This window comes from Magallana gigas, chromosome 10 (genome assembly GCF_963853765.1).
Source record: "Magallana gigas chromosome 10, xbMagGiga1.1, whole genome shotgun sequence".
Lineage (NCBI taxonomy): Eukaryota > Metazoa > Mollusca > Bivalvia > Ostreida > Ostreidae > Magallana > Magallana gigas.
Window position 1 is genome coordinate 7,006,106 of NC_088862.1, and position 134,347 is coordinate 7,140,452.

The window sequence follows — 134,347 nt, forward strand, 5'->3', positions numbered from 1 at the left end:
TGTTCTCGGGGAATTACTAAAAATGGAAGTCGTTGCTCACTATCTCTAGGCTTGTCATTTTCAATGGAGATCGGAATCAACGTGTCTGGCCCGTTTTGCCACATTTCATCCCAGAAGATACGCAGCCATCAAGAAACCTTACACGTCGAGAAATTGAAAAGGATAAGGCTTGTTTCTTTTAAGGGGGCTTAGCCTGATATGTTAGGACATGGTAAATAACGTATTTGTTTTACGTACCATAATACTTTAAAAATGTACCATCCAGTCCAACCAAAAAAACACAACAGCAACCAACAAACAAACAAAAAACAAAATATAAACAAAAGGAAAACAAACAACAAAAACAAACACACCTTAAAACAATATATTAAAATCTATTAGATGAAATCAAAAATTGTTATGAGTTGCCATTTTTTATTTTAATATTTTTGATCAAATAAAACCAGCGCTATCTCGGCATTTTGAAAAGCACTTTAAATCTATCTCAATCAATGCACTGGAAAACATTTTGAAGACCTATGAATTTTAATTGCATAAAAAATAAGAACATTTTATTGTTTTACATATATATCAACAAAATACAGAGACATTTATTTGAAATTTGGGGGGTTTTGTTGGATTTTTCGAATAACCCTTACTAGCTTTGTGGTGTAAAACAAAGAATGAATGTATCGTGGACTACTCAACAGCTTTTCTATTCTTTATGTGTTGCATGTCCTTATACATATCAGAATAGTTGTCTTTTCTTTCCAGAATTATTTTACGTGATGGCGGATTAACTCTAGACAAATCCGACACATCTGATGGAGAAAACGAATGCATTAATTCATACACACTTGTCGGCAGTTAAAACTGTGCACGCACAGGGAGTGTTGTTTCGGCTTATAAAGGAATTATTTATCCACTGAATGTAACTCAAGACAATCAGTAAAACTCCCACGAACTGATTCATAATCCAAATGTTTTAAGCAACGGTTTTGTCTACATGTTCATTTTTCAGAAACCTCATCCACAGTTTGTCAGATGCAAAGTTTATGTAATCGAAAGGAATTTTACGGAAAACACCAGTAAAGAACAATTAATCTTTGACAATTGCGTGACAGTTTACTTGGAATTTCCCAAAATCCGAAAATAATATGCGACTCTTGTTTTGCTAAAAGTTGAATGCATTATTCAGAACTTGTTTATTATTATACTGTAATAGCATATGAAATAGGAAAATAAGTCGTTGAGTATATGTATACATGTAACAATATCTAACTGACAACTTTGTCAGAATTCATAGCTAAAACTGCAAACATAAACCAGTGATACCTGCTATTACTAACAATAAACTCTAAAGGCTAAATTTAAAAAAAACTAAACATTTACTCCCTCACATCCCTTTTTAAGGATACTTTGCTTTTGATTTGCTGTTTTTGTGAATTTTGATTAAAAAACGAAATTCTTGGAAACAAAACCCGTCTTTCACCATGTCGCTTTTTCTGTTTTGTCATTTTTATAAGATGATCTTACTATTTAGTTAAAGATAATGACCTTTGTAAAGTCAGGTGGTTATAATTTGACATTGTATATCATTTAAAATGAAAAAAATTGTCCTTGCATATGTTCATCTACCAATGCATTGCTTTATCTTTTCCTTTTTAAAAGAATTATTAACAACATATGTATGTGTATCTTTGAGAATGGCATAATTATGCGATACTTTCCTCAAAAAAGCAAAAACACCAACTTTCTACATTGATGCGTACGTCATCGACAGTGTCATGTTATAGTCATGTTGTATAATTTGTTTGATTTGTTAAAATAAAATAGCATATAAATCTTGAAGAACAGTTTCATTTTAAAACGTTATGGGGTCATTAAATGTAACTTTCCTTCCTTATACAATCTATTTTAACGAACACAATATACACCATGTACAATGTACTTATGTTGTAAATTAATAATGATTATAAATCATATGAGGAAGGACCTCCCATGTATAGATAGCCAATTCATTGTAGTCACAAAGATTTAGTTTGAAGGAGATAAAAATATTATTGATGTGAAAGTTCAATATAAAGACGTTGTTTGAGTATTTGAAGACTTATCTTATTTATCATGATAAATATTAATTTATATATGTAAATATACTTTACACTAAAAAAAAATTACAAGAATTATATCAGAAATTTTTTTTCCAATCGTTCCATGATTCGAACACTATCAAATAAGTTCTGTTTCTGTTAGAATTTATTCTAACTGCGTAACTACTCAACTAATTTACATATCATGTAAATCGTAGAAATTTATCACAACGCTCTTAGATTTCGAAGTATTTATAACCCCCCCCCCCCCCCCCAATGTTGGATTTTTAAAAAATATGCCTCTTTGAAACAAATATTTGGTGTCCAAGTAGGGCAGTGGACAATTGCTTCTCAACGATGCGACCCGAGTTCGATCCCCGTGAACGACATGCAGTGGTTGTATGTGAAAGAGTACGGAGGTCGCCCACTTGGAGGAATTTGTTCTCCGGGCCCTCTGGCTTCCTCCCATACCAATGACCTTCTTGCGCTATCATCCGTGAAAGATATTAAAATATGTTGTAGAACTTGTTTATCAATAGTTGAAAAAAATTTGAAATTCAGTTTTTAAACAAAAACTGGAAAAAGCAGTTTTCAAAAAAAATATACACCTGTTGATGTTAACATCAAATTAATTTTGTTTCAAGGAAGAAGTTTTTCAAAGCAATGGGGATTCCCCCTTTAAAAAAAAACACCATCTGCCATATTTATCTGTGTAACAATTTAATTTTTGAATTTATATCTTGATCTTATAAAAGTAAAAACAAGCCTTCCAGAAAAAGATTTACACCGATTTATGTAACTTTGATTTTTGGGAGTTGATTTTAATCAACTCTCCAATGCAGTTACTCTGGCAAACCGAAAGTGAAACAGTGTTTGGACCTAAGCAAAACCATCACCGCTGACAAGACTTAGTTCTTGAAAATAATAGAAAACTTCTAAGTAATGTATGCTGAAGCGCTAGCTTTGTTTTTCAAGGAAACTTGATATAAATAAACACTTTGAAAATAGTCAGATTTTATATGATACGAACAACTAAGATTTTTTTTATAGTTTCATGCATTCCTACGCCAGAGTTTAAAATAGCCTCGTTCAACCAAACGCTCGACTGTCTCCGTAAATCTCCGGCAAGCAGAAAGGCTCTCTTGCTTGTCGGAGATTAACGGAGACAGCCGAGCGTCTGGTTGAACGAGACTAGAGTTCGATATCAATAGTGCTTGGATCCATAAAATTTTTAGAATTGCTTCGATTACTTATACATAGTTTGAAACCTATCTTAAATATTACACAACATGATTCATATGGGGTTTCTCGAAATTCTTGTCGGAAAAGTCTAAAATTCATATAATAATTAAAAAAATGCGTAATTCAAACACAGACTAGAAATTGATTGCCATGCAAGATAAGTTGATTTTAAAATAAATGATAATCGATAAAATCAACTCCCGTCAGTACTTCAGTACTTTGATTTTATTTTATCTGCAACACCTTTAGGGAAAAATAGCATATAGGAACTGCAACGCTTCTTTTATGAATTCAGCGTGGGAATATTGCAGTGCTTCGAGGTTCAAGATGCAGCGGTTGACAAATAGAATCATGCATTATTTTTTAATTCAAATTTGAAAAACAGATATTTTGACAAAGTATTAAATGTTCAATATAGGCTACACGTATCATTTTCTACAGAAATTTAAAAAGATTCCCGAATTGATAAAATACCATCTTCAAAACCAGAATTTCTACCACAATACGTGTTCATGTACTTATTAATTAAAAATATTCAGACCTACATAAGTATGTGTTATTTTAAATGTAGTACATAAATCTTTCAAACTACGTCATATAATTTTTAAAATGACGCATTAACCTAGAAAACATTATCAGTTCTTGATCTATCAATTCAATAGCAATTAAGGGAGTGATCTTGGCTTACTGTTTTTCAACAGACATATACAATGTCTTTAAAATGCGCAGATTCTATTGGCCAATTTTTATGAATGTATTGATTTCCTGCTTATTTTTTTTGTCATTTTGAAAGCACGCCATTTGCGTCATTTAACGAGACTGTTTTTTAAATGACACGTTTACCTTGCGCATAATTTATTTAAAACGTCATCGACAATGTCATGTTATAGTCATATTGTATAATTTGTTTGATTTGTTAAAAAATAAAATAGCATATAAATCTTGAAGAACTGTTACATTTAAAACGTTATGGGGGTCATTAAATGTAACTGTCCTACCTTATACTATCTATTTTAACGAACACAATATACGCCATGTACAATGTACTTATGTTGTAAATTAATATGATTATAAATCATATTGGGAAGGACCTCCCATGTATATATTGCCAATTCATTGCAGTCACAAAGATTTAAAGCTTATTTAGTTTGAAGGAGATAAAAATATTATTGATGTGAAAGTTCAATATAAAGACGCTGTCTGAAGATTTAATAACTTATCTTATTTATCATGATACATGCATTAATTTATATATGTAAATACCCTTTACACTAAAAAAAATGCTATTTTTAAAAGATCAATTGCATACGTAAGAATACCAGGCCCTTTCTAATTTATTGTGAGGAAATTTTGCAGAAATACAGAAAACATATTAGATAAATAAAAAAAGATAAAGTATTTTTATTACATGTAATAAAAGATGAAGTCTTCAAAATCATCATGACACCCATCCCCCTCACATCTTCTCACAAATACAGTCAAACTTCGTTATCTCGAACTAGATGATACTGTTTGTAACTTCGAGATATCCGAGTATTCGAGATTTTGAGGGTACGATACTTCAAAAAATGAGTGGTTGTTAATTACAAATCACTTTGACATATCCATTGTATTCGAGATATCGGTGTTCAAGATATCGAAGTTTAACTGTACAAATAAACAAACTAAACATACAATCCCAATTACACCTGCGAAATAAAAGTTAATAAAACTAGTCACAAGATGATGTACACCTTGACAAGTAAACAGATCCTAGCATTCAAACTCCGTATTGATTAAAAAAAAACAATTTTATTTTCTTTTTTTAATGAATTCATTTTGAAGAAAAATATATATTTTTTAAAGACCAGGGTGTAGCAGGACTTGAGTTGATGAATTGAGTACACATAAACCTAGCAAGGACATCCTTTCTATGTTTTATTTTAATCTTCTGATATTCTATCATAGAAAAAGGGCAAGGCGTCACTGTTTCCTATTTCCACAGTCTTCTGACGACAGTTTTTTTTTATTTATTATTTAACATTGTATATCATTTAAAATGAATTGTTGTTTGGTGTCATTTTCAGACTATTTTTTCTAATACATTGTTATCCTTAGAGCCACTGTACACTGTCACGTTATAAAGCAACGGGCACTGGATACGCACCTAATAACTATGCTATATTTAAGGAATAAGGAATCATTCTTTGAGTATTATGAGGCGATAATTTCGGTCGGGGCGTGGTCAAATCCAATTAAGTCCAAAGGGTTACTGTAGAGTAGTTTTTACAGTATCTAGGTAAGCGCCAACATGTAGTCTAGATAAAAGGTTGAATAAAATTGTCCTTCCATATTTTCATCTACCAATGTATTGCTTTATCTTTTCCTTTTTAAAAGAATATTAACAACATATGTACATGTATCTTTAAGAATGGCATAATTATGCGATACTTTCCTTAAAAAAGGGAAAACACAAACTATCTACATTGATGCGTAAATTTCAAGTTTATTGTACTTCACTATCTACATTGATGCGTACATTTCAAGTTTATTGTACTTCGCACAGTAAAAAATAGTGGGAAAACTTAACCACACAGGCAAATTATCACATTGACAAGCAAGCGGTTAAACAACTTTATTCTGATAAATAAAAAAAAATATCTTTATGTATATACATTAGCTTTTCATGCAATTAAAAGAATTAAATCGGAATTTTTTTTCAATCGTTCCATGATTCGAAAACTATCAAATAAATTCTGTTACTGTCAGTATTTATTCTAACTGCGTAACTACTCATCTAATTTACATATCATGTAAATCGTAGAAATTTATCACAACGCTTTTAGATTTCGAAGTATCTATATTCCCCCAAATGTTGGATTTTTTAAAAATATGCCTCTTTGAAACAAAACTTGGGTGTCCAAGTAGGGCAGTGGACAATTGCTTCTCAACGATGCGACCCGAGTTCGATCCCCGTGAACGACATGCAGTGGTTATATTTGAAAGAGTACGGAGGTCGCCCACTTGGAGGAGTTTGTTCTCCGGGCCCTCTGGCTTCCTCCCACACCAATGACCCCCTCGCGCTAACATCCGTGATAGATATTAAAATATGTTGTAGAAGAGTTTATCAATAGTTGTAAAAAAAATTATATTCAGTTTTTAAACCAAAATTGGAAATGGCAGTTTTCAAATAAAAAAAAAATTCCACCTGTTGATGTTAACATCAAATTAATTTTGTTTCAAGGAAGAAGTTTTTCACAACAATGAAGATTCCCCCTTTAAAAAAGAACAATATCTGCCATATTTATCTGTGTAACAATTTAATTTTTTAATTTATTTCTTGATCTTATAAAAGTAAAAACAAGCCTTCCAGAAAAAGATTTACACCGATTTCTGTAACTTTGATTTTTGGGAGTTGATTTTAATCAACTCTCCTATGCTGTTACTCTGGCAAACCGAAAGTGAAATAGTTTTTGGACCTAAGCACAAATCATCACCGCTGACAAGACTTAGTTCTTGAAAATAATAGAAAAATTTAAAGTAATGTATGCTGAAGCATTGTTTTTCAAGGAAACCTAATATCAATAAACACTTTGAAAATAGTAAGATTTTATAGAATACGAACAACTAAGATATTTTTATAGTCCCATGCATTCCTACGCCAGAGTTTAATAATGCCTCGTTCAACCAAACGCTCGGCTGTCTCCGTAAGTCTCCAACAAGCAGAAAGGCTCTCGTGCTTGTCGGAGATTAACTGAGACAGCCGAGCGTCTGGTTGAACGAGACTAGAGTTCGATATCAAAAGTGCCTGGATCCATACAATTTTTAGCTTCGATTACTTATACATAGTTTGAAACCTATCTTAAATATTACACAACATGATTCATATGGGGTTTCTCGAAATTCTTGTCGGAAAAGTCTAAAATTCATATAATAATAAAAAAGTGCGTAATTCAAATACAGACTAGAAATTGATTGCCATGCAAGATAAGTTGATTTTAATATAAATGATAATCGATAAAATCAACTCCCATCAGTACTTCAGTACTTTGATTTTATTTTATCTGCAACACCTTTAGGGAAAAATAGCATATAGGAACTGCAACGCTTCTTTTACGAATTCAGCGTGGGAATATTGCAGTGCTTCGAGGTTCAAGATGCAGCGGTTGACAAATAGAATCATGCATTATTTTTTAATTTAAATTTAAAAAACCCCAGATATTTTGACAAAATATTAAATGTTCAATATAGGCTACACGTATCATTTTCTACAGAAATATTAAAAAAAGAATCCCAAATTAATGAAATACCATTTTCGAAACCAGAATTTCTACCACAATACGTGTACATGTACTTATTAATTAAAAATATTCAGACCTACATAAGTATGTGTTATTTTAAATGTAGTACATAAATCTTTCAAACTACGTCATATAATTTTTAAAATGACGCATTAACCTAGAAAACATTATCAGTTAGTATCAATTCATTAGCAATTAAGGGCGTAATCTAGGCTTACTGTTTTTCAACAGACATTTGCAATAACTTTAAACTGCGCAGATTCTGTTGGCCAATTTTCATAAATGTACTGATTTCCTGATTATTTTTTTTTTAATTTTGAAAACAAGCCATTTGCGTCATTTAACGAGATTGATTTTTAAATGTCACGTTTACCTTGTGCATAATTTATTTTAAACGTCATCGACAATGTCATGTTATAGTCATGTTGTATAATTTGTTTGATTTGTTAAAAAATAAAATAGCATATAAATCTTGAAGAACAGTTTCCTTTAAAACGTTATGGGGTCATTAAACGTAACTTTCCTTCCTTATACAATCTATTTTAACGAACACAATATACACCATGTACTATGTTAATTAATATGATTATAAATCATATGAGGAAGGACCTCCCATGTATAGATAGCCAAATCATCGTAGTCACAAATATTTAAAGCTTATTTAGTTTGAAGGAGAAAAAATATTATTGATGTGAAAGTTCAATATAAAGACGTTGTTTGAGTATCTAAAGATTTGAGAACTTATCTTATATATCATTATATAATATACATAAATACTCTTTACTCTTAAAATGCTTCTTTTAGATCAATTGCATAGTGTACGTAAGAATACCAGGTCCTGCTTTACCTGTTGTACACCTTGACACACAAAGAGCCTGGTATTCAAACTCTGCATTGATTTATTTAAAATAAAGAAAACAATTTTATTTATTTTAATAAATTTTAATCTAGAAGGAAAAAGATATGATATTTTTGACGACCACGGTGTAGCAGGACTTGAGTTGATGAACTGAGTACAATCAAACCTAGCAAGGACATCATGACATCCTTTCTTTGTTTTATTTTAATCTTCTGACATTATAACATATAAAAAGGGCAATGCGTCACTGTTTTCTATTTCCACGTCTTCTGACGTCAGACATTTTTAAAATTTTATATTACATGTATCTCATAATAAAAAATTACACTCTATTAATGTAAAGAGAATACACCTTTATTTTTATCATGAAAAATTTATATAACTTAGAGCTAGTGTTTGTGCCCACTTCAGTAAAAGCTAATAGGTTAATGCTTCGAAGACCACTTGCTTTCTCAGCATGACCTATATTAGATATGCCGTTTTTACGTAATCAGGGACACACCAAAGAGAGTTACGTTTCGTAATCATTAGAGTAAGTGACTGAAAATGAAGGGGGGATGTTGCATGGGGTGTTGATCCCTGTTACATATTTTGGCGACTGGGGGAAAGGTGCGTAGTGAATGCTGGACATGAAAGTTTGACACCATAAGGTCAATCTCAACTTTTCTGGCTTTTCCAGCAGTTTTCGGAAAAACACGGTCAATTCAAATGTCTTAATCCTCCCAATGTTAGAGTTTGTAGCAAAGATATCCGCTTTGGATTAATTTGATATTGACTAGACATCTTTGAATCCTCTACAGCGGTATACTGTACACAGGGAGCGTACTATATGTACGAACGATACTATTAAAATTGTTCCGAACTTGCTATATATCGACGAAATTACATCTAGGAAAATTTGGGCAACCTAATAATTAATAAATCAGGCCTATACCCACAATTTTCATTTACCTAAAGGTTTTCATAAACGCTTTAAAAATACATTTGAGGCTGTTTTTCCCGCTTTTTGAGGGGCGCAATCATAAGTAGCTGTAAGTGTCCATAATTTAAGCTCAATGTTTGATTCTTTGCTCCAATCAATCAGTGTTATCGGCATTCCCGACTATCAGAAAATTTCAAAACTTAAGAGGAAAAGCACAAAAAGTTGCGAATCTGCTAAAAAAAATATATCCGCTTAAGACATTTTACACCCTTGCAAATGTGTTCGGAATGTTTTCTAGTATGTATTAAATTCAGACGTGCTCGAATGAAAGTTCACGAGACTTCCCCGAGATTTGTTCAGTTCCGGTGAAATTTCGAGCAAATGTATAAGTGTTTCGGATATTATTCTCAAAATACATAAGTGCTGGTCGTTTTTCATATCACACCCTACTTTAATTTATGTTAAAACATAAAAATCTATTAAGATATATGCCTTATTTCATCATTTAATGGTTATTTAAACTAAACGATGATATTCAGAATAGAGTTACCATTCGTGTTTAACCATTCTACACGTGGTTGAATTTATAAACACTAGGTTGCTTGATAAAATCATATATAGCCATGTTTGAAGCTTTTGGTTTGCAATACAATGCTTTTTAAAAAATAAATGCGTGTCTGTTTTGTATTAAAACTTCGATTATCGAGCCATTTTCAAGGAACATTCTGCATAAAATAGTATAGTCTGTTTCACTATTGGTTAATATTACTAGGTCAGGCGCAGATCGAAAATTAATCCTTTTGGGGTATTGCTACTAAGCGTGTTAATTGTTGCAACAACAGGAAAAAAACTACATTTTCTATTGTCACATTTATTTCTAGAAATCATTTGATCCACCAATTAATGAAGATAAAGTTTAAAATCAATAAACCTCTAGATTTTATATTTGATTACAAGTACCTAGATTCTATAAAATGGATTATAAATCCGATGCACGATTTTTACTGCGAAACTGAAAGGGTCAAATAAAACCACGTGGTCTAAAATTTAAATGACAATAACATTCGCAGGGGTGTTTTAGATATAAATGTAAAGAGTTAATATAAATTCAATGTTGTTGTAGGCAATGGCGAGATAAAGAAATCTTGATCGCCAACGTAAATAATTCAATTTTTAGAACCCCTACTTACAATTGGAAGTGAAATAATAATTGATCAACCAATCAATCAATTAATCATACTTATTGCTTTTATGTCTTTTGGCAACATTTTTGGCCAGTTTCAGGCAGCAACAAGCCAGTTCAAGAAATGTTTACATTCTTATCCTCAAATGTACAAGATGGCCGCACACCCCCCTTAACTGCAACTTCGAAAGGGCTTTCAAGCAGAATTAGTTCCATTAGGATTTTTATCAACAGATAGTTTGACCAATTTATGAAAATAGTGGGAAAGAGACGGCGCTTTAACCATTGAGAGAGACAAAGACCTCTCCTTATCTTCATTTATTTGTAAAAACTATGAAAGAGACCGTATCTACATCATTAAATTAAAATCTGTACTTCCCTGTTGGAGTCATTAACCCGTTCATGGAATATTCGGCCTCCCATTATGCCCTATCGCTGATCATCTTCTCGTCTAAAGTTGGAGAGCAAAAGGCAACGGACACATAAAGAAAACAGTTGGTGGACATGTTTGAGAGTTTCGCGTACAGACTGTATTAGTATAACTGCAGGCGTAATGTGATTTGGCGGAAGGGAGTTAATTGATGGTTCATACAAGACGGATCGGGGTTTCAACATCCAAGCTATTTACACGTATACAGGGTGTTCGAAAATCCCATTCTGAGAATCTATATCGATTTTATTATATTATCAAAACAAAATTTTTATTTTTTTTTAAATTGTCTAAACCTAGTTGAATTACGGTTATGACATCAAAACTACAGAGTGTTCGAAAAGTTTATTTCGATATCGTATCGATTAACTTAAGGAGTGTATGCAGTATTTTCCATTTCTCTACCCAAAAGTAAAGTTTGATAGAGAGCTATAAAAATACGGTTGAAGATAGCTAAAATTATATTTAAATTAAGTACATGAAAAATTATTACATTTATTTAGAAATGACGTCATGAAGATTGTCTTATTTTGATAAAATCAATTATTATTTTGGAGCAAAATACTGGTGTTTTCCTATGGTTTTTCAACTACGAAACACCAAGAACATGCTCGCGTAAGTGATATTTTTAACTATGAAGTGTAAAATTGTATTAACAAAAAAATATCGTACTCAAGCAGATCTGCCTTTGAGTAAGTCATGGCAAAATATGAAGAAAAAATATGATATTTTCCTTTGTTTGCAAAATTTAGGGAAAAAGCCCATATTGGTGACGTCATTGATAAACGGATGATAAACAATGATGACTAATATCGATATTAAAGTTAGAGACATTCTCTGAATAATGTTAATATTAAGCATTTTTGATTTTGATAAGACACTATTTAAAAATTAGTTAAAATGAGGGGGGGGGGGGCATATTTCTGGTCAGATCATATATATATACTTCTTTTCAAAACAACGTATTTAAAATTGGTCAAATACTAACGTAAATTGCTCAAACACTTTAGCCAGCCAATTATAGTAAACAATCAAAGTACTGATAGTACTGAAACGTACTGAAAAGCGCTAACACAGCTTCTGTTTGTATATAAAAGATACTAGTATATGTATATAACATTTCAGATTCTGTATACGCAGTATATATTACCTCATCACTGCGTGGCGGCCCCTGCAATGATGTATGTAAGCCCCGTACATTAAATTCACAATAGCCCAATCTGCACAAACTCCTGAAACTGGTTCCCTAACCAGTTTAAATGATGCAAAACTCTGCTCATAGGGGCGGTTATTCGTTGCACCGGAAGTAGAAGTCTAACGACAATAAAGCGCTGAGCTATGCTTAGCGCTTTAAAAAAGCGTTCATCTATAACTTAGCATCATTTGAAAATTGGAAATTTGTTAACAGTGTCGTTGATAAAATTGAAGATAAAACAAGAGAGAGAGAGAGAGAGAGAGAGAGAGAGAGAGAGAGAGAGAGAGAGAGAGAGGAGAGAGAGAGAGAGAGAGAGAGACGGACAGACAGACAGACGGATACACAGACAGACAGACAGAGAATATTCCCATTATAATTACTAGAGAGTTTTATATTTAATTCGTATCCTTTGATGTTTCTTTTATAAATAATTACTTGTAATTGATCGATAGGTTACTTTATCAGGGAGTGAACTTTTGTTCCACCCTGTACTTATGGTATCATCTGTCTACTGGTTTCAGTTTCTTAATTAAAAGTCTGTATACACCCCTCTCAAATGACTATCTATTATCATCTATTATTCATTTTCGTGTGAAAATCAATTCCGTTTTGCTTTGAACAAACGAGGTACTGATCGACAAGCAAGGTTATTAACTGCAGGAAGTGGGGATTATAGTTCATTGTTATGAAATCATATATTCATGGTATACATAAGTAAATAAACGTTGACAAAGGAGCAGGGGAATGTATAAGCACGAACATTGTACCTATTTGTCTAAACACGCTGCAAAATTCAAAACCATTTCCCTTATACCAATCCAAACCAAATTCCTGCCCCCCCCCCCCCCCCCCCCAATTAAAAGAGGCTATCGAAGAATCGAAAATATCAATATTTGTTTGAAAAAAGAGAACGGTGTGAAAAGTAGGTTTCACTCACTATCAAAATTTTTAACATTTTATAGCATCATCGTATAAGAGCCCATAAGAAATGTTTGAGATCTCTTCAGAGATTTGCTGGAATTCTATCTTGTAAAAGTTCGATGCATTATTAAAATATATTCTAGAGCGTCTAAGACAATTTCGAACAAAAGTACAAAAGTACAAAATTCCTTAATATATTAAACTGATTTTCTGAATTCTATAGGTAGTGTTCAGGTTACCTTTTAACTGAGATAACTAAAATCTCGTTAATTGCAAACAATGTGAACTTAAAGTCATAATCTGTACATAATATTCTTAAAGAATTCAAAAACGGTTCATTCTTCAAGTGATAACTCCTATACAAATGGTAAAATATAACATTTTTTTTTTATAAAAGATCCAAGACAGGATATACGGTATGAACCTCTACAATTCCCAATAGAAAATAACGTAATTACAGGTAAATAAAACGTGTGTTTCCGTATCGTGGGAAATGTTCGATCCTTTATCATCAGATAATTATCAATACAAAAGTTATATTAAAAGCTAGCATGTAGACTACGGTAACAGAAACCGAACTTTAAATTCGCTTGCGAGAAATCTTCGCGAGTTCTGTATGCAACACCCGTCGGCCATGGTCATTTGTTGTCGCGAATCACATCATGCACGACATGACGACAACACGACATCATCACTGGATGCTACAGAAAACTAAGTAAAGGAATATTCGTTCTAAAAGAAATTGTCATTGCGAATTTTATTCATCAGTTTTGTGGGTCGCAAATGGTGTTTTTTTTGCAGGGCTCAATGCGTTAGCAATGACCAAGCTATACATGTAGTTAATATGGTGCACGGTATACATGTATATACGTACCGGATGTTGACTGGATTACCACTGAAATCGTTCTCCGCGCAAAAATGTAGAAATGACTTAATAGAGAACGTAAAATGTGAATACCCACGATAGCTCTTTTTCTCTGTAATAATCTAAATACTTCGAGTTTATAACTTTGCTGAGCGGCGGAATACACTGTTTATACACTTGTAAGCTAGATCATCCTGTTATAAAGCTGAGAGTACACCAGTCAAATTGTTGCGGGAGTTATTCTAAGAGAGTAACTATGCAACATTTAATCTTAAAGTTAGGGTGTTAAATATCTGACCCTCCTACGATTTATGACATCTACGATATCAATATACATTTAGAACCATTTTAACAAGACCTTGGACTTTCTGTAGGATGTAACTATCTATTTCTTGTGTCAAAACAAGTTAAAATGACGCTGGTTTCAAGCGAAATATACACAGATTGCGTAGTCTTCGGTCAAAAGCCAGACAAATCCTGTTAATTTCAAAGAGCCATGACTGAGTGGCCAGCAATGAAATAGACAGGCCTACGTCACATTGCCGAATGATATATAGCAACCCAAAGTCCAAGCTCTTGTTAAAATGGTTCTAAACATGCATAAAAACTCAGTTAATTCATTAAATATGACTCAATATGTCTATTTAGTCTGTAGTAAGGCCATGCCATGAAAACGTTTTTAATACACATCAAATGAGCCCGAATATCTGTACTTTGAGTACTTTAATTAGGAGTTGATTTAATTCAACTCTCCTCTAGAGTTTACTCTGACAAAACGGAAGTGATACAGTGTTTGGACCTTAGCACAAATCTTCACCACTGACAAGACTTAATACTTGGAAAAAAATCGACAATTTCGATAGAATGTTTTCTGAAGCATTTTTTTTAAAAAAGGAAACTTATTTAACATGTAAATACCTTTAGAATACACAGATTTTAAATTGTTCGAACAATTTAGATATTTTTGTAGCCATATATGTTCCTATGCAAGAGTTTAAAAACACTGATTCGCTATCACCTCCAATTTTGCAGCAGTAGCGTAGAAATCAAGGGCAGGCTATCGAATTTAAAGGTAGGACCAGTACTGGCGTAGACTAGATATATTATCACCTGTTGCTTGAATATGATTTTTCAGAAATATTTTGATTACTGATACATAATGCAACGTAGAATTTGGTGGCATTAGTTCTGTCTTTTTAAAAATATTACTACACAACATGATTCATATGAGTATACCTATACTTCCAAAAAAAAAATTTACTAACCCAAATTTTTTTTTCCAAAATCATGAAATTCCTAATCCGGGGGGGGGGGGGGGGGGCTAGTATGCTTCTGAATCCAACTTTTCATTCTTTTAAGGTAAATTTAGTGGGGGGGGGGGGGGGCTGAACCCTCTATCATGCTATGTTTCTAATGGTTAGGTATAACTTTGCAAAAAAAGGGGGGGGGGGGGGCTGAGCCCCCCTCTAGCCCCCCCCCCCCCCCCCCCGTTCCGACGCCTATGTGTACGTTTTGTTCGCTAATATTTCTGAATTTTGCTTTCTTTACAATCGATGCATAGCATGCGGGTTGAATAACGCCAATTATTTGGGGGACGAAACCAAACGGTTTCCTTTTCTAAACATTCCCATGATTCATTTTGGTTTGTTTTTTCGTTTGCACAAAAAGAAATAATTTTATTTACTTTGAATATTTCTAACTTTGAAAGGAGACTGATTCTGCTGGTGAAAATAGGAGAAAGTCCATAACTTTTTATGATAATGGTTTGTTTAGGAATAAAATTGATTCTGTAATAACAAAAAAATCTGACCAAGCAGCTTTAAATCCAGCTAATAAACTACCTGCCTTCGTTGATTTTAAGATAAATAACAGAAAACTCTTGTCAGTACTTCAGTGTTTTGATTTAAATATAAATATGAATGCAAAAAGCATCAATCAAGTACACAAATAAATACTTTGCTATGAGAAAAATATACCGGTATAACGTTAGGTGTCGGAGCACGTGAAATACAAAAAGGCGGAAAACTCAAAACAGCAAACGCAAAACAAAACACACGAAAACCCAAATGCATATACATGTTTGCATCGAATGCTAAATTTCTTCAACGTCGTTTTGGTTGATTAAGAAACAACAAATTCTGACAAACATTATTTGAAAAGACGAGTTTTAATTAGGAACTGTTATTAGCAAATGATCGTGCGTTCAGTTTAAAAGCAGAATGAATGCTGTGTCATAGCATGTTTATCTTTATTTTATGACCATTTATTTATGTGGAATGCTAGGGAAAAAAAGACAGAAATATACTGAAAAATTGGATCATTTTTAATTCTTTATGTAAACCCTCTTATTCTACATCTACATAAGGCTTTCATCAGTCATTATATCCAAGATTTGATTCGACGATACAAAAATATTTCATACAAACAAACATCAATATAAATATATTTACATTCAGTGTATATTTTCCCTAATGTTTGCATTGGAAATATGCGACGTTCAATCTTCTGTGAATATACATGTACTTAGCTCATTCATGCGCCAGGAACACAAATAACGCGTTTTGAGTATATTTTTTATTTATTACTAATATTAATTGAATTGTTTAATCTACATAACCAATTTAATATGTACTATGAAAAATAATCGTTAAATCATATCTAATCTTCAATGAAAAAGAATTTTTTGACAATGTCTCTGGCACTATATCTTTAAAGTCGCGGAAAGGATCAAAATAGCATGTTAATAAGGCTGTTCCATGTATGTTCCATATCCCTGACTAAAAGCGCATATAATGGCTTCATAGCGGCAATACACAATAATTCATAAAAATAGACATCAGTATAGATATATAAATATAAGCATTGAATGCTTATTTTTGGATGTCGTCGATCCTATAACACACTGAGCTGTGCAGACAATTTATCATACAGCGCTAACGCGCGATCTTTCAGGCCAATTGAGTTATAGGTTCTACGACACCCAAAAACAAGCATTCAACGCTATAAAAAACAAAACCTACACGACTGCAAATAACAACCAAAATACTCCTTATTTCTGAACTCAATATTATCACGTACATGAGTGTATTACGCGTATGATAATAAATAAAAACTTGGTGGACTAATAACTTAATAACAATAACAAATGACGTAATGGCAATAACATTATTGTTGAACCACTGTTGATTGTCTGGCACATTGATACAAACAAATAACACAAATAAAGAGACACGTGAATGATAATTATTTACATTAGTTATAGTTGCATTTTCCATATTCCAGAACGAGTGATCTTGTACCTTGTTTGTCTCTCTTTTCGTGTTTTATTTTCGAGAGTCAATAATTAGGCTATCTTAGCGTCTCTTGAAAAAAAAAACCTAAATGAAATAGGGATGAAGAATACCAGGTTTCAAGGACCTGTTTCCATTATGGTTATATTCAAATTAATTCACAACGAGGATCGGGGAGGGATATATGAACAAGATAAATTGTAAATTACGCTTCATAAACATTTGCGGTAAAGACGTTCAAATATTGGTGATGAAATTTAATATTTCATTGACTTTAATTTATACTTGCACAAATACATGTAGTAAACGGTCTAAATGTTTTGTTGCCAATCGGATTTGTCATGTGGGCACACTTCGGCAACTGGCTATAAAGGATATCGGCCGAAGTTTGCCGAAGGCCTCTACGTGTTCCACGCTTTTTGTTGGACATCATTGGCCCTATGACACATCAGGCCGTGCAGACAAATTAGAACCATTTTAACAAGACCTTGGACTTTTGGAAGGATGTTGTTATCATTTTCTTGCATCAAAAACGATTAAAAATGACGCTGGTTTTGAGTGAAATATGCTTTTATTGCGTAGTCTTAGCCCAGAAGCCAGACAAATCTAGAACCATGGCTGGGTGACCAGCAATGAAATAGACAGGCATACGTCACACTGCTGTTTGACACAACTACTCAAAGTCTATTAAAGCTCTTGTTAAAACGGTTCTACATGTACCATATCGCACTTTGGTATTCAATTTGTCTGCACGGCCTGGTGTCTTATAGAAACAACGACATCGGCATATTGTAGTCAGGAATGATACTAGTAATTTATTTGTTTTTTATATAATGGGTGTTGATGCTGTTGTCTTTGCCGGTCATACTAAGCAGCAACAAATTAGAGCTGTCCTTTGAAATCCACCTGTTGTGGGTTTTTTTTAACAAGAAACCCTGCTTTTTATTTTTATTTAGTCAGGAAATATCAACTAAACTCTAATTATAGCAAAATCTAGCTAAATACAGTGTGAAATGAGCCTATTTACGTTATGTTTTCAACAATCTATATCTAGACACGCCAATATTCCACAATGCACTTCCGGTCAGTTGACATGTTTCCTTATTGTTTTCTTCCTATACTTCCGTTTTTTTTACTTAATCTAACAAGAAATTCGCGAGACACTGCATTAAAAATTATTTTCATTAAATATGAATAACACAAAGCTCTGTAAAAATTTCCTAATTTGTTAAGCACACTCTCTTACTTTGAAGTAGAGTGGTATTTTAAAAAGTGATTGCACTTGACAGGTGGACAGTGTAAATATATCAGTGAGGCGTGTCTAATCCCGTCTAACCAATACTGTCGGTAATATTTGAAAGTGATTTTGGAAGTCAAGAGTGTTTATACGAGCTCTAATGGAGATCTAGCTAGTGAAAAAGTTGTGAGACTCAACTGACAGGCATAATCTTTTTATTGTATTTATTTAATTTTAGAAGTAATTTATTCAAGTATATAGATACATTGAAATGGATTGAACAGCAGGCATAATGCCTATTTATGTTCTCTCCTGTAGTCAAGGTATTATATGAGTAATTATATAATTTTATATATGATATATATACATATATATTGCAACTGAATTTTGTATAATAGATTAATATTATAAATAGCAATGGAAGGAGGTACAGTGCAAAAAAATAAACAAAAAAAATATCTTATGATAGGAAAATGAAAATAAAAAAAATTGAAAAATAATGGTTATTTGCTAAGGTTGAAAATAAAAAAAAGTATATGTAGTGTAGAGAAAATATGAGAAAAAAAGAAAAAACATGTAATAAAAAAAAACAACAAGAGACCCATGGGCCACATCGCTCACCTGAGGAACAATAGGTATGATAAAATCAGCTCAATGGAGTCATAATACAAACTATCTGGACAATATACAATAATTCATGTAAATCCTGTATAAATAAAATCCATTTTCCCCTGGATATTCTTATGTTTATAATCATTAGTCCCTTTTCTAACAGGATGATTTTATAGTCATATCATGTGTTGAGTATTGCAGTTCTCAAAAAGATCCCTAACAATAGTTTATATATGGGATATAAACGTACAGTAAACTCTCAACCTTCTCGTGAGGCCAAAGAATTGTCCTGGGGCCAAAGTCTTAACAATTATAAAGAATCATCTGGCTGATTAGTTTCTGAGAAGATTTTTAAAGATTTACCCTATATATTCCTTTGTTAATCTTTGACCCCCCCCCCCCCCATTGTGGCCCCACCCTACCCCTGGGGATCATTATTTTCACAACTTTGAATCTACACTACCTGAGGATGCTTTCACACAAGTTCCAGCTTTCCTGGCTGATTAGTTTCTGAGAAGAAGATTTTTAAAGATGACTCTGTTTATTCCTCTGTAAAACATCGACCTCCCATTGTGGCCCAAACCTACCCCCAGGGGTCATGCTTTTCACAAATTTGAATCTACACTAACTGAGGATGCTTCCACACAAGTTTTAGCTTTCCTGGCTAATTAGTTTCTGAGAAGAAGATTTTTAAAGATTTACTGTATATATTCCTATGTTAAACTTCGATCCCCAATTGTGGCCCAACCCTACCCCCGGGGGTCATGATTTTTACAACTTTGAATTTACACTACCCGAGGATGCATCCATACAAGTGTCAGTTTTCCTGGCTGATTAGTTTCTGAGAAGAAGATTTTTAAAGATTAACTGTGTATATTCCTATGTAAAACGTCGATCTCCCATTGTGGCCCAAACCTACCCCCAGGGGTCATGATTTTCACAACTTTGAATCTTCACTACCTGAGGATGCTTCCACACAAGTTCCAGCTTTGCCTTCAAATTAGTTACTGAGAAGAAGATTTTTAAAGATTTACTGTATGTATTCCTATGTTAAACTTCGATCCCCAATTATGGCCCAACCCTACCCCCGGGGGTCATGATTTTTACAACTTTGAATTTACACTACCCGAGGATGCATCCATACAAGTGTCAGTTTTCCTGGCTGATTAGTTTCTGAGAAGAAGATTTTTAAAGATTAACTGTGTATATTCCTATGTAAAACGTCGATCTCCCATTGTGGCCCAAACCTACCCCCGGGGGTCATGATTTTCACAAATTTGAATCTTCACTACATAAGGATGCATCCACACAAGTGTCAGCTTTCCTGGCCAATTAGTTTCTGAGAAGAAGATTTTTAAAGATTTACTTTTTATATTCATATGTTAAACTTCGACCCTCCATTGTGGCCCCACCCTATCCCCAGGGGTCATGATTTTCACATCTTTGAATCTACACTACCTGAGGATGCTTCCACACAAGTTTCAGCTTTCCTGGCCGATTAGTTTCTGAGAAGAGGATTTCTAAAGATTTACTCTATATATTCATTTGTTAAACTTCGACCCCCCATTGTGGCCCCATTCTCAGGTGAGCTAAAAAGGTTAAGTTTACAATTCAATAAGTTGGTTTCTGGAAGAACAGATTTTGAAAATTTTCGTAATAAATATTGACAAATTTTTTACTTTTTAAAGCGCTAAGCATGGCTCAGCCCTTTATTTTCGTTAGACTTCAACTTCCGGTGCATCGAATAACCGCCCCCTCTAAGCAAAAGTATACATCATTTAAACTGGTTAGGGAACCAGTTTCAGGGGTTTATGCACATAACTGCACGGGCTATTGTGAATCTAATTTACGGGTTATTGTGAAATTAATGTACGGGGCTTACATACATCATTGCAGGGACTGTCATGCAGTGATGAGGAAATATAGTGCGTATATACAGAAGCTGAAATGCTATATACATATATCTGTTATATACATACAGAAGCTGGGTTAGCGCTTTTCAGTACTATCAGTACTTTGATTTAATCTTTAGCTTTTAAGATCTGTGTACAAACATAGAATTGTTAGCAAATCTCTGTATCTTGCTTATAATTCGAAGCAACACTCAAAAATGGTTAGTAAATAGAAATTGTTAACAATTAAACACAAGAAACATGCACTACATGTATAACAAATAAAGAACACAATTTATTTTTTCGAAATGAATCATATATATACATGTATATACCTACATATTTCCGTAAGCGATATCAAACTCTATTTAAACTGAATAAACTAGAGAAAACGCCGAGCATCTCAACAAAAACCTATTGCATTAATCTACCATTACGCAAAAAATAATGCCGAATTACCGATAGAATGAATTGTATTTCAGTACTCCTACATCAGATTTTGCTTAATTTGCGCAGGTAAACAGTTAACGTAACTGTTTGATTTACCGAAGTCTCTGTTTGATTTGATACGTAAAAATCACGAAATACAGACGACAGTTTCCAGGTTACAAAGCATAAATAATGAAAACGAAACGAAAATCAGAACAAGCTAACATCAACGTCATGTGTGAAAACTGTCAACGCATTGAAATATTTAGCCTCGATTTACTTCACAAAATCGGCACCAATATATTTTTCATGTTTCAAAAATTTCCCTTCATACGCGAACTGTTGCACAACAAGCAAATTCATCATAGTCAGATCGACCCTTTTTCGTATAATGTCATGGCTGCTTTAAACAAAGAACCTCGTTTTAGAAGTATGGAATACGAGTCTTGGTAAAATGGGTATGCAAAACCGGGCCGTGGCAAAATAAAAGCCGGGGCAGATCGGCAATCGTCAATTCCAAATACGCATTATTTTGCAGCAATATTTACAGCAAATACAAATATACTGGTCAATCAAATATCCTGAAATTTTAATGAGATTGGCAGATTAATAACTGCTTATCTTTTGTTTTGCCCAGGCCAAGTCTTGTCTACCCATTTTACCGGATGCCGAATCCGAGGCTATTAAACTGATTGAAACACGCCTTTCCTTTATTATTATTTTCGTAATAACTCAGATTTGAAACAGAATTAGACCTTAATTTTTGCAATTTATATTTTCCTTCCCATAAGGATAATTTATGCTAAACTACGTTGAATTGGAATCAGTAGTTCTTGAGAAGACGATTTTTAAAAATGCACCCCCCTTTTTCTACAGTTTCAAGGTTTTCTCCGCTTTGAATACAGATCGGACTTTTATTTCTGCAATTTATATTCGCCCTCCCATAAGGATGCTTTGTGCCAAATTTGGTTGAAATTGGATAAGCGGTTTTAAAGAAGAAGTTCAAAATGTAAAAAGTTTACAGACGGACAGACAGACGGACAGACGGACGGACGGACAGACGGACAGACGGACGACGGACAAAAAGTGATCAGAATAGCTCACTTGAGCTTTCAGCTCAGGTGAGCTAATAAAAACAAAATCTATTGTATTAATCGGAGCAACATAAGATTTTACCGTCCAGTTAAATGAAGCAAAATTTATAGACTGGAAGTTGAATTGAAACAAATTATAGATAAAACATTTGTTCCAAAATAATAGTCTGTAAACTGAAGCGTCCGGATATCTGGAGCCCCACTGCATATGGATATGCATGCAAAAAGTAATATTAATTATATTACAATTAAAATTCAAAAATATGTCTCATTCATTAATTATATTTAATTGTGGTGTCAAAATTATGGAAAAAAAATATCTACTTAACTAAGTATTTACTCAATTATTCTTGTGTAGTCCACCAAAACTGACTGCATCAACAACAAGCGAGAATCTATGTGTAACCCCTGGTCAAAAGACATAGCCCAGCTCTGCAGAATGGATAACTTTTGAGAATCAGGCTAGGTCTGCGTTTTACAAAAGAACTTACGACCAAAGTAATGAATGATGATTAATAATGAACTAATCAATGTTTTATTCTAATGGCTGTGAAATATGATAATGGCGGTCAAAATAGTTGTAAATAAATGAGTTTATATATATTTTTTCCATTTAAGATCAATCCATGAGAGGGAAAATAATTACCACTTTGTCGTAAGTTCTTTTGTAAACTGCAGCCCAGAGCTTAACCGCTGGTCAAAAATTTAACCACTGGATAAGTGATTTGACCAATGGTTGAAGTTTACTTAACCAGTCTGAACAACCTGGTCAAGAAGGTTATGTACATGTATACACTTTGACAAAACTTTTGATTTTTAGTTGGATGTAATTATCTTTTTCTTGCATCAAACCGACTGAGAACTGACCTTGGCTTCCAGTGAAATATGCATAGATTGCTTAGTCTTAGCTCAAAAGCCAGACAAATCTCGTGGCCAACAGCCTACGTCATGTGCATTGCTGTATTACAAAACTACACAAAGTTCAAGCTCTTGTACATGTTATAAAGTTCTTATTCGAAGGTAACGTTAAACTTCGAACTATTTTTAGACAGCCTAACATTTGAATATACGGGTATCCTGGAAATGAATGAAAAATCAATGAATTAAAAAAAGGAAACTGGATCATGTTTATAGAAAGTTTTATTAGTGAAAGCATAATCAGTGACAAAGATCTGCTCTCCACACATCAATAACATACAATGCATAATTTATTAATATAATATTTCTTATAAAGATAGAGATAAAAGAGAAAAACATGTATGGTATAGCACGTACATGTAAATTGAGAGATGAAACGATATAATGAAAACAAATCTATATATCACTGCTGTTCTCATCATGAATGACATGCAAATAGTATACATATCTCAAACGTAGTCAAAATATAATGACAGCTCAAAAATGCATATTCATTAATTTGCAAAATAAAACACACTGACCAATTTGTATATATGAATATTCATAAGATGACCAGTATAAGAGTATGAGTTCTTGTGACATAATAAATCCAAATTTTTTAATCTTAAAAAAATAGCCAACATTACATGTACAAATACAAGGTATTTTGCATGGGAATTATGTTTTGTTACCAAACATTTTCTTTGAATTTAAAAAAGGGTCGATTATATATAGGAGAAAAAATAGCCAGTCAATGCGCTAAGTAAGCGTGAATGAGCAGGCAAGAAAAACGTGTTTTCTTATAATCTATGGAATGTAATATAAATGTGTACATGTATTATTTGCAAAAGATTCGTATACAGGTACTGAAAGAATAATAAACAAACACAATAAAAATAAACTTAAAATTGAAAACACCCTCTGTTTCAGATGATCTCTTGTAGTGTCAAAAAGTAGATCTAGTAATAAAAAGATGAAAAAGATGGACATAATAACTATATGTATTATCCTCCTGCAATACATTTGGGGGGGGGGGGGGGGGATTAACAAACAAATCAAAACAACAAATGTTCTCCCCCCTTCCGCAAAAATAAAGATAAACGACAAAGCCCAACCCCACCCCACTTTGACATAGATAACAAACAAAAGAATCAAACAACTAAAGCAAAAAATAACAATGAAAATAACAAAGATAAATATAAAACAAAAATGAGACTTTTTCACAGATATCGACAGGGTCTAAATACCATCCACTCGCTCACATCAACTTAATTCTAAGTCCGAATGATTCTGCGTAACACTTTGTTACAGTCGAGAATAAAAAAAAACAGGACTGTCCCCCGGGCATATACCTCAAGCCCTATAGGATCGTATTGCTCTAAACCAGCCTTTAATAAGTGAATGATTACTTTTAACAGAAAACAAAACTCGAAATTTGAGAGGAGGCAATCAGAAAAAAAAAGAGTTAGATGCTGCCATTGGTGTGTTTATTTTTCCAGTTCAGAGAGAGAGAGAGAGAGAGAGAGAGAGAGAGAGAGAGAGAGAGAGAGAGAGAGAGAGAGAGAGAAAAAAAAAACAAATATCATGAAAATATAATAACTGTATCAAATAAAATCAATAGAGTCACTGCAAAACATTTTGTAATTTGTTTCATTTCCATAATACTACAATCATGTTTTTGATTTATTTGTCCTCATTCTTTTAAACCTTTTGTACACTGCTATAAACAGCTTTCCGAATATCCTTCGGAAAAGGGTTCGGCTATTCTTTTTCGGCTTAAAATGACTGATTTGTTATGCCAAAAAATCGTTTTGAATGAAATTCATCTTGAGAAAATAAAACAAATATTTATGATGGCATTATATAATCCTTTTTTCTGACAATGAAAACATATTTTTAAAACACCTTTCCACGTGACAGGCACTATCTTGATTTTAAATCGTTCGCTTTATACTAGTTGTTTGTATCTGGCTAATTACTGAGTTGTGTTGTTGTAGAACCATTTTAAGAAGACCATTGACTTTCGCTAGAACGTAACTATCTACATCTGTATTTCTTGCACCAAAAAGAAGTTAAAAATGACGCTGGTTTCGAGTGAAATATGCATAGATGGGTAGTCTTAGCTCAGAAGCCAAAAAAGTTTTGTTGATTTTAAAAAGCCATGGCTGAATGGCCAGCTTTGAAATAGACAGGCCTAAGTCACATTGCTGTTTGACACAAGTACCCAAAGTCCAAGCTCTTGCTGAAATGGTTCTGAGTTAAAATTAGCTCCTTCATAGGTTCAATCTCCAACACTCGTACTGTTAATGTTTTTTCTATGTTTGTTTTTAATTTTGAAGTCTGGTCGTGTTTGTACAAAATTGTTTTGCAGTGAATTAATTTGATTATCTGATTTTGTTGAGAAAAAAAATGGAATAAAATGCACTGATCTAAACAAATTCTTAATATGATTGAATTAATATTTTGTATTTAGTCAAAACCAGGACTGTTTATTTGATCAAATGGTAATCGATATGACAGCGCAAACTTTGAATTCAGTATCTGTTTGATGAGAATAAAAGAGAGAGGCTTTTCAATTGTCCCTAAACAGCAAGAATTTTAATTGAGCAGACATTGGATTGATCCTTCTCTCTGTAAATCAATTGTTGAACTATTTTATTGCAGGCATTCGTGCATCTTCCGTTTTAATCGGGACTTTTTATTTTCAATAGGATTTTTAATATAAGCATTTTTAAAATTCATGATCAATTACTTCAAAATTAGACTGAGGAATCATTTTAAATTATTCAACCTGATTATTCTTTTAAAAATACCATGAAAATAGAGATTTTCTTTTTAATTAAAAAAAGCCCCCAAAGAAACAGACGTTAACTGATTAAAACAGGATGTGACGTAGTCTTTGCTTATCATCAGACGACAGACAAACATTATCAGAAACGAATAAAAAAGAAACCAAAAGTCCTACAGGATGACGTGTAAATCATTATATTTCTTACTTGTATGATTGAAAAACGCAGTACAAAAATAACATTGTTTCAATCGTCGCTCCCCGTGCTATCGTTTTTACCGATTTATCCCGGAAAAGCCCGAAAAGTTCCGACTGAATCTTGACTGTTTCGTAAGCAAGTTAGTATGATGTAAATAGGATTTAAACCGTGCGTCAATAACAAGTACCCACCAGGTGTGGAAAACAATGACATTTCAAAAATGGAAAAACTGACCATTTTAACAGTCTAGCGATTGATTGTGATATACATATAAATCAATATATTGTACAGTGGATTACTGAAAACACTTGCATGCTAAATAAAAATCGTTTTGAAAGCATTCAGATTAATTTACATTCACTCAAACAGGTCTGAAAGAAATTATTTAATTATTCTAATTCAAACTTATACCAAAAAAATGTATTTATATAGACACCTGTAATGAAACAGAACAAAAATAACTAATTCAAATAAATAGAAAAAGAAACCAAAAGGAGGAAAAACAAGAACTTGGTGACTTGCAGTTGACATTGAACCTATAAACAAAAAATAATTGTAAGAAAGTAACCAACACACATAAACAATGATTTTAAAACTAAAAAACATTCAAAGTACAACATTTTTGATTCTCAGAGAAAACAAATAATGAAAATAAAAGTTTTTTAACTTACAGACGTTTACAACTCATATTAGTTTGCTTAAATATCAATATGCCTGTGTATTGTCAGAGCGATTGCATCATGATTTGCAAATATATAATATATATACTTGTTATACAAGATTGATTGGAGATGTAAACTTTAGTCATGATATTGCTTTATTGATCACTTTTTAGCACTGTAAATGTTTTTTTTTTACCCAAAAGAAATATACCTTATTGTGTTAAGTTTGCACCGACTGACATACTGAATTCTATTTTAAATGCAATATTTGAATTTTCTTCGATCAATTTCTTCGTCTAGTGTATTTCCCAAACAGAATTTTCTGAAAGGCATTGCGAAATTCCGGATTGAAAATCGTATAGATAACCGGATTTAGTGAACTATTGAAGTATCCCAACCACAAAACAATGCTATTCACTATGTCGGGTATGTTTTGAAGAAATGGATTTGAAAGTGCAATGATAAAGAATGGAAGCCAACACACGATGTAAGCGCCAGTGATTATACCAAGTGTTCTCGCAGCTTTGCGCTCTCTCTTCATTTCTAGTTTCTCCTTCTGCTTTTTGGCCTTTGCTGCATTAACACAGGCATTCGGAAGCAAGGCCAATTTAACCTCCTCGCTCGAAGTGTTAGCAGTAAGTTTCGAATTGTCATTTTTATCACTACATCCGTTTAAACCGTTCACACAGGAAGTCTCGTCCAGCATGATTGAAGTCTCGGTGATGCCGTTAGGTGACGATTCCGTCAGTCCATTCGTGGGAGACGGCACAGTAATAACGTACTTCTGTTTTTTGCTCTGCTTTTTGATGAAGTTCTTTTTCCTGATTCGCGACCGAGCCACTTGATATATTTTTACATAGATGATCAACATGATTATGGTCGGCACATAGAAGGCCCCGCCCGTGGAGAAAAATGTATACACAATGTCTCGATTTATCATACACATGCCCGACTTACTGGGTACATTGTCTGGATTTCGCCAGCCCAACAGGCGCGGCATCGAAATACAGAGCCCAACAAACCAGGCGATAGCAATCATAATGAGAATAGTTTTGGCACTTCTATTCCGAACGTAGTCTATATTGGTGACCGCCCAATAACGGTCTACGGAAATGGCGACCAAATGCAAAATGGACGCCGTACAGCAAAGCATGTCAAACGTAATCCACATGTCACAAACCTCGTTCTGGAGAAACCAGGTCTTCGTGACCTCATTAAGAATGCTGATGGGCATCACCAAGGTTGCGACCATTAAATCCGCCACCGCTAGTGACAAAATGAGATAGTTGGCGACGTTTTGTAAGTTTTTCTCAAGCAGTATGGCCGCAATGACAAAAACGTTACCTATAATTGTCGCTAACACCATAAGCCCCAAAAAGATCGTGGTAGGAATGACGAAGTCTAAACTTTTGACCTGGGGTCCAAACACCACGGGCGTGGATATCTCCTCCACCTCAAAGGACACTGTGGTCCCGTTGTACCCCACGAGAACCGATAGCGAGGCTGTTAAGTTTGTTTCCATAATCATTTAAACGAAATTTCCAGTTTTGGACTCCCGTTCAGAATTCACGTCTCTAGCATATGCAAACACATTGCTCACAGTAGACACTTGAAGTTTCCAATTTCTCCCTTATAGGTAATAAAGACACGATTACGGCTGCTGGTTCTACCACACGCACACACAAACCGGTGAATTTGAATCCCACTTCGATCTACCGAACAACGGTGTTAAAATAACTCAGAAATCTTACCGCAGATCTCAAATTCCGTTGTAATAACCATGAATTAATTATTCGGTTAGGTGTTATGATACGAACTATATCTCCCACGAGTCCTGACAGTACAATTTTATTGAATTAAATTAGTCGATGAAAATAAGTTCCTTAACGAGCGTATATTGAACGAGTGGAACTTCCACCGGAAAAAGTAGGGTCTAGCTCCTTTGTTCAATGTTCCAGCGCGGTAATTCAATAGTTTGTCCTCAATATCCAGCAATTCATGACAAATGCCCGTAAATTGTCCGTTTTAGGTTTGACTTTTACTGTCGCCCTGTATTGCGAATACCAATTGCAAATCACTCCTATTTGGATACAGTCCTCGGAGATTCAAACACGTCAACCTTAAATTGTTTTTATAAGAGAGGCCCAGCAACACGCCGGATATTTTTTTCCTTTTCTTTCCAGAATCAATATGAAAGATTGACTAAATAGTTGATACAAGTTAAATGAATTTCTTATCATCAAAAACACTCAGCGAACCACTGCTCGGGATAATGAGCAAACAGTAGCGTTTAAAGTCCCTTGTCTCTTGAACCCAGAAGACGTACGAATAATCCAAACTTGAGAATTGGAATTGGAATTTCGGTGTTTGGTTAAACGTCACTTCCGTGAAGCAATATCGTTTTTTCTCGCCCCGACTAGATGGGTCTCTATGACAATGCGTCCATCATATTTTTTTTTCTTCATCGCAAAACGTCGCCGACATTGTGACGGCGTGAACTGTTGCCATTTGTCATCTAGAATTTCAAGCTTACGTGTCCTTCGTTTTTCTTCTCTGTTTTGGTATGGGCGGGCTAGTTATAGCAATGTAAACACTCCCTTTTTGTGTTCGTAAAGAGTTGTATGGGTTATCACTTTCTCTGTGTTAATTTTTCTCACTTTGAAAAAAAAAAAACTTGATCACGTGGTTGGATTATAGCGTCAGCGTTGGTATTTTCAGAACCGGACGCGCACTGATTTCAGGCACTCGCCCTCTCTACTATATTACGTCTTTGCCCCATTCTTTGTAGTTGAATAAAATAGCCACATGATAAGTGATCCACCCTTAGGTGCCGCCTGGCATTATCTAACGATTTAATGTATCCGTAGCTGTCTCAGAGCTTCCAGAGGCAATCGAGAGAGGTGTGACTTAACGCGCCTCATCGTGATCATGTTGTACATGCAAGAAAACGAATATACACCAAATTCCAGAGGGTATTCCGAATGGGAATCGAATTGGTGCGATTGTTCGCTTAAGCAAAGATGGCAGTTCAGAAGAAAGAGAATTGAAACATCGAGCAGAATTTGTTGAAATGTTATACGGCTGGATCAATAGGCGGCTCCTCCGTCCTAAGTCATCGATGGGAGTGGATAGCTGTGAGACCAGACACAGATGCTTCCTTTGTAGCTCTGTCTAACATCTGTAGTTTTGAAGTGACTGTAAATGAAAACAAAAATACTTGAGCTTAAAAACCAAAATGCTGTCACTGATCTTTAAACTGAACGTCAATCAGACCGTTAGCTCCGCCCACCTCACAATTGTTTTCCAATAATTCCGATTTTTTGTCTTGAATTATTGACCACTGTCATTGTTGATTACTAGTAACTCTTTCTATATTTCAGTTGAGAGAGGAAAATATGGGAGGAGGCATATATATGGTGTTTGTCCTTAATATATACTTTTTATAATTTTTTGGGCTGGCCAAAAGATTGGATAGCTTGATATTTATTGTCTATATTTATTGATGCCTGAAGTGGGTTGGGGGTCAGTATGAATTTGGGACGTGGGCTGTAATTGTAGAACGTCCTATCGGCGGAAACCTTACCATCGCAGACCAGATAAGAGGAGAGGGCAATGGCGTTTTGTAGTTGGAGGCGGTGGTGGCGAAATTGTGATAGAAAAATAGGGTTTTATAGGCATTGAAGACATACATAAATATATTTTTATACTGATTTTATTTCTATTTGGTGTACAAAGAACGAAACTTTTCTCTCGTTGTTTTAGAGTATAATAAAACGCGTTTCCGTGTTTCTTACAGTTTCTCTCGATTCAATTTGTTGGCACTCAAAGTCATGTTTTAAAAATTAAAGCTTGCAGATTTAAGTGGTTGTGAATTCGAAGATGAAATATACTAATAAATATCTAATGAAAAGATAAATCGTGTTAAACTTGGAAATTGCAAATTAACCACTTTGCCTTTTGGACCTCTCCGAAGGTACAATTAGCAATTTTCATAAATTCAAGCAAAGAGGTTCAAAGATGCGGAGTGATCTAAATGCTTATTCCTGTGAGGGTTCAACGGACCGCGGCTACCGATCAAGCTAAATGCCTAAAAAATTACCGCCCGTTAAACACGGGCTATTTCAATACCTACTGTTGACTTGTTGTTGTTAAATAAATGCGAGAAAGATGAGTCTGGCGGGCGATATAATTATTAATCATGTAAAAGATTAGAGAGAAAAGAGATCCCCGATAAATATAGCTCTACTCGGCGCGCAGATGTTTGTAAAATAAAGCGGAAAGAAAAAGAATGAAATCTTTTATACGTTTATTTTTTTCTCTCCCTCTCTCTCACTGAATTGCCAGCATCTTCATTTTGACAATATGTTACAAGGGATAATTTTATCGAGATCTAAAGACCGCCAAATAACGAAAGAAAAGAAGCGCTGATTTACAGTCAACAAGCAGCTTTACGGCAAATCAAGGCAGTTATAATAGGGTTATAACGGCGTTATGGAATCATAAAATAGATTTTATGCGAACAGAATATCCTCCCAGGTGCATTGTCATTGATTAATGGGATAAAATAGCCCTGCACATAGAGTGATTAAAATCACCCATGATGATCTGATGAAACACCAAATCCTACTAGGTCTGTGTGAATTGCTCTAATTTGACTCTAATTTTCACTCTTTATGAAATACATGTACTCTGCTTGTCGTGTGATATTTGTAAATGAAATATTTCAAATATTCCATATGAACATCTGTACATTTATACGTAACAAGATCTATCTTCATGCACAGGCAATACACGATTAAACCTCCATAGAACTAATGTGCGTAAAAAAAAAGAAAAGAAAATCAATTGTAAAACTTTTTGCCACTTCTAACTAATCATTTAATATACAACGTACTTAGTTGATAATATTGGTAAAGGCTTTGTGTCGATATATTGACTATTTTGTACTGGACGTGTAAATAAATAGGTATCAAATTCAAACTTCAGAAACTTACTAAGGCTCTGAATATTTGATATCATTTAACTGAGTATAACAGTCGGTCATATTTATCTCTGTCAACAAATACTTAAACAAACTTATATTCGCGTGCGCGAAAACCAGAATATATATCTCTCAGCAAAGAAGTAAAATGCCTTAAATTGTAACATTGATCTAATTGTGCACAAAATTGCAAACGTTTCATCACAGTTCAATAATCAATCAATTCCAATTGAAATAATGTCTTTTACTAGTATTGTTTAATTTTTTAAAAAATAATCTGTGCATTAATAAACATAGGAAACACTTGTCTCATCGAACCATTTATTAAATATCGTGGCATCGAAATAAAATCGTCGTGAATAAAGTTGGATTACAGAATATAGTATTTTAAATATAAGTGTAATCTCACTGATACATCGCACTGATAATGGCTGCATGAGTCTAAATCAAAAGAATAATATGAACATTTACATGCATACTTCTACTGCAAGCGCCTAAACGAATTTTTTATTTTTAGATTTCGTTGTCTGTACGAGTTCAGGACACACATATAAAGACGAGAAGATATCTTTGTGCATAAATTATAAGAAAAATAAAAAAGACATTTTTTATCACCCCCTCCACCAGAAATCGGATGGAAAAGTGTAAATCCTAAATCGGATTACATGTAATATAATTTATACTGGCTAGAGTCACGTGTGCAACATTGCCATTGCAGCCATATTGTATTCTAGCATTTACTGGGTTCGTGTGAATAAAAATACATCACTGTTCATATAATGCTTGTATTTCTTGCATTCATCCAATTGTCATGTTGTAAATTTTGAATTCATTGGGTGTCATGTTGTAAATTTTGTATTTACTGCTAACTGGTATATTCAAAATTTACAACATGTCGAATAATATATCTTAATTATTTATGGATTAAAAGGGCAATATGTTTGTTGTCACGTGTAAATCGTGTACGTGACCAACAGCCGCTCTGTGAAAACGGTACCCTTTATTATAATTAGCATACTACGTTGATAAATTAAGCATTATTTCTATGGTCAAATTGAAAACATTATGTCTTCTACAACACTTACAGCGTCAATGTAGAACAATTGAGATTTGATTCTTTACATATTGATTTTTTTATTATTGTTTAACTGTAGTTAAATGTAAGAAACTTCAGGAGTAACTTAAGAAGGTTTATAAAAGGAGTGACCGTTTTATAAGATATACATGTATTAACAAAGCACAATCCCAAGAGAGCGTTATATAAAGTTATTAAATACAAGCCCACAAAACAAACCGAAACAAAAAACCACAGACGAATACGAAACAAGCAAATGCCTTTGACGAAGAGAGAAATTGTTACATAAAACATATTTACAGAGGTATCTTATAAGATTGAATGGCCTAAAATTATGCTGCAAAACACCGACATATATAATAATTAACTCAATTATAATCAGTCATAATAGGTCATTTCGTACTCTCATCTTTTAAGAGATAAAAACCATCTGTAGTACGTCAAGCAACCTTGATATTTTCATGCGACAGTCGATTATTAGTCACAAATACTATCATAAAATCAGTATCTACGTTTTGAAAATACTATCATAACAGGTATGTCTACTGTTAAAATAAGAAAGTACCTCCTGTCTGATCACACGAGTAAGTAAAATATTGTCGAAACAAATATATTCGTTGGGATAAAATTTCGTTGTTTTTATTCCAATAAAAGTTTGTTCTGATTTAATTAATGTCTTCATATCATTATCTCTAGATTACAGTAATAAGAAACAGCTAGTTCATATTTCTTTTTTTTTCACTAAGGCCTATGCATCAAATACCTGGGAAATATAGAAAGTCAGTTTGAAAATAACTACAGGTTATATAAAGTTAGTCATTTTCGATCGCAAATGAGGCGCTTGGTAACTCTCCTGTTTTCACGATAAAGTGAGATGATCTTTGCAAGCGATGACGTTTATTGAGATGACATGTACACCAAGTTCTAAGACAAAAACGTTAAAATCCTAGAAAAGGGCCTATCAAACCAACCCTCAACACAACACTCTAGGTTACTAGACACTTGGCGCTAAAACAAGGTTTTGAAACATCTAAAATCCAATTCAGAAATTTAACACGGAAATACAGAGAAAATAGAACACCTGTAAACACCTATGTTGACACAATGACACAGCAATGTCCATCGGTATATTTATAAATACATGTACCAGAGATCCTTTTCACACTATATACCGCTTATTTTTTTTAGTTCTTGTTAAGGATGTTTAGTTGAAAGCTTTAACATGATAGGATTATAATGATTATTCGTTCCAATAAGCGAGAAAAACAATAATCCCAAGAAGATATATAACAGATTCTAAGCTTAATATTAAGAAGAAATGACAACGCTATCAAAAATCAGATTAACTTTCAAATGAGACCACACAAATTCTCAAATAACTGAAAAAGAAAAAACTCGATAAAATCTTAACGAATACATGCACATGCATGTAATCTACATTATAAAATATAATGATATTTTTTTCATAACTTGAATATGTCTTCATGGGGATGAAAACAGTTAGAAGAATGAAAGCCATAAACATTTAGCAAAAACAACATATAAGAATAAAAGAGGATCGTGCTCTCGATCGATTTAAAAAAAGAAAGAAAGAAAAAAATTATGCCCCACACTAAGTGAACACATCTACACCCCCAACAATACATGGTATTTGTATAGAATAATTATTCAGTTTGATAAGATATCGAGGAAACCTTGAATAGGTAAACATTTTGTACTTCCGGTTTTAATTAGCATAGATATTTGGGTACATTTACGTAACACCCTATAAACTGAAATCTCATATAGTTATGGAAGCACTTTCTCAATGTTTCGAAACATAACATCTTTCAGATTCTACGAAATGACGCACACACGTTATTATAATACAAAATTGTTGCATCAGAGTAATTCAAAAGCAAATTGTATCCAATGCAAAAGAAATTAATCACAGTAAATTGTTATTTCTGTATGCTTTCATTTTGCTGTATGATTACTTTTAAATCACATTACTGTTACGGCTGAAACTGATTACAAAAAAAAACACAACGGAAAAAGAGAACTGAATTGTTGAATTTTAGCCTTAAAACAAAGTATGTTTTGTAGTCAGATGATGCTAGGTTACATATACGTATATGTAAATTACATAGAACTATAGAAATAAGTACTAAGGTGGGAATATCTTATAAAGGTAAAGTTATACAGGTGAGAACACAAGGATGAACACTTGTTTTTGTTAGAGAGAGAGAGAGAGAGAGAGAGAGAGAGAGAGAGAGAGAGAGAGATTCTCTTAATCAAGATATTATTTTTCCATTCAATTCTTGATTTACTAGACATGAATGCAAAATATTTTAGAAATTAGCTACAGCACATGCTGACTCTGTATCACGTTTTGAAACAGCTTCTCAATAGCTCGTTGAACAGCGTTCTCGGTACTGTCATTTTATTACGCCCGCATGTTTGGAAATATATTCCTACACAGCTGTGAAGCTGGTAGAATAGAAATAATGGCAACAAGCAGCTCTCGAAAATTACATAGATGTATAAAATACATAAGGAAAAAAACTACCGTCTTACCCGTTTTGAATATAATGGAAAAAATATATCCCAAATAGCTAAGTATTTTAATTCCTTTGGTCACTATCACGCAGTTTTTTTTTATTTAAAAAATCCACAATCGAAAATGCTGGTATAAATGAAGAACTTCACCGTAGAACGCAACGGCCTCGTCTATTTATTCATCGAAAGCACGACTGCCCGGTTAGTGTTACAAACAACATATTATGATCTAAGCACATTGAAAAACAGTGACTACGGCATTACGCTGTTCACTCGCTCGCTATAAGGACGACCGTCCGTTTTCAATTGTTGTCTATATCAATACTTGTTGTATACATACTATCTGTCGGCCACCTCCAGCTCGCTATTATAACGAAACAAATAGTTACGGTTGCAACAGTTTTCACACAAACACAATCGGGTCGGGTTCGGATTTTAATCCGCAGCTTGATCTGTTATGAATTAGAATTCGGCTCGGTGTACATTTAAAAACAAACTCGATGCTGATCATTACGTCACATATTCTGTTCGCTGTAACCCCTCAAGCCCACTCCCTCCTCTCCACAGATAAAGCAAAACAGATGAAGCAACTTGAAAATAGACGATAAAATGCAGGTGGTCTTTGAATATTGACCTGCTGTTAGTTAACAAAACAGAACAGCAAAGGAGATGGTTTGGAAAAGTCGGTTATAAAACGGGAAAATTAATTTCTGTTGTACTGCACAATAAGTTTATAGGGGTAAAGGGTCTGCACGTAAAAACTGTATTAAATGCATCATAAAGTTACAAGGCTAAATCTTTTAGTATATTGAACTATATAGCTTCAAAAGAGAAAAAAAAACACTATTTGACAAATTAGTTGATGGCCATAGACATAGAATTGATATTTACTGTGGCTGGCAGTCTCATGAATTATAATAAACACTTCGAACTAATTACATTGGGTAGATGCTAGCTGATGGACAGGTTTGAGTAATTCCAGGAAAATGAAGGAAATTCAATTTTTAGGTGTTTAATTCTTCACCGGGCCAATCATGAAATCTCAGTTTTTTAACAATATATTAATACAGAGGTGTTGAGAGCGACAGCTCGTCATTTCACGAGACTTGAGCGAGATTTCCCATACGTATTGTTTATTGGCTTGATGTGAAAGAAAAACGGTCGTTTCAAATTCCGAGGAAGATTGGATTTTCACATCAAATTTGAAAAACCAAATTATCTATAATAATGACAAATGATGGTGGTTATGATAAATCTAAGAGCAGAATGATAATACACAAATAGTAAGATAATCATATTCGTTATAGAATAATTATAATAAATGCAATAATTATGTTAAATATTAAAGATTACAGTACACAAAAACTAGGCAATGAAGGCCGATGGGTGAATTTAAACTTAGATGTCCATAATCATCCAGACGTGCTTCTAATTACTCATTAAATACCACGCTGGCGATAACATGCGTTATCAAAAAATTCTTTTTTCATGCAGCGTTTTGCGGGGGTAGTCTCGATCAATATTCATAGAACATGGGACATCAAAGGGTTATATCTGAGCGCGTTTATTTCCCTACGAATTATAAAAAAATGGCTCAAGATGTGAAACAGTTAGTGTATACTGTTTTGATTTGATTTCAATCTTTTCCTTTCCAACATCTCGTAAATATTTAGCTGTTAAAAATCTATTTTGATAAAAAAAATTTACATGTACATACATGTACCTAAGAAAAATACCTCAAATACGCATTGTGGATTTTGTGTAACTGGCAAACCGCTTATGTGTATTTTTTAAAGGAATATCTTGTGTAGAAACAAATAATAAAACAATATATTGTCAATTTGATACACGGATGAAGCTGATTTTACAGTTCGTTACTCGATTTGCTGATCGTAATTTGAGGCATCACGCAATGTGCCTGGACAATATTGAAGTAAACAAGCAGATCTCTTTTCATAAACATGTAAATTTGATTACTTTATCATCGAATATCTGTGCTGAATGCAGACCATATGATACATCACATCTGTTTATGTCGACTTTGTTTAGAATTAAAAGCCATATTTGGAATATAAATCATACAAAAAATTAAACATTTATGCAATAGAGTAGTATAAAGTTTGATAATTGATGTATCTTATGAACAGAGAGAGAGAGAGAGAGAGAGAGAGAGAGAGAGAGAGAGAGAGAGAGAGAGAGAGAGAGAGAGAGAGAGAGAGAGAGAGAGTAATACGCAACACAAAAAATGTTAAATCGTCGTCTTAATTTTTTTAATATGGTAGATATACATGTACCTTTGAACAAGTTCATGTATGGCGATAAAATTTTTGCAAGTCAATCTTACTTATTGAACTAAATAATTAAGCCGAAAAAACCTAGTACATTTATATGTTTGTTTTTTTTTCAGCCGAAATCCCATTAGGAAAGATCCAGAGGTAATGAAAGCAGATATAATATACATTCTGAAATTGTGTATACATTCAAAAGAGTTCCTATTTACAAAATAGGGTGTGTTGCGCGTTCTTCCCAAACGCTTTCAAAGAAAAAAAATTAAAATATTGCAAGACTATAGAAAATCTAATCAACACATGCAACCCCCCCCCCCCCATCCCAAACCCGTTGCGAAAATCAAAGAATAATATATTATGCACTGAAAAAAAATGGCAGCCCTTCGTTAACTTGCCTTACAACAATAGGTGCATGTATAATTAACATATTTCCAGCTCCCCATGCTACTGCCGATGCATGTTGCATGGCAAGTCTTTCCCCCCTTCGTGCTGCCAAGTTAATTTTCTAAGCCGTTAGATCCAAACCTTCACGCCCGCCATTCTCTTGCCACGTTGTTATGAACCGATACATCAGTTTTCTGACAAAACAATATGATGAAAGAGACCCTTGTACGCTACTCGTCCAGATTGATTTTAAAGATGGCTGAGTCTTTGAATATAAGGGTTTCAGTGTTGATAAAGATATATTGGATCTAGACAGATATAGATAGTTTGTACTTATATGGCCTTTATTTACTTCCGCGTTTTTACAAGATAGATCGAACTTCTCTATTTGTATTTCTTTTTAATTTTTGGACCAATATTCATTTTTTACAAATAATTTTATTACTTCTGCCAAAAAAATATCAAGATCAGTACAATACATGATACATGTATGTACATGATTTTTTTTTTATTATTCTGACCTTGCCTCTTAGAACCATTTTAACAAGACCTTGGACTTTCAGTAGGACGTAGCTATCTATTTCTTGCATCAAAACAAGTTTAAAATGACGCGTTTTCAAGCGAAATATGCACCGACTGCGTAGTCTTAGCTCAAAAGCCAGACAAATCTTGTTGATTTCAAAAAGCCATGGCTGAGTGGCCAGCAATGAAATAGAAAGTCCTACGTCTCATTGCTGTATGACACAACGAACCAAAGTCCAAGCTCTTGTTAAAATGGTTCTAAATATTAAAATATTTTCAAAATTACAGTGTATAAAATTTAAAGAATATTTTACCGCTATGACTATTTTGAATTTTAATGAGGATGGCCATTCTTTATCTGAATTATCATCGACCTTTGACGTTGACCCGTTTTCGTCAAGCGAGATCTCTCAAGTGAAAATTTTCACAATTTTATCACTTTTTTTGGGGGGGGGGATTTGAAAAAAACTTTTTTAACGAAAATAGTATCTTATATTTTTATGGTTTTTAGTAAAATTCTGGACACGCTATATTAGACCCAAGGTCATGAGATCCTGATTCTGAAGAAAAAAACCCAGTCTTAATTGCGATTACTTTGAATATTTTCTCCATTTCTCGAGTAGCGTATTTCATTATAAGCGATATAAAGATCATATAAGGTTAAATTCGTATCATATGGAGATCCAGAAGAGAGGACTCAACCTACCCAATGAAACACTTAATAATTTCTTATAGACATTTAAGCCGTCGGTTTCAATTTGATTTCCTCAACAGGAAGTCTTGTCTCTGCAGAACAATTTAATACAGCTCACCTCAAAGTTGAAACCCCAATGAGAGCGATCAGACAACTTCATATAGAATAGTTAGCGATCGCTATGCTTCAAGTCGTGAAATTCATGGGTCATTTGCCGTTCAATTGTTTCAGGGGAACGGTAAAAGTGTAATCACTTTTACAACAAGCGTGCCCAATGAGGAGGTATTAGATGGGCTTTTACGAGCTGAAATTAATTTTCCTTCCAAACCAACTAAGATAGACGCCATTAAAACGGTTTTACGACGAATTTAACTGTCCCAGCGTTATCTAGGCTTCGACAAGAAGATGCGTTAATTATTTTAATTAAATCCCACTTACAGCTCTAACTGCAGCATATTACGACGTCTTTTATAGAATTCCATTCGCATACTAGTATCTGTCTTCTGCACCAAACAAATATTTTTTAAAAATGTATTTTTTAAACAGAAAGTAGGTATTTACTGACCCACAGTCGGAGTTCGGAGAACACATGCAAGTTTAACAAGCCAGTCAAACATCAATTAAATCAATTCATCGTTAGTTATTATAACATAAAAAAGGTCCATGTGCTAGTTTATTAGAGTATTGAACATTCAAAAGTTAAATGCTACAAGATTCAGCGAGCTTTGTAAACAAAAATCCTCCAATAAGCATGCACAACAAGAAAGATTGTTCTTTTTTAATTTTTTTTTGTTTTTTTTTTTTATCTCTCCCTGGATTCCTCTTTAATTATCTATGTAAAGTGAGTAAAAGGTTGTAAATTATCAAGCGGTACGTTGCACAAAAGGAATAGCTAAATCTACCATATACATGTACAAACAGAATAGTAAGACCGCCCCTTCTACATACACACACAAAGGTGGGGTAAAATGTAAGAGCCTAGAAGAAAAAAATACATGTAGTAAAAAATGTCTAAACATATCATACCATAACAACTAAAACATTCCCCTTTTCAATCAAAATTTTAAAAAGAAAAAAAGAAAAACCCTGTTTATTATAAAGAACAGTTGTAAAACATGTTTCTGCAATACCATTGTTAGAAATCTCGTCTGATGAGAAGCGATCAGGTCGCGGGGATCACCCGACGAGACTATGGTGGGTGTTGCATGCTATTCAGGATATTGGCTTTTTATGTAAATAGTGCTATCGTGCTGATCTAACTATTGGCGTTAATTACACGTCTTTTGAAACCCGTGATACCCCGTTTGGGAGCCGGAAGCCAGCGCTCATCGGGTGGATGATTGTCCCAGAATTCCATGTAATGGTTCACTTCCGTTTCCCAGTGAGAATGCGTTAACATTCATTCATGATTTTTGAGCGTTTCAATCAATGATTGTATGCCTTAAGTTTTTATCTCACTTACACGCGATGGCTGTTCTATTATTCATAGTTAAGGAAATGGAAAATATGATATCTTCCACTCTAATGCACAGTTTACAGCAGTGTGATTTTACAAAATGTCTAAGCGACCAGGATTACTATTATCTATTAATCTTTATTTTGTTTTTACATACCGGTATTTCACCCAAACGAAAAAAAAATATTTTTAAAAATTAAACACTGTGCCGGATAATTATGCCAGTGCCAAGGTGGCATTTTTGCACCCGCTTAAGCTGCATACATCGAAAAATTCAAATACGCCATATGATAGACCATTACTTAAAGAGTTAACAACCATCTTTGTTATCAGTGTATCTCACCTGTCAGGTAAGATATTTACCTTTCAAAAATAAATTCCTATAGGAAAATAATTTTTCCCATAGGAAAATCAATATTCCTATAGGTAATTTGAAATTTCCTATCGGAATACAAGAACTTCCCATAGGAATTTCAATTCCGATAGGATTTGATAAAATCCGATAGGAAAACTTAATATCCTATAGGAAAACTACATGTCTGAATAAAATTCCTACAGGAATTACCATTCTCCCATAGGAAATATAATTCCTACAGGACTTTTTAAAAATCCTATAGGATTGTCAATATTTCCTGTAGGAGAGTCAATTCTCCTATGGGAATTATCATTTTCCGATGGGATATTCATTTTTAAAGGTAAATATCTCACCTGTCAGGTGAAACACACTAAAAACAAAAGTGGTTATATACCCTCTAGACAATGGTCTTTCATTTGGTATACAAGGATTTTTCCAAAACTGCATCTTAAGCGGGTGCAAAAATGCCACCTTGGCACTGGCATAATTATCCGGCACAGTGTTATTACTTGAATTTGACAATTTTACCATGAATTAATGAGTGCGGGTGGGGGGGGGGGGGGGGTAAGGGGACATACATTTCACAATTTATATTCTAGTTCCCCTCTTGCATGACGCCAAGCACCAGTTTTGGTTAAGGACGGCCCAATAATTTATGAAAAGGAGCTTAAAAAGTTCCAAAGATACACCACACAAATCGTGTCTCACGGCATACAGCGACAAAAGGAAACAAATCCAAGAAGCTCTATAGATCGCCTTAGCGATTATATATAAAAGATGGCCAATAAAATGATGACAGAACCTTAAGTTTAAAAAAAAACTTGAACAAGGGGGAAAAGCCGAATCTGATGCATCAGGACTGGTATACATGTGTATGTCAAAACCTTTTGGACACACTGAAGCCAAGCTCTTTACAAATACCAAGCACCGACCAATTAGCGGCAATTACTGGTACAAGTATGTTGTATGCCAAAGCCGCCATTCTCCGAACAAAACTCTTGGTTAACCCTCCTTCCGTGCAGATACTTTTCATTACCCAATTTTCCGAAGACATGCGATAGGCAAAGGAAGTGCCAAAATCTTAATAAAATATTGCAGTGCGTACTTAAGAAACTTTGCTCTTTTATACATAAATATAAGCCGTTTCTTTTAGGAATGTTAAGTCTTAGCTTGCATGCTATAACAAAGCCGGCAGGATCACAACGAGTGGTCAATGGGTTTCAATGGTAGTCAGATTAAACCCACTCTCTGCCACTTGTCTTTTCAGATTAAAAATTTCATTGATGAAATAAAAATGATATTCACTTCAGCAGCGATCCAAGTGGCTGACTAAAACTGGTTAATAAAACATTCTCTCTCTCTCTCTCTCTCTCTCTCTCTCTCTCTCTCTCTCTCTCTCTCTCTCTCTCTCTCTCTCTCTCCAGTATTAAACGGAGAAATTTCTAACCACACCCATATCAAAAATGCTAACAGTATACAATGAGTATGTAGGGGCCCATACAATCAAAATATATAAGAAATTATCGAACACAAGATTTCTCTTTTATGAATGTATAAAAAGCGTTCATATCATCAACCCCCTTCCCCCTTTCCAAAACAAAAAATGATGCGGATAATGTTTTGAGCGATAAATAGATAGATTAAGAGTCTTGGATCTATTGATACAGGTGTCTGCAAGAATCATACTTAATACACTGTTGAGGTGTTTAATCTCGGTTGCTGATAGGTAGCGCTGTTGTCTGTAATTGATTTGAATTCTCGTTGAAATCTCGTCAGTGTGAAGTCGATGTCTTCAAAAGATTTGAACATCCCATATAGATATAAAACTATCTATTTTAAACTCGTATGCGCCGACGATATTTAGTTTGCAATAAATGCAAGAAAAAAAAACTTGCAATAGTTTTATAAATTATCAAGAAAAAATTAGAACGTCAATACTATAATATCGATATAGAATATATTTAAAACTGATAGTTTGAGAGATAATTGAAGATAGATTAATTTCATGCATGTTTTTTCCGTTCTTAGTTTTAGAATACTAGAATGAACAGTATTGGATGACGCATCAAACAGTGTCATGTAATTTATATCTACTGTTACAGTAATTCATTCGACCCATTCATAGTCCCACAGCGAGTTAATCATAATGGGAATGCTCTCTCTCTCTCTCTCTCTCTCTCTCTCTCTCTCTCTCTCTCTCTCTCTCTCTCTCTCTCTCTCTCTCTCTCTCATGTACCGCACTAGACTTGACCCAATGTTATACTCTCTATTGATGATCTAGCACTAAATAATTCCTCTTGAAATTAGAGTATCATTCAGACAGTAAACAAATCTAATATACTTATATAGGTCAATGCCAAAGGCATAAAAGATAACTAAATAATTCTATTAGGCTTTTCATTCACGAATCGGAAAAAATCCCCGACTCGTTTGGACAGAGAATCTAATTCACCCTTATGACGTCACACAACTGACAGTGACATCTCTGTCAAGAAAATCTAATAACCGACTTTTTACATGTATTGGGATAGGGCTGTTTAAACAATCGGCAATCGAAAAATTAGGTTAACAAAATTAAATGTGGACAATTTAAAAATTTAGTGGCTATAAATTAATTGATATATGCATTGTATTTCTAGCCTTTAACTAAATTTAAGGTAAAGTAACACAAAAACAAAAAACCAAAGTTTCTAACTCTTTAGCCATTTACTAAAACAAAGATGTCGATGGAGATTCGAGGATCTGATTTTAATCATCAGAGCATCATTACTTTCGCATAAGTCTTGGTTTCGCTTGTTTAAATTTGATTTCAATTATTCATTATATCTACGCAATGTCCATTTTGATATTTACATGTCCATCTTGCTCTAATTTTGTCCAAAGCGACCCTACTAAACGCGCCTCCAATATGAAGAGCGCACTAATGGCAATCGAAAGTACATGTATCTTCAAAAAGAGCTGGGCAATAATTTGATAAACCATTCTTGTCCAAATGGTATAAGTTTATAAGCGTAGACGGAGTATCAATATACACATCGTTCACATAATCGATTGTCAGCTAATCATTTTGAAAATGAAATTCTTATTTATAATTGTAGGAAAGTAAACTTCTAAGTTTACATGATGACTGTGCTGATTTAAATATGTTCAGAAATTAAAGTATATCTCTATTGAAGAAGACAGCATAAGAAACCAATTCTATCTCGTCACGTTTTCTTCAGTTTTTCACATCGCTGTAAACGATCCGCTCATTTAAAACCCATTTTGCTAGTCAGCAAAAAAAACTATGCTCTAATTTTCAGATCCAAACCAATATACGATATTTGAAAAATCCCGATTGCATATTAAAGATATCTGTTTACATATCAATGCCAAAATCTGGTCACTTGGGACGCGGAAAAAACATTCAAGCGTCTGGCTGATCGAGACTAATCTGCTGCAGCCATTCTGATGAGTCGCCATATGATCTTAATGTTCAGCTCTAACGACCGGTAATATGAATTCTATATCAAAAGAATCCACTTTACAGAGTGTTCAAGGGCTTACATAATTTTGCACATGGCAGAACTATAGCTGCAGTCGTTCTCTAGGTAATTTCCGTTAGCCTATATATTTGTTGAAAAGTACACCACCTTATGATAGGGAAAGATAAACATTAAGAGCCAAGGTCTCCAAGAGTAATTCTCCCCCGAGCGGGAATTCAGATAGAGTTATGGAGAGAAGTCTTAAAGGTGCCCTAATCCTAATACTTCTCTGGCGGTTGTATTTATAGTTTTTAGAGAGAGAGAGAGAGAGAGAGAGAGAGAGAGAGAGAGAGAGAGAGAGAGAGAGAGAGAGAGTTTTTTTTCCCATTATGACTAATCGCTGTGGGACTACGAATGGGTCGAATGATTTACCGTAAAAGCAGACGACACAAATCACGTGACACCCTTAGATTCGTCATCTCATGTTGTTTTTAGAGAAATATAGATAGCTTTCAACAGATTGGTTTTGAATCTAAAATGTATAACGACAAGAACCAAACTGGATATAACAATTGAGATTCAAAGAAAATAAGTGCAGAAAAATATCTATACAAATGTAAATACACATATTGTGCATTTTTTGGTTATATTTAATGCCTAAAATAGTTGGAAAAGATTTGGTTAATATTGAGTTTTGAATGGAAAAAGCAACGTGTATTTTAAACATCTATAGTATGTCCGGTAATTCTCGCCATGATTAATTTTCGCTTTTTCGCGATCAAATTAACATCATGAAATATCCGGTATTGTTTGATGTTAGAAAATTACATATTGCCAAAAAAAAACTGACGAAAAATTTGAAAAAGTTAAACATTTTTTTTTCAAATTTCGCTTATAATATTAATGTGACACGCGAAAAAACTCGGATATACGGTATATTGTTTTCACAAACTATCACCACAAATTGCACTGCAGCAATACGCATAATATAATGGCCATCTGTGCAGGAATCATAAATACTGTTGTACCAATCAAAAGTCTTCATATTTTTTCTTGGTTACTAGCGCTCTTGTGACCAAAGAATGCAAATCGCTTCAGGGGAGGACAGTGACCCAGGTTAAAGAATAAATACATGCAGCAAAGCGGATAGAAACCTAGCATTCTTATCGCAATTCCCAACAGAAAAACGCAACCAAGTTTATTTGCTTGGAATATTGAAATAAATATAGCGACTCTGTTTAAATATCTGACGGGGGATTAGTCAAACCAGCACTTAGCATCTATTATGGTTTTTGATATAAATGTCTCCTATCGGGGTTCGAGGGAGAAAAACATTGCTTTCAAACTCTTTATAACATTTCCCTCTCACTTCCTCATGGCAAACACGATATCCAGTTACTGAGTTTAATAGAGGAGGACGAGTGAAGGAGTACTATAAATTGTAATAAAGGGTTAGTGTGGGGACATATTTTCGTGAAAAATTGTTGATGAACAGAGAAACGAGGCATTTGTTTTCGGTTTCAGATTTCGTATCAAAAGCCACTTAAACTTGTTCTAACCCCAATAAATAAAAATGAAAGTCCTTGTAAAACTCCATTTAGGAGAATATACATGAGCATTGAGCTTCTAGTATTACGTATGGCGGTTGAAGAATGGCAGATGGTTTTGGCTATTTTCAAGATTGGACTATCTAAGGCTGTCTGGACGATACTTAATATACCATCGCAAGACTGTTATTTAAGAAGACAACTCAATTACATACGAGAGTGATAGGACATATTGAGACTGTGTGATCAAACGATCCTGTGTCGTCAAAGTAATGGAACGAGTTGTTGATGAACCAACGCGTCGCTACGGCCGAACTATTCCATATACAAGTAATATCGACTTTCATCATTAATATTGTGACCTTGCCCTTTATTCGAACGTAGAAAAAAAAAGAATTTTAGTATAAGACAAAAACTTTATAATCTGGTCACATTTATGTAAACGCTTTGAGACATGTGTTTGATCTACGTTTAGATCAATAATTCGACCTTGACCAGATACATTTACATGTACCAGGTTCAAGGTCAAAATGAATCTCGGCAACAGAAATAAAGGGTCAGAAGTGCGTTGCCATATTAACTGCGCTACAACAGTGGACGACCAAATGTTACTATATTACTTGTTACTGTAACAATTTGCCAAAAGTCTCTGTGTATTGTCGTACTGACATATTGAATAAAAGTCACAGTGTGTCGATCCCCTAAATCGTAATAGGGATAAGTTTTATTAACTTTTATCTGTGTGTATGCCAGATTGCAATTATGAAGGATTTATAAAAGGGTATTGAAAAAGGTACACTCATTAATGCATGCACACAAAGATGTAGATATAGACCAGAATGCCGAGCACAGACAATCGATGTAGACGAGTCTCTCTATAGATGTACAGCCAGTGTCTTACTTTTAAGCCAGACCAATTTGATCGTTTGTAGAGCAAAGCTCGATCTTCACAAAACAGAACAATGATTAAGACTGGCTATAGTCATCGAAAGTTGGAGATCGCTACAAAACCTATACACCTCGTGATCAACTTTAAATTTAGACAAGATTAAATGCAGAATTGGTACAGACCCGTTCATTATTACACCGAAAATGTCATTATTACCACAATCGATTTTTGTTGTCGCGGATGTGTTTATGAGAACTTCGGCTGTATATATCTACGCGGAATCTGCGAGTATACAACGAGGCGTTGCCATTAGTGGCGCGAGAGTGACGATGCGACCTTTTTTCTCTCCAAAGAAGAAGAGCTCGGTATCTTTATTACGTGGACTGATAAAAGGGGAGCCTTTTTGATCGTGAGCGTTAAATTGCCCATTGGCATGTTACGAAATCAAAAGCTGATAAGTGATGAGGAGACTCTTTTGAGCGGTTCTCGAATTTGTTGAGGAAAAAAAAAGCAATATAGTTTTGTAAGGCCTGGGCCATCAATCACTCCGTTGCAAACAGGAAATCAATTATTCACACATTTGATTTCATAAAAGATACTTAAGTCCCATATATAATTGTAAAGAAAGAAAATTGATTCTATTCAGCATTGCCGACATGAAGTAATTTGAGTGCTTCTACACCAAACCATGTTATCTTTACATAGACTAAATATTTGAAGGTTTTGGACAGAACATACTCTCATAGATTTTCAGTGAGAACAGCTACACTGGTTTTAAATCTCCTTTAAAGTGAGAGAGATTAAGCTCTTTGTATATATGAAATGTATTAATGCTTTCTTGCACCAAACCACTTCCGGTGGGTGTGTTTCATTTCATTAAACTGTTTTTGCCATATTCCATTGGTGTATCATTTTGATTTCATAATTTTATCTACGATATTCAAAAATGTCGCAATGAAATAAAATTGCATCTACCTTAAGCCGTAGGGTTCTTAAATTTATAACTGAAATTAGTAAATAAATAGGTCAAAATTAAATGAAAATTGAAATAATTCTTAAACTTTAAGGTTCAATGTCATTCAACATAATATCACGTCCTTTATATTTCTAGTTGACAGAGTAAAGGTCATAAAATTTAACTAAAATACTTTTATTTTTAAGTAATTAAAGAATAGCTTAAAGCACCTGGTAACGTATTAATCATAATAAAAAAGAAAAAAAATTATATTTTCAAAGTTAATATCCTAAAATTTTATGTTATTTTTCAGGGGGTTTTCATTCTCATTTTAACTTTGTGTATAATAACTGCAATTAAGGAAATGCAATTGTTAATCATTAATGAAACATTTTTGCAAACACTACAAAAATTTTGAGGGTTTTTGACGCCTAAAGCAGCTGTGCAAAATTAAAACAAAATAATACATCAATTAAAGCCTTCGTGCGTATTATGATAAATTAATGTATTTTTCGCAAGAACGAACATGTTACATAATTACATCTTTCTTGTCCTCATTCAATTTGGGACCAAAAACACACCCTTTTGCGACCTTGGTCATGCAGCCAAGCTGTCTACTTTCTGCTGACAATTATGCATTTTTGTGGGGTTATTCTAGTTGAAAACATATCGTTTGTCCCCTCTTCCTCTTTCCTTATGTTGTGACACAACGCGATAAACAAAATTTCCTGCGAAAAAAGCGAAAATATATGTATATTTTTAAATACATTCAATAGACCCCCACGCAAGGATTGTGCATGTGTCTCTACCATTTATAAAAGTTGTACATTAATGCATTTAAACCTAAAAAGGTGCAAATTGAACCCATTTTCAGAAACTAATTGTTGACATTTCTGACTGTTATTTACTGAAAGTACGTTTCAATGCTCATCCAACCCTGTCTATTTTTGGGGTTTTTAAATCACTTTTCATAAATAATTCTGCAGATTTATTGTACTAACAAATGGCGGAATTTTACTTATAGTACAGCCATGCAGTATTACTTGTAATAGAAAACTATAAACTTCAAATGAAGTAGAATAGATACACATTTTACTATTTTTTGTGTTCTGTTGACATATTAAACATTATTCTTAGAGATCTACATTTCGTTTCCATTTGTTGATAAGAATTATTATAAGTCAATGCATTTCATTTGTATCCTTTCAATAAGCGTATTATACCAAATAGTATTCCAGATTTAATTTTGTATTAATCCTTATTAATACATTCTTGTATCATAGCCATATAAAGTCATGTAAATGTTACAATGTACATCATATTGGACATTACGATGGTGAGAATATTGTTACACTTTTTGTTTAATACAATAAAGTTCTATTCCTTTGTACACAACTTTATAACTTAAGAGAAGTTATAAGTTATTTACTACTCAATGCAAGGCCAGGCTCGTTCGTATCTAAATATTCATCAAAATCCAGTTCCACCCCCCACCAGAATTATATAATGGAAGTTAATACTTTCAGTACTTTGATTTTAGTTCATCGAACTACGTGTATTGGAACAACCTGATTCAACTGCAAAACACTTTGTATATCCAGCTGAATAGAACAAACCCTGCTAGACAGACAAAGTGTGAGATGACACGATATCGATTAATTGTCCTGTCAACAGTCTTAACAAGTGCGAATAATTTCAATTTTAAAGCAGCACTTTTAAGAGCTTTGATCATGGAAAACTGCATGGCTTTTCTCATCAACACTATTTAGGAACCTGCATCTCTCAGCAACGTTCGAAAACTCATAGAACATGGCTACTCTATTTAGATTACTTGAAATATTATGAGTTAAGACTATAATTTTATGTAATAAAGATTATAAAGATGTAATCGATCCATAAGGATACCATTCATGTACGTCAGTTGAGTTTCCAAGATGTAGTGCCCAAAATTTAACAAAATGCATTCAATAACTATTTTTTATCGACAGCTATCATCCTTAGCTTATTATTCATATTATTCACTTGTATTTTTGTCATAAAATTGTTTATCAATAAAAACAGATGTTTCATTTTATCGACGAACAATAGCGGCTCTTTATGTAGTAACGGTTTGTCACCAATCTTACTCTTACAAATAATAATAAACCATTAAGGTTAAATTTGATTTTCAACGATATTTTACTTGTAAACAACTGGCATGGTTATCTCTAACAACGTGCTACATTGTACATGTACTTTGTTTTGCGGAAGCTCACAATAACCGCACAACAGCGCGTTATATCATCAACTGGGGGAAAGATCGATGACTTTTTAGGGACTTTCTCAAAGTCTAAATCATCGTATGAATTAAATTGATAATTTGTGAATTTATACTATACTCTGTCCCAAGTTTCTGCTTCCCCACCACGTTTTGCTCGATATTTCGATAATCATAAATACATCTTTGCCCAAACTACTTTCATCTACTAAAACGAAAAAGTCCAGATGATCTGTTTTGAAACGCCCCCTCTACCCCTTCAGGTTTCAATACACAACTCAAAATGAAAAAAAAAGTTACGGGAATTTTGCATTGCAAAAGCCATAAAAGTACCCGGATGATAACGTCGAAATATTGTAAGAGATATTCCAAGTGACTTCCGAATGGAGAAAAGATGTAAACATTTCCCATTATAAATCTGAATAAGAACTCTGTTTTCGTTCCTGTGAAATTTTTCGAGTAAAAATGATAATATGTCAGTAAACACATCTTTGATATTTTCCTTTTCATCAAGTTTAGTTGTACTTCTTTCACAGGTATTTGTATTTTTTATTTATTTATTAAAAAGCGTCCAAAGGTGACAGAAACAATAACTTTGGACAGACTATAGTCTTGATTTATCCAATTCTTAAGATTTTATTTTAAATTATCACACAATATAAATATCCTCCTTATACATGTAGCTACCTGTTGTCAATATACACTATAGAAATGCGCTTCATAGAGAGTGTATAAAACTTGATCGAACGCAGTTTTGAAAACATAGGTGTTGACAAGATTATTGTATGAGGATTGTTTAGTTAGGTAAATGGCGGTCAAGGTATTCGGATGTCCTCGTGCGTTCATAATCCAAAGCAAACACGAGACCTGAAGGGCTCCGAATATAACTCACAGTCAATGAAACTTGTTTAGGAGCTGTTAAACTAGCAAAGAGCTCCCTCAAGACGTCCACGAATTACCTTTTCACACGTATAAATATCATATTTGATCAATGCGCGCCATTTTATTGATACTTTGAGAAGAAGAATTCCCCCTGCTAATTCACACATTGTGTCCCTCATTTGGACGCGCTGTTCTACCGTTCATTGACCCTCCCTGTCCCCATGGTTGTTGCTAGCGGGTGTTTGATCCTAGCCAGTGTAATCCCAAGGGATTAATATATCCCAAAAACCTCCGATCATTGAACAGATGTTAGCGTACACGGATCTATGGTAATGAGATGCTTATCTGTACCATTCATTCTATACATTAAAACAAGCGTTTTGCCGACGAAGATTGTTAGATCTACACGGACAGAGCTACGTAGCTAAGAGTACTCTAAGGTCAAACGCAGTCTTGCCAATTATGGCATGAACGTTTACGAAATGAATTATTAAAACATTAAGCAGATACATTTTAAGAGAAAAAACAACTATATAAACAATTACTACATGTGGTAATTAAGTGATCTGTGATCATCTTCCAGAAATGTTCAACCAACTACACTGTTAGTGTTTAACAGTACAGTATATCAGCGATGCTTCACCAATAAAAGTTGTAAGTGAACCTATAAAATGTTTGACCTGATAATTCATCCATTTGGAAGCGATCACACCAACAGCATCCGATATTTCTTCCTTCCGGCTATATAACTGTATTGGCCATTAAATACGAGAGAGAGAGAGAGAGAGAGAGAGAGAGAGAGAGAGAGAGAGAGAGAGAGAGAGTATAATGTAAAACTATATGTATTATATTAATATCAAAATTCCTCTCTCTCTCTCTCTCTCTCTGTGTATTATATACAACTAGGACGAGTATGATCAACGATTTATTTAGAGAAAAATTAAAGATGTTCTTTCATTTTTAGACATGTGATATTGAATAAAATAAAAGGTCTGGTTCACATGTAACCAGTGTTATTGAAAAATCGGCACCCCCTGCGCAAACAATAAATAAAAAGCTGACGCTTATTGTAAAAAAATAATCGTAGCAAAGTTCAGTGCAATGATTTTATCCATGTAAAACATGAACAAAGATCTGGCCATTGTTGAAGTTCAGAAATACAAATATTTTCTCTCCACTGGTTTTTATTCTAAACGGTTAAAAAGCTTTATCATCCTAACAGGGCATCAATTCAATATTTTCTTGCTTTTCTTGCTTAGATCACGCAATTAAGCTTTTCACATTAATGGTAAAAAAGAGTTGTATTTTAGCATGAACTATAACTATGTTGATTAGCAAAGAGTTCTATATAAAAGCTGCAAAGCTGAATGAAACAAATTTCAGGAAGATAATTCAGATTTCATTAGAAAAGTTATTACAGGCAGTGAAAATCTTCATATCGTACAAAGCTGCATTTGTTTCTGATGAAAAACCACAAGTATATTTAGCATTATAATTGTGTGGTGCTAAATGAAACATATAATATCTGTTGTTAACGATTAAAAACTAGTTTGATGCTGTTGACTATTTTCCCTCGCGCACGGACAAAACGATTAATGGTGTAGTAATACGCCGGCGTAGGAGAAAGGAAAAAAACCCTCAGCGTGATGCGACCTTTGCTTAATTAAGCATACCAGCATACAAGCTATCTTGACGTTGCTTCTGTGGCACTAATCTTTTTCTGATAGATGACAAATCTCTGCTATTAAAGTTGTCAATGAATATCGCATTATGATCCATTAGTCAAATTTAGAGAATAAGTAATGGCTGTCAGGTATCTTTGTACAGAGAGAGAAACAAGAATGAACGGGACTTTTCCTAAAATAATTGAAATGCAATTTGCAACCAAAGCGTAATGTTTTGAAATTTTCTCATGTTGGAAGTTGTTTATTGGAATTGGTATGCATGAACACTGTGCATGAGAAAGAGAGGGAAAAACAGGAGAGAGAGAGAGAGAGAGAGAGAGAGAGAGAGAGAGAGAGAGAGAGAGAGAGATTTGAACCCGATCCTTTGAACTCAGGCCCTTGAAACTTTTGTCAAACGCTTTTAATTTTCATGCATATCGGCTTATTCAGCATAGTGCGTTTTCTATTGCCATGAGGATCGAACTTACATAGATAATCCACAGATCAATACAATTACTTTGCTAAAAGGACCAGCCACCTTCTCTTGATTGCATGCTTACTTCAAATAAATATCTCAATGTTGTTTGAAATTCCCGAGAAGTACGTATTTTCCTAGTTCTAAACTAAAGCAGGAGGAAAAATGGATTTAAGCTGAAGGAAAACGGATTTAAAAGGATATTCCCCCCATCCCATAGAAGGGGGTCGTCGCTGCTTGTTGTTATGTAAATAGAAATGAACAAGAGGATATATCACTTTTGTTTAATTTTCTAATAACAGAGAGCTGTGATTTGCGCAATAAAAATGTTTTAATGTTGACTGCCAGGATCAGAGTAATGAACCGATCGATGGCGGAATTCAATTTTATAATTGCGTTGAGAGAGAGAGAGAGAGAGAGAGAGAGAGAGAGAGAGAGAGAGAGAGAGAGAGAGAGAGAGAGAGAGAGAGAGAGAGAGAGAGAGAGAGAGAGAGAGAGCGAACGAATGGGAGAGCAAGAAAAACGTAAGGATAGTGAAGGATATAAGAAATTTGAGTTTTATTCATTCCATATACAGATAATAAAAGAAATCATTACACAAATAAATACAGTTATTTTTTTTTACAATTTAGAACCCTGCAATTGATTTTTAAATTTCAGTAAAATGACAACAATATACTGGAACCGCTTTAGGCAGTTTTTTGCCGGAAGAAGAAGAAAAAAAAAGGAACCGGGCTTAAACGGATCTGGTCCCCCGCAGATTTCCGGATTGCTTTATAAAGTGTTTCAATTTTTCAAACTTCGATAGTTGACGCGTTTTTGCCGATCAGCTCCACCATTACTGGCAAAACAACATTAGTTCATGTCAAAACTAATAGGAAAATTGTAAGACTCAATGTTGTTCCTTTGCTGGAAGAATCCAATATTTCATTATAGATAGCACTGATGAATAGGTTGTTTTAATTATGTGTCAGATACCAGAATTGCCGCATCCCAAAATAAAACTGATAGGTTTTTTCTAGAGCGGGGTGTTATTTATTATGGACATACATGTAAAAGATTGCGACACCAGTGTCTAAGTAATGTTTTTCTAATAACAGGACAGCACTCGTATAAATCAGATGGTTAAACTGATATATTTTATTTCAGGAATTCGGTCCAAAAGGCAAAAGCGGTGGGTGGGTAAATTGGGATGGTTGATGTCGTTTAGACTACGCAATACAAATAAGCCTCCGCCCATAAACACATAAAGTATTTCTTTCTTAAGATTCAGATACTCCAGAAAAGAAAAAAAAACTATATAACGAAGATTTGAAAATTTATGTAAGCCATACTGGTACTGTACCAGTTATGGGCTAAGACCAGTTATCGGCTAAACTGAGAGTTCGGGTTTATAGCACGCGACTATCCGAGATTTTCAATTCAGTCGTCTGTTTCGAATAAAGAAAAGTAAGTTTGCTTAAAAACTTTCTTAAATATGATTTAACCATGAGCTTGAACGATCATTGTTTACCGCTGATTTACATCTTTGCACTTTCAGCAGTGGGGGAAGTGGCATAATAAGTTAAAACTAGATTATGGCATCTTTGTGATACGTTACCATATACCTTCTTTGATTTGACATAATATCAATACATATTACATGTACAAACAAAAGGAATTTATTAAACTCTAAGAGATTCATAGCGCAGTTGAACGCCTGATTGCACAATATTGTGTATTGAAAAGTCAACGATTTTGTGTATTACAGTATGATAACAAACGAACAATTTTATGAGTTTTGTTAATGTATTATAACCCTTACTACCTTTAGTCTGACCCAAAAAGGGCCATAATTCAAAGTACATTATGCAGAGTATCAAATCAACATGTACAGGGATTTTACTACGTTATTATTGCAAAGCCGATAACTGATACAGAAAATTGTAAAACATGGTAAATTCGGGGCGTGCTAAAAACACAAAAACAATATGTTTTGAGTTCTTAACAATGATGTAATCTAAAAGATGGATAAACAAGGAAATCACCATTTAACGTATGTCAAGTTTTATCCAAAAATATCAAGAAACAAGGAAATACGAAAAGAAAACTTTAAATTTAGCCGATAACTGGTACAGTGCCAGTACTGTTAAAATTATGACATTATGTTGCGATTTACTGGCGATGAACTGGTTCGCGACGATTAATTTTCGCGAGTTTTCGTGTTCTTATTAAAACCGTACGAAAAAGTTTGTTTCGCGGCGATAATTTTTCTCGTCAATGAAGCTCTCGCGAAATTATCTCGCCCGCGAATAAAAGTTGGTCTACAGTATATTTTTTGCTTGTTTGATAGATCTGAACTTTTTTCCTCTCTCATTTTCCTTCACCCTTACCTCTAGCTTGGATCATTTGGTGTTTTTTTTTAAATGTCCTAAATTGATCATCTTGTAATATGGATTAAAAACATATAATCCTTATTTTATTTCCTGAATATTTCTCCTTCATATAAAATTTCGTGAATCTTCCTCACTAGAATATAGTATTAAGGGAGGCATCAATATCTCCAACTGTCATATAAAGTAAAAACATTAACAGTCGATCAATTACTTAATTACGTATCTTAGAAAAAAATTATTGTCTCATATTCGACCCATTTAAGTAGTTCTTACCATTTTCAAATCAGAAAAAGATAAAATTAATATCAAATTAGTGCATTGTACTTTACAACAAAGTATAAGAAAAAAAGATCTCATATTCTAACCAATTAATTGGTACTTAACATTCAAAAATTAGAGAGAAAAAAGATAAATATCTCAAATCGAAACCAAATTTTGCTGTATTGACAATCATAGACCGGCGTTCAATGCGGTGTAAATTACTCTTATAAAAAGGCTGCAAGCAAAACAATAGCACCATGACTCTGGAATTTTCATTTATTTTAAAATTTGTATTGTTGAATATCAGTGCAGCAACATATAACGGATAGAGAGAAATGTTATCTATGACAGCTAAATACTTCTGTATGAAATCAATACAGAGTTCAAAGACACTCCGAACATATCGCCGCATTTACTATTTGTACAAATGTAGCACCTGTCACCCTCTATCCATTAACAAATCAGCTATATACTGGTAAGTCAATAGAAGCATTGCCTGTTCCTGCTGATTCAATCCTATTGTTACCTAGTGTGTACTTCTGACAGAGGTATTCCAACCCTAATTTCCAAAATGCGTCTCTCTCTCTCTCTCTCTCTCTCTCTCTCTCTCTCTCTCTCTCTCTCTCTCTCTCTCTCTCTCTCTCTCTTTCATTCTCTCCCTCCCTGTCTCTCTTATTAAATGACCGATACCAATATATTTCTCAAAGCTTGTCAACACTTGACTACATTCTTTAAAACATAAGAACAATTTAGATCTAGCGCAACAAAATATTGTCCCCAACTCTCAAACCCCCTTAACACGTATCCCTCTCTCTCACACCCACCCCCCCCCCCCCCCCCAAAAAAAATAAAGGCAGTTCAATATTTCTCTCCAACGGCAATCAATTTCTTTGTTTAATATACCTCTTTTTTCAAGATACGTCGAAGTTGTTGGATTGACTTTCTTTAGGGGTAATAATGCAGCCATTTCAGGAGAGGGTCAAACGCCAATAAAATCAACTAGACCTCTAGAGCATGCATACTGATGTCTTTATCTATATTGAAAACACGATGGTCTGTTTTTCTCGGTTTGGTAGCACCAGCATGCTTGCTCGTATGTCACTAAACTTTTGGGAGAATCAGATTATCCATCTATGCAAATGAACCTCTCTTATATCTGATTCGCACACAAAATCTGACAAAATGAGCGAAGCTCGGAAAGCCATTTTTTCTGTGATATCTCTTTCTCGATATCTTACATGTAACTTAAGTTGTAAATAAAGCATCGATCCATTATTCTCCCTGCAATACTTGTATAGATTGGGCATTTAAAAAAAACCTATAACAAAACTGTTTACTCAACAAGATTTATTTATGAGGCCCATGGGCCTTTACGATCACCTGAATTACCTTAGTTTGATACATTCATACAGCCTATGGAGGACTCAAAGATGCATAGAAAAGAAACGAAACTTCTAAATAAAACACCAAACGTTAGTTTTCACAGAAATACACCATGTGGTGTGGATCAAGAAATTCACAATATATGCCCCCTCCACTTTCTCCATTTGATGCTACACATAAATTTTGTCAGAATTAGCATGAACGTTTACAAGAAGAAACAAAATAGGTCAACAAACAACCAGGACTGTGAATATACAGTTTTATGGTATACTATTAATGTTCTAATGCGAAGGAAAAGTTGTTTTATGCAAATGATTTTATCAAGTCGCTTAGTCAATGCATTTTTAGTCTACATTTACACTAACAAATATGAGTATTGAACCCGATCAAGTATGTTATCCGATCCCGATCGAGTTTTATGTATTTATATATAATTCATACCTGTATAAATCACAAACAGACGAGCACAATGGTCTTTGATCTGAGTTCATTTGAAAGGATATCAATAGTTCAATAAGTGAATGAAACTTGAGTTTAGTAAACCCGTTACAGTTTAGTAGAGTTAGCAGAGAGAACAACAGACAGATAACACTGAATGGGAAAACTATTCTTGAGATCAAGGTTCCACAGGACTTTTGACATTCGTAAAAACAAACTATCTATTATGCATGTACAAAACCGTTGCTTTTCGGAATCATGTTTTAGTGAAAATAATTTGAGTTGAGTCACGTTCATTAAATACAATTTGATCCGGTGCTTAAAAATTAATCATATTTCCAGTGTAAACATGTATAACCATTCTCAAGTTTCTGGATCAACTACGGATTTTTTAACATTGATTACAATGTTGTCAATGGTGTCTGTAACTGATTTTTTTTAACAACAGAGACAATGTTTTTATTGTGCCTGTAATGAAAGGCGTCTAGCTAGATATGGTCCACCCCCTCACCCCCCTCACCCAACAAAACAATGCTTTCAATCAACTCGAGAAAGTATTTTATGAGTAAAATTTCATAATGCAATTCCTATCTTACGGTTCATTAGTATCCAAAACGTTTGAATGACGATGTTTTTATTTTAAAACCAAGTTAGATTTAGATTGCAATTTTAACAAATCTCAGAGATTATATATTATTTCTTAAATTTATTACTATATTTTTCCAAAAGCAGAGTAAACGTAACTGAAATGCTAACAAATTTCAGACTATATCTAATTTTTAAAAAAAAAATTGTAAAGAAATAAGAATGAGGGTTCTCTTTCTTAATAGAAAGTAATTAAACTAAAAAATTGCAGAATGAGAGAATATTCAATGTGAAAACCAAATCTTTTTATTGCAGCGCAATTGCTGGAGAGAAGGCTCCATGCTTTCATCATCAGTGGACGTTATCTTGAATCATCATTTCATTAACTGTGGACTTTTAAGAAAGATTTGACACGAAAGGAAATTTAGACAATTTATCACTTTGCTGTAACTCATTTAGTACAAGCGTTGCCTTTCTTTATCGATCGCCTTGGTGGTGTCAAAGTGTTTTGCAGAAAATACACGACTTCTCTGCAGATCCTATTTTCTATCTTAATATGTAATGACGTTAAGGCAACTTCCAGACAAGATTCTGTCTGTCGGCAAAATCATCGTACATAAAATAGAAAATGCTGGAAATGTTACAAAATATATTTGTTTTTGAATCCGAAAAAGGGGGCGTTGTCTATTGAATCTACACGTGCATGTAACTCAATTCTTGAAACGACGCATACATGAATTTTTGAAATAGAAGGCCTCCTGAGAAACGCTTGCCAAAATCCAATCAAAATTTAGGTGTTTTGAATCTAAATGAAGGTGTTACAAACTGCATCTTCATGTAACTAAACTCTAATGAGTCTTCAAAATGTTTGTTCTTGCACGTAAACCACTTGCCTTTGTTATGCAAAATTCAAAAAGAGTCGGGAGTCAATCGGATAATTATGCATTCACAATTCTCTGTCTCTTGGAATCAATGCACAGAATGGAAAGAGAGACGGTGACCTCTGACTACAAGGTTATACAACAGAGCTTTCTTTTTTTTTCATTTGATAAAAGGATTGTTTTAATTCGATTAAGTGGACCCCCCAATTTTATTATAAACGATCGACAGTCAATGCCACAAGTGCCTAAATCCGATTTTGAAGGCTTTAATACAGTTGATAAGATATCGGTTTAGCCTGGTTTGTTTTCAATCTTCGGTAATAGTTGAACAATAAGTGCTTCTGTGCTTTTTTTTTTAGATTGAAGATTGTTGCAATAAATTATGCAATGGAGATTGATAAATACCAAACCGCCTGTTTTAAAATGAAATCGTGTATTTAAAAATTGTATCTTTTATAATCAAGTGTAAAAAAGAAATCTTCATTCTAAATTTTAAATTACCGTGAATAGAATTCAGGTCAAGGTCATTGTCAAAGGTCAAACGCTAAATTGTGGAATGCAGAGGCGAGTATCAAAACAGGCAGCAAAAAAATCGTGTACGCGGTAGACTATCATACACAACAGGTGTGCATCTTCCAGAAAATGAGAATTAAACACAATATACATGTAATTGATAAAAAATCAACTATACCAAATCAAACCCCATATAAATGCATAAAAGAATGTTTGTATGACAGATGAACATTTTGTAAGCGTCTATAGGGTCACGGTTATTTCATTGATACGCCCGTTCTACATACGAGTAATTGTCAACATAGCTGTTTCATACACTGACAGGCAAACCTATGATAAAAGAAATACAAAGAACGAACAAAAGATCCCTACCTTGTTTCCCGAAGTGTAGCAAATATATAAATATACATATATCTCTTTACAAAGGACTGTTGACTCCGAGAAGTAATTAATTCATGAGGGTAGAATCCGTGCGCCGGTGTTTAGCAATATATATGTAAATCAGACGCATTGAGCACACCGAAAATAGGACAGCAGCAGTCAGGAGACAGAATTACACTCCTCCAAAACAGAGAGAGAGAGAGAGAGAGAGAGAGAGAGAGAGAGAGAGAGAGAGAGAGAGAGAGAGAGAGAGAGAGAGACAGACAGACAGACAGACAGACAGACAGACAGAGACAGAGAGAGAGAGAGAGAGAGAGAGAGACAGAGAGAGAGAGAAGTCGTATACATATATATGAGATAGAACATTAAACTTCTTAATTAAACCAGGTCTAACCATAGGATATTTTGTAATTTGATTTAAAATTACGGTGAATAAACTTGCACTTGTTTGAATGTTTGGAGCTCGAATCTCTCCATGAAATACAAAATATAGAGAAGATCGTGAAAAGCAGAAGATTTTATTGTCATTTGAATTTCCATGCCCTTTTACGTCGTTAAAGTGGCTGAAAGATCCGAATGGGTATATAAAAGTCTGCATCGACAAAAAAAATAATAACCTTCGCTCTTGAACGACCCCAATATCCAGATAAAAGTCAAAAATGAAATGACAGTTTGAGAGCACTTGGTCACATCTCAATATGAATGGAAAGTTCTTGACAAGAGCATAAGCACCAAAACAACAACACCAAAGGCCGCCATTAATATGATCTTAAATAGAAGTCGGGATCGAAGAAATCGAAGTTTTTCTTAAGATCTAGGTGACCAGCCCTTAGCATGACATTCTAGAAGAAAGCCACTATAGGATTACTTTAATCGCAATTATCGGCCATCCAATTCCTGTGCCTTGCTCCTGATTGACAAGAAACGGCGGGAGAATATTGAATGAATGCAAAAGTTAATGATCACCATTGGTTATTGACAATTCAATTCATATGCTCACAGTGCTTCTTCCTCTTTTATTCTATCTCTTTCTTTCTCCCTTTCTCGCTACTGTATTATGTGAGACAAATGAACAATGAATAAGCATAATTCCTTCTGGTTTCGCCCTTTTGATGTCCTATATAAAATACGGATTTAGCGGCGCAGTCTTCGAATCTGTGTTTCATTGCAAGTTTGACCTTTTAGTCACCAATACAAATCAAGAGACAAATTCGGTCACCACCTTAATTATATGGAGGCTGGAGGCTGGGTGTCCAACAACTTACTCATCAGACCAACTTAGAATGCTAAGATAACAATTTTGAGCTATGCATGTATTATCTTCTTTATTTCAAAGAAAAATAATGTATATTTAAGATATAAAATTCATTATATTTTCTTATGTTTTAATACAGAACTCTTCTTCACAAGAAGATCAACTAGGTCTTAAAATGGTCATGACTTTCTAGCTGTCTTAAACGGAACTCCCGTCAGAAAAAAATAAGTACGGGGAAGAAAATGAAACGGGCACATTCTGTTGAAGATGCTCTCTACAAATGTATTGCTCGGGGTCAGGAATATGCGTTCTAGAAACGATATTTGATTTTTTGGAAAAAAATTAAAAATAGAAATGAATTTGAGCACCTTGCCGCTCTCAGACTGTTAATATGGTACGTCACGGCTAGAATCTTTTCTAAGGTCCATGCAAAGACTAGATTGATATTGATATAACTTGACTTAGTCTCTCTCCATTTCATGAGACTTGGTATTAAATCTCCCAATAACTGGAATCGCAGCCCTTCTATATTCAGATAACCTTCTCATTCAGCCAATGTCTAATATCTAATTTGTCTTTTAGATTTTTTTCATTCAGTATTAGTTGTGAAATAAAAATCTGAAGCCGACATCTTAATGGTTGTTATTTCATCCCTCAAAAGGAATTTGAACTGCCACCCCCCCCCCCCCCCTCCCTTCCACCCCCTCGACAAAACAAAAAACTTTCATGGTAAAAGTACGACTATTCATTTTGGTTTACGTCACATGGATTTAAACTACCTTTGTTACTGACTGTTTCATATATTTTCTTTAAGAAGGATGGATAATCGCGGCCATTTTCAGACTATTATTTTAATCTCCTTTAGAAAGAGGGCTTTTCATGAAGATATTAGAATTAAAGTTCATAGCCAAAGAATATTTGAATTTTGAAGGTAGATTTGATGGTTAATCTGTTGACCACCCAGCCTCTGATCCCTGAAATTAGCAGAAACCGAACAGTCCAAATCATGTCCTGTCATCGACTTAGTGCCCCTTCAGCTTCAGACTGTAAGGTAATCCGTTAAAGGCAACTTAAAATGAAAGTAAAAGGATATTTCGACAAGGCATGTTGTTGTTTAATTAAGCCTGAACAAAACTGTTATGTTTTTGGATGCTTATTAAAATATGAAATTAAAAGCTGTCACTTTAGACACGGATTTTTGATATTCCATCAGAAATGGGACCTAATTATTGATAGATAACATCCAGACAATTTTAGTCATGTTACTGTCATTTGCCAATGGGAATCAAATGTGACATTTCATTATAAATTGGAAATTGTTTTCACTGGCGATTTGAATAAAACAAAAGGATTGTTAAATATTTGGGTCTAGTAATGTTGATAGGTTCGAATTGCTTGTGTTTCCATTCTTAACGTCATATAGTCATTTTTTTTTTCTCAAAGGTAATATGCGCAAATAGTTTAAATCATGGAAATCGAAATAAGAAAAAATGTCCCTCTACCCCGAATTACATAAATTCGAAAAAGAGGGGACAAGGGACTCCTTTGCAATAATCTACTGAATAAAAATTGATCCATGTATATCAAATTCTCTCTATACAACAGCTGTAGGATTTTATGTATTATTTTTCGCTGAAAACATTGAGTTGTAATTACAATCCGATAATAAATAAAACACAGTTATTGTCAAGTATATCTTTTTATGTTTCATCTAAGCTACTGTTCAATAACCCTTTAACGCACACAGTATCAGTGTTACATTAAAAGTTTAAAATCGAAGATTTCTAAACTTATCTAGATTGTGATTGTTATAGATAAGTTTAGAAATCTTCGATTTTAAACTTTTAATGTAACATCAATAATCTTTCGGGGGGGGGGGGCATTTTCTTTAAATCGCATATATTATAAAATCGTCTTCTTTACACAACACATTACAAATATTACTGTTTAGGGGGCTTTTCATTTTAACTATTGTCTTTTATTAGTAAAAGACATTAGTTTTTAATGAATATTTTGAGAAGTCATTAACTTGATGACGAATTATTGTCGAGTTCTTAAACCTAAAACACTAAAAAGCTTATACACGTACCGAAGTCCATGAGATGACGGATTTTCAATAAACGTTATTTCATACATTCTTTCAGTTTATTGCAATATTTGCAAAACTCAAGGGAATGAAACGCACACTTTTGCTGTAAGCATGATTTCATTATTAATTCAAGGTATGCATTATGCCCTGGAATCAATGACTCCGAGAAACTGTTAAATCAGCAATGGCTTATAAGAAGAAAAAAATTCAGGAAAACACTGATTATAAATAAAAGAATGACATGCTGTTGCTGTAGTTGCTAAACCTATGGTGAGAGAGAGAGAGAGAGAGAGAGAGAGAGAGAGAGAGAGAGAGAGAGAGAGAGAGAGAGAGAGAGAGAGGGAGAGAGAGAGAGAGAGAGAGAGAGAGAGAGAGAGAGAGAGAGACAGAGAGAGAGAGACAGAGAGAGAGAATACATTCTACATTATGTAACTTCTTCTATTACAGAAAGGAAAAGAACACTCGAAACCTCATCTTTCAAGTGAATTTAAAGATACTGCGACCAGAATTTGAACCCTTGATCCGTCGCAGATGGATCATTTCTGTTTACGATCTGTCGTATGTTGCGCATCGAACAAAAATAGTATACAATAGTTTATAATTTTTGTTATCTTAATCTTATTCATACTGATATAAACCCAATCAATATACTGTATAAATAAAATGTTTTAGAAAAAAGATTGCTGAGAAAATATTCTTTTGATTTTGCGATAAAGAAAAAATCTATTTGCGCATAATTTACCATTCAAAAACATTTTCCCTTTCCCCCCCCCCCCCCCCCCCCTCCCGCCGAAAAATCATCCTTGATGAATTTATACGATTTCAATACATCCATAATTTTACTTACAAGTATAGGTCCTAGTCCTTGCGCACTCTTATAGTTCCTGATATATGTCCTCACCTCTCAAACGTTTTAATGATTCATCACAATAATGTATAAATATTCAAACGCCTCGTGGAATATACAGTAAAAAAGTGAAATCCAAACTGAGCACGTATTCAAATTTGTCAATGATCGCAAGCCATACTGATTGTTGCTCTCCAATGTTTTAAGATTAAAAAAGACAAACACGAATTTCTTATGCACCGACTGTAACTCGTGGTGAGAGATTCCGTTTTGATTTCTACGATTCAGACTTTGTGGTATCGTTTAGATAATGCCTTCATTTGCTAATACCGTGGAGTACACTATATATACCGGTGTGTGTGGGAAACTCATAAATAAACCTACTATTGATTTTATAATTGTTATTATAAGCAAACCTCCATTTAGCGTTTTTACAGCCTGATAAGTTTCATTAGATCTGCTTGTCAATATCTGATGCAAATCCAAGCATTAATATGATTTATGAAACCAGAGGAGTAGAGTTTATGTCAAGCATGGCATGAGTTATATACAGAAAATATGATAGGCACAAAGAATGCATAGAGATGAGGAAAAAATCCGAAACCATTGATATTATAATCGTCTCTTCTGAGAGGGATTTCCATGCTTTATTAAAATCTATGCCGGAAACGTGACTTTAAATTTACACACGTGTGGTATGTTTTATTCGGAAAAAAGAAATTCGGAATTTAAGAAAATCACGTGGTGGATGCATCTTTGATTATTTATTTGAATCGTTCCAAAAATTCATCCGGAAAGATGGAGGGTGGGGGTGGGAGTGGGGGGTGGGGGTATCATGAAATCGATGCACATAATTGCATAACTGGAAGTTATGAAGTAATGTTTAAAAAAACATGTACGCTTACCACTTTTTGGGAGTTTTTTTAAAACAAAACTGCATTCATATTAATTGAGTTGCCAAATATTGTTGGCAGCAATATTCAAAATTAATCAAAAGTACATAAATTTGAGAGTTCTTGTAAAAAAAAAACATGAGTAATGCTGAAAAACGAAAATTATGATCATTACGTAGGAATTTCTTCTTCATAATTGTAACTGAATCTCTCTCTCTCTCTCTCTCTCTCTCTCTCTCTCTCTCTCGCTCTGTGAGTGCACGCGTACTAGTAGTACCATAAAGTAAAGTCATTTAGCATAAACAATCACTTACATGTATCTTTGTGTAACATGTAACGGCCATGTAATTAAAAATCGATATCCATTCACCGTACTTTGGTAGATTAACTTGTAAGTGCTAGCTATTCATATATCGCATATACATCGATGATATAAGTTATACTTTTTGTTATCTTCCGGTAATAAAACGTAAGTACAATTTTACTTTTTGTATTATTTAGAATCTAATCCGCAAAAATGAGGTCACGGCGCACGGTAAAAATGTGTGTTATCTCAACAACAAACCAAATAATATAACATTTCTATTAATTGGCTTAAAACCAAATAATGTTGGAACCTCAAATTAAAAATTGTCTTGACATTCTATGTACCAAATAATGACGGGATATATAGTTTTATTGAACAGATCATATCAGTAACTAAAGACAGATAGTCCTGTTAAAGATGAATTATTATTAACATCGTCGAACGTCAAGGCGCACCGAGAAGTACAAACAGTATGGAATCAACTCGAGAAAAAGCCCGTTTCCAACTGTGAAAATGCTTGATTGTGTAAAATATAAGTAAAAAAAAATTGCACTTTTGTGTTTTACTGTAATACATATTGTTGGAGTGGTTGTAATTGTATTTGGAACATCGCACAGTCTGAAAGAGAGTAGAATATTTCTGAATATTTGGATAAAAGAATCATATAACGTCCATGATAACGTTCAGTTTTTTTCTTGCTTTAAACGAGACATGCGGTAAAAAAGCAAAAACTTCGAGAAACTAACGAATGATTCTCACACAAATGTGAACAAATTAGATTTAAAGTGATTTCAAGTGATAGCCTACAGTGCCGCTTAAAATTGTATGGTGAAAAGCATCATGACGATTGGTGATATATAAAGATTGGGTATTTCTTTAAACTGTACGCGCATCATCTTGACGTCAACGTTACCGTGCGCCGTGGTGACAAAATATGCTGTTTTTAAAATCGGGTAACAAAAATACCTTTTCATAGAATTAAACTTCGTAAATAAATAAAATAAGTGTTGGTACGTAAATTAATTTGTTAGTTATTACTATTATGAAAAACATCTGACAGACAGCCACATTGTCTTTGTATGTTTTTATCGACCCTCGTTTATTGACGATATGAGCCAGTTTTTTAGCTTTGTCGTATTATGACAACAAGCTCCCAAATCATGCACTAAAGGGTCGAACCATAAATCTGCTTAAACTATTATAATGGTTATATTTCAGCATTCCTCTAGTCAAATGCAACAAAATTTGATCATTTTGTTAGCTTCACGGTAATAAAACATAAGTACTTTACCATATATACATGTATATGTATATATGAGCCAGTTTTACACGTTTTGACGTATCAAGCTTCCAAATGGTTTTAGGGTCGAACCATAAATCATGCATACATTATAATATAATATATTATATAATAGTGTTTAAACTTCAGCATTACATGTACAGCAAACTATGATCATATTACAGACATTGCAAAGATCTCCAAAAATTATATCTTGACAACGTCACTTCCGAAGCTAGTCATATTAAAAAAGCGCCATTAATGTCACTTGCCTTTTAGAATGAAATACAATAATATTTCATGCAAATAAATGCAATTAATAAATCAACATATTCCAAGTACTAAACATACAAAAGGGTTACAAATCAATGTAATGCTAAACATACATTGTTTTAAATGACTGTTTTAAAATTCATCAGATTTGTCGATATTCTAATTAATTTTTCAGTATCTTATCCGTCCTTTATATATAGGCATTTTACACGCCTTATCCACCCATCTTCTTTGGTCCCCGCACTTTGAATGATTCAAGAGATGTATACCCCGTTATCATTAGTCAAATTCCAAATGATTGCCAAAGGTTTCCGGAGAGTTGCAGGTTTATGTCCCTATAGTTTCGGCCTTCTACATACACTTCATGCCATAAACCTAAGCGGTTACTAGTAACCATGAGATAAATTTCTTCGCGAACAAGAATTGGCTTTTGTCCTTGATAATGACAATACATTTCTGAAGCAGTACGTCTCTCGAACATTAATATTAAGCTTTTTTAAAAGCGAACTCTTTAAGCAGTTAAGTTGGCGGGTTTTCTAGAACGATTAAAATAAAACAGGTACTATATTATATAGTAATGGACTTAAAACGATGTGCTTGCTGCCTAATCCCATTCAATATACTACATATATATATATTGAATAAAACATTGTTTAAATTAAATGATAATGTACTTCATTAGGTTAAAAAAGAACCACCATGTGTTTCGTTTTTATAAAAAATCGCATGTCTAAGTTCGGGCAAGGAAGAAAAAAATCGATCAAGAAAATTGTTGGAATGATAAAATATCAAAGTATGAATTAATAATAGAAGCTTAAAAGATCCCACACTTTAATGCATTAAAAGGCATCACTTCAGATGTGCGTGTAAATGCATAGTTTGAAATACATGGTTTGGCAAACACTGCCGTTCAGTGAATACAATTATATCCATTCTATCTTAAGGTAAAACAGTATTTCGGTCTTGTTATTCAAATGCATCCGCGAGGATCTTTCACTAATTGGCATCCTGTAGATATGCAAGACACAGGACAATACGTTCAATATGTACAAAAGTAGTTATTAAAATTTTTTTTGAAGTAATTAACAAACGTTTAATCTTTCTCTCTCTCTCTCTCAGCAGCAGTATTTTTAACTATAAGACAAACGATTAAATATGACAAATTATACAACAAAAGTTGGTTAAATTTCAAAATGGAAATTATAGCATTTTGGATTATTTCTTTTTCTTGATAATTTTTGAGGGGTCAAGATGTAACATCAAAAAATTATCTTTTTGGGAAAAACAATGTATAGTTCGAACTAATTCTACTTCCAACGAGATCAGTAATTAAATGCAGAACTCTTCAAGAGTTGGAGGTAGTTTATTTCAGTAACGGCCATTTGTAACAGTTAATGGCGATCTAAGGACTGCCTATAACGCTTTCTCTGATGCGAACACAAGAAGCGTGATTAAGGGGGCTCAACGGGCACCAGAAACCATTGACCGTGGAACTCTCCTGTCAAATGCTTCTATTCACTTTGCTTGTAGAGAGTAATTTTATCTCCTAGATCGGCGAAGATATGGCTTCAGAAAATTGCTTTTTCATATCAGAAGGAGAGAGAAATATGACGTACGTTTCCAGTGGAGAACTAATTGGAAGCCTGTTGGGACTAGCTCCCAACGACAAATGAAAACAAAATGTTTAAAAGCTTTTTTTCCGGATATTGCATCATGGGAACATGGACCTAGGCGTCACGTTGAGCAAAAAATCCCAAGTGGACGAATGTCCTTTTTTGTTTGTCTTGTTTTACAATGTAAGACATATAAACAAACCCTCGGAGAATTGTTCATTCTGTTAGTAGTGAAAGTCGCTGGTTGTAAAATAGCCCATTTTCCCTTGTTATTTTTTCCCTCTTTTTTCCCCTTTGAAATAATTTTGATTATGTACGTAAAATGTGTGTGTAGCGTTCAAGGTTACAAAAGCACAGTATAGAATTAATAGAGTTTCCGCATAAATGTTCGTATTTTCCTATTATTATACTTTTTAAAAATACTCTAAACTAAAACTTTTAAAATTATACTAAGTTTAATGACTCATTCATGAAATAAATGACATGAACTGTTGGAAAGAAGAAATAATAATCACCAAAAAAACCCATTAATAATCTTTAATGAAGAAACAGCAAATAAATTGAGCCTTTCTCATTCAAATTTACAGAAACTCACTGTTGCAGTAAGCACATTTAAAGCGAAGTCAGTTTCATTTCCCCCTTTAGTCTAACATCTTAATAAAAACGAAAGGTTTAATTGTAACGAACCAAATTTGAATATACCGGATTAGTGTAAATATAAACTTTAAAATTTACTATATGACTAAAGTTTAAGCCTTTCATGGATGACGTCACTTGTCCCTGTCTTGGTCGATTTTTGTAAAGCAAGTACGTGACGTATAATCTATGTTCCGATAGACGCCGGAACAACGGGGATTAGCCTCGTTTTCAATCATCAAAGTCAAGATAAAATAATTGTATACTTTAATTGAAACAAATGGGGTCTAGATCTGAGAAGGGGGAGACTATATAATAGGGCGTTCAACTTCAAGTATTCCATAACAATTCTAATCAATCGATTCGTCTATCTAACAATCAATTAACTCATGTTTTAATGGTTAATTTATAATTTAAAGGTAAATATTTGACAAGTTTATCCAGCCAAGTTACATCATAAAACTACAACTGAACAACTTTTTATATTTGTTGTATCGACATTTTCTTCAAAATCAATTCCTCCCAGGGCTGTAAAATCGCCTAACATTTGAATTTTATTTTCGTTGTATAGGGAGTCACACAATCAACTGCTATTAACCTCGGGTTTTTAAAATAAACATACAAGGAAAAGAAACACCCTTTAATACTCCCCACCATCCAAACACAAACACAATGTTGTGGAAGCAGTACGAATCTTTCACACCTTCATCCATTGGGAAATTACAGAAGAAACGAGTTACACAATGGCTATATCAATGTTTACTTATCAAATGTTTGATTGATTTAGGGATAGGTATACTAGAGGTTGTCTGTTGCATTGTCAATAAATAAATACAAATTCTACATTTGCTGGTTAGATGCGATGAATATCTTGATTATTGGGCGTCTGGTCCATTAGGTTCTTGCAAATCTTTACAAATGAATCAATCAGAGGTTTTTAAATAGATAGCAATGAAGTCACAATGCACGCTGGCAGAGCGCGGGATCCGCAGTTACCGTGACACCTTACTGTGTCGTGGCGTCGTTAACCCATTTTATTTTAATTTTTTTTCACTTTACAGAATCTCCTTCGCAATATGTAAAGCAGTATGACAAAGAACCATTTTAACAAGACCTTGGACTTTCGGTAGGATGTAACTATCTTTTTCTTGCGCCAAAACTATAGCGTGTGTTTCAAGTGAAATATATACAGATTGCGTAGTTTTTGCTGAAAAGACACACCAACTGTGTTTATTTCAAAGAGCCTTTGCTAAATAACCAGAAATGAAATATACAGGCCTACGTCACAGTGGTGTTTGTCACAAAACCCCAAAGTCCAAGCTCTTGCTAAAATGGCCCTAATGTCATGTTGTAAATTTTGAATTTACTGCCACCAGTAAATTTAAAACTTACAACATGTCACTTATAATAACTATTTAAAGTTTATTTTTACCCCACCTCCTGTCTAAAAAATAAATCTATTAAAAGAATTATGGTTATAATTCAATCTATTAATGGATTATGGGTGTTTTTCAAAACATCATTGCTGGCAATTGTAATCTATTCATATGTTTACGTCGGATTTGAAAGACATGATAATTCCCTATCCCTACCTAGATGGAGAAGACAACTTAGGCAAAGAAGTTTGAAATTCTTATGAAGCCTTTCAAATTGCCAGCATGCTTATATAAAGAAAAACACATTCACCTGTAGTTTGACTTACACGCACTTATGATGGTGTTTTAAGATCACGATTAAAGCAAAACGTATATCCGCTTGGTTCAAACGTAGCTTAATTCGCATGCACATTGTAGAATGCCACCGGAAGCTGGGATCCGGACTTTTGAAAACATTTTACAGCACTTGGACGAAGTGAATTATCGTTAATTGAAGTTTCATTCCCTGTATGATATAAGATATAGAACTGATATTTCACATCAAAGTTTTATCGCTAATGGAAGTCTTTTTGCTCTAAAAAAAGTTTTTGTTCAATTCGTTAATTTCCATTATGCTATGCCTACATGTAAGTCTAGTGCCTCTCCGGGAGGTGGGAAACATTTAATTGTAATTAAAACTTCAGCACTGACATTAAAACTTTCAAGTCTGTAAAATGATAAATATAAATTGTTTATGGAGACCATAAATTCAGACTTGATAGTACGGACATATGAATTCCGGAGAAGTAAGTTGTTGAACTTGATCGATGTGCGCAAATCGTTAAATAAGTTCCAACATTTCGTTCCTCGAGACCAATTCTGTGGTTTTTCTTGTTCTGTTTTATAAATAGCTTACAAATAACTTAACCAGAACATACCTATTGATTTTGAGACAGACGGTCAAAGAAGGCTATGAATAATCTGCAACCGGTAATGAAAACCGCACGGAGAGTAATTTGTTGATAATGTTACAAAACGAGGCTGAGTGTCGAAATCTGGGTCACTGACGACCGGGACAATTAGATAAACGTGCCAATATATTGCAGTTTTATAGTTGATTGTGAAAAGAAGAAAAAAGATAATTGTATTTGTTGTGAGAGATTCAGAAGGCTATTGTCACGACAGATGTAGTAGCTAGACATTGCGATAGAACAACGTCCGCATCTGGTCTGTTGTAAATATTTTTTCTCTCTCTCTGGCGGATGGAATTAGAAGTTTCCACAAAGAAAGAAAATAACAAACATATCGGGAAAAGATCAGTCTTTAGAAATGGACAGACGATTTTTGAACCTTTTTGAAAAAGCAATGATGAATTCTTCCTACGACCTTTTTTTTCAAACTTTAAATAAAAATTAACTTTTTTTACTGATTAAAGTTTTAAAACTCGTTTTTTTTTTAAAATTAAGCACTAACATTTCAAAGTTTTATTTTGATTTTTCAAGGTTTATATACGTGTATTCAGTGTAAAAAAAAATCAATTTGAATCAAGTGTTTGATTTGCGAGGAAAAGATGCAATTTGTACAAAATTGCGTGGAGAAGCTAAATCGGAAATTAGTTCCTCAATTTCAAAGTGATGGAACGTTTCTACACGCTCTTTAAGAAAATAAACTTTGTTGATTTCTCACAGCTTCCAGAAAAAAACCCGAATTAGGGTTTTGTTTTTATTGATTTTTTAGTCGTATGAATTATATTTGTCCCCTTTTGATTAAAAAAATCAATAAAAATGCTTTACTTCTTTAGTATATATGCATAAATACATGTAATTAAAGTAATACATGTACAGTATTAATATATGAAATCTAATACACTGTATACGTCTGTAGTCGCAACGTCGTATTGATTTATGAACGTTGATTCGTGTAAAAGTGCAAATCAAGAAAGACCCGACACCAGAAATTGAAATATATACATAGATACCTGTACAAAGTAGTTCAAAACCGACGAGTCGAACTTCTCAGTAGAGAACAATTAAATGTTAATCTTAAATCGACCCATTTCATATGAAGGAGAAGATATTAAACAAAAATATAATATTAATACATTTAGGTTTTCGTAATATACTACATCTTGTACATCTTAACTTAATCACACAAAAATGTAATAATTACGTAATACCAACCTGTCCGCTTGTGCTCTAAAGGTAAACATGTAATAAATAAGAAGCAAATTGTAATACCTGTGCGAGTTCAGCATCTCCGTGTAAATACCATACTGAACACTGATCAGAGTTATTTGTCACAACAAGCGCGCCAGATTCCTTTGCTGTCACGCCGTTGCATCAACACTGCACTCTTCCAATAGTAGAGTGCAATATCCGCATGCACTCACAGAAAGAGAGGAGCTGAAATGATAGAGAGCCCGGATCAATAGGGGCAGCAGCTATTTTATAATTCATCGCAGAGTTTGCAACAATTAAGTCGGGAAATTAAAGTGTGCCTCATTAAGAAACAGTAGGTCAAAGGTTAAAATGATTCGAATATTTCGTCATCAACACTGAGCACCAAATTTAAAAAAAAGAATCACGATGCAAAATTTTTTTTTCCGGATTCACCAGCGCCGAAAAAAAAGTAAACTACAGCCTCGAGAACATGTATGTAATATATATACCACCCAACTACAGCAAATCGACAAAACAGTCGACTTTTGCTGAAAAACAAAAATGTTCGGTAAGCGATAGAGATCTGATGAATACGAATTGGATAGGCAATTAGGGACAACGCTAGTCGGTTCTACTCCAGTTTATTTTGAAAAAATCCCAGAGGTTACCGTTCGTGATTATCGACCTTTGTAATCAAGGGGCTGGCAGTTTTTGGTTTTGCACTCTTTTATATTTTTCGTGGTTATAAATATTTTGTGTGAACCTTTTCGTTTCTAATCTCTTATTCTGATGTCATGATATTTTCCCTTTAACAAGAATATAGGACAGCAGCAGTCAGGAGACAGAATTAGACTCCAACAGAGAGAGAGAGAGAGAGAGAGAGAGAGAGAGGGAGAGAGATATTTACGTGTAAAATAAGGACAGAGAGAGGGGGAGAGAGAGAGAGAGCAAACAGTTATCGCCATGGCGAGTGAAACCTTACCCAGGGCCTGTTCTTATTAGTGCTCATTATGAAGGATAATGATAAATGCCGACAGGTCAGACATGAATGAACTAAATGGTGATTATTGCGCAAACAGTGTACTCGCCATTCAATGAAGTGATGGCAGTTTGGGGTCAATGCCTTCCGGATCCCTTTCAATGGAACCTAATATTTACCAAACCTTTATACCAGTATGTATTTACATGCTTAACAAGATCTAAAAGATGTCACGAGTCATGAAGGCGCACATCGCCTGTGTTATCTATGGTGTCAAGCGGATGAGAGTCATTGACCCTCAATAAATTAACAATATGTGAATATTTTTTGTTAATGAAATATTTACGGTCGTTTTAAATCGCAATATTACAAATGGACATCAAATATTTATGCATGTACCCTATATCTTTTTTGGTCGCTTAAGAGGTTAGTTTAAAAACCCCACCGATTTTTGATGCACATTGAATAAGGTACACACAAACGAGTATAAATGAGTTCGTTTAAAATCTTTCAAGTACTGTATAACATGACACACTCATTTCATAAATTATTAACTCCAAGTCTGTATTGTTCGTGTATACATGTATATCATCAAAGCCGAAAAGCAGGGATTGCTCGCTAATCGAATAAAATATTATTGAAAACTAGAATCCATTGAAATCTAGAGCAGAATTAGACCAATTCATACTACTTGGCAGATAATCAAGTGGTAACTTTGAGTGGTGAAATTGATACGAATTCCCGAGTTCGTAAAGGCTTTATTTTATTAGGGTTTTGAGTAAAGTTCATAATTGCATATTTACAACAAGGATAAAAGACAAATTAACGGGATTAAAGCTATAGATGTGTTATCTGATGTTCAATCAAAACAATTGCAGATGAAGAGATATGGACAACAAACAAATGTGTGATGAAATACAAAGCGATTTTAACGAACAAATCTGTAAAGTCATCATGCATCTTTATTACACTGAGGTTCGATTAATAATCCTTTGGTTTTTGAAATTAAACGCTGCTTATCGAATTTGTTTACAAAAAGTTTACAATGTGTATTGAATCGCCAAAGCAGTAACGCCGAAACAAACATTAATGATACAGGAAGTGAAAACAATAAAAGAAATCAATCAAACGGCTCATACAAAGTTCCATCGTTGATGGCAAATATAATTTACAACTGCTTGATACGAATGTAGAATATACTAAAACAAGGATTTAAATTAGTACATGTATATAGGGGCCCGCATGTATAGTAATATTTATAAAATTTGCTTCAATGGCTGGAAAAGTTGTTGTTTTACATTTAATTTTTTTGTTTCAAAAGAGTAACTGATAATTACACCCAAATAGAGAGATGTCCCGATGTAAATTAAACCACGTTTTTTCTCTAGTTGCAGTTTGTATTATTAAGTTAACAACGTAAAATTAGGTATTGACTCCAGGGTGGGGGGAACGAAACCAAATTGATTGTTTGTATTTGCACTTTCCTTGCACTTGCGCATTGTAATGCAATAGAATCTACGTTAGCAATCGCAACTTCTCAGGCCTTTCCGACAGGCTCGGAAAAAAACATTTCGAATGTATTAACGGATGTTTAAGTATATACAAATTGAAATCGCTTCCCATTAAAGTAAGAACCGGCTAGACAGCCATGTGTATCGCTTCTGTGGTATGTTTTAGGGTATTTCATTGACTTTAATGAAGTCTAGCTCACATCTCAACAGATCGTAAAAATAATCAAAGTACTGAAGTACTGTCGGGAGTTGATTCTATTGATTATTATCAATTTTAAAATCAACGATATGTTATTTTGCCTGGCAAGAAGTTTCTAATCTGTATTTGAATTACGCACATTTTTATATGAATTCTCGAACTTTTTCGACAAGAATTTCGAAAAAAAAAACACCTTATGAATCATGTTGTGCAATATTTAAAGATAGAATTAATTCCATCAAACTGTGTACCAGTAATCGAAATGTGTCTAAAAATTGTACACCTCTGGATCCAAGCAATATTGAACTCTAGTCTCGTTCAACCAGACTCTCGGCTGTCTCCGTTGATCTCCGACTACCAAGAGAGACTCTCTGCTTGTCGAAACTATATTGAACTCTAGCGTAGGAATACATACAAATACAAAAAATATTTAAATTGTTCGTACTATATAAATTATAAAATCCGACTATTTTCAAGGTATTTATAAATAGGTTTCTTTTGAAAAAACAATGGTACAGCATACAGTACACCGAATTTATCATTTTCAAGATCTATGCCTTGTCAGCGGTGATGATTTGTGCTTAGGCCCAAACACTGTTTCACTTTCGGTTTGCCAGAGTAACTGCATAGGAAAGTTGATTAAAATCAACGCCCAAAAATGTATTGTATTTATATCAAGTATATTAGAAAGGGGGTTTGTCATGGACGCCTGTGTAATACATTTGAGGTGTTTATCTGACCCTGCCGGAAAGACCCGAGAAGTTGCGATTGCTACGTAAGAGGTTTTTTTGCGTGTAATACGCATGCTCCGAAACATAAGTTGGAATTCTAGGAAATATGCACTTGTACTGTAACCAGTTCGCATGTTGGTCATCTTGAGATGTACGCTTATTTCACCTTTACTATAATCTCGTTTTCGAACAGAATATTGCTCGTTCACCCAAAGCGGTTGTTGTTATTCTGTACTGTTTGTTTTGTTTTCAAGTTGTTTTGTTGTTACATCCAACTGCGCAAGCTTTACAATAATATTGAAAAAAAATAGGCTTGTTTTTTTGTGACCCAACACCAATTACATGTTTCCTCAAATTCATTTAATCTTTATATATTTGAAAAGAGACAAATTATACGTATGCAATCTGGAGAAAGTTGTAATTTTCAAGGCGATAAGTTTGTATGAAATATTTATATCATAGTATCGGATCAGGCAGCTTTGATAGAATGCAAGAGATTTTCACTGCGTCTAGGTATCGATTTTGATTTCTGAAGTAAATTTATCACGTTGTATGGCCTAATTATAAACCACACAATCTTGTAAAATATTCACTGTTTAAACTTAATCACTATCTTTACCAAGAGCGCTGTTTCGTAAAAGAAAATGAACGAGCAGCGCCCACAATAACATGAATCGGAAGAACTGAATTTAGAATAAATATCACTGCGATAGATTCATCTTTTAAAAGATAATGGTGGTATTATTACTATGTTTGAGAAAAAACACCATGCGAAATAATAGCAATAGCGTGGGAATAATGCAATCTGAATCTCGGCTCCCATTCACTTGAGGGCAAGGATTTCATTCGGTCTCCATTTTAATTAAAAAGAGTCCGGATGCAAGAAAATTACTCAGAGACAAAAATGACTAATGAAGGACGCACGAACAGACAATTAGACAAATATTGGTTGGTTTTTTTTTCATCAATTCATATTTCGTTTTTATTCGATAAGACCGAGACTGCATTTTTACATTCATTGTGGAATTCAATTTTTTGCAATGTATTTTACGTTTTTTAAATGTTTTGATAAATAATAAATGAACTAAGCAATTGAAATGAATGGATGGATAGATAGATAGATAGATAGATAGATAGATAGATAGATAGATAGATAGATAGATAGATAGATAGATAGATAGATGGATGGATGGATGGATGGATGGATGGATGGATGGATAGATAGATAGATAGATAGATAGATATAAGATAGATAGAACGAACGAACGAATTACGACAGTTTTCCAATGAATCAAATTCATTTTTAAATGTTAATTGCTGATATTAAACCTGGCTATAGGACAGTCGTACATTTTGATAATGTTAACATTCTGGGATTGAAGTAATCCTAATGCTATAGTCTTTTCTCTTCTCTTCCCACATGGCTCTCAGAAATTCCCCAGTCAATGATATTGATATAGAATCAGCCATAAAACCTGTCTCAATGGCCATGTCTGAATAAGGCTAGGTTGATTGCCCACTTTTACTTTCAAATCAAGGTTCCACGCGCGTTAACACATTACCTCACTCTCTATGAGAACTACGTTTTATTGCCCATTAATTGTTAAAGGAACTCCTGGCATAAAATCACCAAATAAATAACATTTCTTCCAAAAATGAAATTGGTAAAGGCAAACAAGCAACAGTGGGTGGAATTCATTTAATTAGTTGCGTAACTTTCAACAGGAAATTCCAAATAAATTGATGACGGCATTAATAATTCTACATTTGAATGATATAAACATGTTTATCCTTTTGCACTAATCCCCGGTCGTTCTAAAAGGTGTACACGAGGTGTGTGGAACGTATTTCAAAGAAAACAACATCCTTATTAGCACAACAACCAAATATTTAATTCTTTAATGATTTATCCAAATTGAAAGTAATTCATGTGTAGTAATAATTCTTACATATTTAAATATATTTGAATATCACGTAAGGCAGATACATGCACTTGTTGCAATGCATGCTGGGAAAAAATGCAGAATTGATGGATAGTTCTTTAAAACATTATGAGAACAAATTGTTAAGGTTTTTTTTTATATAGAAGATTGTATACAAAATACGTTATGATAGAGCATTTGACCTCTTTGACCTCGCCATTTTAACTATCTCTTCAAAAACCTTTTTTTTTTTAGTTAAAATCTGTTAAAATTTATATACAACCATGTTTATATCAAGGAACCTTGCACCAATAATGCAGCAAAATAAAAACAACACGAGGGCTAAATAAATGCAAATCGTCTTGAACTAAACGGAAGATAAAACAACAATAGATCATGCTCTTTTAGTCCCAAAAGAGAGAGAGAAAGGGAAAAAAGCTATCGGCAAACCCATCAAAAGCACACGAAGAGACTCCAATAATAACCTTTTCATATCAGGGACGACTTGTTTTTAAGGGAGAAATCGGCGGCTACACGAGAGTTCTGTGTTTTTATTGGTGGTTACGCGAGAGTTCTGTGTTTAAACTCGCGTCCTTTGTCGACAACTGTCACAACTGATGCAGGATGTCGTTAAATCAAGCGCCACTGCTCTCAATTGTTTGCTGTAATTTTCTTCTTTTTCTTTCACGTGAAGAAAATTATGCACTAGCACGAACTTTACTTTATCCTAAGCTCTTTTGATTGGTAGACACAGGGTGAGGCAATTTGATGTTTGTAAAATTGTATCAGATCGCGTTCGAATGGTATTAATTCAGTCCAATTTATTTTGATTCCATGTACCGCCATATTTGAAATCAAAATAATCAACCTCTCTTGACTTACCATCTTTAAATATGTAGAGCAATAATAATTATAAATTGTCGATAAATGTGGATAAAATCTTTAACAACGCAAGACCAATGACAATTAACAAAAGCTTGCTAATGAATATTCATAAACGAACTATTTAAAATCTTTACAGCGTAAAACCAATGACATTTGACAAAAGCTTTCTAATGAATATTCATAAACAAACTATATGAAATCTTTATAACGTAAGACCAATGACAATTGACAAACTCTTGCTGATGAATATTCATGAATGAACTATCTATGTTTTGAGAATGAATAGTATAAATTGGATGGAAATGCAAAAATGTCACTGTTGGCATTTAATGTAATGGAAGAAGAATTGTTTTAAAGATATCTTAATATTAATTAGATGTCCATATTTTCTTCTGTGCAAACAAGCACATGTATACGATAGTTTATAGCAATATCTAGCTTACTATTATGTCATTATGTTATAAGTGCTATTATACTACATAACATATATACACACTATAGTATTTATTTACATGTCTGTGTCATTCTGTTTGAATCATCAGTACATTTGTTTAGCTTATATCAAAGAAATTTTAATAGAATTCAAAATCCACTTCATTAGATGACAAAGCAATACTTGGTATCCCCACTCGGGCTTATTTAAGTTTAAACATGGCTTAGTATAAATCATTTTGAGCAAATTAACCTTTATCTTGATAAAAGATCCTGAACTTTAGTAATTTGCCCATAGTGATTACGTTTAAAGTCAGAGTGTGTCTTCTAAATAAGATATCTAAAAGACTGATACGAAATGGTTGAATGATGAATATGAAATACGTATCAGCATACTGCAAACCGATTTTTATTCGCGGCGACTTTATTTCGCGATTAACTGCCGATAAACGGGTCCGCGACGACAAATGTTCTCAACCAAGCCTTCTCCAGATCTGTATTGTTATAAAAACTATAGACAAAGGACTGGTTCGCAGCGAGAAATATTTGCGACTACAAGGCTCTCGCTAACCTCGAGAAAAGTTCTTGCACACGAATAAAAGTTGGTTTACAGTACCTCATACTGCAAGGAATATTCCCAAAAACAGAATTTTGTGCTGACAGTGATACAATGTGCATGGATCAACACGCTCTAAACTTTGTCTCAAACTATAGATCGACAAGATACTGTAAACCAAATATTATTTGCGTGCGAGAAATTTTTGCGAGATTCGCGAGAGCCTCTTCGTCGCGAATATTTCTCGCCGCGAACTAGGCTCTGCCGTATGAGTGTTATATCAAAACGGGTGTGGATTAAGCATGGTCGCAAAAAATAGTCGTCGCGAACCAGTTTATCTCCGGCAAATCGCGAAATAATGTCATCGCGAATAAAAGCCGGTTTACAGTAGTTCTGCTGACGAAAAAGTCATCTAAATATCGGGAGATACTATTATCTAGTTTAGTGTAGAGGTTTAAAAGTGTTAGATCTAATTCAACCAACGTATGTGAACTAAGAAACAAATTATAACAATCGAATAAATACTATTTTACCTCTATATATTTTTGTTTTTGAAAAATTCAACATCAAGTCTATTTCTTTAGAGAGAGACCTCTTGAGAAAAATTTAAAAGTGTGTTACATGATTGAAAATTTTCTTTCATTCTACTTGTCGTTTTATATTTATAAACCACAAATGATACATATGATATAATTGTATTTAAAAATAAACTTTTTGAATTTTTTTCTAAATAGAATCCTTTAATGATGTGTTTCCAGCATACATCGAAATTCAAAATACTATTCAATTTTTGCCACAATCTTTGTACAGTTAGACAATCAAATAGAAGGTGCTTAATCTCTTCCTTTTCACAAAGACAGAATTCACATTTTGCATTGGACCTTGATTCACATTTGTATTGAAAGGAATTACAATTCATAATATTATTTAACAACTTATAATTTAATTCACTTAGTCTTTTGTCATACATGTTCTTAACCTTTCTTTCATTTCTTTTCTCGCATATTAAAAACTTAACAAAAATTGAGATAAATCTCTGCTTCAATTTCTTGAAGAATCCACTGGAAGTAAAACAGAATTCGCTAGTTATATTGTCGGGTAATTTAAAACTTCAACTTCAGAGAGCTTTGAAAATATGTTTGTCAACAGTTTGTCACGTTACATACAGGTACTTTATAATGTTATCTACATGTAATTAAATGAATTGAAATTTCTGAAATATAAACAAAACTCATTTATCATACTTTCATGATAAATACTGAAATCTGATTGTTTTGGATGCACTTTATAATCTGTTCCATTACTCACAGCGTTAGCAACCCACCTGGCAACGGGAAACACAACGATTGTAACATGCGCGTAAATTATGCGCGTACGGTTCGCACAGAGTTTATTTGTTGATCAATTCTAAAAAAAAAAAAAATTTAAAGCAGTAAAGTTTCCTTAAAATTAAGAAATCCGTGTAAGGAAATAAATATTGCCTGTTTGGGAGGGCAACAGATGAAATTGACATCCCTCGGAAACCATTGTCAACCTCCGCTTCGCTCGGGGTGTCTTGTTAATTGTAGAATTACTTTTACAATGTATTCGCGTGAGAGAAAATTTTTATTGAATAATGCTCTGGTCGTAAATATTTCACGCCGCAAATCAGTCCCTTAAATAGTTCTTGAACACATGAATGTTTATAAAATATTATTATCTTCATTTTAAGTTGACGCAAAAATAAGTCGTCACAGCGAACCAATGTATAATCAATGGTGAATCGCTAAATAAAGTTACCGCTAATAAAACTATGTTAACAGTATTTGTAGAGTTCCTTTGCTTTAAAAAAGGTTACGATTATAACATTCATATGAAGAAAAAGAGTTCTTGGTCCCATTAGTGGTGTAAATGACCACAACTGTCCTCTACAGCCAGATGGAGTCATCTACAACATAGGGGAATCAAGAACCTCTTAATGTCAACCTTCCGTCAGCTGCCGGGGGCTGGCCAGTAAGTAAGCACACAATTATTTCCTCTAATCCCTACATTATCTCTCTAATCAGAACTCACAGTAAAATGGGACACTCGTACAGGTTTTTTCCCTATTCGATCGCGTATGAATACTCATTATAACAAGAGTTTTTGCTGTTTGTTTATCTGAACTATATTGTGTTGTATTTACACAAGCGGTGAGTGGATGTTACGCCAAGGTCATGGCGTACTACGACCCAATTAATTGGTATATTACTGCGCTATTTATGTCAGTGTTTATAAACATGGCTTTCAAAAGAGTCAGCTAGGGATACAGGCGAGTGGGTTGCATTACATTACATTGTATTGCATGTACATTGTATTACCTATACATTGCATTACATGTTCAATGCATTAGTATTATCGGACTACGATAAGATTAATAATTTTCAAATCTAAGTTTCGTAACGAGATCTGTCACAGATCGAAATATTGGGCAAATTTGGTTAGATGATTTTAATAATTTTTTTTATCTATTTACATGTATTTATTGGTTATGTAGTTCATCAATCTATATTTTTTTTTATGATTTTCAATTACCAACGATAAAGTTAAATATCATTTCTGCTCAACCACAAAAATCTGGATGTGATACCAAAAATTGAATTTAATCTTTAGTATGTACATAATACAATATACTATAAAGACAGTTATTTTTCCCGATCTGGTTTTAATTATCGTAAGACTTGTCGAAATTATTCACCATCCACTTGAGACACTAATTTGTAATTCAAAACGATTCATTTGTTAAGTCGCTTCCACTAATAAATGATGAACGCTTTTGTCACTTATTATCCTTTGATTGCGCTTGTTACTTTAAATAATTCCAGTTTAAACTGAAAGCATAATTATTTTTCAACTATTTTATTTTTTCAAGTCTTATTAACGATTGTTTTACTGTTTCACGTCCCGTAGAGGTTAGCTTAAGGTCAGACGACACGTTCCTCGAGCATCCTTTTTGTATCTCCTCGCAATAAAGAGTTCCAATGAAAATATCCAGTTTTTCAACGAAATGGGTTTCCAAAATTATTTTTGCAAGAAAGCTTATCAAAGTAGAATAGTAAATTAATACCGAATTCCTGGAAAAGGTTATTTATAACTAAGGAATGTGTCGTGTGACCTTAAGGTTGCATGGGTCATCTGTCAATATTAATGTTGATTAAAGTACATTATAAGAATAAACTACTTTCATCGGTTTAGAATCTACAAGTTTTACAGTATTTAATCAAAAAATACGTTTTAAAAATATGGAAATGTAAAATGTTTTAAATCCCCAGCGGGATTCGAACTTGTGACTTACAGACCCATGGTGAACCCTCTAACCCACTGCGCTACTCTGTTAGTTGACAAATCTGGGAGAAAAACTATTTAAAAATAATACTTGATTTTATTTATTGATAAATAATACGTCACAACATGGAGGTGTCCAATACCACCTTAATGGTATTATGACGTCACAAGAGACCATTGAAGACCTGGCGCTGGTATGATATAAATACGTTCATTAATTAAGATTTTTTGTCCTAAAGACATGAATTAAATCTTATTTCAAACATTATTTCCCCGAATACCCAAATGGAATGTCTGTATGTTAATACCAGTGCTAAGGTCCTCTTAATTGTTTAGTTGCACATACACAAATAATTAGAAAGAAAATAGATGACTAGTAGTTAGGCCATTAATGATATGTCATTAGTCTCATTAGCTACATATAAGATAAAATTCACTGGTTCGTTGCCTACTTTAACAACATGTATGACCCCAAGGACATAAGACGTCGATTTAATATTGAGATAATCAAAGAGAAGAGAGACAGATAAATAGACAAACATGGGGAAACACAAACAGAGATTATATCACCATTTATATGATCTCACAGACAAATTATTGACGCCCTTATCACGTCTTTGTACACAAATAATAATAGTTATTCCTTCGATTTTCTCTATCATCTAAATCGCCACAAATCTCAGTCGATTGAACTCTTAGTCCTTATAGGTTACATTTAATGACATCCAAGAGTGTCGGGGTCATTGATTGCGAGTGAAATCTTGGAGTAGATCTGTAGAATTGTGTGATATCATAAAAAGATCGATATCTATATTTTATCTAGTACACAAAATATCTTCATTTGCCTTTGATCAATGATGCTGCAAGTGCATGTACTAGTAAACGAAACATGTTTATCCTACTCTACTGGTCGGAGTATAAGACGTTTTGATATATATTCTATCATGGAACACTAAACTTACTTTTCATTATCATTAATTCGTGTTTTGCATAAACCTGTAATGCAAGTACTTAGAAAGCAAAAGAAAAAAAAAAAGCCAAAAAAAAAAAAAAAAAAAAAAAAAGAAGAAGAAGAAGAAGAAGAAGACTTGCATTTGGAAAAATATGATATTCATAATCAATATATTCATTTCTATGTTAAATAAACTTTTTTGAACGTAAATTTTATGTCTCCAAACTATGATACAGATAAAATAATTGAAGCATGTGCGATACATGTCAACCTGCATGTAGCATGTTGAAAGGTCAGTAATTACTATGTGTGTTTTAATATTCCTATTTTGCGTTAATATGATTTACAATGTATCTTAATTTTCCTCAAAAATCTCATGAGCAACTTTTGACTGCACATCAGATTTAAACATATCAATTTCATTCAGGGTTTCCGAGTAGCAACGATTCGAAACTCATTTGGCACTTACATGTACTGAAATAATTAAGTTGTGCATCTCAAAAAAGTGATTTCAATCAAAAACTATGGAAATCATATATATTTTTCACTTACCTGTTCGTCTATTTATATTTATTTAAAAGTTGCCCATACACAATATTATGTTAGTCCACCATAAACCATCTGGATAATGTAATTTAAAACAAAAACATCCAAGTGACCACGATGACTTGAAAAAGAAAGAACTACGCTCACTAGTTCGTGTGACAAGTTTCAATCACAAAGCACAACTTCTTTATTCCTTGCGCGATGAGTTACTTAAATTAAAGCCAGAATTCGTTCCATTTTCTGTAAATATAAATCCTATATGAAATAATTACCCTGCGAGAGATGAATTTGGACAGACGTGGCCGCTGTGATGTACTGAGCCTTACAAAGCCCGATGATGAATCAATCCCCGTCCGTTTTTGCACCTCATTTAGTATTTACATAAGAAAGAAAGGCATTCTCTGTTTAGCACGAAAGCCGGGATATCCGTCAGCGTCTTTTGGAGGTAATTCGCTCTCGATCTTCCCCCGTCTCTATGGAGCACAAAAGCGTTAATTTCTGTTATAATTCAATAACTGGAAATGGTATTTAGTCAAACGTGCCTCTAGACATTAATTAGCGCAATCGTCAGCTATTTTTCTTCATTATTATATTCTTCCTTACAGTTTTTTTTCCTTGGCGTATGTCTGGTCTGATTTGATCTTCATTAAGCAATGTGAGGCTGACGGGAGTTGAGCCCGGAGACAGAGACGAACCGGAAGTAGTAATGAAGAGACAAGCAACAGGAAAAAACAGCAAAATACCCAACATTTTCCAATTTCATCTTCCAAGTTCATTTCTTCACTCAACACCACTGAAACATGGTACATTGTACATAAAGATAATGATGCAATTATATCAAAAAGCTCATACATTGTATATGAATTATTAATCTATTCATTTTTTTCAGCTTTGTGTCTGTTTGTTTGTTTATATTTCAATCCTTATAGAAGGCCAAAAAGTAATTGTGGTTTTTATTTTTTTTCTTTATTGTCATGGGAAATGATGGTTTGTCATTTCAATTGGGTCTGTGGAGATGTAGAATGTTGGGGGGGGGGGTTATTATCATTTCCTTTTTTATTTGTTTCATAATTCTTGTCTCGGTTTCCCATCACAGTAACCGAGACCCAGTGATGAATGCCGTACAAGTTCACCTTGGTGCTATTTTTGCCGCCTACAAGCGCGAGGCCATCAGAGAATACTTCGTCTGATTGGAGGGGCTAGAATGATCAGGCTTGATCAATAGATGGTCATTCTGTAGTTAACCTTTTGTTCAAGACTCTGCTAGAATTCTTGACTGCATTGTTGATTTTTGCATTGTTTTATAGTGGTGCCATACTCTCTCTCTCTCTCTCTCTCTCTCTCTCTCTGTTTCTGTCTCTCTTTCTTGCTCTCTCCATCTTGCTTCTTGGACCAATCACCTCCAGGTTAACAAATAATTAGAGAAATGGTCTCGTTGCTTTGCAGTCCAAAAGTCTACTAGTTTTGAATATGTTGTAATTGTACACAGAGTAACGATGGCACTTATATCCATTAGTTCCTCAAAGTCAAACATGACTTCCATCTTCGGAACGCATCGATGGTATCCTGTCTGTGTTAATTGTAGGTGATTACTGTTCGCGATGGCTTGGGTGTGAGATGTGTCTTCTTTATAATGTCTGATATTGACCGAGACTTTCCGAAAAATCACGTGCCGACATGTCTGAAATGAAAGAGAAAATGGATATCTTAATTACGATCTGGATTTAAGTGCTTTTTTAATCCCTTTGATTCTTGATCTTTAATTAAGAGACTTTGTGTAATGTTTTTTGATACAATCATCCAGAAATGACAAAGTCAGTTTCCAATTTGAAATGGTAATGGCGGCGAAATGGTATGACTTGAAAAATTAATTAAATTAAAAACTAGATTCAATTATTGTTTATTGATGTGTTTTTTATATCTGTTTTAATGAAATATCGTGTTTACAACTCCAGCGGAGATTAAGTACATATTGTAATACTCATTAGTCATTGCAAACAGTGCCTATCTGAATTACGAACAAGCGCAATTGTAATGACTTTTTTTCAATGACAGATGGTCTACAAATACCTTTAAGTAAAAATTTTAACAGTACATGACAACACAATGGCACAATTAAAGTAGCTACTTCAGTTCAGAATCATACGACAGCAGCTGAAAATATCGAAGAAGTCCATACTAGTGCACAGTATACAGTACATATCACATACACAGTAAATGTATAGGATTTATTTCTGATAATTTGTGCTCTCTCTCTCTCTCTCTCTCTCTCTCTCTCTCTCTCTCTCTCTCAACAAAACTACCTAATCTATTCAGCATTCAGCATGTTTTTTAATAGATCAGAACTGAATTATTTTATTCTTATAAGTGTAAAGTCTATATTCGTGATGAATTGTTGCCAAAATGATACAAGTTGCTCAGTCTATATCACTATTTTACACCGCTCCTTCTTCGTTCACAAAGTGATATACATACACCTATCAGGTATTTTTTCATAACTAGTGCTAGATTAAGTCTAAATGAATTTTTCAATCTTGATTGAAAATGATATTAAGTGAAGTGAAAAAATATTTATCTTCACACGCGATTAAGAGACCAAACACCTATAGGATTAGAATGAGGTATGAATTACGTAAGAACAAATTATTTTCTGCTGAACAGCGGAAAAAATATAACTTCGGCACCAAAGGCAAATGTGTGAATCATTTACGTCTCTTTTATTTTAACACTTTGTTGCTGTTTGGTTCTAATGAAAAAAAAACCTTGATCCAATGGCTACCTGTGATTAGATACATTGGCTGTGAATGAAGTCTACAATGTACTTGCAAGATAGACCTAAATCAGTTCTTCGTGTGAAAGGAACGAAATGCAGACTAGTCGTCAAGTTTAATTGTGGTAAATTGTCGCGAAACTATATTTACCGGCAGTAATAAAGCATTTTCCTTGTACGTTTGTCGCAGTTTAACTTCCCATTTCGCAACTTCGTTTAGCTAATGAAGAAAGCAACAGAGGAATGCATGAACAATGGGTCGCAAAGGCTTCCACTGCAGTGATTAATTCATGCGTGATATTTATCTTTTTGGTGCAAATGCTATATATTTTTTTTTCTATATTACAGTGTTTATTGCCTTGATTAAATGTTCATTATTATTGTACCTGGGTTTTATTAACAAATTGTGACAGAAAGTGTTATTTATTCTTCTGTCTTGTCGGTTTAGGAACAACAGTGCTTTATAAATGTATGTATAAATTGACAAATTGAGTTAAACTTAATAAGAGTAAAACATATCTTTAAAAAGGTAGAATATTGTGTTTTAATTTAACAAGCTCATATTGCAATTTATGAACAATACTCTCTCTCTCTCTCTCTCTCTCTCTCTCTCTCTCTCAACAATACTACCTAATCGAAAAGAAAAATAGCATGTTGAGACAGAATAAAGAAAACATCCATCAAGGCTGAAAAAGACCTTCTCTTCTGTATCCCAGAGGAAAGCTGGGCCATGGCGTTCATTATGTAAACATTACAGCTAGATCCATCACACGTCTTGTTTTCCCAATTTGTCTCTGGTAGCCGCTCCGTGTTCAGACAAACAACTCGGTATTTAAGTTTGTGTACAATCGATATTGGTATCATTAGGTGACGTACGTGTCTTAAGCTGTACAAGAAATAGACGGACAGTGACGGTCCCTTCCAATAGAGACCGCCATAACTGTCCAATTGTTTCTTCGCAGGCATTTCTTCGTTACTTCACGGCATTTCATTGTTGCTTCACGGTCCTTTCTTCGTTGCTTCACTGACAAATCATCGTTACTTCACGGCATTTCATTGTTACCTCACGGTATTTCATTGTTGCTTCACGGCATTTCATTGTTGCTTCACGGCATTTCATTGTTGCCTCATGGTATTTCATTGTTGCTTCACGGCAAAATTATCGTTACCTCACGGCATTTTATTGTAATTTCACGGCCATTTCGTTACTTCACGGCCAAATCATCGTTACCTCACGGCATTTTATTGTTGCTTCACGGCCATTTCTTCGTTACTTCACGGCATTTCATTGTTGCTTCTCTGTCATTTCTTCTTTACTTCACGGCAAAATCATCGTTACTTCATGGCATTTCATTGTTACTTCACGGCCATTTCTTCGTTACTTTACGGCATTTCATTGTTGCTTCTCGGTCATTTCTTCGTTACTTCATGGCATTTCATTGTTACTTCTCGCCATTTCATCCTTTCTTTTCGGCCATTTCATCGTTATACTTTTTCACAATTTTATCGTTACTTCTTGCAGTTCCTTCACTTCCCGCTATTTCATCGTTACTTCTCGGGCTTTTTTCGTTACTTTTCGGATATTCTGTGCTACTTCGGATATTATTGTTGACGAAAACTTTATTTATTTTGAGTCATTTATTCCTCAATATTATAATACTTCAGTATTCAGTATGATTTCAATTTATTACATTTACTACATGTATATCGGCATGCAAATGATGTCAGTTTTGATTATCAAGTTTAAGATAATGATTGAAAATTCAAAGTCCTTTACCCTTTACATGTTTATCTTAAATTAAATTCAAATTATATCAAAAGATTCGTTAGATAATAAGACTTAATTCAAAGATAATAAATTCGTAAATGCTCATAATTCCCATTTCATCATCGACTTCCGCCATATTAGCGGTGAAAGCACTATTCGTGCCTCGACATGTTCAAATACTTAAGAATAATAAGAATTAATAGTTGCTCAATTTCTGGTAGATTTCGTTGGTCTCCCTCACCACGATTTTACTTCTTATATAAATTCTGAATGGCGGTCTTTATTTATTTGACGTACAACAAACCCACAAGGTTTTTACTTCACCATTAGAAAATTGACAGCTAACAAAATTTGACCCCCTCAAATTGATATGACTCCATAGTATTTTATTGTTCCGAACACTTCACGGGCCGCAAAGATTTTTTTTAAAAAGCGTTTTATAGAAAATAATGACAGCCAATGCAATGGTAGGGAATATCCAACGACACACCAACCAAATACATGTAGACTGAAATCAAGGTCCAAAAGACCACAGAGCTGGCATAACCTTAAGTCAGAGTCTGTGCGCAGTTACTGTATATAACCATTTTTACAAGAGCTTGGACTTTTGAAAATTGTGTCAAACAGCAATGTGACGTAGAACTTTCAATTTCATTGTTGGCCATTCAGTCATGGCTCTTTGAAATCAACAAAATTTGTCTGGCTTTTGAGCTAAGACTACGCAATCGGTGTATATTTCGCTTGAAACAGCATCATATTAACTTGTTGTGACGCAAGAAATAGATAGCTACGTTTTACTCATAGTCCAAGGTCTTGTTAAAATGGATTTAAAAGGTTTGTTACCGCATACAAAAAAAATCAAACTCAATACGTCAGTTAGGATTATTGTGTCAATACTGAAGTGTTTTACTGCCAACACATTTACGGTATTAATCTATGTACACGTGTACATGTAATAAGTAGTTTGTGGAAGCTGAAATTTTGACTTAAGTTTACCACTTTTAGTTTTATGAAAGAAATACTTTAAAATCCTTAAAATCTAAAGATATTCAGTGTCATACCTTTCTTTAATGTTCTGCTGCTATGTCGTCGAACATTGGCACAATATTTTATTTCGATTGACTGTAATGTTGTTTTGAAATTATCGGGTGGCAGTAAATACAAGATTTACAATGTACTAGTTTTTACTGCCACCTGCTAAATTTAAAATTTCCAACATGACACTGCTATATAGAAGATCGTGCAGTGACACAAAAAAACCTCTAGAAAATGAGTTTTTGATTTAAAAAAAAAAACTGATTAAAATTACCACACGTTGTTATATAGTACTTGGAATGATGCTCGCCTCTGATATAATTGCAAACGTTATACACTACGCGGGAAATGAACACGTGTTCGATGTGCACGCCAAGTAAGACAACCCATTCTATGAATTTTGGCAATTGTGGTAAATAAGGTTTAATTTTTTTATTGAGTGTATTTACCTTAAAAAATTTTTTTCCAAATTGATTCGTGCAAAGTACAAAACATGCCTTTTGTTAGTTGTTCATGCAGTCTGGATGACTCGGTCCCAAATTTTATAAAAGCATTCGACCCTTATTTTCTCGACTTGCATAACATACAGAACTATAAAGAGACGGTCAGACAGACAGACATAATAACGTAAAAATAAAATTTGAATTGAAATGGGTTGAAACTGATTGGACTAGTTGGATGTAATCATAGTCACTTAATGATGTACAAAGCGGACATTTAAAAACCGATAAAACAGAGAGATTTTCCCTCTAAAGTTCTTAACAATGCATACGGTGATCAAATACCATTGCAATGACATATGAATTGACATACAAATTGATGCATAAAAACAATTTAACCTAAAGCATCTTCTTCCATTGTGCAGAATTAGTGCTCAAGCTGCATTACTATCTGGGGAAATCTTGCACGGATTTACCAAAATGGACGACATGTCGTTTATGGAGGGATAAAGCCACCGGCAGGGAGAGATTATGCCGTGAATTTCCCTGGATAATTCTTTTCAATTTTTTTTTCATAATTTGTTTTTGTCCGACAGCAAAGCAAGAAAAAAACAAATTTGATCAGAAGGACACAATTTTTGAAATTATTTATTGGCAAATTCAGAGCATCGAAAATCTATCGAGCGCGTGATGTCATTTTAAATGTTTTTATCAGGAACGATAATTAGCGGTTTCCTAAAACCTGACTGTCTATTTACGCGAGATTTAATGTTATAAAAGATATTTTAGATAAAATGTCGGATTCGTTTTTGAAAAAATAAATTAAAAAGAAAAGCATTTCCTGAAAACCGGCCAGAAAAATGACTGAAAATTCTGCAAGGTTATAAAAAATGATTATTAAATATCCATCAAATGTATATATGCACTTCGATTAAGTAAATGAAGAACGAATGATTCGAGTTCCTGCCTATGAAAAGAGAATTTTTAAAGAAAATATGTTCATTGGTGCTTTGCAATGTAACATGAATTAACAACGGAAATAGGAAAAATAATTTCTTCATCTTCGCTCAATTAGGATTGGAGGCAAACGTGTGATAGTTGTTAAACAATTCAATGGGGGAGTATTGGCTACTTACTGGGGAAGAATAAGAATGCCTTGTAAAAACCGACATGCCAAAATGACGATATTGATGAGAAAACGGACTGGCAATTTCCTAGTAACATGCTATTGGGATTTTATTACACTTTTAAAAATAGCTTTTCTACGTTTTTCATTCGTTGTAGAGTTATGCGCCATTAACTTTGAGCTGGCTTTGTAACTTAAAGGAACAATAAAGTTGATTTGACAATTTTCTTTTAACTTTTGCAAGAGAGAATGATTCTTTCCTTGAGTATACTTGATCATCATAAATATTGATAGGAAAAAAACCAGATTTAAAATGAAAAAAAAAATCATGAACAAAAGACTTCAATTGTACAGGAAAAAGTATCAATACGGCATTTCCTTTGGTATTTTATGGAAAATATGACTTGAACATGTATTTTTAATATTTGGTTGATAATGACAACTGGGTAAATGTAAATATCGTTTTTATTATAACAATGCATATTGTTCATCTCCCACGACTTTGAAATTACGGAAAAAATTATACAATTTTAAAATCAATTGTTTCGTTGGCATGAAACAAGAGAACGAAAATGGATGATTTTCCTCTGTGGGAGCAGTTTACGATCGTTTGAATGAATGTTGATGAAACATTAGTTGAAACAATAAAATCAAAACAATGGGAATAGAAATAAATTAAGAATAGCTTTATTTGCATGTGGATAGACATTAGTTTTAAAAAAAAATAAAAATAAAGGGATTAGGAATAATTTCGAGTAGTTTATTTGCATGTGCATCTGCCAAGAGGAAGGACAAAACAATTTGTTCTCAAGGAGAAATATGTTTTATTTTCATTACAACAGGAAATCAATGATATCAAATAAGCGAACGTATTAGAATCTCACCTTGAAAAGAACAATTTAATTTTATCAAAGCAGGAAAAAGAATTGAATGTATTTCTTTTAATACTTTGAATACATGTATTTTTTCTAAAGATCGAAGTTTGGAATTTTATTCCCAGAATGCGGTGTTTTAAGCGTAATGAATGCATATATATTGAATTCTTTAGAAAAGATGATTCAGAAGTGATTTTTTATCAAATGATAATCTCACGTAGAAATTGAAGAAGTAATCGTATCAATTATTTTCTTTAAGAGAAAAAAAACAAACGAAAGAAAAAAAAAACACCAAACAAATAATTTCAATAAAATTGCATTGCATCCAAAAAGTGCTCAAGCTCAAATAAAAGATGTCCTTTAAATATAATAAAGATGTATGGATTATTAGAATGTATCCCTTTTTCACGTAAACAACATGCAACATTTAATTAATTATTTAAGATAACACTTGCAGGTAATGACAATAACCGAACAGGTAGCGATATTCAGATTAATCTTGATTTGTGGCGCGTTAAAATCGGTGAGCAAATTGACAAAAATTAAAAAATAAAATGAAATACGTGAGCTGGTTGTTGCTTTATGCTGTCAGGGCACATTAACTTTATTTTAGAAACACGTAGATTAAATCGTAACCACCTGAAAAAAACCCACAATAACAGCATTCCTACTGTATGAAGTGCTTTTGACGCCATTTATCATTAACACACAAAAATTATTCTAAATCTAAAGCCATGTTTAATCCCCAACTGGATTGTGATTTTAAAAATGATTAACTTGGAACGAGTTCTCGCAATTAATGCAACTAATAAATGTTTATTGTAATGGGCCTCGTGCATCGAGACACATTTTATTTGATTTCAGATTGTTATCGGTATGAGCATAAATATCACGTGTCCTTTTGTCTATAATCCTCGTAACAAATTATTAATAATAGGGTTTTGTCACATTCGAGATTTATTACGTAAAGCTAAAATGTTTATGTGATGTCGTGGTATGTATTGAGTAAAATATTAATGATAATGATAACATCTCTCTCTCTCTCTCTCTCTCTCTCTCTCTCTCTCTCTCTCTCTCTCTCTCTCTCTCTCTCTCTCTCTCGTTACCTAGTTACTCTTCTTCATAACCATATGCAATACATCCTACACAAGTTATTCAGTAAAATCAGCTCCTTTATGATAATATTATCAGTAATAAATCAGTAATTCAATTTGTTGCTGTAATTTGAAGATGGTGAAAAATTCGTGACGGTTAGAATAGATATTCATGCACTTGCATCGTCTTTGTATACTGTGAAATATTATTTTACGCCCCCCCCCCCCAAAAAAAAATATTCACTTCATAAAAGTTTCTTAAATTTTAAAAAAAATTATTAAAGTTGGCTAGATCAAAATTCTTAAATTCGAATGGCAATTTATATCACGCTTGACCAATTCGAAAAGGAACGACTATGAATTCGTTGAATACAGGTGAGGCCAATCGTTTTCTGCCAATCAAAATTGTTATATTTTAAAAGTGCCAAAATTTTTTTTATGGATATAAGAACTTAACCGTTATATAGCAAAATTTTTCTTGATTTCTCTTAGTGATGTGTACAGATCACTTTATTTACAAGAGTTACCTCTCTTTGCATGCAAGCTGCCTTTTTTGGCCTATGATAGCAGGAAATGGGTATTATTTTCTTTGTTGATCACATGTATATTTAATACATTTTTATTAGTTACCTCTTTTTTAACATTTTTATTTGTATTTATTACTTTATACATGCATTGGAAAATGCTTTCTTGACTTTACTCTTTCAGTGTTTTTGGTTTTGACAGTGATTACTTCTCCATTCACTTTTAAGATTTGAAATAGATCCTATCAGAATTGTTTATTGATGCAGTAATCATTTTTATAATAGGGTTGGATTGCCGTGGCCCTTTTTTGGCTGTATATTTACCTCCTTTAGACGAAGAGCTCTGTTTAAGGTCAGAGGGCACGTTCCTCCAACATCTTTATTGTACATGTAAAGAGTTCCAATAAAAATAATCCTGATTGTAATAGAAATTGGTTTTAATTGTTTTATTTGATTATGCCTCTTTCTTTGTCCTTCTACGATTGGAGATGAATTTGTAATTTCAATAAGATAGGAAATTGCAAACTCTAGTATCTCGCACAAATGCCTGTTAAGGTACCCTATTTTGTTGCAAAAAAAGCTTGTCAAAATAGTTGTAAATCAAAAACACATTCCAGGGAAAAGTTACATAAAATTGAGGAACGTATTGTCTGACTTAAAGCTGAACACCGCTCGTAAATAGGCACCGTCACACAGATACCTGGTATATAAACCCTTCGATTTCGTTACACCCGATTGCACACCTGAACCTCGTGGCCGACATGTAGTATTCCTTTCGTGGTCTTTAGATTTTATGCATTTTTTTCTTATCTTATGTTCATTTTCTGTTCGTAAATAATGCATTGACCAATTTATTTGATGTTAGTATTCTCCTGGCTTCAAAAAGTGCGTAAAATTTGATAATTTCATCGCGACCGGGTAACACGGCGAGGCAAAATGTACGTCCACACAGGTGAGACCTCTACAGCGAAGTACTTTGAACTGTTTAGAGGTCTGTCCCTTATATAAGGGTTGTAGGGACAGCAGTGATTAAAGAGAAATATGGCGGACAGTGCCTATTTACGAGCGGTGTTCAGCTTTAAGAGGTAAACGAAAAATCTTAAGCTAAACTGTATGAATTTTTACGGTAGTTTATTGTAAAAAAAACAAAATATGTTTGAAAGTAATTAAGGTAGATCAGGTTAATGATTTGTTGACCACCCAGCCTCCTCAAATCCTGACGTCATCGAAAAAATACCGGTTATGCGCAATGCTTTAATTGACAATAAGTAAACATTTCAGTACTGAATATCTATTTATTCTAAAGTTGCATTGTCCATTGAATTGTATTTCATAGACGCTTTAAACAATAGATATATATTTTAATTGCACATTGACAACAATTTGATGATTCTAAAATTTGTCACTCGGGAAATATATTCATAACATCACATTATGATAATATGAACAATGTTTTGTAGATATTTTAATTTCAACATAATTCCGGAAAATTTGTATTTATTAATGTGACTAACCAAATGATATAGGTGAACTAAGCCGTTTTTTTTTTTTGGTTTTTTTTTTTTTTTGTTTTTTTTTGTTTTTTTTTACAATTTTTTTAATTTTTAATTTTGTTTAATTTTTTTCCTTTGAATTTACAAAAATTCATTGGGAAAAATATGACTTTATATAATGACTGGTTTGTCTGAAGAACTTTTTGATACTCTATTGGTTATAATATCAAACCAAGCAGCAAGACGCCGTGCATGCATTTATCAATGGTGTAACAACATTCTTTTTCCAGAACAAAGAGAGATAACTCGCTTCTGTTATCGAAAATTGCTTTAAAAAAAATTGGTTGAAACACGAGTCCAAAGAAGGATATAGATATATGCTCTCAATTATTTTATACGACCTTTTGTGCCTTTTCAATGAGAAAATTGAATCAAAATGAATCAAATCAGTACTTTCATAACGCACTTTGAAAAAATTTCAATGTGCGAATTGACTTGGTCCCAAATTTAACACACTTTGATTTTTTGTAAAGAGGGTTGATTTGGCCCTAAATTTAATGCATTTTGAATTTTTTTCAACGTGCGTAATTTAAAAAAAATGCGTTGCCACACAGGTGTATAATTGTACAAATATGAATCAGTTTCCCATGTTTTGCGCTTTTTCAAATGTATTATCAATAATTTCAGTATTATAAATGTATCTATTAAACACTGTACATGTACAACATTCTATAACATCGTTAATGTTGGTGTTTTATATTAATTACCAGGGTTGGTCTAGTCATTCAACTCACAGTAATACATTTATTACAGTAAAGTTATAGAATTTACATCTACGTGTATCTATATATAACAGATTTCCACCGAGAGTGAAACAAAAATAAATTTGCGAATTTAAAAAATTTCAAACGTAAAATTACTGCTTCCAATGTAAAGTCACAGTATATGGAATGAAAGAATTTTGACACAAATCAATGCAAAGTATGATGTACCATTAAGCCTTTTGTAGGTAACCAATACCAATCAAATTGTACGTTACAAAATTTTAAAGATGAAACCCAACAGCTTACGAACTTTTGCGAATGAAAACTGGGTGTGGGCAGTTTATGCTTTATTAATCACGATGTCATGGTGTAATAGGCATAAATATATGAAGTTTATAAATGTATGCACAATTTTTACATGCATAATTATATAAACTAAGTTTATGATCAATCGAGTATAAAGCTTGTTTACTACATTAGAGTGTGCAATTCAAACTAGCAAAAACAACATCAACCAATGAAAATAAGCATTTTATTGTATAATCAGTCACCGATAAATGATCGTTCCAAAGTTAAAATTGGAGATATTTCATTCTGCATGTAATTAAAATTAAAGAAGAATGGTATAATTAGATCTTGTACGATACCTTTTATATTTTATTTTCTAGGAGGTAGTTAGAAAAAACGGTGGTTGGTCAACAAATTAACCATCAGATATACCGTAAAACCTGATTATGATTTCTTTTGCTATAAACTATTTTTAAGTTAAGAAAAATCCATAAATTTTAAATTTGAATGTTTTATATCAACAATATCATATATCAAATACAGAACTCTTCTTTTTATATACATGTAGTCTAAAATGGTCACTGCCATCTTTTAAAACAACGTGATACATATTATTTAAACCTATAGAAAAATTACTCATCATCACACTCGAGTCAACGATTTTAAATATAAAAGTATTGGAATATATACACAAGGCCCCAGTAAAATATCAGACGCATGGCCATACCTTTTAAAAAGGTCACAAAATAACCAATTCCCTGTCTCTTTTGTCCTATAAAAGTTTTCAAAAACAACATACATGAACCAAAAATTTATAGAGGGTTAGATGTTTATGACCATATTAAGACTATTTTAATCTCCCTGAAAAGAAGAGCTCTGAATAAACTAGAATAAAAATGTTTAAATTTTAAAGCTAAATTTTATGGATATTTTCTTTACTATAAAACATGTTATAATTTAAAGCAATATGAGCTGTATTTTTTAGAATTTTATTTTACTGCAAAAATCTGCTAGTATGATAAGTCTGCATGTAACTTAAACTTTTATGATAAATAAGGTTTATAAAAATCATTAATTTTTGTCAGAAGAAAGATTTCTCTTATAAGGGATATATAGCAAATCAATTATTGTACAGGACGACAATAATTCAATTTTGCTACAATTAAGGCTTTTTAATGGCTTTCCCCCCCACAAAAATATAGCTAACAGAAATTTAAGTAGAAAATAAATTCAACATGAAAATTGCAGCTCATATTGCTTTAAAAAGCCTACCTAAAAATAAACTTAAGGTAGATCTGTTGGTTAATTAGTTGACCATCCAGCCTCCTGAACAAACACATTTATTGTGAGTTTTAGAGTCACGTGGCTTATGCTATGACGCCCTATGAAAAGAAAGCCCTCTGATACCAACACAACTACATTGATTTCTTAAATTGTTATTGCATGTAGGTTGTTTTAACTATATAGATTAGGGTTTTTTCTATATGTATAACTATATAGATTAGTTTTCTTCTATATGTATAAATGATTTTGCATATAGCTGGTAGAATAAATCGTTAATATCATTCGTTCGGATTAATGCATTGTATGTTAAATAGGATTCGGGCATATAATTTTAAATGAGGTTTACTTGTGTTGTTTAAAATAAATTTTGTCTAGAAGTTTACAAAAACGTGCAATTCTTTTTTTTCAATTGTTTATTTGTTTTAGCGAACTCTAATGATTTTTTTTATTATAATTGAAAACATGAGGGATATTTTAAATCAATTATCGTTTGGCATGACAGCTATAACTTATAAGTAAAAAAAAAAAAAGAAATTAATAAATTTGAGTGTTAAACAAAAAGAGCTCCAAAACATCTCTGATTTTAAAAGTTATTTTAAGTAACAACAGATGCGGGTGATATATGAACAATAATGTTTTATGCCGAACCATAAAATCCCATCTTATAGCGTATGGTGTGGGGTTTTTTTTCTTCCAAGAGGATGATCGGGACTAGATTCCATATACATGTGCATCAAAGATGTTGAGAGTTTTGATTGACAGGTCTGAATCTCTAGAGAGAGCCAATCAGAGCGCTTCATCAGGTGCCTTGCTTTCTTGTTATATAGCGATTAAATTTTATCTTATCGTTTCATTCTAACGCTTCGGGTTTATCTTAATTTGCTCGATAAGACAAATTCGCGAACAGTTTAACGTGAAATATTATTCTACAAGACTTTGAGAGACACTGGGATTCTTTTTATCATGGAAAATCTCGCGAGAACTCGTTTTTCTCCGGATTACATTTTTCATTCCGGACAAATTAAGCAGGAAATCCCTCCGGACGGTTGTGATTTTTATGACGACGAAGGAATAAGCAGACGCAAGCGAAGTTTCTCTAAAGGCAGTAGCGATGGGTTCCAGAGCATGTCGTCCCCAGAGAGCGCTGACGACGGGATATCGCATAAGAAAGCCAAAAAGAAATCGTTGTCATTCGAGGAAATTCAGACGCAACGCGTCCTTGCCAACGTCCGCGAGAGACAAAGGACACAGTCCTTAAACGAGGCCTTCGCCCAGCTGAGACAAATCATCCCGACACTTCCGTCTGACAAACTGAGCAAGATTCAGACTCTGAAGCTGGCCACGCGCTATATCGACTTCCTGTATAACGTATTACGTAACGAGGAATTAGTGGATCTGTACGGAAATGGTGGGAAAATGACCAGCTGTAATTATGTGGCTAATGAGAGACTGAGCTACGCCTTCTCTGTCTGGAGAATGGAGGGAAACTGGTCGCTGCCCTCCGACTGAATCGAACCGACAACCAATCCTGTATCTAGAATAGGAAAACGGACACGGTGAGTTGATCTCCGGAAAAAGAAATAAGAATTTAGAAATAGAAGACAAATTTAAAAATTTTTACATATGAATATGAATAAAAGAAATATGAAAAAGGCAACCTACAAGTAAAAATTTTACTGGCAAGAAATAACTACATATTTTTAAAATATCGACTTCAGGTTTTTTTTTTATATCATCATGATATTTTAATTATTTTATGATAAACATAATGATAAGTCTCAAATTTTATTTGATATTTTATGCAATTATTATGTAACACTTATGTTATTAAGTACATTATATTGCAATCTCTTTTCAAAATCTCCTATGAGATTGGTACACTCTATGCTATTAAATGCGATTCACTCCTATGGTTAGAACCGCTTCACGGAAAGTTAATAAACGATGTCTTTGGAAGATTGTTGTCTGAAATCAGATTTTATTACACGTATTTTCTATATTATTTTCATGGTCTTCCTAATGAGGGATAATCACAAGTTATTTGAAAGTTTGATTGAAAGACTCTCAATACATGTATATCTGATAAAAACGACATAATGGCATGTATGTTGATAACACATAGTTTTTCCTCGTACATGCAACAATAAAGAGTCCTCCTGAAATATTAAATACAGTATGGATATTTATTCAACAAATTATTGTTGTTTCCTCACGCATTTTGTCGCTAACTGTCATAAACTATGTATATGTACATAATATAATTTGTGTTAAAAGTGTGTTAGTCTATAGAAATATCAAATACTAGTAGCAAGATTGAATGAAAAACTTTAAGTTAGCATTTAAAATCATCAAACTTTGCAAACTTTAATAACAATGTAAATGTTTTGATTAAAACACTTTTAATTACCACATTTATCGGTAAATGTTGCTTTGTAGATATCAGATATTTGGCATTTAAATGTACACCATAAACAGATGACTGAAGTTGTTTCAATTTTTTTACCTTGTGCTTGGGCCTCATTTCATAGTATATTCTGACGAAAGGTACTTCATGTATATAATTATTAAAGCACAGTTTGATAAAAAAATAAAAATAAAAAATGTTCCTGTTGAGGGTTATTTTATGACCTCTACATAGGGGCCAATCCTACAAATGTAAATAGAAAATCAAAGTTGTAGAGTGATTCTCTAACCTATCTTGTATTTCGATCTTTTCTATCAAAAACGTCACTTGTACCAATGACAACCATTCAAAATTTGAGTTTTCTTGCGCGTTTGAAAGGAACTTCTATACACTACAAACTAATACATGGTACCTCTGCGCAGTTAAAATTATCTACCATTAACATAAAAATAAGCAAAAATTGACGGTGTGTGGTATATAATTTGTTATCAATTTAAGTATCACAGACATTAAATTTGATCAAGATAAAAAGCAATGAAAAACTTTTAGGTATATGTTTGCAAATGAGCAAAGTCTTATTTGCAAATAAATGCATAAAAGTTTTTCATCGTAACTTTTCTCGATGGATTTTTAAGGTGAAATACGTGCCACACGTGTCCTTTGCTTAAAATGAACGAAATAACGATAGTACATGTAGTTTCTTTTTATGCAATAAATATTCTTCAAAGTTTCAATTAACATTTTTCATAGGTATAAAAGGGGGTCAACAACCTCCAAAAAAGAATAAATAAAAATGCTGCATCCAATACATCCAATATCTAGACCAAGGAAACATGTGTATATAGGCAGAGATTTCTGTAATTATAGCTAGGTGGGGGTCTGCTTATGTACATGTAAATTGAATTACCGAAAAATTACTAGTAAGTGACCATATGCTACTATCAAGGCCATTGTACTTCTATTCATGAGATTGTGCGAGTACTTTTACTATGTGAGAATAAGTACTTGATGATTATTAGGTGTACATCTGGAGCGGGCTTCCATTTCCGCTTCCTACATGTATTACGTCACAATCCGCCGCCATTGGCATTTGTTTATTGTTGGGGATGGTGTGGCTGTTGACAAATAGTCAGTCGGTGGTCGACAGATATTCTATCTTACAATTTATAATGCTTAATTTCAATTGTTGTTTAGTATATGAATTATTATAAATATACTACTTATTAGTTGCAGTAAATAGTGAACAAGAACACGGTTAATTTTTGTTTGATCCTAATCATACTTGTATGTTAACTTGAACAACACCAATGGTCAATGTTTTCTTTCTGTTAGCGTTTTTGTTTCATCATCCCACATCGAAATTTAAACAATAAGTTTATATAAATCAGTATAAGTATATTAGTCTGGTGGGGGTTTTTTGGGGTTTTTTTTCACTTTTTTGTTTGTTTTGTTTTTGGTTTTGTTTTTGTTTTGTTATTTTTTTGTGGTTACAAACTGGCTGATATAAATATTGCAACATATCATACTAAAAAAAAAACCAAGAAAATGTTTTATGATTTTTATGATGTATTAATAATTTAGATAAAATTAATAAAGATATTGCACATAGGTGAATGTACATAAGATTACAATTCTTTACAAAGTAATACTGTTACGTAATATCTATTTATGTACATGTAAACCTATGACGGTAGGTTCAGTGTGCATATATGCTTTTAGGAAATTAATGAATACACGTGAATATGTAGTATGTTTGATAAAAACTAGTTTTACTTGAAGTTATAATAACGGAACAGTTAAATTTCCGGTGCAAAACGTTGATTATTAGCCCACATCCCTTTGACTGTATGAAATCATCAATTCATACACACCCTGAAGAGAGCAATGAAGACGTTTCTTGCATAACAACAAACCGATTGAAGGTGAAAATAAACAGGAGATAAATACACAATTTACCAAGCTTTTCTCTAAGTATTACCAGATGAGGGATCCACTTGGAGAAACTCGGTGGTATAATTAACGCAAACCCCGAAACTCTGTTTACAAAATTTCGATCACAAATTCACCCATTGTAAGAAAACAGTTTTTGTGAAATTGATTGATTAAACTCACCGTGTCAAAAAGCCGTTTTAATCAAAATTCAGCATGAAAAGTCTTGACATGCGCATTAAATTAATCAGTAGAACAAATCTGATTGGAGAGCCGAATTATAATATCCCATAAATCACCAGGCTACGTTAATCAGTGTTGACGCGACGCTTGTTTTATCTGTTCACAATCCAATCAAATAAAATGACCATTATTCTTCAGAACGGTGAAATACTGGTCAGCTTTTATGTATGTCAGGTTTGACACATGTTTTATTTGAAGAGTTTAGAGCCCCCGGTGTTCAAAGCATGATTTTAAAAAGTGGTCCGCCATTTTTAATTTTCATCAAATCTCGTGCTTATAAACTTGTTTTCCTCCTCCCTGCGACAAAGAGCTTATTGGTATCGTTTAATATCGCACATTAATTGGAATATAAAAAGATCATTTCTTTTACAGATAGCGATTCATCTCGCAGAAATCTCGCCAAGAAAGAGAAAAGATGGCAGTCAACGAGATCATAAACCACCATCACCCAAAAAGAACAAAGAAATTTGTCAGCACAATTGCGGAGGGACTTGAAAGAAATGACGATCACTAGGCTATAAGGGAGTGCTGGAAATCTTCTTCTTCTCTTCAAGACTGAGATTATGATATAACTGATCTTTTGTACGGTGATAAGAGAATGGCTGGACTTCTTGGAATTACAGTGGGGTTTTGTGGTACTTCGATTCTTGTGAACTTGTGAAAGACGATTTAGCAAGGGAGTGAATAATCCGGTACACATCTGGACAATCAATGCTGTGACTATACATTAATATGTGCTACATTCCAGTAAACATTGTTAGTTTTTACACGTGAAGACATATTGTTTCACTGAGCGTTTCGATAGCCGGGCTGTGCATATACAAATATACACTTATACAGTCGGGTTTTTTTACATAGATAATAAATATGTAGTCCTTCTTTTGCTTTCATTTACACCCACTTCGCTTCGCCATGTTGTAGAATCTATGACCAAATATATATATGGTTACCACGTGACCGTGACCGTCCTCACATGTATTACTTAACAAATTAAGAGGTCTGGATGGTCATGGCCATTTTTACACTTTATAAATCTCTTTAAGATGAAGAGCTCTTTATAAACTTAAACTCTAAAGATAAAAATGACAGGGGTTTTCTTTACAAAATAATTATAGTTTATTGCTTAACAAATCACTCTTTTTATTTAAGGTAGATCTGATGGCTAATTTTGCGGAGCACCAAACGTTCTTAGCCCTACTGATGATATAAATCAATTTTCGATAGCTTCAAATAAAAGTTGAATGCAGGCAGAAACATTGTTTTCCAGACCGCCAAGTAATATTTTTGACGTTGACAAGGCCTTTACGTAACCGGCGTAATTAATTACAGTAATTCTGAAATATACCTTCTAAAATTACAAGAAGGGTAAATGAACCAAACTTATAATATTTGTGTTTTATTAACTTGGTAGGTGGTCTTTGAATGTCTCGTTTGGAAACGGCATCTTTTAGTTTTATGTGAATCTTCAAAGATTTTTTCTCTTTTTTCTATTTTAACATTTGACATTTATAATCTGTTAACTTACTCAGTCTGATTCGATTCAATTTGAAAAAAAGAAAAGACTTGACAAATGACAATCAAGGATTAAATAAACTCTCTCTCTCACCCAATCCTCTTTGCGCCTAAAGGTGCCTGAGGCGGCTGCAGGGGATTTCCACCTGGCTCGGTCTGCAGCTTCTTGTGTTGTCTCCATGGTCAGGCCTATGCTCTTCAGGTCTTTTAGGATAGTCAAATATAATTTATATAATATCTTATTTTCTTACCTATTTTATTTATTTTGAAAGTGGCTGTCGCTTCCAATGCCTGCTAGACATTGGTTAGATTAGATTGACAAGATTTTATTTTCTTACAAACACTATCAATATACAGAAACAAAATAAATAAGAGTTTTGAGGATAATATATTTATTGAAACTATTATAAAACCAATTACGCTACATGAGACTTTGAAGCAATTATATATTATTAAACTGAAAGTTTTTGTCATGTAAAATCTTTGTGTAAACCTCTTTGGTTTAGATATTTAAAAATCATATACATGTACAATGAGGATGGCAGTCTTATAACATGAAAATCCACATGGTACATTTCTGCACACAATAAAACCTCATATGCATGGCATTGAGATGGATATGTTCACAGTTCGAAAATTTTTTGCGAATTTTATGTTAAAAAGTTTGCGAAAGAAAAGTTTGTTTAAAAACTACTGGTATGAATATTCTACCTATTTGAGATGGTCATGTGAAGGAAAAACATGCAAAATGGGATTGATGAAAGGTTGGAAAATACAATGTAGATGGTTTTTCAATGATCTTCACTTCAATTATTCTTAAAAATTACCCTATTCAAAGTGAAAATACTAAACTCAGGCATTTAAAAACTAGATCACGGTGAGGAATACATGCATTTACGAAGACGAGGCTCTCGCGAACCTCGCAAAAAATTCTCGCACACGAATATAAGTTGATGCACAGTATTGAATAATTTCATTGTTGGATGCATGTAGACATCAGGTAAATATTCATAAAATATCACCAAAAATCGTATCTCTCTATTTGTAACGGGATATATACCGTAAATCCGGGGTGTTTTTTTCACATGTCAATAAATTTGCGAAATTGGGGGAAAATGTCTAACTATTTTATTTGCAGCATTCATTTTTTTACGATTTTTAAAAAACTTTTCTTACAGCAAACAATGTCGGGTATAACGTCTGCGTATTGGATATTTTGCAATGTAAAAGATATCGTGAAAATAAAACGCGAAAAATTATATCATCGTGGAAATGACCAGATATATACACCGTACGGTATCTATAGAGCTTTGTCTTCTTTTGAAACATCAGACGTTACAAAACATTTACTATAGTTTTTAAATTGGTTCTGTTCGTCCTTAGAATATTATCTGATTATTACCGCATTCATGCGTTTTAGGGAAAATAAATTGAATGGAATGGGAAATGTATTAAAAATTCATTCAGGATTCTGGGTGGTCAACAAGTTTTGCGATGAAAATATGTTTAGCTATAAGCTCTTATGTAAAGAAAAAAATTCATAATTTGGAATATATTGTTCCTGGTTTTTTTTTTTTACAGAGCTTTTTTTCTAAAAAGAGATCAATATAATTCTATTCATATAGTCTTTAAAATGGTCTTGACCATCCATCCCTTTTAATTCATGTGAAATCATCACCCATTGCATCTCATTATCATTGAATTGACAAAGATGGTGGGCTAAATACTCGAGTATCGTTAATTTTTTATGGCATTAATGTTCGCGAATTTAGTTAAATTCACAGTTTCGAGGACGTTCGTTAACTCCTGAGCAATAATCCTTATAATTAAAATATCTGTCAAGTTTCTGTTAATCAACAGAAAAAATACTATAGATTTAGACTGACAAAAAAAAATGCATAATTTAAATTAAAAACATTTTTTTCAGAAATCAGCAAAACACCAATCCTTCCATCTATTTTTTTTTTTTTTTTTTTTGAGGTAGTCGAATTGAAATATTCAACTCTACTTACATTGCGATGGCGTTCATCCGATAAAAGATGTTTACATTTCATAAATACACGTTGGTATATCACATGCACCTACTTGGCTTTATTGTAAGATAAGAGGGTAGGGATTCTTAATCATGCCAACACACACAGAGGGTCCTGCTTTTTGAAAGTGACATGGTCACGATTTGAACAAAAAAAATTCAAATTTTCATTTTCAAGTTTAAAGCTTATACATATATATAAAATCAAGCAAGATACAGAGCTAACATTTTTATTAAACAATAAAACTATGAGAATAAGATTTGAAAATTTTCAGCTCAAATCGTGACCATGCTCGTATACATGTTAGGAGAAAGGGTGGCAAACTATCAGATCCATCTAAAATGTGTGTTTTTTCTCGAGCCATAAAAAATAAGAAAATAAACCTCAATATACTGTTTTAACTTTATTCATTGAATATTTTCATATATCTAAAAAACGAAGAAACAATAAAAAAAAAAACCAGAAACTTCTTATCAAAAGTCGTATATGGCTACATGGACGACATCTTATTTTCGGGACTGGTCTCATCTATTTACTTACAACAAAACATCAATTTTTCACAAATGTAATGTCCTCCCTATTTCGAAATGCATTTTATATATTATTATTAATTCTTAAACTATGATAAGCTAAACACTGGATAATCCGTATGATTACAGATGCTTGTCCATTTCTTTTCTGAAGGAAGTTATAACATTTAAGGTTGAGAACTCAGTTCAAATAAAATTATCTATGATTTAAGACAAAATAAACGTAGTCAATTACATTCGCAACAGTTGAATCTCATATACTGTACACGTATATATTCTAAAGAAATTGAATACAATTTTTATGAATACCACCAAGTGTTCCATTTATTCTCTGTTTCATTATTGCCTTCTGTTATGAAATGTATATGATTTATATTTCCCTTATGATTATTATATAATTATTGTTTTACTATAGCAATATGGAGTAATAGCAAAAATACAGCTGATTCTTTTCTTGGAACGAGTACTAGTATCAGTATAAAGTTTTATAGGAAATACATAGATACATGTAGGTACAGTATGTTAGTACATCCGTGTATTTAAAATCTGGGTTTATTTATAGCAGAGAACGTAATTCTGCATTCAAAAAATAAAACACCGTAATAATAATTGAAAAAAAACCCAACCCAATATGCATGCAATATAGAAAGAAAATGGTGAATACTCTCTCTCTCTCTCTCTCTCTCTCTCTCTCTCTCTCTCTCTCTCTCTCTCTCTCTCTCTCTCATGTAGTACAAGTATCGGATTCAACGTATCTTGCACTCTATAGCATACACACAATACCGACGATAATGAAAGAATGTGCAAGAAAGTAGGAGGCGATAATATCTGTCGCCAGAGAACATCTCGTACAATATCAATCAAATAGTAGTACAATCGTATCACCAACGTCTCAACTTAGAACAAGTCTGAGGAAATCCAAAATGCTGCATGCTAGAATGAGGTTTTTGTTTTTAATATTATTTATCAAAAATAAAAGCAATTGCATAACTTTTTAATACGATATTTGGCGGGAGAGAAGGTAAAATAAACATCAGAGAGTGTTTTAGGCGGTTTTCCAAAAATGTTTTAAATCAAATCATTAAAATTTATGCATGAAAAAGTAGGGAAATAAATTAAACGAAGAATATTTTTTCCATATATCCTTTACATAAAATAAAAATGAACTTGGGGGCGTAAATCTGTTTTGTATTATTTGTTTTTTCGTCTTATTTTTTTTTCGTTACGTTTTTCGAACACCTGTGCAACCCGTACGTTAACTTGGCTATTTGGACCAAGGGTCCTTTTCATCTTTTAGTTCAGTAATTGTATTAAAAGAAAAACCAAGGCCTAACAACTAGTGAACGGTGAACAAATGGCTTTACTAGCTCTCAGCAATACAGATTTCATTAAGCTAATGTTAAATCGGCACGTGCGTCTAATTGCGTGCTTGAGAAAAGCCCGTTCGTAATTGCCAAACGACCGTACTCTCTTTTTTTTATATGTTTGCTTCAGTTCTTCATTTCTCCTCAATGCAAAATATTTTCTTCACACACGCCTTAATTCAAAACAGATTCTGGCTACCTGCAGTCGCTAATAAATTTCTTTTATTTATTGTGATTTGGTGAACTTTATTTTACTTTCCAGTAAACACTCTTCTACGGTAGGAGGTTATAAAGTAAATATTGGCATGTAGGTCCTTTAAAATTACTTTTACTTTCACTTTTGACCTTACACCTGGTATTCGTTTCTAAATTCTAAACTCGATTAAATTTTTCAGTGGGTAATCTTGAAATCGAATCTATTTGATGCATTCCTTCACTGAATGCCGTGTAGTATTCGTTTATATGACTTATATAATCGAACCAGTATTGCTAGAGTCAAAGGTAAAATGAGATGTAAAAAATGTAATCAAAAGATTCAGAAACTTGTCTGAAATACACATTTGCAAAATTTTCAGTCAACGTGACATTATACATGCATATAAAAAAGTTTGTTAATTGATCTATAGGTTAATTAATTTATATAAGTACATAGCGATATAAAGGACATTTCTTTTATCAGTGAACAAATGTCAATGAATCCATTATAAGTCAAGGACGCATTGAAATTTGTTAATTTAATTGTAAAAGAAAATTTGGTCAACACTAGAGGGTATTGCATTCTGTTGCATAGATGAATGCTAGAGTGATTTTCGCAAAATGTGCTGGCTGAATTAAAAGCGCTTCTAAATTGTTTTCTTTGTATAACAAAATTACTCAAATTCAAATGGGCAAGGAAATTTTAGATACCTAAAATTTTAAGGGGCATGTGGACACTTTTTAAAATAAACTGAAAGTTTAAAAAAGATATTGACATTAAAATATATTTGCTAATACATGTATACGTAGCTTTCCTTTTTGAAAATAAAAGTTTGACACAAAAAAGGTTCTCGATAAATATTTTACCTTACAGATAATGGCATTTTAACAAAAATTCAAATCTAGTTTTTTAGAAAATTAAAAAAATGAAATTACAGGTTTTTTTCTAATGAGATTAAAAGAAAAGTAATTGCATTATTCAAAATACTCCACTGTTGTAAACGACAAATATTGTTGCAATGGAATTTTCATTCATAATTTTTTATAAAAATTAAAATCTGGAACTGATTATATAAAAACACCCATTTTTTTTATCAACATTTGAAGAATTAGCTAAAAAGCTATGATCACCGGAAACAAGCACGGATTGCCGGGTAAAGTTTACATTCTTCATCTGACGAAGAATCCCCCTCGTTTTCGTTTTATATAACATAACATCATTAATCGCCGAACACCGCATCTGTTTCGCATCAGACGCTAGGCAACCGTTTCGACTTATTATTCGCTTTATTTGTGTTGAAGTAACTAAGCATAATTTGGATTGAAAGGGAAGAACGCATATTATTATTGCACTGTGCTGTGACTTACTAGTATATACAGAGGTTGGCAGGGACAGATTCTCTCTCTCTCTCTCTCTCTCTCTCTCTCTCTCTCTCTCTCTCTCTCTCTCTCTCTCTCTCTCTCTCTCTCTCTCTCTTCCATTGGTACGTTCGTAAAAAAGAGAAAACTGAAAGTAAAACCTTACATACTTGGAAAAAGATCATTTTGAATTAAAAGTTACTTTAAATGTAGTCCTTTGTCAGAGACCCCCTAAAAACCTACATACATACATGTATACCTCCCTTCTTCCGAACCGTCATATCATGCATGACAAGTAAAGTTATCGAAAACAATAGGACGAAATGGAGGTAAATATATTAATGTCTCGGAAATAAGGCTTGTTTGGAGGCGCGTACAATAATTACATCTCCAATACTTTCGCGGGTTTTCACGGTTTGACATATAGTTACGTATACACACATCGTTTTAGAGAGTGTATTTAGTGGACATTTGCGGGAAAGGCGAATCAAAATGTTTTAAAGACCACCGCTATAGCTGCTTTCATAACTGTTTATGTTGTGGGTTTTTTGTTTTGTGAATAGAAATATTTGGTCTAAACTCAAATACGATAATCCTACTGCTTTTAAAAAATTGGATTGTTGAGATCTTTTTCTTGGTCAGACCATTTTATTTATTTTTCTAGAGCAGATAGAGTTCGGCGAAAAAATCATGAAAAACCTCAAACAAAAGGCCGGCAACCTTAAATCTTAATCCCCCTAAACATAAATTGATCTCGTATGATAGTTAAATTATAATATCGATTTTCACATTTTTTTAAAGCAAAAAAATCGTAATTGCAAACATACATATTTACTTTTTTTTTTATAATGTGTGGGGGTGTGTAAAATAAAACGGACCACACACAATCTCCCGGATAAATTTGAACTGCGAGTTTTGCGCGAGACTTTTCTAAAGCTTTAGAAAGTACATATGTTTTTGGTTACATATATATACGTGTTAAGTACCCTCCATTTTATTTCGGTTAGTTGTTATATCACCTCTCACTTTGTAACGAAAAAATCTAATGAAGTTAGAGAAAGATTTATAGCAAATGTTGTTGGTCTAAGTGGATTCCTCCCTTTCTATTTTCTCCTTCATCTATATCGTAAGCAATAATGATCAAAAAATCAACACTTGTTATGATGAAAAAATATGAAGGTCTTATGTAAAGTTTTATGTATTTTGATTTTTATTACTTTAATATTAATAAAATATATGCCCTTTACTTCATCAATTTTCAATCTAAATTAAAAGTTAGTTGTCATGTTATAGTTTTTAACTTTAGATTGAAAATTTAAAAAAAGACATATCCATACACTTAGATCAAACAAAGAATTTAACGTGATGAAATTCTCTATGCTTTTAAAGTTCCATGGATTAATTTTGATAATTCAAACTCCAGACTGTTAAAGAAATACCTTATCTTTTATTTTACTATTTTTGCACTTATTTCACTATTGAGAGCATGCATGTAGAATTTAGAACATGGGTATCAGGAATTTACTGTATTCGCTCGTCGGCTTATTTATGTTTCATTTCACATTTTTTTGGTAAAAGAAATCTTAGTATTATTCTCAATTGTATAACATAAACTTTGAAGTTTCTACATTACCTAAGCGTTTTTAATTTTGTATTTTAACTGATATTCGTCTTTCAATAAATTCAACAACATCAATTTCCTCCAATATTTTAGTTCAATCTATTGACTCAAACAATATATACATGTATGGTACATAAGGATCAGACATTTTATAACACTCTATCACCTGTCAGATGTAACGAAACGAAAAGTACATTTATATTAATATTGCCGACATAGCCAAATGTGCCTCACGTGAAAAAACCTCACGTGAAAAAAACTTCACATGAAATCTCGGAAAATAGCTTAATTGATGTGAAGAGCACGTGATTTCACGTGAGCTCCATGTGAATTTCACGAAATGCACGTGAAATTTACGTGATTTCACGTGAGGCATAATTTCCCGTATACAGGGTATAGCTATAGGTTATAAAGGTTTACTATAAAATGGAAAATACACGAAAGGCACGGAGGACAGACAACAACGCGTACACCGGCCATATATACTTTTTACCTAATAGTATATGTATATAATTAAAGACATTTCTTATGTTTAAAATTTTGTAATCGACTTAGTTCACAGAACAACTTTTCCCATCCCGGTAAGAGAAAAATAGATGTTTTAATGTACGCAAATCTTGCCAGCTTGAAATTAATTGAAACTTCATTATTGAGTATTTGTTAACGTTTTATCATAATGAGCTCATCTATCGCATCGTTTCAAGGTATTGAATAATCATATTAATCTACCAGAAAATTGATGGCCAATTTATCAGCACAAAACTGTGTCTATAGCTTTAAGAGCCGATATTCCGCAGAGCGAATCTTTTAGGGGTGATAAGTATATTATAAGATGCCTCGATTTTTATTACAATAATCGCAATTAATTAGCGGTGTACAGTTCAGGGATATAATAAATGTCACAGATTTGGACGTGATCCCGTCAGAGCTAGCTGATATATCGGCCGATAATCTAATCTCATCTTGTATCACATGTTTCTGATTAGAGACGGGCGAAGAATATACAGTATACACAGACAGTATGTAGGCAAGGTAGGGGATCCTCTCTACCTACCTCTCACTGGTAACTACAATATACAGTATACACAGACAGTATGTAGGCAAGGTAGGGGATCCTCTCTACCTACCTCTCACTGGTAACTACAATATACAGTATACACAGACAGTGTGTAGGCAAGGTAGGGGATCCTCTCTACCTAACTCTCACTGGTAACTACTATATACATCCCCAAAAGTGGCGACGGGTCAGTGTCGCGGAGAGAGAGAGAGAGAGAGAGAGAGAGAGAGAGAGAGAGAGAGAGAGAGAGAGAGAGAGGGTGGGTGATGGAAACTTATTTGTCTTCTTAATCAATATAATCATTTTTTATAATCATTGATAGATTGCGGATTTAATATCATAATCATGTAGATATTGAAATACGTAAATTGTTATATGTATACATGTACATTACCTTTGTGTTAGAGTGCATATGATATTCAAGTGTTTATCAGTATATGATTGTTGAGTAAAGGCCAACAGACTGATTTGATAAATCCGCTACAAGTACTGTAGATTCCTTATTTTACGCGAGTACTTAATTCCACGATTCAACGATTTACAAGTATTACATGCACATCCACAACAAAAACGCTTTATTTTCAGTAATGATATCTCAGAATATAATATTTCGTTGCATTTTAAGTTTTATACTCATATAAACTTCCGTTATATGCCAGTTGTTTTCAATTAAAACTTTTAAAGATATTTTTTTCTGAGACATGTATGACATTTTTATCGTGAAAGTAATAAAGCCCGCCGCGTGGGAGGGTTCTTAATTTCTTCTTCCTTTTCTCCTTTTCCTCAAAATTCTACGTTTTTCGTCTATCTCAAAATATGCCAATAAAGAGCTTGTTTTACGAGTTCATTTTTTTAATATTTGATTTTAACTGTTTAAGCATTCAATTTCATGTAAAGTTTGTATGCAGAGAACTTATATAAGGACCATTGATAGAGAATAGAATTGATAGAATTGAGTTTTAAAACTGAGAGAGAGAGAGAGAGAGAGAGAGAGAGAGATTGTTGTGTAGAGGGTAAATGTATAATCAATACATACTTTTGTAATAAATCAATTTCTCTCAATCTCTTATGCTATTCTATACTCACCATTTTCTCTAAAAGAAATTTAGGGTTAATTTTTTTTTTTGGAATTAATACATTTTCGCCAACTTGTCATACTCGAGGTCACCTCTCCTTCCAAAGTTATCGTTCTTTGTTCTCTTTATTTTTATCGCCACCATGCTGTTTCTCCCACTGATCGAATCACTTTTTGACAAGATTTAAATATCGCAGATGAAACCCTGCCAGTGTTTCTGACGGACCTGTTTCAGAAAATTCTAAATTTTCTCACGCAGGACTTAAGCATTAAATATCTTCCTCGATCGGTTTATTTAAGAATTTACTATCAAAATGGTCAACAAAAAACCTTAGTTCACACAGGAGAGAACCTCGCGAGATTATAATCCCCCTTCTCAAAATTATATCAAATCAAAATCTGATCTGGCTGATAATTCTGTTTCAAAAACTAGCGAGCGGTTTTTGTTTTTGTGGGTTGGTATCATAGGGTACTCTATGGGAATAACGGCGAGTTAATAGTAGATCTTACCAATAAATAAACTAACAAAATGCCATATCGATCAAATATCGTATCATCTAATTAAGATATCGATCAAATATCGTATAGTCTAATAAAGATGTCGATCTTACTAGTTTTTCTTTTAATCGTAAAATCATAATTTATGAAAGAGGCACATTTTTTTTCTTTTTTCTTTTGATAAACAAAAAATCCCAAGTTTCTGAAGGTTTAAATGCATCGATTTGACTTAAACATCGGATACGAAAAATACGTTTACATTTTCGAAGTGTATTCAACTTTACAACTCTACATAATATCGCCAAAATCCTCTCAAATCAACGCTAGTTATAAATATGTTATTTTATATAAATTAACTGTTGATTCTGATTTCACTTTCATGTGAAAAATATGTTGTATTCTTATGTGAAAATCAAAATACCAATAAAATAGCCGCAGATAAATCCATAGACATGCACGCATGCATTTTGCAAAATACAACGTTTACAGTCGGAGTTTTCTTTTTTAAAGAAACAATAAATTTTACACAAAATCATCTTTTTGATAAGAACAATGAAGCATTGTGACATTGTATGTGGTGCACGCATTATTCCGGAACACCGCCGTACATAACCCGTCATTTCTCTGCATCTTTAACACGTCAGCGTTACTCAAGCGTCTGAGTGACACCGTTATGACTCGAATCTTCCACGGCTACTCCTGACGTTAACTCGGTCGGTCAATGTTATTGGCGAATAATCAGCATATTTGCTGGACACAATCTTCCGATATGATCGATTTATGGCGCTATCGTTATTGACAGGAAATACCCCCAGATACAGGTGTTTTAGATCAACCGCGAGATTCCGCGAGACTCCTCGAGACCTCAGCCACGCCCCCTGGTAGTCGGGGCGTCCGGACGAATTAATGGCAGCGGTCGGAGACTCGTTATCGTAATAAAAATCACTTATAATTGGTCGTTTCAGAAATGAACTATGATCAGCTGATTAATTCTCCCCAACCTCCTACCCCCTTCCCCGAAAAAAAGAGATATATGTCGTTTATAAAGAAGATAGTCAACAACAATTTTCACTATATCAAATTTATAATAAAAGAAATTTTACATTTATCCATTTTTGCATACATGTATGAAAATAAATTTCATCTGAATCTTCTCCATATGTTACATGCATATTTGCACAATTTGTATTATGAAGAATTTTAAGCATTCAATTTAGTGTCGCATTAAGCTAAAGTTTAATGATAACTGTAAAGGATTTAATGAGATGTTTGCTATCAACTGTTGTTGTTGTTTTGTTTTTTGTTGTTGTTGATTTTTTGGGGAGGGTGATTGTTTTTGTTGTCGTTTGTTTTGTTATGTTTTGTTTCGTTTTTTGGTTTACAAATTGATTTAAGATAACAATTAGATTGCTCAAGAAATGTATGCTGCCATACAAATATAATAAAATCAGGGTTGGCATACATCTGTAACTGTGGTTTAATTAACACATAGCAAATAGATGTACTGCATGAACATTATATACATAGACCAATAACCGAATTCTTGATTCTCTGGAGAGAGAGAGAGAGAGAGAGAGAGAGAGAGAGAGAGAGAGAGAGAGAGAGAGAGAGAGAGAGAGAGAGAGAGAGAGAGAGAGAGAGAGAGAGAGAGAGAGTACATATCGATGTTTATGTATCTAATTAGCATACAGCACATAACACATTTATGTGAGTAAGAAACATGCTAACATCTGGGGGTCCAAGGAGAGGCCAAAACACCCGTCCATCCACTCCTAAATTAAACAATTCATTTACAGCTATTACCATTGATTACAGTGACCAAAACAAAAGGGGATCCCGTCGATCTACATTACTGGGCTGTTTCATATATTCTATGGTTTCCCTTCTTCTGATCAATCCGGATTACGGAATGTCTGTCCAGAACAAACAATGGGTCAGCTGATATAAAGTCAGAGTGGGTCTGGCTGGGGGTGAGAGGGTTAGAGGGGGGTGTCAGCCAATACTCCAGGGTCACTGGCGAGGCCAGTAATTACAAAACATAACTGTGTGATGGGGTTTGTGTACGGTATGCGGGGTTCGTCATTTATTGGAACGGGAGAATGGAGAGGGTATTTGTATTACGTCTCAAAACAATGGGATAAGAATATATGTGTAATGGAATGTGATATGTGAGATGCGAATATGAAACAAACCAACTTATAATCTCCATTTCTCGTTGTTAGAAAAAGATCCTACCAGACATATTTAATTTTTATTGGACAGATTTTATTTTTTATCATTAAGTTCGATTGAATACCATAACAAAAATTGTACGAATTATGCTCACAAATTAGCAGGATCTAATTAGTTATCTCACTCTTAAACTTCTGAACCCATTAGCATACAAAACTTTTTTCCGCTCTGCAATAACCTGAAGAGGTTGGTATTGAGGTAACTTGTTGGTAATATACTGGTATGCCATAGATTAATTAACTTAATCAACAAACTTGATTAAGCAAATGGAAACGAAGCAACCTATCTGAACCATTTTCATTAAATTGTTATATAGCCTTTTGGTCTGCATTGAATTTAAGGTATAACAACCGATACCAAAGAATTATTCCCTTTTAACTAGACACTATGAATTACATTTTCTTAATTACGGAATTGCTGCTTATAACGGATAGAAAAAAAGCCCTAAATAACAAAGGGAGACTTATTACATCAGTCTTTGCCTCACAAAAAACCCCCGATGCTTTATATTGCTGCCCCACCCCTCTCCCCAAAAGGTCCCTTCCCCCTCCGAAACAAATTGTCCTTTTTCAAGCCATTAATAATGCCCTAAAAATCACTGTAGACAATAATCAATTGCATTGTTTAGAATTCCCCGTTTGTCTTGGAATGTCAGTTGTCAATATTCTACAGGGTCTTAATGTTACATGTATTAAGTATGCAATAAGATGTATGTCTTACGCAATAAAAAAAAAGTTGAAGTTGAAGTAAGTGTAAACATAGGGAAAAGAGTAATGAATCTTATATTTCTCTAATTTTAATGATCAATAATTTACAGATTTTTTTAATCAAACCTTTTGCAACTGCATTTTTCAGAAGTATATTATCTACTCTTTTCCCCCGGAAAGTTATAACTCCAAAGCTTGCATGTGATATGCCTACATGCCATAAATTGAAATTAGTGTAAACCGGCAGGTAGCAGTGGTTAAACTAAACCAGTAACAGCGACAATTAGTCTGTACAATGTACCTCCATGTATTTTGTTCCGATCCTCAGTTGTGACATGTTGATCTATGAAATTCTAAATCTTTCAGAAGTTACAAAGTTTTTCTTTTTTCAGGACAAACAAACATGTACAAAAAGCAAGCTTGCCACAAAAACGCGTTAAAGTGAAAGGGGGTAAAAAAATCAAATCAACAAGCCGCATTTTGACATGCTAGCTCACAAGTTTGTAGTTAATGGATTCTTAATTAAAAAGCACTCTTGTCTTCGTAGTACAACGTAATATTTTTGCCACAAAGAACATAAGGGGAAGGAAAAGTTACAGTTACTGCTTATATTTATCATTTTATGCACTGGCACTAATGCGGAATCTTAATTGTACAGCTCCCATTAATTATTTCATACCAAAGTGATGTACTATCGTTAGGGTCAGACTATTAAGGAGTGTTTCATTTTAAAATAAGCATGAAAACAGCAACGCTAACTATCCCTGTGTCACTTTTTTTTATTGATAAATCGCATCTTCGCATTCATCTTCATTAATTGTCAACTAACCAAGTTGACATCTTGCGCAACTTCCGCTCCTGTTCCATAATGTATATTGCGCGCTGGAAAATATAAAAACGAACACACGTCACACCCAAAAATGAAAAACTGTTACAACCATGCATATTTCTTTTTTACCCACAGAGACGATGTAATCTAATTATGACTAATTAGCAGTAATTAAGAGGGAATAACACAGTTCTGTTTTTGGTTTTTTCTGTCGAATGAAAAGTGAAGAGTCATTCGTTACTACTCCCATGCGGTGGCATATATTTATGTGCTTTAAAAAGTGGAACAAGTAGGTGCTTTAGGAAAAGGGAAATCTTAGAATACAGAGAAGACAAATCATATTTATAAAGAATGTAAGTCAAAAATGAATTTCTAACGGAAGGGTTTATCTAAATAACCAATTACAATATTCAATAAAGTTAACGTTCTACTGATTAAAATAAACCTCACTCTGACAAAAATAAAACCTTAACAAACAAACGAATGAACGAACAAACGAACAAAAAAATCAAACAAACGAATGAACAAACAGCAAAATCAAACCCTACAACTTGTTGCGTCAGGATCCATATGCACCTAAAGTTTCTGTTTGTTATACAATGTGTGCGAACGTACATGACGTACTTCCCTGTGAAATATGATGACGCTGTGAACGTCAACCTTAATGGGTAAAGTCACCAAGATTTCTCACAGGCTCTTGCTGTCTCGGTTCGAACCTACCACCTGTTTCGTAATGCCAGCAGAAGTAGCTTGGTAAAACTGATATTTCACGAAGATCAAACATTTTCACAGTTACTTTTATTAGTTCATTCCAGCATGTCAAGTACACGTTCATTATCAGCTTTTAAAATCTTCATTACTTTACATCATGGGAAATCGAAATCAAATCCTCACCCCCCGGAAAAAAATAATCCTTATCAGAAAAAGTTCGGGGTTTTATTATATACATCCGGGCCATTGAGGAACGAAATTGATGTAAAGTTGTAGGAGTAATCTATAGAGAACCGAGCTTTATATCAGTGGAAAAAAACTGTGTAATAAAGCTAAAAGAAAACAGGAAAATAATATGATTAGGGCAATTACTACGTAATATATCAGTCTGGTTTGTTTTCATTGTAGCAATTTGTTTCTTTTTTTCTCGACAGTTGTATGGAAATTTCCCTTTATATATATCTAATGATGGTATTGAGATTTCCTGATGTAAGGTTTCTTTTTTCATATTTTTGATTATTTTTTTTTTTAGCTTTTTATGAATCAATTCACTTCCTGATTTTATCTATGGTGATATTGATGTTTTGGTTTTTACTTTTCGAATTTAATAGATCATTTATAATAACATCTTAGTATTTTAAATCTTTGAAGATATTTAAGTGTATATCAACGAGTATTAATGCTATGAAATTTCAACTATCGTGCTTTATCTTTATTTATCTTTACATCAATTTTCTAGCCTTCATTCGTTGTTACATTTCAAGAAAACAGGGGTTTTATATAAACGATAATAAACAAAGAAAACAGAAAAGTTGAATGAAGATGAAAAAAAAATAATTTCAAATTTGATAATATTGTTGATAATTTATTTTGTCTTAATTATCATTATGAAAATTTTGAAATTTTAAATTCTAAAAATAAGAATTTATTTTGGATTGCTCATCACTGAAATTGAATGTGAGTAATCTATTTAGAATAATGCATTTCGTTTCAAAGACTCTGTGTTATACTAACTTTAATTTGTTATGATTTTTTAAAATCTAGAACACCAATTGTGTTAGAGCGATTTATTTTCTTTTACATCAGTTTTCCTAATGAATTCCCAAAAACTGATTACTGAAAATTACTCACAAAATACATTCTGCGTTTAATTTGTTCTTTTAAATGAATCAGAAAATAAACAAATCATGTTGGAAGAAGTAAAATATTTGTAATTTTTTTAAAATTGAACAAATGCTTCCATGCACTTCAAAATACAAATCCTGTCAAAAACGGTAAGTAAAACAAATTGATATATTTTTTATCACAATAGCTTTACCTATGATTTAAATGTTGAACGAACATTTTTAATACATGTTACCGAAATTTATGAGTTCGACAACACATACGTCTCAAGGTCATCATATAAATATTTTACCAAAAGTCAAAGAGTCGATAAAGAGAGTCACGTATCAGCTAACGTCATCAATAGTTGACATTTTCAAAATTTTATGATCCTGGGGTAAAAAAAAACCCTACTTTTTTCGAAATACGAATAAGAAAATAAAATAATCAAACAAATATACTTTTTGTGCTTTCAGGACAAATGATTTCATTTCTTTATTTTCCTTTTCCTCATCAAACCCAAACAATGACCGGCCCGCGACGGTTTTAACTGATTAAGACGCACATATGCACTGATTGGTAGTGACATTTTCATTCCCAGAATCCCCTCTAACGCACGGGGAATCTCCACGGTCGGGATTTCACTTGTCAATACCAATTCCATTTCCGCTACCTCTTGAAGTTCTCAAGTCAACATCAACGACCAGTGTCAAACTGTTACCAGAGAAAACAGCCTCCGCCGAAAAATTTGGCTAATTCCGTTAGCATTATCATTTAGAGAAGAATGTCTCTGTTTGAAGGAATCGCAACTAAAACAACGGGTCTGGAATGCGCGAGTTGATTTTGTTGGGAGTTTGGGGGGATTTTCTCACAGTACTATGTGTATGCACACCGCAGATATTGGGATAAGAAAAGCGACCTATTGTCTGCAGCAAATGAAACAAAGAAAAACGACCTACATTTTCTTGTAGAAAATATATATCTTTTAGTAAAGAGCTGGATTTGAAAAAACTAACAATTTATTTTAACAATTGACATGTTCATAATTAGCCGAAGTTAACAAATAACAACGTTCTTAGTCAAAATGTGACACATTTTTCATCAACAGATTAAGTTTTTACAAAATAATTTTTAGCCCTGAACAGATATTGATTGATGATTTAGATCAAGGTCAGAATTTTTAAATTATTTATTTTTGATATTATGAGGGGAATCTATTGATATATCTAATTATTATTCAGTGGCGCTTGAAGCAAATTGAAAGTGGGGGGAGGGGTAAACTTATCAATAAAGTTGACAAGCAAAAAAAAGGGGTGTTGGTATGGTTATATATCTCTGATAAAAAAAAAGTCTGTGGGGGGGGGGGGGGGGGGGGAGGCTAAGCCCACCTTAGCCAGCCCCATCCCCCACCCGTTCAGACGCCTATATCATTAGATGTCCCATGTACCACAAATAGGCCTGTTTAATCACAGTAGGACATCTACTTTAACAATCTTACTGTCGTATCTAAAGCAACTGTCTCGGTCAATACACTCCCCGCTGTCGCAACCCCACCCCACGCTACCCCCTCCCACTGCGGGCACCAGATTATGGATTTCCTTAGTTTGCAAAATTGCAATACAGTAGAAAGATGGGTGGGGAAATGTTAATCTATATCATCGTTCTAGTTTTAGGACATGGACGAAAGTACCAGACCAATATTTGTAAACTTAGTTTTAAAGATTTCTAGATGAGTTCAAAATTTATACAATTTACTTTTTAAGTTTTCATAAATTTCAAAAATTATTATTCCATAGTATTATTCTACAGTATCTCAAGCTATTGAAATATATCAGTATATCAAAAGCCAGAACGATAAAAGAAAGCGTATTTTTGTAAAATGCAATTCCATCTTATTCTTAATGGTGGGGAGGGGAGCCCCGCCCCACCCCCACCCCTCCCCCCCCCTAATTTATGGTCATTGTAACAGTCAGTGTAGAGGTACGGTATTATGTGACCGCATGCATTAGCACTTTTATCCGCCATGGAATGGCGTCTATAATTGCATGGCGTTTTCCTTTCGTTATAGAACCACGCATGGTGCCCACTCGCTTCATAATCTGTATACGTGAACTGTACACTGCGTGGGTGTTTTGTGTATTATGTATGTGTGGGGGTGGGGCGGGTGTGAGGGGTTAAGGACATACAGCGGTCGTTGCTCAAAGCATCTAATAACGTTTTTCTCTATTCCATTCCAGGACAACATAAATGCTGCATCAGTATATCTTTAGTGTAAATACAAGAAACGTTTTGATGTTGCATTGTAAATGTCAAAATACACCCCCCCCCCCCTCTTGTACATGTACTTCCGGCCATTTTGAATGAAAACCGTACATTTAAATTTTCCGGCAATAGTATACAGAGGATATAATTCTATAAGTCTGCACGGGTAATTAGAGTTTAGAGAATATATACTAATGCTCCCCGTCAAATTGATAAATAAGTTAACAAAAAGTATTGCAACATATATAATTTAATCTCAAGAAAAACCAAGTCAACACACAAACACACTTGGATTCTTTGTATAAAAATTGTCATAGACATATGTAAAAATATCTACAATGAAATCATGGTCTTTGAAAACGATTATCAAAATGACATGGTCCGAGATTGTTATATAACGAAGATAATGATTGGTTGGTTTGTAGGTTCAAGTGATGTATTGGACGGAGAAAGAGAAAAAAATTAAAAATAAAGGATAAAAAACAAAATTACATGTACAAACATACAGGAGCAAGAATAGGTTAAACAGGTTAAAAAAATATTACACACAAATGAGTGGAAAATTATAATGATTAATGTAAAATAGCAAAAATATGACATCCATTTTGTTTTTCCTTTTCCATGGTAAAAAAAACCTGTAAGTGCACTTTGGAAAAATTAAATAGGAAAGAAACCTGACCATTTCAAAAGGAATATCATTTGTGTTGGTTTTATTAGGTTCGTTTCTTATAATCACCGTCTCTTCATATCTAGTCGAGAGTTCAGTTGATCCGTTCTTCGTGCCGGCACGTGCGTGGATTTTCCGACAGGTGCGTGTTATCGTCCCAGCGTAAATCTGGCCGTTTTAGCTACACACAGAAGAAATCGGGGGTCCGATCTTGTCTTTTGTACTGCCTTACTGTCAACTCGTAATCTATCGCTATGTCGAATGCACCTGGTAATCCAAACAAATAATTGGAGTTTCTCGTCCAAGAAGACAGGATTCCGTCGGTTTGGGGTTTTTTGGGGAAGTCTTTTTTCTTTCATCAATGTAGTAGGATTGTCCGTGCATGAAGATTCCAAGTAAATCTGAAATGAAAAAAAAATCATCTGATTAATTGTCATTCTTTACAATGCAAAACAAATTTCTAATTGCATGTATCAATTTACATGTACTTTAGTATTTTCTTATCATATGAAAGTGCAACTTTTATTCATGTTTGTGTCACTTTCCTTTACAATATATTATGCAATGTATTGAATTAAAATAAATACATGATGGAGTGTGACACATCCATTTATTATATAAATTATATTTGTATTACAATTATGAAACATTGAAACTGGTCATCGATTATCCTTGGAGGTGAAGGGTGTTGAAGTTTCAAAATGATAAATTAAAAACAAAGAATTCCAAACAAATGGCTATGATTGTATTTCATCATTTTTTTTATGAAACTCTATTATTAATGTTCACCAAACGCACACACCGAGAAATCACTTCGAACGCTCTGACAAGCAACAGAATGAGTGTGTGCAATTTTCATTATAATAAACGACTCGTTCGCGGTCTCCGGAATTTTTTTTCTTCTTTTTTGCTTCCCTGCAAATGACTCTCCTATTCTCGCAGCTGTGCGGTTAATCAACTTTTTCTCTTTTACATGTCTTTGAAACGAGGGGTTCTTTTCGGGGTTTAATGGCATCGAGGGGAAGTTGTTTTCAAGTTCGCAAGCCTGCTTTTCCCATCACTTTCATGTTACGGACATTTGAGAACCCGAAATATTACTGTAGATTTGAAATCCATTAATTTGAGAATTTCTAACACTGATTTCGTGAAAATGCTCTTTTGATAAATATGATTTTTATTCTTTTTCTCTCCATTTTTGCGCTCTCTCGTTCTAGCTACATCCCTTTGTAGTGTTGACATAGATAGATCATAGGCTAGTATGATTAAGTATAGGCTATTAACCAAAATTCTCTCTCTTTTTACCCTTATACTCAAGTTGTGTCATAATTAAGAAATCTCGACGTAATTACAGTAGATGAAAAGAAAACTAACGGCTCTCTAAAGACTCGCTCCAAGTGGAATGTTTATGCTGGGGAAAAGAGAGAAACTTATAGACTGGGATATGTACTTCATTTTGGGGAAACTGTTATTATTTTGCTATTATACAACTTTTTCGTTAATGGGGATTTTTTCGGAGGAGGAGAAGGGTACTATTTTTTAGTTCAACCATGAGATTTAAATTTTCTGTTTAAACATTAACCATGTTATTTATTTTATATAAAGTTCTTAGAATTTTATTCGATCAAAATCTTTAATTTAAATACAAAATAAGAACATCTATACCCTGTTTACATAGTACATGTATATGTTTACTATGAGTTATCATCGACCCACGTGAGCCATTCTTTTTACAGACATTAGATTCATATCTCATAAAATGATTAATGACTCCTTTTTGCCTTTCATAAGTCCGTCTTCTCCTAATATCACGCCGACCTCTTTGTTTCTCAGAAATTCTTCTTTCGTCCCCCGCCCTTTCAATTCTTTTCGCCGATAATTGATAAAAAAAAAATATCTGATGAGTTTTCAATAGATTTATGATTTATTGACCCTTGACCCCCCAGCGAGATATGGGATGAGATCTGGTCAGCTAGGGTGGACTCGCCGCTAATGTGAACAGCGGGTAGTCTGAATTTCCTCTAATTATGGCCGATCTTTGCGAGGACTTGTTACATTACACAGGGTGCGATATCCATCTGGAGAAGGCATTTGGAGGGAGTGATCTGGGGATTACTTTACCCTAGCAGACGAGGTCCAGCGAATGACCATAACCAGGACAATTGCTTAATGATTAATAAGATAACTCTCTCTACCGTTTCCTGTTTACCGTGGCTGTTTGATAACAATAAGATAGTTTATGACGAATTATTACAAATATCAACAATTTGTTTTAAAAGCAAACTGATCATTGCTTTGTACGAAAAAGTAAAAACTTCACAATTTTTTTTGATGAAAAAATAATATTAATCGTGAGTTGAATATTCTCACTGATTAAAATTGAATAATTGTGTTATAACATTACATAATCAAATGCATTGAATATGCATGAATACTCAACATTTTTAAGTTAAGTAGTATTGATATATTCTTTGAATAATGGACCTTTATTCTTCGGAAGTAATATACGTATTTTGCAACTGTAACATATATTTTCACAATTACTATGGGGAAAAGAAGTTCTCACTACCTACATATGTTTGATACTGTAGTATTCATCATAATGTACCTATTTTAATTACCGATCATCTTAAATTGCGTGCATATTCTGCAAATCCCAACTGTCTACACTCTCTCTCTCTCTCTCTCTCTCTCTCTCTCTCTCTCTCTCTCTCTCTCTCTCTCTCTCATTTGACACATATAACGCATTATATTATCTTCAAATTGCAATTCAATATGACCTAAAGCAAATTAGGAATTCGTATGAAACCAGTTTTCGAACACAATCAGAGACATTATATAAACATTTTTACCGTTTGTACGAAAATACGTCATGAACCTACCTGGTTATCAGATAAGTAAGTGGACAGCTATTGAGTCGGACCATTCATGGCTCCCTCCATCCTCCAGTGGGAAAAAGCGTATCCTATCCGTTCCTCCTCCACGTACGAGCACCCCCCTTGTCCCTGTCCCTGCCCCTGGGGCTGTGCCTCTAGTGACCCTGAGTCCTCGGTCTGTAACACCTGACACAGAAAATCAATATAACGCGTGGCCAACTTCAGGGTCTGAATTTTGCTGAGTTTGTCGGATGGGAGGGTGGGGATGATTTTTCGTAATTGAGCAAATGCTTCGTTCAGGGATTGCGTCCGTTGTCTCTCGCGGACGTTCGCCATGGCTCTCTGGGAAAGCACGTCGGCGTAAGATTTAGAGTTCTTGTGTTGCTGTTTGGAACGCTTGGAGATAGGTCCGACATCACTGCTGGAACAGTCGGAAGTGGCGGGCGAGAGAGCGTCCGAGAAACTATCACAGGACTTGTCCGAGCGCTTGCGCTTTTTGCCTTTTCCTTTGGGATAGTCCGAGAAGTTTTCCTGCGAAAAGTCTTCCGAAAATTCCTGTTTGATGCTGGCCAGTAAGGCGCTCTGGGACTGGAGATGATGGTAGTCCCCTACACCGCTGACCTCACTGTGCTGAGGAATCATGGTAGATAGTTCTGTTAGAACCATCGGGACATATGTCGTAAATAACCAAAAACAAATGCCGCCGGTGTATGCAGATAAAAATAAAACGCTCCAATAGCTGCAATTTGTCGTAGATTGGCTTCCCAACTTTTTTCAATTATTACACAAGCAGGTGAACATCTTTTTCAGATACATACTATCGGGGGTATACATGAGGTTCGCATTAGCACACCAAGTCCCTATTCACCAGTTACTCTGACCTTGCAACACATGCATGGGCTGTATATAAAATCATAGACGTGTTTACATTGCACATCACTTTCGCCCCGCCTACTTCGCCACGCCCACCGCATCAGTGAGCTGAAAGCAGCCGCATGGTATCGGAATCACAGCCTCAATTCCGAACTGCCAATCAAATTCTCCGCAGTTGGAGTATTTGGTTACGGCGCCTGCGTGTGCGCGGTCTTCGGTGATAAATTTGACAACCGTGAAAGAAGAAAAGGAAATTCATTAGAAATGGCTGTCAGGGGACCCATGGCTACTTGAAAATAAGTAAAAGATGAAGTTATCCGAGTTGATATTTACGAAAGCTCCTAAACGTGCCGATTCGGCCACTCAACGGAGTTTATGCGTAATCTTCGATAATCTGCCGAGATTTTGAACTTGTTTAAATTGACAGATTTGAGATAGACAATCGCAGAAAAAAGTTCATTCAGAGGGTTTCGAGACTTTAATTGACTTGAAAAGTGAAAACAAGCAATCTTGAGGCATGACATGCAAAGTATTTCGAGTAATCTAATTGGTATGCAAGAACTCTGGCCAAATTTTTGTTTCCCTCTTCTTTTAAAACAGGCGCATGACAGGTGCAAGTCTTTATAACGACGCGCGGAAGCATTATTTTTGCACCTGTGTTTTGCGTAAAATAATCCGAAACTAAACATGAAAAGCAGAAAAAAGTTAAATCTATGACGGTTAATTAAGCTTCACAGATGTTCAAAACCTTTTTACTTTCCATTTCCGAGCAAATTATGAGGATTTATTTTCAAAGAAAATGAAATATATCACTACTGAAAATATATGGGCAATAAACATCATTACACTATATACGATTTTTTTTTCTTTGTAAACGAAAAAAAGAGTTGTACAAAAACACAGGAAGAAATAAAATTCAAAGGAACAAGATTTTCATTTTCTTTCGCGTATAATTTTCTCTTTTCCGGTGACTAGTGTTTTTGGTCTATGAGTGAAATAAGCGAACGTGTTGCTTGTCACTCGTAAATTACAATCGGGGGTTGTGAGTTTTTTTTCTAAGAAAATCCATTCACACCGCGCTCGTCGATCGGGGCACTTCGGATGATCCCGCTATACAAAAAACAGGGACGCAGGATGTTTACAAACCTTATTTGATAACTCGCTCGTTTCAGTCCCCTGTTGAGTTTGATTTCACACATTATCAGAAAATTACATTTCCGGATTAAAACGCGACTGAGTTTATATACCGTAATGTTTGTATATATGAATATGTACGTGTAGATCCTTCTGTAGGTGTCAAAGTCTTTTTGTTTCTGGAATAATAAAACTTTTATCCTTTAAACGCTATAATAAATATGATGATATCAAAAAGAGAGTCGCGTATCTTTTTTCTGATTTGATAAATGTACAGGTTTCTTTCTTTTAATTCAATTAACAGTATAAAATAACATAAATATCCGAGAGTTATTATAATTATGAAAAAAACGTGGTGCACTTTTTCTGCACAGAGTAGGGCGTTTACACAAGACGCGATACTATCTTTTCAATACGTAAAGAATATATTGAACTACAAATATATTTCAAGTTACATTATAGATAGGAATCGGTGGTATGGGGGTCACGTTTTGGGGAGGAAAGGTTTCCCCAAATCATAACAATACAAACCTCATCCCATTCACCCCCACCCCACTCCCTGGGGGTGAAACAAAAAACGCCAACAAAAAAGGGTACAAATATTACATGCAATAATCAATCAAAGAACCGGATTGCATGTTTGCGAATCCTTGCTTAATTTTGCAATATTTCATCTAAAAATAAACTATCAGTGGTTTACACCCAAAATTTAAACTATCAATATTTTTCAGATATGTCATAAATTATGAACTGTGGTGTGGGTGTCAAAATGTTCGTCGTTTTGGGGGAGAAATTGGTATAGCTTATGTAGATGGATCGGACCCCCAAGACACAACAATCCCCCCTCCCCTAAAACAATCGCTGATAAAATCAAAACAAGCATGGTCCCCCTGTGTTAATACAAGACCAGCTCCTTCAGTTTCCAACGGCAGAAGCAAAACCCAGAACTCGCAACCCGGTGACACGGTGCCTATTAATGCAGACATTTACTACAAACCCAAAACATTGCTTCCGTTTTCCAAGAGTCTAAGATTTCGTGTTCCCACGGTCTCTGAATTGGAGTGATGGAAAAAGAGAGAAATAACACTCATTCATAAGTCCGCCGATTCTCAAAACTGTTGATTTTTTTTTTGTCTTCGGCACCGAAATTTTTTTCTACGTATAGAGTTGCCCACGACGTACTTTAACAGGAAGCTAATTTTTTTTTTAAATGTTACGCTGTTAATGGCTTTTATAAATTTCCTTGTTACAAGTGCGGAAGTTTTCAAGATGTGTTAAAAAACGAAAATTTTGAAGTGTTTTAAAAGATATATATTGTACAGACACAAAGAAACAAGCCTAGTGGACAGCAGATTAGAAAGTCGAAGTGTCAGAAACGCCATTTCTTTTTTTTAAAGAAGACGATGTTTTGATGAGTATTGACAAGATGGAGAGAAGCATAAGCAACAAGATATCGAGTTAAGACATACACTTTGTAAACAGGCACATGTATGTATCTAGAAGCGTTTTACCATTTGTGAAACTTTTCGTCTACCTAAAAATATGAATGCATCAGTGGTGCTTTAACAAATACAAATCAAGCATACCACCCCCCCCCCCCGTAACTTTTGTTCATCCAGACTCCCCAAAGAAAAATCGTAACATGTTACAGTTTATCTTTAGCAAAACCATGCGCTTGTGTTTCATGGTAACAATTTTTGCAATTCATTTTGCATGTAGATGATGTCATTTAAGATTTGAATTTTTATCATCACATTTTTAGATTCCGTATGCTTACATAATATTATCATGTGCTTCATATTTGTGTATTATCTTAAATAATAAAAAATTATGAGAAACTAAACAGGTAAAAGAGAACTTGACCCAGTAGCAAAGCGGATGATATTGACATATACATTAAATTTATTGTATTTCGCTAGAGCTTGATGTTCAAAGATGATGCCAAATGAATATGGATAAGTTTTTTACAATTTGATGTAACATCAATATGAATTGTGTTATTAAAAAGTTAAACGTGGAATCCCTGTATGGATTCTATCGGCGAATTGTACAGGTCTACCAATTGTTCTTACCATATTGACATAGCCAATATTGATGTTGTATGAATCATTAATATTTGTAATAAGAAACAAAATTAAAGCTCATTTAAGTACGAGTTTAGATGTAAAGATAAATTCATTATTTTATATTTTTAGACAAATAATGAAGCATGCAATTAATAATTAATTAATATAGAATGACCACGCCCTCTGATAGGGATTAATATAAGTACCTTGTACATGCATGTAGTTCCCTGGTTCTAATTTAAGAGGTTCAGCATGACAGAATTCTTATGAACATTGTATCTTATCAACAAATATGCATTTCATGATTGTATCGTTTTCTAACTTAAAATCGTTTGCTTGTATGGACAACCGTTTCCCTTTCCATACTGCTTTATCATATTTTCATATTTGCGTTCGTATCTTTGATGGGAAAACTTCTTTTTGCATACCATCTTCTATAGACTTGCAAAAAAAATATGATTTTTCATTGTTTTAAATACATTTCTATAGAACTGGAATCTTGCAAGTTTTTTTTTCTTCAGTTTTGACTTTTTTAAATTTTGTTTTGTTTTTTTTAAACCAGGAATAATGTGTCAAACAGGGTGTCAAATATAGCCAGCATTTTTATTTTCCATATGTAAGAATTCCTCTCTCATAAAAAAGGGGTTCTAGTATACATATTACATGTATCATTTACATTTTTTCTTAATACATAAGATGTGTGTATATAATTTGCTTAACGGTAAATTCTCCCTCGGACCCCTGGGATAACACCTTGTCTCGTTACACCCCAGAATGTTACGTATGAAAACAAACAATATTCCTGACACATTTCGCGGATACCTCGAGGTGTCAAAACTGATTTAATAGGGATTTTCCTCCTCCCATTCCCATTTCTCAGCAGACGTGTTTGTTTTGGGGGCCAGGGCGCGTTTGTTTTCCCGCTTTTTCCGTTGCTGACCAATTTGTTGATTATTGCACTGCATGAGACATCACTGTTGTTTCTTCACGCCCCATTTACGGTAGAACCGTTCAATCTCTTATGATTAATGGGCGAGCGGAAGGTGTGACGGAAATATTGTGTACAGAAATGGTCGATTGCCGATGCCATATCCTAATTGTGTTTTAGATGTTTTGGCATGTTGATGCCGCAAGGGATTTTTATATTTGCAGGATCTTGGCAAAATTATGACGATAATAATATTTAAAGATATGAAAAAAAATTAAATGATTTTTGATTTGGGTATCACTTTCATGTTTTAAACAATAAGTGGATTACGTACCATATGTTGTACAGTTTTGACCATGCAGTGTCTTATACCCCCCCCCCCCTCCAGCCCCACTCATATATCGCTCTCAGAAGCTGGAATATATGTGTCGGAATATTTGATAAAAAGAAAATGTAAAATTAAAATATATCTGTTTGATAATACGAATGTAAAATTTTTAAGACTGTACTGAAATTATTTTAAAATTACTTTACAGGAAGAGAGCAAACAGTAAATTTCCAATTTTTTGCATATTTTAATCTCCCAAGTAGCCTACCAATTTACGGCAGCGAATTTAATCGTGGAATCGTCACCTAGGCACGAAATATGAGTGATTATTTGATATAGAAGCCGTGCATTATCTTAGTAATCAAATTTCGACCAGCAGCCCCTAAGTTGATTCGGCTCGTTTCGATCATTATGCATTACGGACAAGGCATTCCGAGATTCCACACGCGAATTTTCCCGTGTGTCAGCCGGCAGAAATGGCATGGCCCGTGCTAAATACCGAACGTGTCAAAATTTTGGCTAATCTTGAGATTTTCCGGATTAATTAGCTGAAGCGATTTCCGACTGCGATGCTGCAACTCCGATTGCAAGGATGCTGAATTGTATGATGCAAGGGGGGGGGGGGTAGGGCGGGAGGGGGGGGGGGGGGTCGAGGGGGTCGTCTCGTTAACATGGACGCGAGAGTTGTCAGCACCAGGTGAGAGATATGGTATCGCGGGTGGTTTAATGAATTTAGGGAGCGATTTTTAATGAGTCTGATAAAAAGTGTGACCCGTGCTACAATATGCTAATAGCTTAGGCAGTGGGTTTTCGCTGGTTTTGCACTTTATCCGTACCGCGTCCTAATATGACACGTACGTTTTATCGGCAAAAAAGACTTTTAATTTTGTTAATTTGAAGATTGATACCTTGACACTAATAATATGACAAGAACGGTTCAGAAAAATTGATAAGATTTATGAAATATATTTTCCAGCTCTATTCATGATTTATTATTTTTTGGAGTTCGTGAGGAGAGGGGGGGGGGGGGGGGGATAAGATGACGGTGGTTTAAGTTTCTTTTTATATATCAAATTATAATAATCTTGGAATAATTAAGTTAAGGCAAAGATTAGCAGATCAACTTACAGGTACTTGTACATTTTTGTACATGTAATCCGTAGAGTACATCGAAGGACACACTATTGACATTGTATAATACTCAGTATGTAGTCACACTGATTTAAATACATGTAAATATACATGTACATGCATACTAGTAAACGATATACCGGTAAGAATTTTAATTTTCATAATCATGTAACTATTTTATTCAAAATATGTTGTCAGTTTTTAATCCATCATGATTTTCTACAAGAATATTTTTAAAAAATTTCATTCGCTCGAGCTCGATTAATAATTTTTTATCCATCCAAAATCTTAAAAATTCTTTCGTAAGAAAGATTTCCTGTTTGAATGATCGATTGATTTTTAAAATTGTTGAAATTCTACGTGTATTAACGATTTTTGTTTAAAATTTATTTTTAAATACATGTATTTATAATCATTCTATTTTATGCAAATATTCCCTTAATTCTGTAAACCTGGTCCCAACATTAGAAAATATATCTGTGGAGGAAACTGTAATTCTGTCATTCATATACGTGTATGTAGTGATTTTAATGCATATAAAACTTCTTTCGTGGTAAAGCAAAGATAAGGACAATTTTAAGGTTTAAATTAATTAACTTCCGAAGAACTTTATTAACTACTGTATATATCATGTATATCAAACTTGCGCTAGAATTATGTCATTGTATAAGTTTGTTATTTTTTATAATCAATTAGGTGGACAAAATAAGATCACAATTTTGATAATGGGACATATACATTTAGTGTCCTTTCTGGCATTTTTTAATTTCTCTAATATTATCTGCTATATGACTACGAGTTGCACCTAGAACGAACAGTAAATAGCCATAGAGTGTTTGATTTTGTTGCGGGTGTAAACAGAACATGCAATTCTTCAAGTGTGAAAGTCTAAAAAATCAAAATCAGTGCAAGCTGTAGAAATAACATAAGGTCATCGCTATCATCAGCTATACCCAGTGCATCTTTGCGTTTATTAGCAAGCGCCAGATATTCGATATCCTTCCTCTGAGGCATAGCTCTTCAGTTCATACATATCTTCTTTTTATTAGATTAATATGAACAAACTAGGGATGAAAACGTACGAGAATGTTTAGTAATTTTTAGCAAGACGGTCTCTCGACTTCAAACAGGGCTATGCAACGCGCCCAATTTGCAGCACGTGCGGGGCTTGTAAAAGGGCCGGTTTTGATAATTGGTTCTTTAAAGATGACCATCTTGTGGTTATAGTTCTCTGGTTTCGGCAAGAAGACGACTGGCTACTCCATTATTAATAAGACAGAAAGTTAACGCATAACAGTAAAGTCACAAACCAAATTCATGTTCAGCATTGCTTTCTCCATTCGATGAATTTTTTCATTCCCTTTTTCAAGCGAGAAAAATTAATATCGAATGTTGAGAGAGATAAAATGTCTATAGTTTTAATTAGATTGAATATTATAAGACAACCATAATGCAAACAAGTATCTGCCATATTTTCAATCTTCGAACGTTTTCTTTAAAGAAAGCACATACATTTATAATATAATATTATATAATATATTAATAATTTTAATTATTATAATATAATGTAAATCTATTAAACTGTATAGTAGAGCACCAACAAAACGAATGCAGAATCATGCTTTTGGTTTTGAAATGGACACCTTTAAAGACTTTTTTTAAAAAGTTGGAAAAACAGGGACGGATATAAAAATCTATGTTTATTTTCTTTATATCTAAATTAATTTACAATTTATGATTAAAAATATATATAAAATCCATCCCTTTTTACAAGAGGATATAAATAATTTAATAAAAGACGACATATTTTACTGGGATTGATAGTTTGGGAAGTAAAAATGGCGAATGTAGAAGTTGCCTATCTCATTAATATACATGTATACGTTCCCAGGAAAAAAAAACCTAGTGCTCGTGGGTTATTGGAATATTTATTAAATAAACATGATCGAAAATTAGAAAAAGTTTATTTTTTAATCTCTTTGGAATAATTACATTAGCAACATACTCATATCACATAAATATACTCATAAATTATTCAAGCAGGAAATTTAAATAAAAAATAAAATATCCTACATGGTTTGTAGAGAAGATAAGTAATTTCATCTAACAAAATGCCCCCCCCCCCCCAAAAAAAAATTTCATAATTAAAAAAAAAAAATTAAACTGTTGAGCTTTAGACCTTATAGACAT

The 134,347-nt window shown here is 33.6% G+C and overlaps 3 protein-coding genes across 6 annotated transcripts; 1 reads left to right on the top strand and 2 right to left on the bottom strand.

The window, feature by feature from the left end:
• Nucleotides 1-24,932: 24,932 nt before the first annotated feature.
• On the bottom strand, nt 24,933-85,609 carry LOC105348009 (5-hydroxytryptamine receptor-like). Of its 4 annotated transcripts, XM_011457280.4 has the most exons (3): nt 85,038-85,609; nt 73,094-73,258; nt 24,933-30,261 (listed from the first exon to the last, which is right to left on the bottom strand). In XM_011457280.4, exon 3 carries the CDS (start codon nt 28,592-28,594, stop codon nt 27,350-27,352), a length of 1,245 nt encoding a protein of 414 aa, XP_011455582.1. In that variant the 5' UTR covers nt 28,595-30,261; nt 73,094-73,258; nt 85,038-85,609; the 3' UTR covers nt 24,933-27,349. The 4 variants fall into 4 exon arrangements, with proteins under 4 accessions (XP_011455582.1, XP_034308602.1, XP_065928925.1 ...); XM_034452711.2 differs by lacking the exons at nt 73,094-73,258; nt 85,038-85,609 and adding an exon at nt 64,501-64,798; XM_066072853.1 differs by lacking the exons at nt 73,094-73,258; nt 85,038-85,609 and adding an exon at nt 60,301-60,382.
• A 13,719-nt stretch (nt 85,610-99,328) lies between these two features.
• Nucleotides 99,329-103,902, top strand: LOC105347996 (twist-related protein 2). Its single transcript, XM_011457265.4, has 2 exons — nt 99,329-100,048; nt 103,441-103,902. Exon 1 carries the CDS (start codon nt 99,456-99,458, stop codon nt 99,999-100,001), a length of 546 nt encoding a protein of 181 aa, XP_011455567.3. The 5' UTR covers nt 99,329-99,455; the 3' UTR covers nt 100,002-100,048; nt 103,441-103,902.
• A 19,012-nt stretch (nt 103,903-122,914) lies between these two features.
• Nucleotides 122,915-126,599, bottom strand: LOC105325904 (twist-related protein 2). The gene is made up of 2 exons (XM_011425683.4): nt 125,704-126,599; nt 122,915-123,225 (listed from the first exon to the last, which is right to left on the bottom strand). Exon 1 carries the CDS (start codon nt 126,361-126,363, stop codon nt 125,731-125,733), a length of 633 nt encoding a protein of 210 aa, XP_011423985.2. The 5' UTR covers nt 126,364-126,599; the 3' UTR covers nt 122,915-123,225; nt 125,704-125,730.
• Between the last annotated feature and the right edge of the window lie 7,748 nt (nt 126,600-134,347).

Excerpts from the sequence above, each read along its gene's own strand:
- LOC105348009 (XM_011457280.4), bottom strand. The coding sequence starts at position 28,594 with ATGATTATGGAAACAAACTTAACAGCCTCGCTATCGGTTCTCGTGGGG.
- LOC105347996 (XM_011457265.4), top strand. The coding sequence starts at position 99,456 with ATGGAAAATCTCGCGAGAACTCGTTTTTCTCCGGATTACATTTTTCAT.
- LOC105325904 (XM_011425683.4), bottom strand. The coding sequence starts at position 126,363 with ATGGTTCTAACAGAACTATCTACCATGATTCCTCAGCACAGTGAGGTC.